The 144,179-nt window shown below is 38.2% G+C and overlaps 3 protein-coding genes across 6 annotated transcripts in view; 1 reads left to right on the forward strand and 2 right to left on the reverse strand.

The window, feature by feature from the left end:
• Positions 1–9,849: 9,849 nt before the first annotated feature.
• On the reverse strand, positions 9,850–22,313 carry CUNH5orf22 (chromosome unknown C5orf22 homolog). 2 transcript variants are annotated; one of them, XM_042869845.1, is made up of 9 exons: positions 22,215–22,313; positions 21,262–21,407; positions 20,013–20,162; positions 17,141–17,603; positions 15,413–15,475; positions 13,831–13,952; positions 12,926–12,992; positions 12,339–12,478; positions 9,850–11,204 (listed from the first exon to the last, which is right to left on the reverse strand). In XM_042869845.1, exons 1-9 carry the CDS (start codon positions 22,311–22,313, stop codon positions 11,072–11,074), a joined length of 1,383 nt encoding a protein of 460 aa, XP_042725779.1. In that variant the 3' UTR covers positions 9,850–11,071. The 2 variants fall into 2 exon arrangements, with proteins under 2 accessions (XP_042725779.1, XP_042725780.1); XM_042869846.1 differs by lacking the exon at positions 22,215–22,313 and adding an exon at positions 21,920–22,152.
• Positions 22,314–22,372: 59 nt separating this feature from the next.
• DROSHA (drosha ribonuclease III) lies at positions 22,373–89,883 on the forward strand. 3 transcript variants are annotated; one of them, XM_042869779.1, is made up of 33 exons: positions 22,373–22,405; positions 23,648–23,793; positions 24,551–25,411; positions 27,314–27,406; positions 28,598–28,829; positions 29,673–29,814; positions 32,917–33,071; positions 35,598–35,678; positions 37,622–37,708; positions 37,814–37,900; positions 40,598–40,669; positions 42,135–42,216; positions 43,498–43,572; positions 47,350–47,519; positions 52,421–52,545; positions 55,105–55,204; positions 58,081–58,188; positions 61,961–62,068; positions 62,779–62,917; positions 63,575–63,635; positions 65,622–65,681; positions 67,595–67,694; positions 70,374–70,476; positions 72,888–72,958; positions 74,014–74,058; positions 77,123–77,280; positions 78,133–78,238; positions 81,484–81,625; positions 82,599–82,681; positions 82,799–82,902; positions 84,929–85,021; positions 85,833–85,879; positions 89,342–89,883. In XM_042869779.1, the coding sequence occupies exons 3-33, from the start codon at positions 24,558–24,560 to the stop codon at positions 89,470–89,472; spliced, it is 4,014 nt and encodes a 1,337-aa protein (XP_042725713.1). In that variant the 5' UTR covers positions 22,373–22,405; positions 23,648–23,793; positions 24,551–24,557; the 3' UTR covers positions 89,473–89,883. The 3 variants fall into 3 exon arrangements, with proteins under 3 accessions (XP_042725713.1, XP_042725716.1, XP_042725715.1); XM_042869781.1 differs by lacking the exon at positions 23,648–23,793 and having other exon boundaries at positions 22,376–22,405; XM_042869782.1 differs by lacking the exons at positions 84,929–85,021; positions 85,833–85,879; positions 89,342–89,883 and adding an exon at positions 83,203–84,922.
• A 28,329-nt stretch (positions 89,884–118,212) lies between these two features.
• Positions 118,213–144,179, reverse strand: part of CDH6 (cadherin 6) — a 106,800-nt gene continuing 80,833 nt past the window's right edge. The window contains exons 4-13 of the mRNA XM_042869293.1: positions 143,331–143,625; positions 141,669–141,788; positions 139,481–139,648; positions 137,769–137,956; positions 136,075–136,328; positions 129,655–129,791; positions 125,001–125,122; positions 124,109–124,226; positions 123,770–124,021; positions 118,213–119,983 (exon numbers count right to left, since the gene is read on the reverse strand). Of these exons, the coding sequence (XP_042725227.1) occupies positions 119,493–119,983; positions 123,770–124,021; positions 124,109–124,226; positions 125,001–125,122; positions 129,655–129,791; positions 136,075–136,328; positions 137,769–137,956; positions 139,481–139,648; positions 141,669–141,788; positions 143,331–143,625 (2,145 nt within the window). The 3' untranslated portion in view covers positions 118,213–119,492. The remainder of the gene's footprint in view (positions 119,984–123,769; positions 124,022–124,108; positions 124,227–125,000; positions 125,123–129,654; positions 129,792–136,074; positions 136,329–137,768; positions 137,957–139,480; positions 139,649–141,668; positions 141,789–143,330; positions 143,626–144,179) is intronic.

The raw sequence follows: 144,179 nt of genomic DNA on the forward strand, positions 1-144,179 counted from the left end.
TGAAAGGAAAATTTCTGCAGACCTTAGTGCTCCCATGGAGATAAGCTACCAGTGATTTCAGCAAAGAAAAATCCAGATGTAGCTGAAGAGAGTGAAATGACTGCATTAGTAACAAATTGGAATTTTATTTAAGACTCCAAAGTCTTTTGACTTTTGTCCCATATATTACCAAAGGCCCTCTCCTTTTGCAGGAAAAGTACCTATGCCAAGCTTGGGTCAAAATTTTTACTAAAAATAAACATGTTTAGAAGGTTAGGATTTTTGTTTGTTTTTGTTTTTGTTATTTCCCTAAAGAAAAAATAGATACTCTATGGCACTTCCTCTATTTTTATATGCATCCTTCATATTTTTTTGGGGCACTTCTACTCCACTGCAGCTTTCCTGGAGATACACCAGCTTTTAAAATGGTGAAAAGTAGTGCTGAACTGTCAGGTTAACAGAAATTCCGGAATAACCAAGAGGAGATTGTCTCATTTCTTTTTCATAATCACAACTCAGTGAGGGGATGAACGTGTGAAGGCTCGATGTTTCTTCTACCTTGTTTCCAGCCTTCCAAGCAGCTTTCAAATGGTGCATTTATTGCTCCACCTAGTGACCAGCACAGATACATCCCTCAATTGGGAGAATTGCTCAGTCCAGGAGACAACCACAGCTCAGGGGACTCCAGAACTGAGACAATCATGAGAGGATAGCCAGCTGCTTAGAATCAGAAGGTGAGATCATTTGTTTTTCTAAACATCATTTCTGGATAGCATAGAAACGGTCGTGCGTTGGACTTGATCTCCTGAGGTCCCTTTCAACTCCTGCAATTCTGTGGTCTGCGTAATGGATGGCGGTGAGTGTTCGACCTAATATTAAGCTGCATCAATTTGAGAAGCCTCCATTTCACCCCAGGATGGGCTGCAAGTGAGTTCTGAGCTTTGAAGTATAAGATAACTGTTTCCTGCACAGGAGGACTCAGGCTTAACTTGCTGAGTTTCTTCTAGAGATTCTGGACATCCTCCTCCAACTATAAAGACCACCCCTGTGTGTCATAGCATCGAATTCAAAGCGTACCACTGTGTCAGCCTCATTAGAGTCACTGCCCATCACTGTGTGGTTAAACCAGCACAGTCCTAAAGGCTCCTTCAGCCTTAAGCAATTACTGACTCTATCTAGGACCCTTGGTTTCCTCAAACAAAAGGTGATTGCTAATGAATGTGATGAAGCATGTTTCCACTTTTTCCAAGTATTTATGGACCTCTTCCTCTTCATGTAGAAATATGAGGACTGTACCTAGCCCATGATTTACTTGAATGGCCATATATCCAGGCTTTTTTTTCCCTATTGTTTGAAAACAGCATAGAAGAGTAAAATTCATTTTCACTGTGGTGACTCCTGGGACACATGTGTAAATGAAAATAAGATCTAGCCTCAAGAAACACAAGAATTTTAAATTCATCATCTTGCACGCAAAGCTGGTATCAGTATGGTAGAAAGGATGAGATAGCTGATACTTGAAAGATACTACTTTGTTTCCTTACAACCTCCGTGCATCAAAAAACTTGAATTTCACATTGCTTGTCCTGGTACACTAATTCTTAAACATGCTGCACTTAGGTGTCCTTGTATGGGCACTACTGAGGCACGGCCTGAACCTCTGATTGATCTCCTGAGGCGAGCCATGAGTCAACCAGAGGAGCACAGGTGAAGGCAATTCACCTGTGCTGCTGGAAGGGGTGGAGCCAGGCTCCAGCCCTCCTAGATCTATTTAAGAGCTGGCTACCAGTAGGGAAAGATCTCATCTGGTGATCCCCCCCCCTTCTGGTGTTTTGTGGTGAGCCCAGCATAAGGGTAAGCCTTCCATTTATTCTTTCTTGTTATCATAGTCCACTTTGCCTAACTCTCTTGATTATATTGTGATTGTAACGTCTTGATATCCATTGATTATACAGTCCTTTTCTTTAAAAAATGCTCCACGTTTCTTCTGTTATTTTTAAGCTTGTGTAACGTATTTGTTTCAGAAGGAAAAAGCGAAACGTCCTACAGCATTCTCCCTTTTTTGTACCCACAGGAAGCAAGATAAAGTGGAGGAGTTAGTTCCTACTTATAGACTTGAACTATCCCTCCTGTTTAGGTTTAATTTTCCATCAGAAAGGGAGCCAAGGCTTTATCTTTTTGAGATCTTTTGATAAGATCTTTGTGTGCCTAAGAAATTTTATTTATTATTTGTTTTACCATTTCTGGATGGCTCTGTGGCTATTTCTTCTATCCATAAATTCAAATAGAAGTTGTCTATCTCCAGCTCATGAGGCCACACTAAACAAGGCCACCTATTCTGTATTTCAAACCAGTCGTAGATAAAGGCAGTTTTCAGAGGCTTTCCTTCTTAGAACTTGAAGAAAGGCCTGGATTGTAAACAAGATCATTTATGTGACTCCTGTGTCAGTGTCTCAGAAAAGAGAATAAAGCATCTGTAGCTGCAAAGCTGAGAAATGCCTGTGTTATTCCATTTCTTAACATAGAAGAAAATCAGCACTAATGGATTTAAGAATTAAAATGAAAATGAAATGCGATTTTAAACACTAATTTAAATTCTAATTGTGAGAGAAACCCCACACATTCTAAAACTTGTGCTTCATTGTAATATGCTGCTGTCATTCCAGGCTATTAATTGCCAGTCACTTAGCTAATTATGATGAATGATGAATATCATCAGGTGTTCTAAAGGTCATGTCTAACTAGAATGTAAGTCAAACCAATTACTTGGTCTGAGAGACAGCCATCTTGAAGTGCAAATATCTTGATGAGTGCTTAATTTAAATTAACTTTCTAGGTACTTTCAGTTCTTTTCCCAGAGTCACCTTGGAGATGTGTTGGATCAGGTCAAGTAAATTAAAAGAATTAACAAATAGTAAAAAGCAAATGCAGATGAAGGTGCAGAAATCTGTTCTAGTCGCAGTAACTTGTGCCCCAGTGAAGGGATTTATACAGAGGGCAGCGTGGAAAATTTCAACCTTTTCATTATTACCGCTTCTTCTGCAGTAAAGGCTGGAGATTTCATGGGTTGCTCTGTATGCAGGAAATCTCTCTTTGCACTCTCAAATCTCACAGGTGAACGGACAAATGAACAGGGAGGCAGCCCTACCCATAGCAGAGGGTTGGAACTGGATGGGTTTTCTTTCCATCTGACCTCTTCAGGAGAAAGCAGTGAGTTAATCTTTCCATCCTAGGCCAGTAGCCTACCTGTTAATTTATTGCAGCATTCCAAAATTAAATAGTTTCTACACCACTTCTATTAGTTAAATTTTACATTCTTACTGGAGTACTATATGTACCAGAACCTCAATTATCTCTCATCCCAGGATTACCATGACCAGGAATAGAACATGAACCCCAATTTGAGCATGGATGCCTGATGAACACAAATCTGTAGGCAGCACCCAAAGTAGAACTGCTTTTAGGATGTGATTTTCACGGGAGATGCAAATCAACTCTACAACAACCTCCTAATGAGGTGGAAGTGTATTTTAAACTTTGTCGTCTTTTCCATCTCCTTTAATTTTTTTAATATTTTCATCTCACTCATGTTAAAGGCAGTAGTACATGATATTTTCATTGTCTTTTCCATTCAGTAAATTTCTATTGAGCTCTGGAAACTGCTGTGTCCAAGAACTGCTTTGCCTGCCCTTCTGTCCTCTCAGGTGCATTGCCCAGTTTTGCACATGAATACATAAAGTACATAATCCACCTTGCTTTCTATGAACTAGCATGTATGTTAGACCATTAGATAATACTCAACTCTCCAGTCCTAACACACTTTGGAATAAAATCAATTTTAAAAGCCTCTGTTAGTTGTGGGAAGAAAACGATCTTTATTAAAAACTAGCTACTCTTCAGACAAGGGAACAAAACCTCCTGCACTACATCAGTACTGAGAAATGCTAGTTTTATTTAGTTACTTGACAGAAAAAAAGAGGTTACTTAAAATTACTTAAAGTATAAGTTTAAGGCACAGATGTTTTAAGTACTTATGAAACCCCACAGCAGAGCTGGGCAGCAATAGCAGCAGGTCCCACTGGTGGTCCTGTGATTACCAGGTGTTAGCTCAGAAACAAGCCAGGTGTGTGGTCAATCCATACAGCAGCACAGGGACAAGGCTGGGCACTGGGACTCCACAGTGGGCACAGGTTGGGTGGGTGGGGGTTCGCCCCAGGCAAGGGCAGGAGCAATGAGGGCTGATGGCTCCCCCAGTACCCAAACATAGACTAACAACAACACCTGCACCTTCCACTGACAGTCCTGCATTTCAGCAGCTCTTAAAGAAGATGCTTGGCTACTGTCATGAGAATAGGACAGTGTAACGTTATGTCATTTTGTGCTTACCCTTCCCCTTTCTCCTAACACATGCTCTGCCCAGTGCCTCTGCTGGCTCCAAAGTCTGGTCACTTCTTTTTTTATGCCTTTTTGGCAGGTCTGATTATTTACTTTCTGATTACAAGTTCCTTTTAAAAATAGCTATTTCAATATTGTGCCTCTGTTTAGCAATCAGTTCAATGTAGTGAATAGGTTAAGGAAGCTTTCAGTAGCTTTGATATTGACTTCAAAGAAAACAAAGCGGATAGTACATTTACTTACCAGATTATATTAATGTATGGGGTTTTTCTTGTTCCATCACAGGCCTCAGCGTAGCAAAGGGAAGGCATTCCCAGCCTACACTGTGGCAGTAATACAGAGCTTAACATCACAAAAACGGACATTTATTCCTTGGCAGAATCTTAAGATCCAGAACAGCTGAATCTGGACAGTGAGGTATTTCCCCAAGAGAGGGCAATAACCTTGCTGGCTTCATGCTATAGACCCTTGCATTATCTCGGGCTGCTGAGCTGGTACAGATGTCAACTGCTCAGCCTATCAAGACAAGTAAATTACACACCATGAAAAGCAATCAACTCACATGCATCTCAAATCTTGCAACGTAATTAGGGCCAATTTTTCTGAAACTGTTTCTTCATTACACAACTTTTAAGGGAAGTGTCCTAAACAGCTCCAGTAAGAGGAACTCCCTTGAATTATAGGCAGTGTTACCTCCTTCGTTTGCATTCAGAGAGGCTGAGAAATCTTCCAGCATTTCTACTAAGAGACAGATTCCTGGGGAAGATTTCTGCAAGGGTTACCCTGTGGAATAGCAGCCAAGTAACAAGGATTCTGATTGAGAATCCCGATCCAAGAAATTGACTCAATTTGATTAAGTCCAAATAGCTTTATCTACATCTAGATCAGGTGGTGGTGTTTATCCAGATATAAGTGTGGGAAACACACAGAAAGGAAAGGCATTAAATCACCTCAGTCAGGCATGTAAAAAAAAAAAAGCGCGTTTTTTTACTAAAGATTCTTAAATAATTTTTGGAAGCGTTGTTGTGGTGGTCTTTAATTATTAAGAATAACTTCACTTTTGTTCTGAACACGCCAATCTGCATTGGAACCTCATGCTGAGAACACCATTTATATATGGAAAACTGCTTGCTCTCAGACAACTGATCTCTAACAGCTGTAACTGAAATTCTGCAATAGGCCTTTAATCCTTGCAGCACTGAAGTACCAGTTACTTGTGTAAGTTCACATTCATAAAACTACTTCCTGGTTTCAGCTGAGACAGAGTTAACCTTCTTCGTAGCTGGTAATGGTGCTGGGCTTTGGAGCTAGGATGAGAATGATGCTGATAACACAACAATGTGTTAGCTGCTGCTGAGCAGTGCTTGCAGTAAATCAGAGACTTCTCAGCTTTTCATACTGCTAGAAAGGAAGCTATTTTGAACAGTGAAACTGGGGGGAGCTGGCTGGGGGCTGCTGCTGCTCAGAAACTGGCTAGACATCACTTGTTTTTTTTTGTGTATTCTTTTATCACAAAGAATTTATACATCATTTATAAATATGTGTATTTATTTTCCCTTCCTTTCCCATCCTACACAACTGCCCTTATCTCAGCCTCAGGTGCAGTGAGCTAACAACTGTGTGGTGCTTGGCTGCCTGTTGTGTTAAACCACAACAACCTCAGCTGAGTTTTCAAGAAAACTTTTTGCATTCAGCACCTACCTCAGGCTCATTTTACACATTTGTTTTTTTTTTTTTCCACCCAACTCAGGCACATTTCACTAGTTTATCTGCATGATTAATCTTAAGGACAAATGATGCAGAGTTCTTTGTGAGCAGAAATTTTCTATTACATTTAAGAGGCTTGTTATTCTGTTCTTTTATTTCCAAAGGATAAACGGAGTTTAATCTCAGTGTGAGAGAAGTGTGTTTGCTTCCTTTCAGATCATTGGGACAGTAGAAACACTAACACATTTATCTCTCCACCTAGTGGAAAACATACAAGACATTTCTAGCTGTACTAGAGAAGCCTCTGGCTCCATCAGAACTGACACCTGTGGCAAGAACACGGGCATTTAAAAACTCCTCCAGGCAAAGCAGAAGTTTCTCTTGTAGCTGCATCCTTAAAACTACACAGATTTACATTTAACCATAGGTAACACTATGAGGCAATGAATGCTCTAAATTGGGATTCCTACCAAAAAATGTAAAGGTTCACATGGCATGTGTGCATCAGCGGGAGGACATTTTATAACCAGAGGTCAGTGTGACTGCATCACAAGGATAAAGGATGAGAAAAACTAAATAGATAACTCTCTGAGTAGAACAAAAATCACCACAGTTTAAAATATTCACTTGAATTCCAGATCAGTGAAACAATGTTTAAAACTGGGCATGGTCCGCTTGTTATGTTTTCTATTAAGAACATTTTCTAAGGTAAATATTCATTTCTATAATGAAATGTTTGAAAATGGAAGTCGAATTGACCGAATGTCACCCTGAAACCATGTTAATCTCCCCCTCTATTTCTTCAGTACAGAATATTCTGAGATCAAGTTGACAACTTTCAGCACACTAACGAAAAGTAACCAGACAAAAAACAGAAGCTGCAAATTTTGCACAGAATGCTGATATTTTGTCTTCATGTTCATATATAATGCAGAGTGACTTCTATACCTCCTTTGTCTAAATTTGCTGCAAGATTCGTACAGATGCTACAGCTGCATCTAAAAAGTGCATACATACTGAAAGGTCAACCTGAGAAAGTATATGGAAAGACTACAAAGCTGCTTTTTCCAGGGGGGAAAAAAAAAAAAATTCTTTTTTCATTACTATTTTTCCACACACAGTGAAGATAGCTGGCTGTTGACACAGACCACGCCAGTACTACCAGGTATCAGCACATAAAGCACACAACAGACTCTAAATACGCTTCCCAATGTCTATTTTAACACTACAATGTGATAGAAAGTACACTGATAATAGCAGGGTAGCGAAGTCCCTAGCTACAACAACAACAAATGAGAACAAGCCCAAATGCAGCAGCCAGGGACACAGAAATGGAAGAAAGATTGCTTACCTTTAGAAGGCCTCAGATACACACAGACATCCATGGAGACACTCTTGCCTTCACCGTCATAGAATGTCCCAAGTTGGAAGGCATCCATGAGGATCACTGAGTCCAACTCCTGCCTCCCTACAGAGCCACTCAAAAATCAGACAGTAGATCTGTGAGCAGTGCCCAGACTCTCCTTGAATTCCAGCACTTGGGGATGGACCACTGCCCCAGGCAGCCTGTTCCGTGCCTACCACCCTCTGGTGAAGAACCTTTCCCAGCACCCAGTCTGACCCTCCTGTCACCACAAAAGCAGAAATCAGTGCCTGCTCTTCTATTCCCCCTCATGAAGAAGCCCTAGGCCACAATGAGGTCTTTCCTCAGCCTCCTCTTCTTCATGCTGAACAAACCAGGGGACCCTCTATGGCACTCAAAACTGAACACAGTGCTTGAGCTGAGGCCATGCTAGTGAAGTGCAGAGTGGAACAGTCACTTCCCTCAGCTAGCTGGCAGTGCTATGCCCAAGATATGACTGCCTTTCTGGCTACCAGGGCACGCTGCTGGCTTATTTTCAATTTGCTGTTGACCAGGCCCCCCGGATCTCTTTCAGCAGGGCTGTTCTCCAGCATCTTATCCTGCAGTCTGCATGCATAAAAAGGATTGACCCTTCCCAGGTGCAGAATCAGGCACTTGCTCTTCTTCAACTTCATGCAAATGGTGATTGCCCAGCTCTCTATTTTGCCTACATCTCTCTGCAACGCCTCCCCATCCTTGTCATCAGCTCCTCCCAATTTCGCATTGTCAGCAAACTTGCTCAAAACAGCTCCTAGCCCTACATCCATAGGATCATAGAATGGCTTAGGTTGGAGGGGACCTTATATATCATCTCATTCCAAAACTCTTAATGCCAAAGTAATTTATGAAAATGTAAATGCTTCATAAAACTCATGTATATATGTATTTTCTTTGCATATAATTATTTTATTTAAAGGTTTTGGAACTAAACAGTAATATTTTTTTTCCTACCTGCTCTGTATCTCTTTAAGAAACTTGAAATTTTCAGTCCTCTGCATGTATTCAAATAGACAAAAATAACTCTTCGGAGAGATTGTTAGGATCCAAATTAAAAGCCTAATTGGTGCCTATCTTTCACAACTAATTATTTCTTCAAGCTGTGTCACTACAAGATAACCATAATTAGATCTTAGATGTAAGATATTAAAATTTAGTGTGAAAACTACTCCAACCTTACTGCTTATCTATGTGAAAACATCAGTCTTCCCAAATAAAAACCACTTGGTTTAAGAGAAAACAAAATTTTTTAAATTATCTATACCTAGCATCTAGAACACGCAACTACCAACTAGTTTTAAGTATCTCACAATTAAACTCCAGTTTAAATTCATTCATGGTGGACAATCTATTACCTGATTTAGTGTGTGCACAATTATGTTTTCTCGCTCAAAAACCTTACTGATCCTTCTCAGTAGTGTTTTAACATGGCAATCCAAAACAACGCCAACTTTTTTTACACAGCTCTACATTTCGTAAGTCTCCATCTCAGCCTTATTCTATATGAAATGAGATATCCAGAAACAGCAGAACTCAGAAAATTCTCAGTTATGAAATATGAACTTCTTCATGTTTTGGAAGCATTAGAACCCTAAGAACACTCTTCTAGTTTTGTCTGCCTACTCCAACAAGATAATTTTGTAATCACAACTTATTCTACTTGTAAGTCCTTAGCAATCCATATTTAGTGCCTTTTTACTTCTACTTTATTTCATTGTCAAGACTGAGATAAATAGTGTATTCCTCAGCTGTCATTCATTTTCCAATCAAAACAGTGGGAATGTTTAACTTGTTTCATGCGAAAAAAAAAATAAAATAGAATGAATCCAGCATTTCTCTGACAAAATTTAGATAACATTTAACAATATAATCAGTGCTAAAATGTTATCCAGACACAGGTCAAGATCTATTTCTCCTTTATCTTCCCGGCATTGTTTTTGTTTGTTTGTTTTTCCCCAGGTATTGTAACCACTTCGATTTATTTAACAATAATGACATTATTTATAGTGTTTTAGGAGAAAGGGCAATAACATCAGCATGAATTACTGCATATCAAAGTTTCATGGAACTATTTAGGTGTATCAGGCGTGCAATTCAGTATTCTTCTATGCCTTAGCAAATAAATTAATATACCCGTGCATTATCTTACACTGCTTCTCCTACTGTTACTTCACAGTTGTTGAGAACAATTAAGAAACGTGAAAATATGGAATATTAGCAGATGTGTAGCTTCCAACTGCTGTTTCACTCTACTTTCCAGGTTTAGCTTTTGTCATTAACTTTTTCCAATCCTTTTCACATCATCTCTGTATCTGCGAACTCTTGAAGTCGGGAACTTAACAGTGTGACAAAGGCAGACTAAGCAAAAAGCTGTTTAATATTTTCTATTTATGAGTAGAGTCCATCGATCAAATTTTAGCCGTCGACTGAAGAACCTAAAAACAGGAGAACCTTAAGGAGCTCCTTAACACTTTACTAAAATAGAAAATAAGACACATTAGAAAAGTTCTTCAACTCAAATCAGGCACCTAAATTATCCTGTGGGGATCTGTCTCTTTTTACTCACTTTCAAGGGTGTACATAGTCTTTGAGGACAGAGAAGAAGTGTAACATAGAAAAATACAGCAGGATAGTATTATTTCAGGCATTAGTCAATAGGTCCAATAATTCTAATCCTTTCAAAGATCTCCAGGGATCTTCACCAGGAATCTGAACAAGCTCCTGGGTGACCTGCTTCAGTGGGGCAGGGTATTTGGAGGAGATGACTTCCAGAGTTCTTTTCCAGCTTCAGCCATTCACTGCATTAGTTAATCAATAATGGAGCAGGTTAAGACAGTCAAGGGTTGCAAAAAGCCAACAGGCATCAGAGTTTACCAAGAAGCAGCAATCATATTGAAAAGTTGTTTTCCATAACTGAAGGATGCATGCAATAGACCTTTTATCTTATGTTTTAATCTTCCTTATACCTCATATCTTCTTCTGTAGATACTAATTTATTTTCTGGGCCTTTCTGTGCTCTCAGAGAAGTCAGCAGATGGTGAAATTAAGTTCAACAGTAAAGAGGCATTACTTCTATCAGGTAAAGTGAGAAAACCCTTCTTCTTTTAGTTTGTTGGCTTTTACTTATGTGATACATACGGTGTAACAGTTTTTTTACTGATTCTTTCTCTCCTTCTCACTCCTTTCTTCTGTCTTCTTTTTTCCATACTTTTTCTAACTATCTCATTATCATCATATCATGAAATCTGTTACTCGCTGAACTTCATCAAAACGTTTAACTACAGAAAAGAAATCAATTTATTTTTAAAATGTCCTTTTCTAAACATACTTAAAGAAATTAGGTTAAAAAATACATTCTGTGGACAAAGAATAGTTCCTCGTGCATCTGTGTTAATAAGCAAGACAGAAAAACAAGAATCACAGAATCATCAACAATCCTATACTGGAAATAGTTCAGATGCAGCTGGTTTGGAAAACACAGTGTAATTTAAACTCTTGGTAAGCTTGGATTCTAGTGCCACCTGCTGAAATAACAGCCAATACACAATTTAAATTCATCCACAGCATTAGAAAGCAGTGCATGAAGAAAGATCACAAAGAAGACGAATTGCTTGAGTAATCTAAATGCACATCCAGAGTGCCATACACGAAACCAAGTAAACTGAGAACCTTCTCTTGAATGATGTCAACCTGCTCTGAAGGGCAATAGTCATCCAGACTTGATCTGTAACAAAGATTTGAAAAAAGAATGAGAGTGTGCTAGTTTGCATTCAAGCAAATGACTATTTAAAGCACCAGTAGAAAAAAATGGAAAACATGCAAAAACCAAAAAAATTCAATTGCTGCTAGTTAAAATAGGAAAACTAAAATAAATGGGAAAACTAAAAGAAAAATCTGCACATTTTCTGGTATATAACATTTACCACTAACAAGTATTGCTAACAAAAGGCTGAGCTAACATTTCCACAACCTTAGATCTATCAAGACTTACATACATTTTTCTTTATTTCCTAATGAATTTTCCAACTCTGTGGCTGGCACAGGAAGAACAGCCTTCTGTTATTATTTTAAGTATTAGCCACACTACTGTTCTTGACAGGAATTATTTCAAGTCAGATACTGGCATTTCTGCCTGTATTTTAGGGCACACTTAGTGTTCTTCAAATGAGTAAGTTGCCATAACTTGTCAGTAGGTACACTGTGGTCTTCAAATGAAATTCTCGGGACTGGATTTCTGACCCTGGCCTCAAACTCTGTTTTGTCCTCCCAAATAATTCCCTTGCAGTTCCAGAAGCACAAATTTTACTCTATGCAAAACACGATTAGATTTTTCTACAATATAAATACCTTTCAGACTATTAGATGAAAACTTGTCCCAGTTCCATCTGAAATTTCACCAGAAACAGAAATCTTATCTGAAGTGCAATTAATTCTAGACCAAGAGTGGGAAAGGCATAATATTTTAGCCCGTGCAGGCTCTATCTTAACAGAAGCAGCGAAGATAATATGAACCACAGTGTCAGCTATCCTCTGTGCCACACGAGGCTATACAAAGCCTCTATATAGCCTACAATGAAAGTTAAATCATCACGTCTTCACTACTGTTGACATCTGTGCTGGACATTCTGAAGCCCAGTAAGACTGGACATCGGCACAGAACCCTCCCTCAGCAGTACAGGTACTGTCACTGTCTAATGATTTATGCTTCCAAACGCCAATTTTTACTATGCTAAGATATTTTCTCTTGGAGATAGAATTTCTTTAGAAGATAAGTTAACTGATGCCACAGTCATAGAATCATTTAGTTTTGCAAGCACAATCTGAATTTTTTTGAGTCAAAAAGAACCAATAGTCTTACCGAGCTACTGTCACAAGCGTGGGCTTTGGCATGTTTAACAGCAGAATCTTCATGGACTGTAAGAGGCCTTCAATCTCTTCTTTGGTGCTAACATGGTGGGGAAGTTCAACATAATCACAGGTCAGACCAGCCTGATGGACCTGCAGACAAATTAAACAGATTTTCATTTCTGTTGACAAATTAGTAATATAGCTTATCTCTGTAATAAATCCCTAAACTACTCCAGCCCAGCAGGTAACTTTCACATCTTCAGACAGGAAGCTTTTCTTCAGTTAGTAGTTAAAAATAAAATAACCAGACTCTGGTGAAGTGAAACCTTACTTCACAGGAAACAGCTTGAGACATGAGAGTCCTGAAAGATCTTATTAATGTTGCAGAAGTATAGACAAGCAGAGTAAAATTTCAGAAGCTTTTAAAAAAAGCTTGCCTAAGCAATAACATTAAAAACAAACAAACAAAAAAACAAACAAAAACTTAAAATGTTTGAGTCAAGAAGCAAATCTAAAATTAAGTATGTCCTTTTCCCTGCTTGATGAAGCTATACTTTTGAAATTAATTACTTTCTACCCCTTTACCCAGTGACCTACCATTTCATAGTCTGGGCTCTCCATTCTGCTTTTCAAACTGTGTACTAGTTGAACTAGTGGTTTCAATCTGGAGTTAAAAACAACCAAAACTCATGTTAGCAGTTGGAAACATACATGTGCAAATTAAAAAAAATAATGCAGAAGTTAACATGTTGCTCCTCTGTCATCTTGCACCTGAGAAAAATGGAGTACCAGTATCATGTGCTGTTTTAACAGATTTTCCTCAAGAAATCTCTATATTCTTATCTATGCCACATACAACTTCTCTGCCTTTCTTTTATGGCAACCTAGAGAAAAGCTATTGCAACTCAAAAGTAGTGTACTATGGTAAGAAATGCTCCTGGTCATTTTTATGTGGGTCTGGCAATAACTGATGTATGATTCTGTTTGCACTGCTGACTCTGCAAAGACAATTCAGTGGGTTAAGTCTGGAAGTCTCTTTGCAGCTCTACTTCTGCAACAGGTCAGGAATGAGAGCCTCATCTTCTGTGCTCCAGAAAGGCTCCCAGGGAAGGAGAGGTGGCACAAAAAATCTCACTAGTACTGGTAAGTGGTTTCTCTTATTGCAGTAAAGAGCTGAATCTTAGAAAGGGAAGGAAGGTAGTAACAGCGAGTTCCACAGGAAAATCAAAACCTACCCCTGCTAGTATGGAAAAGGTAAAGGTCTTTCAGGGGAGCTGACTGTTCTAGTGGTTTTAGCAGGAAAGAATCAACAAGAGGCTTATTTATTTGAAATGTCATAATCTCAAAACTTACTTAAGCTGACCAGGAAGGGTTCCAATATGATGGTAATAAGGAAGAACACTTTACTGCTAACTGTGTCATCAGTTCAGGAAGATTCTTCTCCAAAGGCTACAGGAATAAACCAACGACGGGAGTGTTTAAGCCATTTAGAGATCTCCTACCCAGGATATGAAGCCCACTTCTGTAAGGTCTCTTCATCATCACTGTCACAAAAATCTGCAAACGCTGCTTCTAGATCTTCTAGCTGATGGACACGGTTTTCAACACAATCCAGCAAATCCTCCTTTAAATATGCGTGCATAAAACATAAGAGGTAAGAATGATTCTCCTAGCTAAATCGTGGATTACACTACCAGTCAAGCTTTTAAATGGTTCATCTCGTGTAAAATGGGAAAACAACTAGTTCTCTGCTACAGGGCATCTCTCTTCAAGATGATCTGAACGACTGCCTGCAGAAATGAATTAGGTACCTTCTGAAACAACAACAACACAAAACACCACTTCTTTCTGCTCTGACTTTCCTATGAAAGACCACATCTATGTTCTACCAGAATACGTTAAAGAGAACAAAAAAACTATATGATTAATTGCTGGATTTGTTTGTATAGCACTGAAATGCTGCCATATTTGATTAATTTATTATGAACATGCAGAAACTCAGATGAATGCAAGCTTTACACTCTTGTAATAAAATGAGTTTTTTTAAACCTGAAATCATATTTCAGGTTTAAAAAAATATTACTAAATAAAATAAATTAAAAAAAAAAAAAAAGAATTAGAAGAATTAGCTGAGGTTTTAAAGTTCTTTCAGGCCTGAAAGATTTGGGATTAATTTAAAATGGTTGTTACAGCTGTGATCCAGCAAAAGTTTAGGCACTGTTGTAAAACACTCTGAGCACATGAAGAGGCTGTCTTCATTAAGAAGGGTTACATACATGCATGCATACAGTTGTGCATGTAAATATTAAAGGATACACAGCATATCAAGCAATGCTTAGCCTATTGGTATAACAGATGCTCAGTGCAGTGGTATATGAAGGAAAATTATTAAAAGCACATTGGTATAAATATAACAAGAACATAGTTGTTCTCACTTTAGAGGCTGTTTCTTTTTGCCAGTGATGTCAACTTCATGTTAAATTTAAAGAAAAGCTAAGGGTGTTAACCATTCCTGAAGTACACCTTACGATCCTGGGGTATGACATCTTTCTATGCTGCACCAGTAATCAACCTTAAAGAGCCTATCCCTATGCTACTTAAGACAAAAACAACAGTATTTTCTTTGACTGCAATAGTATGACAGAAATATAGATCCAATTGTACTACTAAATAAATAAATAAAATGCTAACTAGGCATTTAGCACAACTCTGTCTATAAAAGGGCAACCTGGGCAAGGAAAGGCAGACCCAGAAAGGGAGGGGGGAGCACAACACCAAAAAACCCCGTTGAACCTTGCAAAGAAACACTGTAGATGATATGTTTTCATTTCTATCTTGTCAATTACCATTTGTTTGCAATAATTAATTTTTACATTTGTGTTAAATATTTACACATATGTTAAAACAGTGTTTAATACAAAAGAATTACTAAGACACTGCTGATTTGTGTTCAGCATACGGCATAGCTTAATTAAAGACTACTTCATTAACCATCTTTCATACATTCCTTCTTTATGCTAAGTCATTTTTACTGTGTAAATCAAAAGAATAATTCCCTCATGTATCTCACAAGAAGTATCATACCTCTGTTGCATTTCTGTGAGGTTTCTTGAACTTGTACAACTCCTGTAAGAGCTCATATTCTGTCTTTGAAACAGGAGAAAAAAAAAATTAGTTTCTTCAAGTGGAAATCAAAAACTTCAGAGCGCTGCACCTTTGAAAATCAGAACAAACTTGAACATAATAATTTCTCTACTCCAATACTGCAGATAAACAAATCTTATTGTTCATTTAACAGCACTGAAAAGACAAACAGAAGACTTCTTCAGGAGTAGAAGAAGAAAGAAAGGGCAAACTAAGAGGTCATTGAATTTTACAGAAATATAAAGCATCTCCAGCAAAATATTTTGGATTTTTTTTTCATGTGTGTAAAGAGAACAGCCTTCTGAATTCACAAGCCATATTTGCTTTTTAGTTTTTCCTTGGGTTTTTATATTCCAAGTGTGAACTTGAGCAACATGCTCTGATAGAATGACTGCATTTTACAATAGAGGGAACACGGTTAAGAAATGTTAATGGTAAATTAAATTCTTATCAGTAAAGATATACTTGGAGTTCTGTGCAAGCCCACTTCCAAAAGTGGTTCCTAGAACTTAGCACAGTACAAGAAAATAAAAACCACCTCCCAAATAAACAAATCTACCAACAAAAATCTTTCTATGGCTTTATGCAGAACGATTTGTAAGGCCTCAGAGGGGTCTTACATGACAAGATCCCCATGGTGCTTCTGCTTTGCTTTATGCTTCCTTTGTGATTCTAAATCCTAAATGATTAGTGTTGCTGATAGTCTGATGGTAACACGAGTAAAGACTCAATGTCAGAAGCTAACAGAGATGAGGACCGCTGTATTTATTTCTACATAGTGAACAAGGAAGTGGTGTGGTATTCTACTGAAGCTCAGAGAACTCAGATGTTCTCCAGCATAGGCTGAGATTAAAGTACCATTAAAGAAAAGCTCAGCCACCACAAACAGTTGTGATATTGCAGAAGAATTTGTAAATTGTAAAGCTTTAAAAAAGAATTTGCATTTAGTACTACATGCAATCTTCAGGGCAGATTAGCTAGCTCCTAAAAATCATGTTGACATCAAGAAAGCTTCCTAACTGCTCAGCAACTCTGAGAATCTACATATTTATAACACTGTACAAGACAGGTATCTTTTGTGTACAGTCAAGTTATAAACTGAATATAAGGCATAGTTTTGAGCTCAGAGCCATCGCATCAGAGACAAAAGCTGTTTGTTCATTAGCCCAGTCAAAGGAAATGATGTACAGTCTCTCGTCGAGAGGAGTCACCACTCTTTGAATAATCAGCACTGTTATATCCTTTGGACAGTCAGCCTCTGATACCATTGTGGCCTTCTAAAAGCATGCTATGGGAAAGGGTGAAGAGTACAATCTCTCACCTCTCCCCGATTAATCCTGATGCAAGTATTTGCAACATTACCTGTAGAAAACCAAGCATGGCTTTTATGTTCTATACAACACACAGGGGTATGACATGTACCTCTAAGCTTGAATGCGCACTGAATATCCATTTCAAATGTAAGGACCTAGTCCTGCTAGGTTGCTTTGCTTTGGAGTATATGTTCCCTTTCTACTGTCTCCCTCTCAAATATTAGTATGATTCATTAGTTATGACCAGCTGATCCACTAATTTATCTCAGAAGAGAGTTCCTCCATAGACGTCAAGTGCTAGAAAGATGAGTACTCTTCTATGAATGGTAAGGGAAGTCTCCACTGTCATACTTACCTTTGTGTACATTTCTTTAAATGGATTCTTAACTGAAAAAAAATCTAAGTCAATGTCTAAAACAAATGCATCCCCATTCTGAAGAACTTGGGAGATATCTTTAGCAACCTCCCTTACTGGACATTCATTGTTTCTTAGGGAGCTTGAAGCTGAGCATTCTGGCAACATTTTTGCCCTGTTCATGGCACTTGCATGTTGTACTTCCTTGTCCTTCACACTTGAGAAGTTGTTATCGTGGTCACCAGGAGCCACTGATGAAGAGGTAGCAGCAGTGCTTGCTGTATCATCTGTATTTAGCTTCAGTCTCTTAGCGGATGCTACTTTGTCATTTTCTTCCTGGCTGTTTGATGCTTCAGTAGGATTAATGAGGACGACATGTAAATTTAAAGGCTTTGGATTTTCTAGCTGATCAGCGGGGACATAAAGACCATCACTTAAAAAGTAATGATCTGTACCTGTAACCCTACAATAGACAATAACTCACAGTTAATACACATCTTTGTAAAAAGCTTTGCAAATAAGTCACCAAAAGAAAAATTAATTCACGTTTGATAGGTAGCAAAAGCAATAAAACTGTGTATACAAAATTATTTACTTTAATCTGCAAGGGTTTAAAGGGGATTTTTTTCTACCTCTTCAATGCTAAATCAATGTATTAAAATTCATTCTGGAATTTTGATAGTAGTCCTGTAAGATTTTTAGTGGGTAAGAAAGATTTATGTTATGCTCTATTAAGATTAACGTGCCAATGAATTGTATCTTACATCGAGAATTTGACAAGACACAATCAATTTTATGGGATAATAATGCAAAGCACTGGATATTTTGCCTTCAATCACTTTTTTCTTTGTGAGGAAAATCGTTATGGTTGCATTTGAGAAGTGCTCTGGAACCCACAGATGTCAATAAAATATGGATTAATACACAGCATTTAACTGCTTTTTACCCTGAAATATGAATCCTTATTCTAAGTGTGAGGAGAGCAGGTAACAAGGATGAATAGCTACATATCCACAGAATCCACTTAATTTATAAACAGAAACAACAACAAAAACAACAACAAAAACAACCCAAAACCTAGAGTTCACTTATAGCAAAAAAAAACCCAAAACTGTTTTCAAGCCATATTTCAACACATTAAGCCTTACATGCCATAAATTCACAGAATCATGGAATGGCCAGAGTTGGAAGGGACCTCAAGGATCATGAATCTCCAACCCCCTGCCACATGCAGGGCCACCAACCTCCCCATTCAATACCAGACCAGGCTGCCCAGGGCCCCATCCAATCTGGCCTTGAACACCTCCAGGGATGGGGCAACCACAACCTCTCTGGGCAGCCTGTTCCAGCACCTCACCATTCTTTCTGTAAAGAACTTCCCCCTGACATCCAACCTAAATCTTCCCTCCCTCAACTTAAAACCATTTCCCCTTGTCCTGCTGTTATCTACCCTTTCAAAGAGTTGATTCCCCTCCTCTTCGTAGGTTCCCTTTAGGTACTGAAAGGCTGCAATGAGGTCACCCTGCAGCCTTCTTTTCTCCAGGCTGAACAAGCACAGCTCCCTCAGCCTGTTGTTGTAGGGGAGGTGCTCCAGTCCCCTGATCATCTTTGTGGCCCTCCTCTGGACCCTCTCCAACAGCTCCCTGTCTTTTTTGTACTGGGGGCTCCAGAGCTGGACACAGTACTCCAGATGGGGCGTCACAAGAGCAGAGTAGAGGGGGACAATCACCTCCCTGTCCCTGCTGGCCACCCCACTCTTCTGATGGAGCCCAGGATACCATTTGCTTTCCTAGCTGCAAGAGCACACTGCTGGCTCACGTTAAGCTTTTCATTCGTCAAGACCCCCAGGTCCTTTTCTGCAGGGCTGCTCCCAAGGACTACTCCTTCCAGTCTGTATGAATGCTTGGGATTCTTCCGGCCCAAGTGCAAAACCTTCAATTCAGATTAAAGAAATAATGTTGAGAGGAAACGTGAACTTCTGTGCACTGCTGTTAAGGCCCCTATCAATTACAGGGTATTACCATCCATCTGCCACATTCAAATAATTTCAGATACAGCAGAAACCTGAAGTTCAGTTCCCCAGTGTTGGCATCCTGAGGGGCCTAAGGCAACGCAGAGGAATAGCCTACAGGAATCTCATTACATTGAACTAAGATAAAGAAAAGGTCTTGCATTTGGGACAGAGTAACATCATACAGCAGTACCAGCTTGGCACACACCAGCAGGATGCTACAGAAGAGGAATGGTCAGTCAAAGTATAAAGCAAAGTGAGTGCAACCAATCCATACAAGCCTACAATGATAAAGACTAATTGCAAAATTTCATGTACTAGCAAACCCATAACCAAAAGAGAGATTTCACCTTGTATTTAGCACCACTGAGGTCTCACTGGACATATTCCACCAAGGTCTGGACCCCCAGAACATGTGAGATGTCAACAAACTGAGAGGATCTAACAGAGAATGGCTAAGGAAGTTAGAGGGCTGGATGGAGCGTATGACAAGGGGAAGTTGAACAAGTGGGCTTGTTTCATCTTGATAAGGGACATCTGAGGAGAATCTAAGTGCTGTTCTGTTACCCCAATCCTCCAAAAAAAAAAAAAAAAACAACTTTATTCTAAGATTTTCATTTTATCAAAGAGAATTAATTGAAAACTTGGCTGAATGCAAAGAAGTGTAAATAACTTGAATTACCTAAGAGACTAAGGCACAACTTAAGCTGTACCTCTTAAAACAGTCACATGACACCCCAAAACATTAACAAATACAAACTGAATTTTCATTAATATAGTGATACATCTTCTTAATTCGAGAATACAAAATACATGGCACATAGCTTTTATGTTCCCAGAACTGGATAACAAACAATTTACCTGATTGTAGTTGTTGATATGTCTTTCCCAACTAAAAAATTGTGTTCTCCCTCTGAGATCTGCTGAGCCCACGGTGGGTGAAGCCACACCACTTGAGAAATATGGCCAGCATAAACAGCAGGCATGATCCAGTTCTCAATACTTAGCTCGCTGTAATGATGAGAGAAAGACTGGCAATAACACTTACTTTACCAGCAAGTAAAACATTGTCAAGAACAGCACAAACACCCCCATGCAAATCATCCGAAGTTAACATTCTGTGTACAGGTCATACCACCAAAGAAAAGAGAAAGGATTGAAATCTTGATTTGTAAGAGGAACCAAAAATGTATATGATAAAATTTTAAAAATACTAATCAATTGGATTATGAAGTGCAGTCAGCTTCACTCTTAGCATGGTTCTTTATTAACTACATGGACTTCTTGTCTTTCTCTCTGAATATACCTGACAGAGTAGAACTGCAAGGTGCATCATGAACTCCATTCCACATAATTGACCCCAAGGGAGTATCTTATGGTGTGTTGCTCTAAGCAGACTTCAAATATAACCTCAGTGGTGAATGTGAGCCAATCAGCACCTACAGAATAGCATCTGTTCTTATCATCCTATTTTTTCATGTATAGTCCACAAGGCTTCTCATTCATCCAGCAAAGAAAACTAAATATGGACCATGGGCAGGGTGACACAATTGCTAATATATTGATTATCTCCTCTTCTCACTGCTGTGTACGAGCGTAACACAGGAACAATCAATATTATAAATAGGAAATAATAGACAAAAACAGATCGCCCCTGTTCCCCACTTGAGAAGATCGGGATAAACATTGGTCTTAATTATCATATTCAACTTCACAGATGCACCAGGTCAGCAAAAGAAATGTTATTTTAATCTCAGTCAATTTGTCACTGTTAAGAGAGAAAAGCTGTTCTAAAACCTGCAGTTCACTGGAAAGCATCCATTTGGAGTGCTGTCCTGCCACTCAGAGGAACTGCCCAGTCTGATAATGTGAACTAAAAGTAAATCTTCCTAATATGCAACATAAACATTTGACCACATTCAAAAAAGAAACATAACTTCTTCTTCTATCCACAGCTATGAAGTTTTGAACAGAAAATAAAGAAAATACAACATGAGGCTGATTTACACATCTGTTGCTCATATTTCATATGCAGTTGTATCAATATTCAACATAAAGCAAGCACAGCCAGAAGTGGACAATGTATTCTGATGCAGCACAAGAGACTTACCTAAAAAGTGCTTCTTTGTCAAACACGGTATCTGCAGGCATATTCACAGGGATAAGGAGGTCTGGGTGGGAATCAAGGTGAACAAAGCTGATGTTACTGGCAGGCAGATGCTTTGAAGCAATCGCACGATAGATGAAAGGCAGCACCTAAAAGAGCACATATTTCCACTGTAAACAATGAGACAGGTATAACAGCAGAAACACCAGTCCCACTCACGCTCCCTTAGAATTTGGGTTATATGTTGAAAGAGAAAGGAGACAGCAAACAATACAGAGAGGCAGCAATTTTAGTTCACGAGGCACAATCATTGAGCCCTGGAGCTCTACACACGTGAAGCTGTCAGATTATGCTTCTACTTCCTTTCCTTCTTTATAAGGCACTGTGTTTGCAGCAACTCTTCTCAATAATCAGCTCCATGACTAGACGCTTGCTGTTGTTGGGTTTTATCATAGTCATAGAACGGGTTGAGTTGGAATGGTCCCAGCCACAAGCCTGTGCTGTGGTCAGGGCTGCCAGCAGGAGGTCAGCTGCTCTAGGCCCCATCCAACCTTGAGCACATGCAGGGATGGGGCACCACAGCTTCTCTGGGCAGCTGTGCCAGCACCTCACTGCCCTGTGAGAGAAGAAAATGGAACAACAGATAATTTAACCTATCCACCTTCAAAGAAGGGGTTTAACTCCTGATGCCCACACGGCTTGACTTGCACGTGCTTTTCCCACTGTCCAACCTCATCCTTTGCTGGAGGTCTCCACTCAAGAGCTGCAGCCAGTGGAGCTTCCCTCTGTTCAAGGGCAACGATTTTCCCGGCCGCCAGAACAAAGCCAGACACAGGCTGGCTAAGAAAACGACACGCTGTCTCCACATATCTCCAGACGAAAACAGAACGCGAGCTGACTGCACCACCGCCACCTCCCCCCGCAAGCCCGGCGCTCTGCCTGACGCCGCCACTCACGTCCTGGTGGTCCTCCACCACCCACACCGGCAGCGCAGGGTACGACCGCAGCCCCCCGCCGCGGGGCCGGGGCCCACATGCAGCCGCAGCGCCGCTCATGGCGGGCGGGGCGGTGCTTCCTGCGGCATTGCGCCCGCCCTGCGCTTTCCTCTTCCGGAGCAGCGGGCAGGGCTGGCCGCGGCCGTGCGGCGGTAAGTGGGTTGGGTTGTGTGCCGGGGGTCTGAGGGTGGGCAGGGAGCTTGGAGAGCGGGCTGTGATCCGAGTTCGGGTGTTGAGCTGCCCTGCTGTCTGTGGGCCTGGGGGAGGCTGTGCTTTGGTGCTCTGTGTGGTAGGAGAAAACGGGCTCTATCTGTTATTCTGGCTATTTAGCAGCTATGGAAGTACTGGAGTCAAAATGGTTCTCTGGCTGTCCGGGGAAGCCTCGTTATGGCCTTCCAGTATTTGAAGGGAGCGTATAAAGAGGACTGGGAATGGCTGTTTTACAAGAGTGAATAGTGGTAGGACGAAGGGGAATGGTTTTAAATTGACACGGGGAGGTTTAGGTTAGATATTAGGAGGAAGTTTGTCACACAGAGGGTGGTGATGCACTGGAACAGGTTGCCCAAGGAGGTTGTGGATGCCCCATCCCTGGAGGCATTCAAGGCCAGGCTGGATGTGGCTCTGGGCAGCCTGGTCTGCTGGTTAGTGACCCTGCACATAGCAGGGGGGCCAACCCAGACCATTCTATGATTCTATGAACTGTGGATTTTCTTGAGAGCCTTTATAGAAGCAAGGATGCTGGAGAGGCACTGCTGACTGGAAGGGAAAAATAGATTTACCACTGTGGCTGTTGCTTCCTAGAAATTCAGCTTTCTACTGAATCCCTTGGCCTCTCTTCCTTTTGAAAAGGGAACAAATCCCATCGCCAGGACCAATTGATAGGCCAAGGGGGAAAGGCTTTAAACCTAAAGAGAGAAGATTTATGTTGGGTCTTAGGGAGGAAATTCTTCACTCCTGGGGCAGTGAGGCACTGACACAGCTGCCCAGAGAAGCTGTGGGCATCTCATGTTTGGAGATGTTCAAACTGGGTTAGATGGGACCCTGGGCAGCCTGGCTGGTATTGGCAGCCCTGTCCATAGTAGAGGGACTGGAACTAGGCAGTCTTTGAGGATGCTTCCAACCCAAGCCGTTCTGTGATCTTTTATGAAAACAAGGCTTGACTTATGTGACTACTTAACTGTTTAACTTTTCTCTCCATTTCAAGGGAAACATCATGACATCTGCTCATAGGCATGATTTAATGGAGGGTTGTTAGGGTAGTTTGATTAGGTTGTGGTTGGACTTGAAGACTTTAAGGTCTATTCCAACCTGAGCAATTCTGTGATTCTATGAGTGTTTTTTTTTTGTTTTTTTTTTAAACTTTATTTTACTTTCTTCTTTTTTTTCCTCTGCAGGTTTTAAACTTAGGAATTTTAATTAAAGAATGAACTTTAACTTTTATGAAGCAAAGTAGTTTTCATTTGTCAGTTAATACAGTGCATTACCTATGTGCATAGTTTTGAACACAACTTCAGCCTACTTGAAGCAGTGGCAATTACTGGTAAGATAAGAATTGAATTTACAAACTTTTGGAACTGTTTATTTCAATTACATTAGAGTAACAATGCAGTCTACACTGAAAATTTTTTTGTGACTGTTAGATTCTCATCTTACAAAAAGACCTTTGCCTAACTTAAAGTATTGCAAAACATCTGTTGAATTTGTCCCTGTGATAAACTGGGGTGAAAATCATGAATGTTAGTTGCTGCTTAGCTTATTTAAAATGTGCATGATTTGTAGGACCAGGATGAGGTGTCAGAAAAGTCTTCCTACCTGAACTCCAGAATGGTGTGCTAGAAAGATTTCCTCATTTTAGGACCTGACTGTTGAAGATGCTAACATGATTGGTTTTTATGGTGATACAGGGTATCTGAAGTCTTTATACTGATGTATCTGGTACATACTAGTGGAGCTGCTCGCAACCATAGCCTGTCCTTGCAGTCACCTGTTAAAATTAACTTTGTCGTAAGTCAGAGACCATGTCCAGTTGGAGTGCTGGATTAAAGACTATTGGTAAACTACTGTAGTGGATTAAAGACTTAAAGAAATCAGAGGGCCATAATGATCTGTACTAGAGCTCTGAAAAGTTACAGCTCCCACTGAAAGACTGCCATCTTCTGCTTCTATTAAAGGAAATGACAGAAACTCATTTCGCTATTTCAGGAATAGTTCTTGCAAATATAAATAGTTCTTGCAAATATACTGAGGGCCTTCTACAAAGGTTTGTACAATTAACTTTTATATTGTCCTCATTAAAGGTGAACCATGTCTTTTCATTCTGGACGAGGATGTCCCCGTGGGCAGGGGGGACCAGGAGCAAGAACTTCAGCACAGACTTATCGTCCGCAGAACCTGCGGCAGCTTCACCCCCAACAGCCCTCTGTACAGTACCAGTATGACCAACAAGCTGCACCTTCAGCTACCTATTCAAACCCTTCAGCCACCAGTTACATGCCTCCCAGGCCAGACTTTGTTCCATATCCCCCACCGGTTCCCCCTTCCACGCAAAATCCCATTAACCAATGTCCCATGAGGCCACCATTTCCAAACCATCAGATGAGGCAGAGCTTCCCAGTGCCTCCATGCTTCCCTCCCGCTCCTCCACCAGTGCCAGCCCCTAGCAGTGCTCCTGTACCAGCAACTCCTACTGGACAGAGTACATTTCCATACATGATGCCTCCTCCCGCAGTACCCCATCCTCCCCCACCACCAGTCATACCACAGCAAGTCAACTACCAACCTGTGTATTCCACAGGGTATTCCCAACAGTCATTCCCACCACCTAACTTTAATAGCTATCAGCACAACTCTGGCTCCTTTCAGAGCAGCACTACCAGTAGCAGCAGCAGTGGCAGCAGCCATTTTCGGCACACGGGTCAGTACCAGGGAGAAAAATCACAAAGTGATCGACGATCTCCGGAGAGGAGCAAGCACTACGATGAGCACCGGCATCGTGAGCACAGTCACATCCACGGTGACAGACATCGGTCCAATAACCACGGGGATCGTCGGGATCGAGGCCGCAGTCCTGACAGGAGGAGGCAGGAAAGCAGTCGGCACCGGACAGAGTATGACAGAGGAAGAATGTCACCTCATCATAGAAGTTATGAGCGTAGCAGGTAGAGAGATACTTTCTGCTTGCAGTGGGAGAGGTGCGGTTGTTGTTCTGTGGTCTATGAATCTGTGTTCTTCGCTCCCCCTTGCTTTCCCTTCCATTGTGGGTCAAAGCCAGTGCTCGGCTCTGATGGAAAGAGCTGCTCTTGTGCTGTGTTTCAGATATGTTCTTTCTGCTTCACCTTTGCAGACTGGCACACTTGGCCCCTTATCCTTGAAAACAGAGTGGGTTGCTGAGCAGTACTTTGACCTCATTGGGATTTACCTAGAAGTTTATGTTTATGTGGCTTGATTCAGGTAGATGAGTGCAAAGTGCTCATTTTGGGATGTGTTTTGAAGTTTCTGTCCCTCTGCTTTACAGATAGAATCAGACTGCGAGCTATGAGCTGACCTTGCACAGTTTGCTGTGTGGTATTCTAGAGCAAACCATCAATTCGTTTGCTCTTTTTGTCTAATGATCTGTGTGAGAGTTCACAGAGATACTTGCAAGTAGAGTTTATCGGGGCAGCTGGATCCCATGCTTCTAATTTTGGAAGACCTGGTGTTTTCAAGTGTAACATGAATTTATACTTAGTGTCTGTCATAATGAAACTACTTGGATTTTGAAATGCAGAAATTTTACAACACCTGTATTAAAAACACAAAGGCAGCAACAACAAACAGACAGAAAAAAGCACGCACATGTACTAAGTGTAGTTCGATTTGGTTGATCTTAATCTGATTTCCAAAAAAAAAAAGGATTTTCCCTAAGACTTTTTTGTATGATGAGCATGTGGAATTTTCAGTGTTTTATGGACGACCCAGATACCCAGATGTTTGCCACATAATTTCACAGTTTTCAGTTTGGATTGAAAAATTCAGTTTTAAGTTTTGAAAGTAAGTATTTCCAGCAGCTTCCTTCTCAGAGGTTGGCCTGTTATTTATTGAAGACCACAGTTTCTAGATCTAATGTACAATGTATCTGTTTATTGTAAAGGCAGTTCTTTCCCTGCCTTGGTTTTTCTTTTTGCGCAGCATCAATCTCTCAAGCAAATCAGAGGGCAGTAGGATATACAGTATACCTACACTTGAGCAAGAATTAGTGGATGTAGGGAAGACCAATAGATAAATTATATGAACTCTGTGCTTTGTAAAATTGCATGTTATTTCATGCATATGCATGTGGAAACATGCATATATTCATACATGATTCATCATTGCGACAGCCTACAGAACTACCTGAGGTATGTATGTATGATCCCTTGTATATCAGCAGACTCTTTTACTAGGAAGTGTGACAGTTACAGATGTGATTGTAGAATAACAGATTGTCAGCTGTTAGTCTGGAAACATGCTAGAGTGTGATATCTCTGACACTTAACGTACCCAGTAATTCCTGCTAAACTTCAGAGAATCACAGAACGGCTTGGGTTTGGAGGGACCCCAAGGATCCTGAAGCTCCAACCCCAGTTCATTGTGTTATGCGCAAGCTGAGTCTTGTAGGTGAGATTCATGGTTTTGTTGTGATGCAGACCTTGTGTGTACCTTTTTTTTTTGTATCTGTGTGTGTGTCTGTCAGGAGAAAAGGGCTTGCCTGAAATACTTGAGTTACTGCTGTACTTCCAAAGTTGTGTGTGGAATAGGATTTTGTTCCATGCCTTGAGGCATGAAGAGTGGTTAAAGGTGTAATAATCTTACCCTTCTCTGTTTGTCACCGAAGAACAGGAAGAATGACAACAAGTGCTGTGGTGAATGTCTCAAAGATACCTCTGTGTTGTTTGAATTTACGTATTGTTGAGATGGATGACTTTATTGACTGTCATGTCATTCAGAATAACATGATTTCAGTTTGCTTCTATATCCCTTTCAGGCGTGCAACGTATGAAAGTGCCAGATTTCTCATTTAATTTGTTCTTGAATTCTTCAAGGGAGCGTGAGAGGGACAGGCATAGGCACCGTGACAGCAGAAGATCACCATCACCAGACAGGTCCTACAAAAAAGATTATAAAAGAACAGGAAGGTAAGGAGGACATGTTTGGTTTCCCTTGTTTTTATGAGGCTCTGAAAGTACAAATATGTGCATACATACCTGGTTTGAAACTCAAAGATGAATCTTAGATTTATAACCATTCTTCACAAAGTTACAAATGTCGTGATTATATAAAGGCCTTGTAGAATTAGAAGTAGGGTCAGTTTCTGGGTACTCTGCTGCATACCATACTCTCTTTTACATCTGCTCCAAGTATATGTAAAGTACCAAGTTTTCTTAGAGTCATTTAATTTTTAGATCATGATTTAGGAGCTTTTCTTGTGTTGATGCTCCTTTCCTTTTAAATCTTGGCAAGTTGAATTCACTGCGACATTATGGGCTTTGTAGACAGAGAAGTTTAAAAAAGAAAAGAAAAAATCACAACTGGTGTTGATCAAACTGCAAGAATTAGAGTTACACAAGCAGTTTGCTTTCTATATAATCCAGTAAAAACTTAGATATTTTCTTATACAAATAGTCTGTGGGCTATATATTTAAACTTAATAGCACTCTAAGTTTTAGTTAATGGTGTAATAGAAGTGCTAAGTCAGGGCTTGAAACATTGATTGAGCAACTGGTGGGAAGGCAGGCGAATCCAGGGGAGCTCAGCTGCTTGCAGTGCAGCTGAAGGACTGGAAGGGTGGAGCCAGGATCCACCCCTTCCCAAACCCTATTCAAGGGTTGACAGTGGATGCAAGGGTATCTTGCTGGAGATCCCTGCCTATCTGAGGCTTTCTAAGGGTAAGCAGATTTTTTTTCTTTGTTTCTGTGCCCACAGCTGCTGCATTGAGCATATCCTCACTTACTGCATCCTAGGACTTTGCTACTCCACTATCATTGCTGTGCTTTCCATCGCATTATAGAATTGCAGATGGGCTTCAAATTTGGGGGAAAAATTAAAAAGCTCTTCTCAAATTTAAGTAAAGCTTTTAATCTAAACTAACATCTTTTTTCTGTTTTAATTCTTGAATAAGGTTTCAGAATATGAAAGCGCTTGTAATTTTAACTCCTTTTGTAATACATCTAAGCTTCAAAGTATTTATTACAGTGAAAAGTTAAAAGCTGGAAAAGGCGATTAGACTTTGATGTAACTCATCTAGTAGAACTATATGCTTGGTGGAAGCTACCTAGTTGTCTTTATAATAAAAAACTAATTGGTTTTGTTTGTTTTCTCCTATTAAGCCGCTCTCCAAGCAGAGAAAGGAAAAGGCCCCGATGGGAGGAAGAAAGAGAAAGGTGGTCTGAGAGCCAGAGTGGCAACAAAGAAAAAAATTACACTAGTATCAAAGACAAAGAGTCAGAGGAGAATGCATCTGAAAAAAATGAAGATGAAGATGATGAATTACTTAAACCAGTCTGGGTTCGCTGTACCCATTCAGAAAGCTATTATTCCAATGACCCTATGGATCAAGTGGTACGTTCATGAGATCTCTGAAATTACTGCACACTGTCTATTTTTGATTGTTTGATTGCTTGGCTCATGTGAACTCTTTGGTAGAATTGTGTTTTGTGTCATTCAGTGTTGAATCCTCCCAAGCATCTCAGTCTTCAACAAAAGAAAAAACCTTAGAGATCTATTCTCTATTTTCATCAGTTTCTTTAATGTCTTTTTATTTGGATTATTGGTACATGGAAGAGGGGCTTTGTCTCCCTTTGCTCTCTTTGAGCAAAACTACCCTAATTGCCCTACCTTCCCTTAAATACTGACAAAGTTTTTATGCAGAAGGAGGAATTTTTTTTTCTTTTTCTTTGCCAGTAGTGGTTACTGGCAGGGCAGGGAAGTAGTGTTTGAGTGAGGAGATTTATCTTCATTTTTTTTTCTTTTATTTTTGAGAATTAAATGGAGGGTGAAATCACTAATTCAAAGTAGGCAACAAAATGGGCTAAGTTATGTGTTTCTAGGGCATGATATGGTTCTTGGGAATTGCAAAATGTTTGCACAGAAGGTCTTTTGTTTCTTCTGAATCTGAGCTGTTAGATATTAATATGCAGCTTTATTAAATATGCTTAGCTGTAGTTCTCCTTGGCTTGGCCAATGGTTTGATGATCATTCTCCAACAAATGAAATTCTCTGCTCGTTCACCTAATGGAGCAATGTAGTTATACACTTAAGCCTTATCAAGTATTTCTGTACTTCATTTAAACTACAGCACTGAGATTTGTCTTTTTGCCCACACTTCTTACTTTGAAACATTGATACACATTGTTCTCTGATGTCACCACTGCCTTTGCTTTTTTCCTGTTTTTTAATTAACAGGGGGACTCTACTGTGGTAGGCACAAGCAAGCTCCGAGATCTGTATGAAAAGTTTGAGGAGGAGCTAGGAAAACGACAGGCAAAAGCCAAAGCAGCCAGGCCGCCATGGGAGCCACCGAAGACCAAGCTGGATGAAGATCTTGGTAGGCAGAGATGATAGCAAAGCTTTGAAATGGAGCAACCTATAGATCACCTGTTATTTGGAAGTTGTGTGTTTTTGGTGGCATCAGTGGGCTAATATCTGTTTTTAAATCCATCATTTCTAGTGCAGTTTGTGGAGTTTTATTTTGACTGAAGTAGAGCTACATGCTTTATCTAGAAAGCTTAAGGGAAGGGAGAGTATCCAGCACTGCCTTAGGCTGAAGTCTCTTCCATGGCATGGAAGTGCCCGTTGTATGATCAGCTAAGCCAAAGTGTAGTGCTCGAGGCTTTGAGGAGCTTGCACTCTCTGTATTTATAAAAAGGAAGCAGGGGCAGGGATGATAAACTCATATGGCTGCCTGTTATGGCACTGTATTTATTTTCCTTCTGCACTGTGTCTTTGTTGTATAACTCTGTTTATTATCATCCTGTGCAGAAGTGTTAATTTTCAAAAGAGTTTATCTGCGTTGTCATGGTTGTTATATGGCTCTTCTGCAGTGAAATGAATTTGTTAGCTGTATGAGTTATTGGGGGAAATACTGGTTGAAATAGCAGGGCATACTTTTTTATAACAATTTGAAGTCACTGAAAGCTGTTTTTCTGATTCTGTTTACTGGGAATTGTTTAGTTGTTAGTTTATTTCCAGCCCTTCAGTATTACATAGTATGATTCTTCTTAACAGCTCTTTATGAGGGCAGATGGTGATAGGACAAAGGGAATGGTTTTAAACAGCAACACGGAGGTTAAAGTTAGATATTAGAGGGAAGTTTTTTCATTCAGAAGGTGATGATGCACTGGAACAGGTTGCCCAAGGAGGTTGTGGATGCCCCATCCCTGAAGGCATTCAAGGCCAGGCTGGATGTGGCTCTGGGCAGCCTGGTCTGGTTGTTGGTGACCCTGCACATAGTAGGGGGGTTGAAACTAGATGATCATTATGGTTCTTTTCAACCCAGGCCATTCTATGATTCTATGGCTGTGAAAGTAATTTAAGAAATTCTTAAGCATATCACACTGCCTTAGGTATTCTGTTGGGCTTGCTTTCTAAATGATACTTCATATTTGGTTGTTTAGCTGCGTATTCTTTCAGATCTGAGCGTAGCAATTCTAGCAATCAAATACCTAAAATTCTTAAGTTGAAATATGGGTGTGTATAATGCACATTTTAAACTGCCACCACGTAACTGACTGATAACAGAAAGATGAAAGGACAAAAAACAAACAATAACAGATCCCTATTTCATTTAAACTGTGTAGAGAAAACTCTTCTGAACAGCAGATTTGCATGTTTGAATTCAATCAGGAATCACCAGCAAAGTCTACTGCACGTTTAGCAGATATATTTTCATGTACACAATTGAGGGGCAACACTACTATATCCAGCTTACCTCTCTAAGCTTTGCTTGGATCTTTACTGAAAGTGTTGGTTCTCTGTTCCAGGATAACAGTGACGGGGCCAAGAGCAATGTTAGCTGTTTTTCTTTTTCCATAGCTCCCCATCTGCACTGTACCCTGGGCCTGTGCCACTGTGTCCGTGCAATCTTCTCTCACAACCATGCTTCTGTTGAGGCTAATAGTTTATCTTATTATGTAGCTAGGCAAATACCCCTGTTGTGCCTTTCATGAGCAGTAGTTGTGTATTTTAGTGAGAGCAATGTGCTCCAAGGTCATTTTTGATTGTGAGGGGCTGATTTTCATACATGAAATTCAAAATTCTCCACTGATCTTTCAGAACTCCAGTTCACTCTCACAAGTCCCACCCTGTTTTCGCGCTTTAAGTTAGACTTACACAGCTTGTTAGTGTTTATCAGAGAAGCAGTCCAGGAGGTTTCTGCAGTGTTTGAAAGATAACTTCCTGACACAGCTGTTAAGAGAGCCTGCTGGGGAGGTGTCCCACTAGACCTGCTGTTCACAGAGAAGGACTGGGGGGAGATACTGAGGTTGGGAGCTGTCTTGCGCAGAGCAGCCATGAAATGGTAGAATATTCTTGGTGAAGTCGGGGTGGTGGGGGGGTAGTCAGCAAAACTGCTACCTTGAACATCTGGTGGGCAGACTTTGAACTGTTTGAAATGCTGTTAGGAAGAATCTGTGTGAGATTCAGGCTCTTAAGTTTTCAGATTAAGTCCAGTACTTTGTACCACCACTTTGATAGCAGTTCAAAGGAGATATTTTAGCAAGTGTGAGACCTGTGATTTTTTTTCTTCAGCATTTTTCTCTGCTTTGATATATCGGAGGAATTGTTTCAGTAAATACAAAGAAAATGTCGAAAAAAAAACCCAAACAACTGAGGAAAGCTCATTTAACAGGGCTTCTGTGAAAGTAAAGACTGAATTCATTTAGGTTTCATCAGCAGCTTTTTTCATTCATTTCGAGACTTCTCATCTGTGGTTTTTTATGTGATAACTGATTTATTAGAGATACTTGATTTTAAAAACGAGTAACAGCATGCATCCTTTAATAGCTGTATCCACACGTGCTGTTTTGAAAGTTGTGACTAGACATTCCTGTCCTGCTACAGACAGGAAGCTTTTTGTAGGTAAAATGAAATTGAATGTGAACACTTAAAGCAGTCTTTTTTTTTTTCTTTCTTAAAAAGCAACAGGTTCTGTTTAGCTCATTCTTGTGAATTTGTCTTATTTCTCTTTTCTATATCTTGTTTTTCATAGAATCATAGAATGGTCTGGGTTGAAAAGGACCACAATGATCATCTAATTTCCCACCCCCTGCTATGTGTAAGGTCTCCAACCAGTGGACCAGGCTGCCCTGTTTTTGTTTAACTTTAGAGTAATATTTGTATTGGTCTATAGTCTTGTTTTATTAAGCATTTTAAAGTCATTTAACTGAAATTCCTCGTCACCAACTGATGAGTGGTACCACTGGACAGCCAAACTGCAAACAGATGACATGGATGTAGGTCTTCTAATATCCATAGCACATGCTATCACTTTTAATGAAAATGACAGCGACTGCATTTTTAGTTAGGGTGAATGTGATGCACTACTTAAACTTTTGTTCTGCCACTATGAGCTATGATCTGTTAGAGAATTCTGAAGAGAGAATATGTGGAAGTGTTTTTGAACTAACTTTATTTTCCCTGCTTGAATCAGAGAGCTCCAGTGAGTCAGAATGCGACTCTGATGATGACAGCAGCTGCTCTAGCAGTTCGGATTCAGAAGTTTTTGATGTCATTGCAGAAATTAAGCGTAAAAAAGCACACCCTGATCGTCTTCATGAGGAATTGTGGTACAATGATCCAGGACAGGTATGGTGAGAGGAGGAAGTTTTGTTTCTGAAAGTCTTTCTCCCCTGTGGACTTAAAGTTCTGCATTGTTCTCAGATATGCTGAGACATCTATTTCAATATACTTCCCCGCTTTTTCCCTTTTCTATTTCATCTTCTTCATAACACTTAACTTTTGATTCCAAATGTGTGGTTCCAGATCATGACTCTTGTGGAGTATTTGGCTGGAATCACATCTGACAGCGTTAATAAAACCTAAACTGCTAGCAGTGTGCTAATTCTGGCCTATTATTGCTGAGATAAAGGTTCACAGATGAGTTCTGGGATCAAGAGAAGGCAGCATGTTTATCTCCATTACAAATTATTCACCTAAAAGCTCTCAGCTCGTAATGATAAATAATATTTTAAATATGCTGTTAATGCTCCTAATTTCTTGTCTAATGGTTCTTTTGTAATTGCGTGGAGATTATAGTTCTCATTAAATGTAATTGCTGAGCTCACAAAATGTTGTTTTGAATGTATACATTGCACAGAAGACTAGTTTTTGTTAGTGAATTTGCCATCTTCATCTTTCTTTGTTAAATATTTCATGGTCTATTCTAACTCCTTGTCAAATGGCAGCCCAGTAAATTTGTTTTTCTGGCACTTTGTATGATTCATGAGTCCAGAATGCAGCAAATCATAATGCTGAGAGATACTGCAATGCTTATTGCCTCTGTGGTAATTCAGAGGTCTGTTGAATATTCTATTACCAACTCATATTTATGCTTCTAGTTTAAAAAATAATAATAATAATTTTACTGAGTTATCTGCTTTTATTTATGTGGAAAACAAAATTAGCAAACTGTTTAGGCATTTAAGTGGAAAAAAAACCTGTGTGTTGCTCTTGGGCATATTTCAAAGTAGTGTGCTAGCCCATAACATGAAGTAGGATAACTTGCACAAATAGTTCCAGGAACGTGTGGTTTATGAATTTCCTGCTGAGAAACTTTCCTTCCCAAATTTTCTTGAGATTTGGTCCTGTGTATCTGACTTGCTTCTCAAGCCCTGGGCGTTATGGGTACCTCGCATGTCCATCAGTCTCATTCTGTGTATTTAATGTAACAGACCCAATGTTCATGCTGAACAGTTCTAAGAACTAAGGAGGAGTTTTTTTTCAGAAGTTATGGTTATTTTCATAGCCTTAGTAGGCCCTTGTTTTTCAAGGAGTACTGAACAATTCTTTATTGACTGCGTTATTTAAGTTAGATGCTCTGTGACTATATAAGCCAGTGTGGAAGTATGTATTTACTTATAAACATCAATCAGTTTCATTAAACCTCTGCTTTCCTCAATGGTTTCAGTGTGGGATATAGGAAGTTAACAAAATGCATTGTGTCACTTTAATAACACTGCGTAAGTTCCCAGAGGAATAAATGGGTGCCCTGCTTCTGATGTTTCTTTGCACACATTACACATCTACTGTGCCAGTCTGAAGAAACCAGACTGAGACGAACCTTCAGGGAATTAACACTGCAAGCTGAAAGTTGTGTTCCTTTCCCAATGGTCTAAAGGCTACAGTAGCAGCAGTTTGCTGGTTCTTACTTCCTGGAATGTCTTCACATCGTGTCTGTTGTCTGATGACATTTAGTCCTGCTGGGGTTTACATTTTCAGCCTTCTTATACTGGTATGGAAAGTTCTGCTGGCTCTTGTGCTGCATTCCTATATTAGGTCTAAAAAATCTTCTTTGCTTCTTGGATTCAAACTTTCAAATTCTCCGTTAAAGCCTGAGGTACAGAACTTAGCTCATTTCTCTGGCTTGGTTCTGTGTTTTGTTGGATTTCAGCAATGGATGTGATGTTAGGAGCAGAAAGCCTTAGTGCATTGCAGCAATTGATAGTCTGCATTGAGGGTCTTAAAGGTGAAAAGACCGACACCAGCTTTGTACTTTGTGCTGTGGCTCTCTTAAATTATAGGTACTTCATGCACCCACATGGAATACTGAAGTGGATGTTTTCCCATTTTCTCTTCTTTACCAATCTGTTCACAGGATGCGTTTGAGTTTTCCCTGATACTTTAAAGTACCACGTAAAATTTTCAAATGGTCTTCTTTATGTACCTTGTTTGAAGGCCTTACTGTGTTATAGATGGGTTAATCAGGACCAGGCTTTCAGTGTGTGAACTGAGTGGGACTGTTCGAACGCAGAGATTCCAGCATGTATTTACATGTGCACTTTTAAGGCCTGATTTTTACTTTAGGCAGACGTGCTGTTTGTGTGTATATGATATGGAAAAATGCATATGACAGCAGAATTGTACAATACTGCTGACACTGTTTTCCCATTCTTGTGCTTCTGAAACAGTCGTGGAGCTATAATGCTATTGTGTGTTTTTCTTACATTAGTCTATACTGTTTCCATTTTTACTGGCTTAAGAGCATCCACTTAATCTAAGCATGACAGGCTTTTAGAAGCATCAGCACTCTTGGCATTAAAACCAACATACTTTTCCAGACACAATCACCTACTGTCTTTCAATAAAAACAGAATCCTATTTTGTTTTTGACAGATGAATGATGGACCGCTGTGCAAGTGCAGCGCTAAAGCTCGACGAACAGGGATAAGACACGGCATTTATCCTGGTGAAGAGGTAAGTAGTTCTAAGGATTGTAGTTTTGAATGCACACTTACTGCAGTGAACTTGTACTTGGGTTCGTAAGTTTTGCTTGTTTGTTGTTTTTTTTTTTTTCCATGGCTTACGGGCTTAGTAACAGTTTCTCTGCAAAATCAAATCACGTTGTGTTACCTCACATTTAAAATGGAATACTGGTAATTAAATCCACGTGAGAACTACAGAAAACTTTTGCGCACTGGTGCTTGACTGTAGGTTTTTAAAATAAAAGGAGAATGTAGGAAAAATCTCCCGTTGTCAAGAGGATGAGTATGTTATAAGAACCCTCTTTTACTTTAAAAATAAATGAATTCGTAGATCTGCTTCTGGAGGAGCAGCAGGCTTTTCAGGAGATGGTGTTGCTTTGGTGATGAAAGCACGTCTGCGCTACAAAATGTCAAACAGTTTAAGTTTTTAATTAGTACTCAATTAGAAAAAAATTGAGCCCATCAGCTTCCTGAAACATTTGTAATGGTAGTGCCCTTCATTTGGAAAATGTTGTCAAAATACTGGTGGTTTTCCTTAGGAATATTCATTTGCTCTGTGGGCTGTGTTTCTGGAAATAGACCACCTCAAGTTTTTTATTGGAAAAAAAAAAACAAAAAAAAAACAAAAAACAGCAGCGTGTTTGTAAACATTTAAGAAAAGTAGCATGTAGTTTTACACTTCACCTACATAGATTTCCTTTAAGGATTTAGTTTTTCAGTATGCCTTCCAAAACATTTAGTGAAACATCCTTTTATTTCTTTGCAGTTGAGGGTTTGTGAATGTTAGTGTTGCAAGGGATAAATTATTCCATTTCAGAAAAATGGCTTTGGTCCGAAGCTCTCCATAAATCACTTGAGGATCAATTCCTCCCCACATTATCTAGAGTATTTTTCTTGCAAGCAAGGAGGAAGAGAACTTTACCAGGAGAAAACTAATAAATAAAACTTGCTGCATGAAGGAGTGAGACCAACTAAGAATGTGAGGCTTCAGAAAATCTAGTATATATTAATTTTTATCCTATCCTTCAGGTAATCCTGGCTAGCTTCTAAACAATGTGGTTTGTAACTGTCTTGTCACAGCGGTGAGGAGCATAGCCTGCATCTGAGCAGAGTAACCACTGTGTTTTGTGGATGAGTTCTGCAAGTGGCACAGAACTGTGCAGTGGTGTCGCAGGCCAACTTTATAGTGCTGTCTTGTATAGCACCCTACTTGTCACAGGTATTTTCCCTGCAGATAGTCATATCTTCACAGATTGATAGCAGCCCATCAGACATGAGAAATGGGTTTTGTCAAACTGCTAAGGGGTTTTTAGATGTTAAAGTCTTAAACTGGACTGCTTCAGAAGAAGCTGGAGCAGGTCACAAGTCCCCAGCAGTTGGAGGAAGCAAATCCCTTCAGTGCAGAGGAGAGCTGCCTCCTAGTGTACCATTCTCACAGGCAGGTGTTATGAGCTGACAGAGCAAAATTACATTTGCCAGGGATGGACCCTTCTCTTCAGGGCCCAGGTTTACCACCAGCAGGTGAGTGAGTACTTGTCTCTTGATAATGTACTCAGATCTTCTTATGCATGGCCTAAGTTTGTTTCTGTAAAGTTTTAAAATCAGCTTCTTGAAACAATTTAGTATAAAAGAGGAAATCAGTCTGCTGTGTAAATGGCTAACTGCTTTGTAGAAAACATGAAGAGTCAGATGGCAAATAAAAAAATTACAGCAATGTTTCTCACTTCTTTGGTTTGAATAGCACTAGAACTATTTCTAGAAGTGACTATATAGATATAGCCAGTTTCTCTTTTCCTGGAATCCTTAATTATGACAACCTTCTTTATTTAATTTTTCCTAGTGTATATTTCATGGCTATTAGAAATGCTTTATTCTCTCTTTTAATCTAAATTTGCCTTGGCTTTGCACATAATTCTACTTATCTCTTTCTTTAAGCCCATTAAACCATGTCGCCCCATGACCAACAATGCTGGAAGACTGTACCACTATCGAATTACGGTGTCACCTCCCACAAACTTCTTAGTAAGTACTTTAAAAATAATTCTAACCAGAACTCTAATTTTGTTTTCAGAGTGGAAGTAGTACTGCTTCTTGTTCACTCCATGCTGTTTTTGCTTACCTTTTTAGACAGACAGACCTACGGTTATTGAGTATGATGACCACGAATATATATTTGAAGGATTCTCCATGTTTTCACATGCCCCACTAACAAACGTAAGTATACTCCTTGCAGTGTATGTGGGATTTGTCTGGAAGGCAAACTATTTTTGCCCTGAAGTAGAGCTTCACTCCAAGGGGTGTTACAAACTTTTTGCCAGCATTGGAGACGGGAAGAGAACATTTGTGCTGATGAGTGTCAGGTTTTGTCTTATGCAGTGGTGGTAGGCATTGCCTTCAAACTGTGACTGAGACTGTGACGTGCATCAGTCATATTTTTACATTTTGCAGTTTGAAAGTGTAAAATCATGGAATAACTTGCTAAAACTGTTAATTGGCTTTAAATTGGATGAGGAGCTTTGTTAAATTGAAAAAGTTTGTTTAAAAAAACAATTAAAACTTTTTCCCTTAGTGACAAATGGATGCTGGATTTTTTTTTTTTTTTTTTTTTTTTTGAGATATCCTCTCTGAAAGGATTTCTTTCTTCAAAAAAATTTCTTAGGCGTATCTATTACTTTCTAACATCTGTTTGATTTCTTCAGTGACTGAACTCTTTATGATTTCTTATTAAAACTTGTAAGCTTTTAGGGCAATTGATGAAAGCAAATATAACAACAAAAAAGGTTTGATACCAGACGACTCTGCTCTTGCAGTATAAACCATATCAGAACAAAATAATATACAAATAATTAAAAATATCTGTACTTTTTTTTATATCTTGATATTTTGAGAATTTTTTTCAAATGCTCTGGGATACTATTTCTTTGTTTTTTATACCTGTTATTACCTTCCCCATCCATGTCAAAGCTCAGTACAAAAATGGTCACAGTACAGGACTGCAATCTAAGAATACTGGAACTAAGAGACACTGAGGGGGGGAAAAAAAAGGGATTTTTGACTGGCAGTTTGCTTATATTATGAATATGACAATGCTTTAGCTCTGGTGAGTAGAAAAGTCTGCTGTTGACAAGAGCTCTGCAAATCAGTGGTAGTCAGCTAGTGGGGGGTAGCACTGTGTTGCACTCTTGCCCTGCAGCATTACTCAGCGTTGGGGTTCAAGACAGATTTAGCCTGAGGCCTTATTTTCATTTTGCACATGAGCAAATAGGAACAGTTATGTTGTTTTATCTTAATAAAAGGATAAAGAGGCCACCTTATCTTTATCATACACTGCCTGCTATGTGACAAGAATGCAGAGTGTTAGGAAAAAAAAAAAACAAACAAAAAACAAGGAAACCTCTTCTCGTGTGACATAAGCAATGCAGATGTTAAACTGATTCTTATTGTGAAGTACACGTGTTGAGGCAAGGATCAGATAGCAATTTCTCATAGTAATTTCTCATTCCCACTGGGGGAAATGGTCAGCAGCAAATGATTACCTTTCTACAGACTGGAATACAACATGATACTGTAGCCTGTTCTTGTTTCAAACAGGCATAAAACCTTTTGGAGAGAGATTACCTGGCTCTATGAGAAGATTTTGGTGCACATAACTTTCAGTATAGCTGCCATAACAAAATTCTAGTTAATGGAGATCTTGTCCATAGTCATTTCTCCAAAGCATTCATTTTCTACATGGGAGCAAGAAAAAAAAACAACTCAGGCTATTGAGTCTCTGTATGAGAACATTTTATCCTGTTTGAACTTGTGTATTAAAAAGAAAACACTCCCTGTATACTTTTTTTTTAAAGCATCACTGATTTGAGTGGGACAGGTTTCACCTCTCACATTCTAGATGAAACTAGAATACTTTTTTTTTTCTCTACTATTCTATTTACAACATTTAATAATTTAGTGGCCGAAAGCTTTGTATAAAATCTAATGCAGTTTTTATATTTGGTTGTTTGGTATAAATCCTTCTGTCATCAGAGGGTTTATGTAGACAAAGCAGGTAAGTGTTTAACAGTGTGCTTTGAGAAGTTGCAAGTAGAATGCTTGGGCTCTAGGTCCATTGATTCCAGTGCAACTCTCGCACCATTTGAATCTCTGTATGTATATCAGTGCAAAATAAATTTTCTCACTTTCATGAGTGATTGAGATTGTCTCTTACACTCACAAGGGCAGTGGATAGCAGGATTAAGCATCTTAGTTTTTTAGAGATGTAGCTTTTTGGCTTAAAAATGTAAATCCAAGAAAATGCACTAATCAGCAGCCACAAGACAGCCTTTCAGCAGTTTGTGGACTTTGCCAGTGTAGGCAAAGAAGTGAACTGTGTGTTTATCTTACTAATTAGGTGAGTGCACTTGTAGAAATATTTATTTACTGAATGAAATTATGCACATCTTTTACATTTATCCTGAAACTTCCTGGATTGTATTTTCATCACTTGGAGCAGTGTTTTAGAATCGTATAGCTAACAGAATTGTCAACATACTAAAAACAGCTTGCCTGTCAGTGCATCTATCTGGCATGTTGTGTCACCAAAAATAAGTTCACTTCCAAATATGCAAGTGAGAGCAGGTGTGGAAACTTTTGACGGAACTTTGCTTTTTCTTCTAAAGAAACCTTTATCTCCAGTAGATGGCATTATTTTATCTTACTTTACTATTCTTTAGCCCTGTGTAATCAAAGGTGGAGGTTAAAATTGGCATTTCTCTTGCAAATGCTTGCTTTCCTGTCTTTGTATGATCCCACTAAGCAGCTGTTTTAGTAAGTTCCCTTTTCAGCAGACAGTAATACCCCTGCATACAAAATTGTATTAACTGTACGTTTGTCACTGTGTAGCTTTTCATGCTGAATCTCTTTTCCTTCCAGATTCCTCTGTGTAAAGTAATCAGATTTAACATTGACTATACAATTCATTTCATTGAAGAGATGATGCCTGAGGTAAGAAGGATAATTAGTCAAAAAGTCAGAGTGGGTTAAGAGTTGTTGACATTGTTAATGGATTAAACTCTTCACAATCCCTTCTTGTAGAGAAGATGGTAAGAGACAGGCTATGTTCTGAAAGAATGTCTGAAAAGGAATTTTCTTTCAGAAGTACTAGCATAAATCCATCCACCTAGGCTATCATATATTAAAATCAAATAGTGAGAAGTGCTTTTATTCATTTTAAGTTACGTAAGTTATGCCAGATACTCTATCTGTGAACCAACTTAGGCATTATCATTCTTTTACAAATGACAAAACTAATGTATGTGGAGGTGCTGGTTTTCCAGACCCACGAGTCAATGCCAAGCTGAAAATTAATCTTGAATACGAAGCTCTAAGTATCACTTATCAGTACTTACTATAAGCTGTTGCCAAAACAAGTTTCTGGTGGATACAAACAAAGCACATTCAGTTCTTAATCGGTTGTGGTTTTTTTTTTTTAATTACAAATTTATCTCTGGTAAAGTCAGTTTGTGAATTAAATTGCATTAGAACAGTAGATGTAGGTACAGAAATACCCCTGCATATTAACTACAAAGATAGGATCAGTATTTTAGTCTGATAGTTGCACCTTTCTTTCTAGTTATCTCGTTTTTTGTTGTTTAGCACCATCTAAAATATATGCAAGATCTCTGAAATTCCTCAGCAAGACTAATGTGATCAGTGCAGGTCGTTTCTTGTTACTGAATCTGGTGTGTTGTCTTTTTGGACTCCTGGTCTGACACCCAGTAGCTAAATCCTACTTTAAAGCCATCTTTACTGATGCATTGTTGTGAAAGATTGAGTTGTTGGGCTTGGCAGTTATGGCCATTTTCATACATGTATTGCTTATGTTGTCCTGTCCTGATCTGACCTGGTCTTGTTTGTTCAGGAAGACTTTGTAAAGTCACTTCTGATTGAAAGCTCCTTGCTATGGAGGATCTGCTTCCCTGTCTGATGAGCAAGAGATGGGTTTTTTTGTTCTTTTTCTCCCCCCTCCTCCCCTCCCCACTGCCTTTTAAGGTCATAATGCTCTGTTTATATTGTACTGTCTTGGTGAAATGGAAGAAGTGATCATAATGCTACAGCTGATAACTTCTTAATTTTTATTATAAACATGAAGGAAAAGGGAATATTAAAAATGTTTCTCAGAAATATGAGCTTACTCAGGAGGAAGTGTTGAGATACGTGGTGGATTACCATGTTTGTAATTTCTGCCTATACGGTGGATGTAGGCATTGCATACAGAATCTTCATTATGGTGCTTTCTTAATAGTGCTTTTCTGATTAGACCACTGTGCTGCAGTAAATGATTAAAGATGCATCAATGCTGTTTCCAAAACCTCATTTCTAGCAGTTGACAAATATGAAGACAATGGTAGTAGCATTATCTGTATTACAATATTATGTAATCATAAACCTGTTTGTTTTTATTCCACAGAATTTTTGTGTGAAAGGTCTTGAGCTGTTCTCTTCTTACCTATTCAAAGATATTCTGGAGCTGTATGACTGGAATCTTAAAGGTAACTTTTATTTCCAAAAGAAAAGAAAAAAAAAACTTGGAAAGTTGACCTCTGTTCTGCTATGGTTTTATATTTTAAACATTAATAAAAAGCTGGGGAGTGGCCTCAAAATAATAGTCAAATGCTGTATTAAGTGAGAGGAGCAATCTTGCACTTTGTTCTTTAAGAGGGTGAAGTTTATTGAGGTGTTAGTGGGGATTATAGCAATTAAAATACAAAAGTCTTGCATTATTTTCCTACAGATAAACTAAATTTCTTCTTTAATCCAAAAACTGTCTGTTGCAATGGAACTTACTGTTTGTTATTAGGCAGTATTGTGGGCAGAGTATTGTCATGTACAAGGCATCAGGTGAAATATCCTCTGTTTTTACAAGCTAAAAAACAAGTATTCATGCAGTTTTTCTGAACAGTCAGCTCACAAAGCAGTATCACGCAGACAGCTTTAGAAGGGTGAGTTATAGCACAATGTTTTTAACTTGCTGAGATGAAAATGTGAGTTCCTGTGAAGGCTATGGCAGAGGAGAATGTCAGGAATGATCCTTCCCTTGGTCTAAAAGAAAACAAAGAGAAATTCAAAGGAATTTTAATTCAGCATGTGTAGCTATTTTCCTGTCCTCTCTTTATAGAGATATACTGTATGCTTGTAGTTAAACAGAGGAGCACACAAATATACATTTTGTGTAGTAATTTTTGGCTAAATGTCTCCAGATATTAATGTTATTTTGTACCACTGGTTCTGATTGCTTTTTTTTAATGGCAGGTGCCTACTGTTTTTGTTTTTATTTTTGTGCAAGGCTTTGGATGATGAAACAGGAAAGGAAAAAGGAAAAAAAAACCCACGAAATACGGTCTTTTGAAATTTCCTTACTATTTTTATTACTATAACAGGAAAAAACAAACAAACAAACCACTAATTTGGAGGGACTAATCAAATACTGGTGGTTTGCCTGTGAAACTGAAGTGGATAAAATTTATAAGACATTTTTCTTTGCAGTTTTAAATAGAATACTGTGGTTTTTAGATTATTTAGTTTTTAAGCTACTTGAATTTTCTTTGAAATTGTCTACATGGAAGCATTTATTAAAAGTTGCTTTTCTGTTGCATGCTTTTTGCTACTTTTCTGTATGAAATTAGTGCCAAATGTAATTACTGGTCACTGACTTAAAGTCAGTTTATATGGGACAGTAAATATGGGACAGGATTTCCTTCTTTTTTCTTCTTTTGCAAATATGCTGCTATTCATAAATTCTCCATGGTTTTTTTTTTCCCTTTATGTTTAAGGTCCTTCACTTGAAAATGATTCTGTTTCCTGCCCCAGATTTCACTTCATGCCGCGATTTGTGAGATTTCTTCCAGGTAACGTAATAAGAGCTTAAACTCATTGCAGGTCAAGTAGTTCAGTTGTGAAGAACTGATGTCTCCATCTGAAGTCTTTCTTGCTCGCTGATAGCTTGTGTAGCTTACTCAGCGCCAGAATTCTGATGGACAGGCCAGGTATCGTCCTCAGCTTTTGTCTGTTGTGTGGTAACTGCAGGAAGTGTTGGGTCATTCTTTACTCGTCCTGTGATGGAGCTGTGGGATTTCAGCAGTGTTGTCTATTCTCACACATAAAACTGAATTTCATATTCTATCGTGCCATGTGATTACACAGAAATTATTGATGTGCAGTTTTGAGAATCAGCAAGATTGTCACCCCTGAGCACAGGTTGCTCTGCTGCTTTCTTCTTTTATCTTTAATGTAAGTTTAGCCCTTGCAAGAAACAGTGAAAGAAAGAAAAACACCATTGTAGTACAATTCAGCCCTAGCCTGCCAGCCAAGGACAAGCTTGAGTGCAGAGAGCTATGCTCAGTTTGAGTGAACAGCTTACAAAAGCATTTAACACATCCTAAGATAGTAGAACAGACTTCAAGTTGATATAAATGTCATGTCTTCATTGAAAATGTGTCCTGCTGAGATGCTGCCTGATGATTGTTCTGAAAGGGTTGCGTGGAAAGGAAGATGTACTCAGCTGCTGGACTGAGAGCACAGATTAGATGTGAAACGGACTTCATCAAGAAGGCTGTGGCCTGAAGGTGTTCTCTGCTTTGGGTTTTGGAAGCTTAGTTGTTATATTAATTATAGCTGGAGCTAAATGAGGTTTGGCTCACTACTGTGGAGAGTACTGAAGGCTAGATGACTGTATTTCTAATTGTTGTTCCTTCCTGAATACACAACACTGTTCAGTCAGAAGCTGAGCTGTGCGGCTTGCTAGCAAACATTGATTTGGTTCTACTGAAGCAATTTACAAAATAAGCTATCAAGCCACATGTGGCTGATTAACTTGACCTCATCACAAGATGAGAGCAAGTTTGACCTGCCTGGACTGTGTAGCTTGAGGGTGTTTTCCAGTTACTTTGGAGTTTTTATATTCTGGTTTGTTTAGCTTTAGTTAGGAAGTCACCTCTTCCTGTGTTGTTAGATTTATTGGCAGGGAGAGATTAGTCTGTCTAACACGTATTCCTTTGTGCTTCTCTTCTAACACTCCCAGTTCTCTAACTCTATAAAGATGGCTTTTTCTTGCTATTTCTGCATATATAGTTTGTTTCTAGCATCCTTATGATGATAAATTTCTAATTACATATACATTTTTTTTTTATTCTCCAGAGTGGGAATCCATGTCCTTCAGATACTGTTGCAAAACATTATTTCTGTCTATTAAAAGAAGATATGTGGTTGCAACAGATCCCCATGGATCCATCAACTGCTTCTTTAAAGACAGAAATCAATTGATTTCTCATTCTTTCTACTTTTCTTTCTTATTTTCCTACCACGGTCTGAAAATTCAAGGTTTAGGATGTCAGATTTTCATAGAATCATTGAGTAACTTAGGTTGGAAGGGACCTTAAAGATCATCTAGTTCCAACCCCCCTGCTGTGGGTAGATCAGGCTGCCTAGGAACCCGTTCAGCCTGGCCTCAAACACGTCCACAGTTTCTCTGAGCAACCTGTCTCACAGCCCACGTTTTCAGTGTTTAGATACTTACAGAGACAGATCTTGAGAGTAGCTTTGAGTGAATCATGTCAGGTTTGCTGAGTGCCAGAGATGCATGGCATGCAGAATAGTTGCTGTATTGTAATGATGGAAAATGTATTAAAGAATGAAACGCTGTAAAACTATTATAAGTTTCCAGTTATGGCATGTTTTGACTCAAGAGGTCCAGTCTCTGAACTATTCTGTAGCAAATGGCTACAACTTGTGCCCTTCCTGTAGAATCTTCAGTATGTAAGGCTGTGCATTGTTTCAGAAGTTGGATGTGGTGTGCTTCTTGCAGAGCAGTCTAAACCAGTTGACAAAGCCAAAAGTCTTGCAGATAGAATTCCTCTTTAATTTGAAGGGAAAAGTAACTTTTAAAATGTCTCTAACTTTTCAGAAGTATTTTCAGTTTCCATTGAACTTTGGGGTTAGCTTTCCCCATTTTATATTCTCTCTTGGTGCTTTTTGAAATCTATGAACTCTATGTCATACCCACTGCCCTGGACAGCCTGTTGCATGCCCACCATTCTGAAGAACTTTTTCCTAACCCCCAACCTGATGCAGCCTATGCAGCCCTTTGGGCCCTATTGCTGTCACACAGAGCAGAGCTCAGCGCTGCCCCTCCGCTCCCTGTGAGGAGCTGCAGCCACCATGAGGCCTCCCCTCAGCTCCTCTGCTCTGCACTGAGCAAACCCAGGGACCTCAGCTGCTCCTCACACAGCTTGCCCTCCAGACCTTTTACCACTTCTGTAACCCCCACCTCCTTTGCACGCTCTAATAGTTTACACGTTCTTCTTATACTGTGACACCCAAACCTGCCCTCAGTGCTGGAGGTGCAGCCACAGAGTGCAGTGGGACAACCTCTCCCCTTGCCTGGTGGCAGTGCTGGACCTGGTGCATTCCAGGGTCCAGTTGGTCCTTTGGGCTGTCGTGGTAAATTGCTGAATGAGGTTAATTGTTTTAGGAGGCTGAGTTGCGTTATTCCCTTACATCTTTCCTGCTACCGAGTAGTGCTGCAATCCCAGCTGGAACAGAAGTGTTTGTTTCCTCAAGTGTCTTGTGAAAGGCAGCACTGCTGTGACACTGAGATTCTGCGAGACTCTCTACGTGTGCTGGGGTCATGTTCCCTATGCTCTGGCATTATCCTTCATACCACTTGAAGGCTTTACTTTTTCTCTGTTCTTTATTGTGTGTTTAGTGATAGAGTGTGTACTCCATGGCTTTCTTGGAAGGGAGATGGAAGTTTTTACTTCTGTCGGGGATGAAACTTTAAGATGCCTCTATAACTGTAGATAAACTCTCCATTGCTGGCACAAATCTCTCTGACTTCCTCCTTCAGAGTTAAAGCACTGTAGCAACATATCCGTATTCTTACTCAGATGAGCAGACATACTGAATTTGAATAGTCAGTGTCTTCTGAGTGTTATTTTGTCAGGACTATCACTCATCTTTTGCTGTTTGTATGTTGACTGGCTCCCTGGAACTGATCAGATGTTTATTACACCGCCTTAATTCCCTGCAAGCAGTCTTTGCTGTGTGTATTTCCAGAGGTCTCGGAAGTATTTAGCAGTTTTCACATGCTCTCAATTCATTTAGTGACAGAAGACAGCACGAGGCTCTTTAGTCTTCATTACTGCAGGTGCAGCATGTAAGCACTGCAGATGAATTCAAAATGCAAGGATAACTTACCACATTCATCCAGAAGTATCCTGTAAAATCTTGAGTGGTCCTTAAAAAGCTGCTTGGGTGCCTAAAGGCTTTTTAACTTCTGTTGTAAAAGGAATGGTAGAAATGTGAAAAGGAAGGCATAACCGGACTACGTAACTGATTTGTTCTGCCTACTCATTTAGAAATTTTTCAGGCAAGTTAGAAACCTCAGCATTACAGAACGATGAAACTGTTTTTCTTGCTACTGTTACCATTATTGCTTCCAGTTTAGCAAAGAAGTGTGTTTTATGTATGTGCACTATTCATCAATAAAACATTTGCTTCCTTATTTGTCAAGTTGCTTAAAAATTTTGCATTTTATTTTGCTCATCTGAATATTTTATGTGCTGCGTATTTTCCTTGTGCTTTAGGAGTGAATATCTGAAATGCATTTTGTTTATTATGTTTTTAAGATGGAGGGAAGGAAGTATTGTCGATGCATCAGATTCTTCTCTACTTGTTACGATGCAATAAAGCTTTGGTGCCTGAAGAAGAGATTGCCAACATGCTTCAGTGGGAAGAGCTGGAATGGCAGAAATATGCAGAGGAATGCAAAGGGATGATCGTTACCAGCCCTGGCATGGTAGAACAAATAATTAAGACAAATTAATAACTCAATAGCATGTACATATCTTGTTTCAGAGAATCTTTTGGAGTCTGAATTGCAGAGGGTGAAGATGATCAGAGACAGTTGCAGATTGCTATAGGAACAGTTTATTGCATTATTCCAACCGTGGAAAGAGTTTTAGTTTTATCTTTTGCTGTCCTACCCAAGGGCAGATTTCCAGAGAAGCATGATTTCAATGTGCACATTGAAAGGAATGGCTGTACTTTAAGTATAGGAAAATGTTATTTGCTCCTCTGCAATCATATTTTTTCTGATGGTCTTTATGTACGTGATCTATTTTCACTGACATACAACCAGAGAATTAGTAATTATTTGCTATGCTATTTCATGTTTCTCTTTTGACACTCTACCTCTATGTAATGTGCTCTCTATAGATTCTGCCCTGAATATAGAGAATGTTCTGCCTTTCTGTGAGGTATCTTTTCCCCACAACATTTCTCAAACTGCTGTTGCTCACACTGAAGAATTTTATGTACATAAATGAATACATGCATCCAGTGTCACATATCCAGTGTCCAACTTGAAACCAATATTGTTTTATAATTTTTGGAACAGTTAGTATTTAGAGCATTAATTCTTGGCTTCTTTCAGCGTATGTGGAGATCTAGCCGTTTTTTTTTCTGAATTTCACACTTAAGAATTGTGTGAAAGATTAAAAGGTGCCTCCAAAAAGCTGCAAAATTCTGTCCACGTGGTTTGGCCAGCGTCACAGAGATGGTATCTTGGTAATAGCAGCATGTTTTGGACCTCAGTTTGGAGTTTTGTGCAGCTTTCTCTGTTACAAGACCTTTCTTCCTCCAACTTCATTTTCTACTTTTAACTATTACACAACTTCTCAGCTTCTTCATAAAAAAAAATTGTGGTGTAATCTTGCCTAAAGGGGAATTTAATTAAAGAACCTCTCCCCAAACTGAAGCCATGTCACCTTTCTAGATAGGTATCTCAAACTCCTATTTTTAAATATGGTAGTATTACATGTAGTAAATTAGTTAATCATAACTTGTCAGATTAATTTCTTTTTCCCTTGATTTCATTCAGTGTTTTTGTTCTGACTAAAACTTCCTACACCAAAAGGAAAATAAGGCCATGTGTGGGAACGTGAAATACAGAGTACATGTGAACTCTCAGTGTGGAAAATTCTACATGAGGTGGTTAAAACTAAGGTAGACTCTTATAATAGAAATTGTTAGCCTTAATTGCTTAACTTAATTTTGCCAGTGGTTTATGTGATACAAATTGTTCGGTAGTGTGCAGTCATCAGCATTTGAATGGTACTCACTAATTTAATTTTTGCCAAAGGTACACTGACTTCAGCTAGCTGAAAACTTGGTGGCCTTTAACATGAGGGTATGCATATACACTCCTTTGTGGCATCCCTCAAAGAACTGCAAATGTCTTTGTGCACAAGGCAACACGTTTTGAGTGGCAGTGTTAATTCTGAGGTTTTGTGTGATTTTTACTGACAAACTTTCTATTCTACAAAATGTTCTCAAAGATGCATGGGCCTCAAAATACGTAAACATAAAAGAAATCTGCAACACTTTGAAAAGTTGTCATGTTATAATGCCATCCTTAGTACATACTTGTATCTGGAGACAAACGTGATGATATTTTTCTTAGTTTGTGGATTTTTTTTTCATTGCCATATATTCAGTTGAATATGAAAGTAAGTGAAAAATGGGGTTTAAAATATTTTCTGTGCATTTTGTAGGGTTAGAAGATAAAACAGTTCTATTAGAGAGACAATGTGAAACTTTTAGAAAATGACAGCTTTTCAATTCAATTTTATCCACTTGACACAACAAAGTAAAAACACTAAATTTTATTTTGCTGCTTTCTTCCACAGTGTCACTTCAGAAGTAATTTCTCTTTTGAACAGATCCAATTTTTCTATAAAATGTGAAGTGAATCTTATGCATGTTAGAGGGGAAAAAAATTGATAGGCATATGTCCCACTTAACCACTAACAATAGTTCAGCTGTATTTATAACTTTTTAATTTATTCATCGTGTTTCATTAGTTCAGTGAAGAATTTTTATAAGAGATTTAAAGTTTCAGATTTTAATCCTTTTAAATACTTCACTCTTTTCAAAATGCTGCTGCTTTTTCTGCCAGTACAAATCCATATATTTGTGACATGCTTTTGTACTACATCTGCATGCAATCCCAACCTTGCCTTCTGCTATGAGCAAAGCTTTGACTGATGAGGTTTGCAATAGGAAACAAAGATAATGGGGCACTGTTCTGTTAGATTTTCTTGGGTTTGGGGGAGATGTTAGAAACAGGATTCTGAATGTGATTATTAAGTGCTCTCTGACAGCCCTTTTTAAAGTAGGGAGGGATAAACATCTGGACAAAAACCATCTAGTTTCTTATGTCCTGTTTGCTGCTACACACTTCATACTGTGTATTTCTTTGATGCTGCTTATACAGCTGGTGCTCATCATAATCTGGGAGTGATGGGACACACAGAGTGGTTATACCTCTCATAACCTTCACCATTTTGAAGCAACAATTGTGATCAAGATATAAGTAATTCTGTCCTAGTAGTTATGAACATATTAACAACTGCATAATTGAGTGGCTCTTGTTGGAGTGCATCCAGAGGAGGGCCACCAAAGTGATTCAAGGGATGGAACACTTCTCCTACAAGGACAGGCTGAGGGAGCTGGGGCTGTTCAGCCTGGAGAAGACTCTACGGAGACCTAATAGTGGCCTTTCAGTATCAAAAAGGAGACAGACTCTAGAAGGGTGTGTTGTGATAGAATAAGGGGAAATGGTTTCAAACTAAAAGTGGGAGATTTATATTGGATATAAGGCAGAATTTTTTGTACAATAAGGGTGGCACTGGAGCAGGTTGCAGGTGGTGGATGCCCCATCCCTGGTTTTGCTCAAGGACAGGCTGGACAGGACTCTGAGCAACCTGATCTCACTGTAGGTGTCCCTGTTCATTGCAGGGGAGTTGGACTAGATGGCCTTTAAGGGTCCCTTCCAACTCAAATGACTCTATGATGATTTAAAACAGCTTGATTTAAGTGGTCCTGAGCCCACATGTTTTACACACAGAGCTTGCTACAGGAGTGCACCCTGCAACAGATGTGTTGAAATCTCTTCACTTTTTCTTTTGAGGATCAGGTTACTTGTCTGTACATGTCTAAAATGTGAAGTATTTCAATACAAAAGCATTGTATCGTACCTTAATGTAGTGTTTTTTAGTCAGTGTACATAGTGTAATTATTGTTGACATGTTCTGTTAATAATACTGTCTTTTTGATTCTCAGAGGTGTTGCTGTGAAGTAAAACCATATCTTTTAAAAAACAAGTAGAAAAAAGGAGGGGAAAAAGAGAAAGTTTCACATTTTTAACATTAAGAGGGAGAAAAACAAGCAACTTCTCTGAAGATTAACGCTAATCCACACCCCCCAAATCTTTTCAATTCAACTCTGGAAAAGAAAAGCCCACAAAACTAGGCACACTTAAACTTCAAGAATTTAAGTTCCGGCTAAGAGAATTTTTTTATGCCTGTTAAAAATCCTCTTTTCATTATGTGTTTTTCATTAGGTTTTGCAGCCTGTTCCTCCTATTGGAAGTGCTGTGAGAAAAACCTTTATTCCTCTTTGTTTAAAATTTGCTAGCATCAGCGGAGTAACTTAGTTTTTGAGTGGGCAGCTATTTTCTGTCATCGTATCCAAAAGGAAGCTGATAAGCATTTTTCCCTTGGTAAATGTTTCTCTATCTGCAAGTCCCAAGTTTTAGGTAATCATTTTTTCTAGAATAGATTGGAAGTTTTGCCACCTGAGGAGGTTTGCCTTTATTTCTAGAATTGGCTTTGCTTATCCATGCAGAAAATGATTCCTGCAAACAGTTCTCTGAAGGTGGTTTGAAGGGTGAAAGCTTTGTTCTTGATGCACTTCTTACTATTTTGTGAAGACTATGATGGGAGCTGTTTCTGTAATTCTGAAATCCATTTTTGAGAAGTTCACGATGCTCAATTAGAAGTTTTGAGATGCAGATAACTAGAAGTAATGTCCCTTTTCTGAAAGCTTAGACAAGCAGAAAATATTGGCCTCAAACAGCTGATTGTGAAGTAGGGAGTAAACAGGCATATAACAAAGCAGGTTGGAAGGTAATGGGGAAAAATATTTACTTGGAGACAAACTGCAACTTCAACAGAGTTTTTAAAATGCTAGATAAGTTATCAAGAGCTCTGTAAGCAGCATGTCTTCTGCGATGACATGTAATTACTCTTTCTGCATTTTTAAAGGTGAAATGAGAATCACTTCCTTTTACACTGTCGTTTTTAACTATAGAAAAATGTATGTTTTGAAGCATAAGAAGGATGGCAGTCTTCTCATTATACAAAACCATATTCCTCATTGTATGAATCAACCTAGCATTCCACTTTAAATTTTTCTTATGCTGCTCAGTCTGTGTGATTGAATGGATCTAATAATGACTTTGCTTACATTGGGAAATCAGGAAGAGAACTAAAATTAGAGAAGTGACCTAATCTTAGTGAAGTGCTCAGGCATGTGGGAGCTTGGATGCCAGAATTCTAGTCCTGATGCTCAACCAAAGAAAGCTGCATTGGGTTCTCAGAAGTGATCAAACTGTATATTTCTTAACTTTCAAAATGAAGATAGACTTCTCTTTTTTTCTCTGAGAGAGCTAAGTCAATTAACTTTATTTCAATCATTATCATTGAAAAATAGTGAGTATTATATAAAGGATTATTTTTATGTGTATTTTAATAAGCTTAAATACTGTTATTTCATAGTGCCTGGACAATGTGGGCTGGAGACAAAAAAATTTCCATAGAGCTGTTGTCAATTAGGTATATTTTGTTTTTCTCCTAGAAACCCAGCTCAGTTCGTATTGATCAACTGGACCGTGAACAATTCAATCCTGATGTAATTACTTTCCCCATTATTGTCCACTTTGGGATACGACCTGCTCAACTCAGCTATGCTGGAGATCCTCAGTAAGATGCTTTTCTTCCTATCTTCTGCTCAGAAACTCAGTGTCATCTATGACTTAAATATGCTTATCAATCTGACATAAAGCATAGTGCTTATGGCATAGAATAGTAGCTTTTGTAAATGTGAGAATGAGATACAACTTTTTCTTGTTTAGTTCGGGAACTTCTGATGCATGTGCAATAGCAAACTTCTTATCCAGAGCATAACTCTTCTAGGTGAGACCAAAGGTTTCTGTAGCTCTATTTTATTTCCTTGAGCAGCCAGTAGTCTTTTTTTTTTTTTTTTTTTTTTTTTAGGGAGACTATTGTAACAGGAGAAGGGGAAAACCATTCTCCAGGCAGTATAGAATACGGAGTTTTGTTTAACAGCCCTGAGTGAATCTACCTTCACTAAATTTCTCAAATTGCTGCTTGAACCTTTTTAGTCTACTGACAGGGAAATACTGTAATAACTGTTCTGCTGCGCATTATATTAAAAGTGACTGATTTCTTTTGTTTCAGAGCAGCTATTTGACTTAATTAGATGCTCTTCAGCTCTTACGTTTAGTAATGTGTAATGTATCCATTTCATTTTTGCTTTCTTCATGGAATTTGGTTTCTCTGCACCTTGTCGTTTTCTTCTTCGTTGTTTCTTTTTATGACTTGCAAAGTTGAGTCTACTATTTTTAAAGCTTTTGCATCCATGGTAATTTTGCCTGTATCTTTTTCTGTCTCTTTAGAGATATGAACGTAAGTGAAGGAGTGGAGAAGAAACTAGAAGTTCAGACAGAGCAGATAATTGTCTCACTCTAGATTTGTGTAGTGGTGTAGAAGTGCTTTCTGGGTTTTGTTCACAATTTTTTTGGGTGACAATTTGACAATTTCAGGGAACTTTTCCAATAATTCACAGATATTTTTTTTTCTGACTGGTGACAGAAAATACAGAGCCTATCTCTTGTGCAAGTATAGTTAAGGTTGTCATTTTCCTCTTGATTTTCTTCCAGTGTCGCTTAATGACATTGAATTTCACTTGCACTTTTGAGGCCTAGACACTCTCATGTGAATGTATGACATGCGTTATTCTAGAACTTAGAGAATTTTAGATTTAATATCTGGAATAGTTCTAAATCACCAGCAGATGTTTATTTCAGTGTTTTTCCATTTATATGAGGAAAATATTACATTAGTCTGAAAGGATTCTAACTTAGCAATATAATAAATCTAGCTAAATTCTGCATGCTGTTGACATCTTTTAATTAGCTTTGATATGTTGATAATGAGGAAAAAACGATATGTGAAATTAAACCTGCATGTTAACACCAGATAAGTCACAGGAGTGGGGAGACTGAGTGCTTATCTAAACAACAACATGCTTTCTCTTTAACTATGGGTATAACTTTTAATTTCTTAATTTCTTGATTTTTTTATTTTTTTATTTTTTTTTTAACCTGTAAGAAAATTAAATGAGAATGTGCAAACTATCTCTGTTTTGATGCTAAATTTCTTAATGGAAAATATTAGAATATCACATAAATTACTTTTCCAGCATCTTGTATTTTGACTTTCTTAAAAGGAAAGGCCGCAGAAATTTTAAGGTTTTTTTTTTCCCCTCATTAGACCTGTCTGGAGAATTTTGATGTGCTTCTTTAATCAAAGTAACGAAGTTGTGTCATGATAAATTTTGTCCTTAACTCTGGTGTACGTGTGAAATATATAATGCTCAGAAAAGAATTTCCCATAGTATGTTTTTTGTGACATTCTAATACAGAATTTTTGTTACTTTTTCATATTGTCATCAGTTCATTATTTCTCAAAAGTAAGTGCAATGACACAGTTGTTTCTGCCCATATTAGTAGTAAAGCATATGTTGTACATCAAAATGTCAAGTTCTCATTTTGAGGCTGAAATATCCTCATCTTAGTTTGTGAAAATCAGTGTTAGGTTATTAGAGGGCTTGTACAGATGAGCTGTTATATAAATATATGCGTAATTAGATGTTGCTGAATGATGAACAGGCAAGGTGTTTGGATAAAACTAGAAAGCATTGCAAATACATATATGGTAGCCATAGAAAACTTGGCTTTCAGTTTTCACAGGGAATAAAACATCACTGTCATAAAATAAATGTGTGCAGCTCACAGCTGGTAGACCTTTTTGTTGTGCACTTCATTGGAATGTTTCAGCCGATGTAATGACAGACACTTCTTGCAAAATGTAACTGCTTTTCAGTGAGTGATAGGAAGTGAAGAGGGTGATGCTTCACCTGCTTCACCTGCATGAATTGAGATGTCACACTGTAGGAAAGTCTTTTCAGTGAGCAGAGTGTCCTTCAGTGAGGGTGGGTGGGTATCTGAGACTTTGTCTTCTGCCCTGAGCTTTGCAGTTCACCTCACAGTGTGCACTGCTGTTGTGATCGTGTCACTAGCAACTGCAGAGGCACTGCCACCTTTCTTGGAAAATGCATTGAGATTTTTCTGGAGCAAAATGATGCCATAGATCTGTGTATTTTAGTTCAGAAGGCCAAACTACAAGAGGCTTCTACTGTACTGACTAAAATACTTGTTTTCTGTTTTTGTCCTTCAGATATCAAAAACTGTGGAAGAGTTATGTAAAACTGCGTCACCTGCTAGCTAACAGTCCCAAAGTCAAACAAGCTGATAAACAGAAATTATCACAGAGAGAGGTATGCTGGGCCTTCCTGTGTCTGATAATTGAGTACAGTAATTCAGGATGGAGTAAAGCTGTGTGACTGCCCTTTTTATGGAAACAATAGAAATCCTTCACAAAAGGTTTTCTTTTCAGGCTGTTAATACAGATTTTATTTTTATCCTTGCTTGCTAGTGAATGGATTTTTTTTTTTCCTTTTTTCAACTCCCAGACTACTGCAAGTTTTAACCAATTACAGAAAATGATCCTTGTGGAACCATAACTTCTTTATAACCCTTGCCTTTAGTGGTTTCAGGAATTAGCATAGAGAGGAACTTTTCATTTCAGAATGCTCTTTTAAGTGTCTCATAATTTTAAACATTTCTCTTTTGAGATTAGAAACTGCCATGGTTGTGCAGAGTTTTAAGCCCAAAGTTAGTAGGCAGTCTTAGTGAATTCCTTAAGATCTTCAAGTGATAGAACATCTAAAAAAACAAAAAAAAAATTGGAATAATCTGATGGCTCTTATTTTCAGTAGAACTTAATGACAAATGAGGTGTGTTTTGAGTTTTTGTCTTTTTCATTTTTCTCCTCAGTGCACTGAGAAATAAACAATTCTGAAGTGTATATTCTCAGCCAATAGGGAATTAAAATTAGAGTAATAGTCACCCAAAGAGAGACTAAAGTAATCTGTCCTAAGGCATCCATCACTTAAGATCGTGGACTACAATCTTTGATTTATCTGATGGTTTGTCTACCAGGCACTCATAATTGACTGACTGACTTAAAAAATCTGCAGGGGGAGAAATGAACTTCTTTGGTAGGTGATGGAATTAACTGCTGTCGTGGTTTTATTTATTAAAAAGCTTTTTTATTTTAATTATCTTTAGTTTGATAATGCTGTGGATGTGGAAGCTGTTTGGTATATTTGACAGTATGCCTGTACTACGCTGTTGCGTGAGGAAGACTGGGTTAACATTTACTTTATATGGGTACTAAGTAAGTTGTTAGCTTCCTTCCCTGTAAATGTGGGGGAGAAGAACCACTCAGGATTAAAAACTCAGCAGTGGCAAAAATTTTAAGGAGAAATTGGTCTTGACCCTATAGAAGATAGAATTATCTTTGCTACAGCTTTCCCCTCTCAGAGAAGAGCAAGTGAAAGGGAGACTGTTGTGTTACGGGCATCTTTTTATTAGGGGTTAATGAATGACTTATACATAAAATTGTAGTAGATTCGTTGTAGGGGGGTGATAATTTAGCTTCAAAAGATAAAATGCTTCTTTTGGTGTTTATCACTGACTGTATGGTGTTCTGGTCTGTGTCTGTAGACTACTCTCTAGGATGACTGATTTCTCAAGTAGTTGTCTGCAATCAGATAGATGTGTGGGGCTGAAGCAGGAGCTTCATGTGAGGATAAATAATACATTTTGCCAATTGGGTGTCAATAAACGTGAAAGCAGTGATAGGAGCTGTAGGGCTGCACCTAAGTTGTACCAATGCTTTTAAAGATAGTCGCATATTATGAATAATGCTGGAGTGCTCCTGAACTAGTCAGCCTGAAAGTACAGCAAGCACTGCAGCGCCTATTGGAGAACACCCAATGGCACAGTCTTGAAAGGCAAGTTGTAGGTGATGCTCAAGGGGCTGAAGTAATGTTGGCACTTGTCTTCCCTTTGCCCTCAACACTGCATGTGATTGCATGATGTTGTTTGTGATAAGGTGGTGCTTAGAAGCTTTATACCTACCTTCTAGTACTTACAGTAGGAGCATAAGTTGAGACTCTAAGGCTCGTTTTGAAGTTAGTGGAGAGAGAAATGCATTTTTTGAAGCAGTTTATCATCCCTCATTGATTATGAAAGGGTAACTAGCCTCCTGTTCTAGACATCTCAGTTCCATCTAGAAATATCTTTGATGAAGCTGTCTGGATAAATGTGCCCCTTGGAGCCGTTCCATGAGTCTCTGAGGAGTAGAAGGCAGAGCCGTTCCTGCCCAGAGATGCTCACGGGCTTCAGACTGGGAATTGAGAATAGATGGCTTTGAGCAGGTGCTCTGCAGGGAAAAGGAGGAGAAGGAGGATGGATTGCAGCTTTGAGAAATTTTGTATGCTAAAGAGAAAAGAAGACTTTACTTAAGTGCATGCTGTGTGAAGAGCTTCCATTCTCCAGAGACTTGGTAATATTACAAAGAGGAGATCCTGATCTGGAGGTGATTTATTTCAGCTATTTTTCTTTCATCCATTTTTACAGAAAGTGCTTCTTAAAAATGGTTCTGTCAAAGAAGCCAAGCATCCACTTCGTGGTGTATACAGACAAAACCACTGTTGACACAACACTGAACAAACTGTGGTCAAAGCAAAGCAGATTTTTAAACATTTTAATTCTTTCATTGTAATAGTATTGGAAGATTGTAATAGGCTCCAGGATCAGTGAATGCTAATCAATTTCCCAAACTGGTGATACTGACAGTAGTGAACAGGAACTGTTCTGTGGTAGCTGGCATTCTTTAACAAGATGTTTCTTTTACTCAATTTATTGATTACCTTATTCCTACTAAATGCTTCTAACTAGAAATATATATGGACGTAGACTTGAATTAAGAGATTGTTTTCATTATAAGGATCTTAACTTGCTTGTGTATGCATCATTTTGAACGTACAAGTAGAACTGGTTTGTTTTGTTACCTACAAGAAAAACTGTAGTCATCTTCTTTCTCACTCACTCTAATAAAATCCTCTATCTGTGCTATTCTCAGGCACATCCATCACAGTCTGTGGCTGGCAGTTACAAGGTTTGGACTAGTTTTAGAAACTGTTTGTCAAAAGTGAACTTCAAATATTGTAAATGTATATACGTTCTTTAATGTTGCTTTGCTGTAGAAAGTTCTTTGCAAGAACTCTATTTTCTTCCTGTCTAGGAAGCACTGCAGAAAATCCGGCAGAAGAACACAATGAGACGTGAAGTGACTGTCGAGTTGAGTAGCCAGGGATTCTGGAAAACAGGAATACGCTCTGATGTCTGCCAGGTGACTGGATTGCAGAGATGCCTGATGTGTTGTTTTTCTTGATAGCTGCCACTTACTTTGTGTAAGAGTTTGTTATGATTATATGCTGAGGAACCAACCACTGGAAGTTACTACTTTTGCCTCAACGTGGTCTGTTGCTTTAGGGAACTATTCTAGCCTCCTTTCCTTTCCTTATAAAAAGCTATTTTACAGGTTTAATTTTCTAGCAGAGGCTTGCTGCTCTTGAGTGACATGAAGCAGAAAGTGGTGTAGGGGGGTTGCAAGAGTGGCCAGTTTGAGGCTTGGAGGTCTGAAATGCAGCAGCCTTGACTTATATCAGCCGTGTCTTGGTTCTAGTGCCAAACATCAAGAGTTTCTGCATCCATCAGTTGGGTTGGTGTTATGTTTTTAGTTTAAGATATTTTTCTGTTTAAGGATTTCTAATTTATTTTTTTCACTGCATGAAAAGAGGTTAAAAAAAAACCCAAAAAACAAAACAAACAAACAAACAAACAAAAAAACCCAAACATGGATTATAAAAAGATAACCTTCAGTAGGAAGGTGTATTTCAGGTAAGTTAACGTTCCATATGTGAGACATTTTCAAGGTACAGATCTCTGTTGGATCCTGTTTCAAAGCACATGACAGCTACCAGCATTTTTTGGTCTAATACTGTACTAGCAAAACTCAAATAAGCGTAACAGCCAAATAAATATACTGGTGGTATAATTAGGTCATTTTTGGTGTTTGGGAGGTGTTGATTAAGAATTGAAGACTAAAAATTTAATCAATATGAACTTAGGGTTGATTTAGTAAAGGTATAATTAGAAATTGTGCTGATGTATTGAAACCTCCCTAAGGCTGGAGGGGAAACTTGTTTAAGAGAGAAAAACTAATAGCTAAAATAGCTTTTTTTTCCTGTCTGGAATGTTTGTTTTGATTTACCATTGCTTCTGAAGCCAAAGAATAAATAGTAGCAGAGAAAAGTTACCGTGTTTTTTTTTTTTTTTCCATAGTAAACTGTGTCTATTTTTATAGGTTAAGGAAACAATATCAAGTTCTAATTTAGGAGAGAATTGAGATAGTTATTTGTTATTCATATCGTCTTAAAATTAATCTTTTAATGTATCATGGGATGTTTCGGTTTTTGTTTTGCTGTTGAAGGACAACAAATCAGTAAAGGATGATGGGAATGAAGCTATTTTGTGGTTTTGAGCACACTTGCAACCAGAATATCTAAATCAGGCAGTTCTACTACAAAAGTCCTTTGATTTTATTTCTTGGAGAGGTCAGGAGTAGGTAAAAAGTATATCTGTAAAAAATGAAAGGCTGCTATTGTTACTGCATGCTTTTTCCCATATTAAAAAAGACTAAAACTAAATAGATGTAAATCAACTCTGTGGGCAGAGTGAATTTGCAGCGAGTTATAAACCGCTCGTTTTCCTTACCTTTTTAAGGCATTGTGGATAGAAGATTAAAGCTATTAGAATGACTTAAAAGTTTCAAAGTTGCTCTAAGTTCTACATAGCTGTAACATTGGTCTTTGTGATTTTTCAAAATGAAATACTTAGAGGGAGAGGGGAAGAAAGGTGAGCATGATGGTTTGAAAATGTGCAGTGACAATCTTCTTCCAGGCTTATTTAAAATTATCCAGCAGGTGAAGTGCAATTCTTGGCCAGTGTTGAGATGGGACCCTTGGTGCAGACTGGGTCCCACCAAAAAGATACCCACTCTTCACATCCTGTGTTGCTGCTGACATGCCTTCAACAGCTGAGTATTCAGGATAAGGAGAGAAATTATTTAATATGAAACTATGTTGGCTTGCTGGACTTCTTGGTAATTTCAGGTCAGAAGCACCCGCCCAGAGACTGGCAGCTTTGCCTCCTAGCAGCCTTGGGGAGGATGTCACTGCTGCCTAGCTGGGGCATCTGTGAGTCTGCTGCTTGCCATGGCAGCTGCAGCAGGAAAAAAAAATGCAGCACAGCTAGAATCCTACACATAACGATTACAAGTATGTTTATAACCTGATTCAAGTATAAAGGTTGTGGGGCAACTTCTGTACCCGTACTGTTTCAGGGGAAATTTTTTGTAATCACTAGCTGTTCTTTTAGACTAATGCAACTTTAAAAGCCTCCACTTTATTTTCTTATGGAGATAAATAAAACATCAGAAACATCAAATAGCTATAATCTAGCATGACACACATTAATTGAATCAATCAAGTATTTAGTGCTGTGAAAGCAGCACTTTGTCAATATAACTGCAGGAGTCAAATCAGAGACCTCCTCTCTGAGTGTACCTCTCAGGAGATATTTATTCCTCGTTCACTTCACCATGGCTGATATAGTTGAAAACTTCATATTCCAATTCTCAAACTTCGGGCCACGTGTGCTGGTTGCTAAGTGTAAAGAAAACCAAGGGACTTGGCTTGAGGGACTTTATTGTCTGGCAGTCTGTGCAGTGGAACATACGGGCAGGGAAGCAACCTTTTTATTGTAAATAATTTCTTCCATGAAGGAAAACATAGGAAGCACTTCTGAAGAGTTTATGTGGAGATGAGAGGAGTATTCCCACGGCTTGTGCATCACCCTACGTGGCTCTAAATGAGTAACAGGGAAACAATTTCAGAATAACTTATTCATTTTGGTTGCAGTGGTTACATTTTTTTTTTTCCTGCCATTCAGAGATCCAGAGAGCTGCTTTCTTACTGTTAACCAGTTACTGTACATTGCAACCTTTTAGCTATGTATTCAGTACTAAAGAACCGAACTGACCTTCTTTTACTTAAGTGGAAATCTTTGCTAATGGTTATTCTCTTCTCAGTATTTCAAACTTCTCAAGATTTTTTTTCTGCTGTCCCTTCTTTAATGACATGCAGAAATCCTTTGTGTCACACTATAAATCACACATCACCTTCTTTGTATTTTTGCTCTTTTTTCAGCTCTCCACACAATATATGTAATCAGATACATTCTTTTTTTTCCTGAAATTAATATGGGTGGCTCTTGGATTTATATTGCCTTAAGGCACATTGTTATTTTGAATATATTCACATAATGCCACTAACAGAAATGAAGTGAGATTTGACATCAGTGCCACAGAAGTGGTTTCATTCATAAAGTTCTTGTAGCGCTCTCACTTTTCACTCCTATACAAGACTTCTGATGTCTGTAGTTATTATACTTGCTGTACTGCTGTACTGGTAAACTGATACTACTTATTTAAATACAAATTCATTCACAAACAGTGAAATTGTACAGTGTGTACAAATACTGCTTTAAAACATTGAAAGAGGGAGACTTTGGTTGATGCAACATAGCTTAATTTTAATTTAAATTTTCCTCCAACAGAAAAGAGTATCTGTGTCCTACATACAACAATCTTTCCTCGATTGCTACCACATTATCCCAGAAATTGCCAGACTGTGACATTTCAAAAAGCCCTTAATTCTTCCTCGAAGTGAAGAAGCATCTAGCATTGTATTCAGTCACAGCTTATTGAAAATGGATCTTTTCATTCACCAGACATTTTTAAAACTCATTCAGAATGCTTTGGTAATAGGCTATTATTATGTATCTATTATTCTATTTATATTGATACAGGTCATCACTGTGATTGTGTAGATGGGCAAATCTTTGACGATGGGGATTGGGAAACTCCAATTCTCTTGTTCTGTCGTCTAAACCAAAATCAGTGGGTCATGTGACAAATGGAATGTGTTTCTGTTTATAGCTTACTCAACAGTGCCTTCTGTACACTGAAGTTGAAAGCTTCTTTTTGTGGTTTGTTTTAGCACGCAATGATGCTTCCTGTCCTCACCCACCATATTCGCTACCATCAGTGTCTGATGCATTTGGACAAGTTGATAGGCTACACTTTTCGAGATAGGTGCTTGCTGCAGGTAAGATGTGCAAAAAATAAACTGCTTGCTGTTTTGTCTTCGTCAAATTATTTTGTCTGTAATCCCATCTTCTATATAAAGTCACAGAAATGAACTGCTTTGACATAGCTTGAAAATAGTCGGTCATTTGCACTGCAGATCTTTCAAAGTATTAGTTATCCCAACAGTTCTTTTGAATAAATTAGAGGCATCTAGGCATACCCCTATCTTTGCTCAGTGATAGGCCTGAATTTGAATGAATGTTAGAATGATCCATCTGGACACCTACCTGTGCATTCTGCTTTAAGCAAGGGTGCTGGACTCGATCTCTAGAGATCCTTTCTAACTCTTGCAATTTTGTAATGTATTTTTAAATAATCAAACGCAGTTGCATTTAAAGGAAGTCAGCAAAGCTGGTAAGCAAAAAAGTTAGGGCAAATTGGCAATTCATGCTTTCTTCTTCAAAGCTAATTTATTTCTTTTTAAAAAAAACTCACAACCTTACTGAAAGTTAATTAGGTAAAGTGATGATTGAGCATGTCACTTCTTTCTGACATCTGAAATCATACGTCCTACATTTAAATTGCTGGAACCAAGCTAGTAATTTACGACTTCACTCTGTAGCCTTTCTTCAGACTAATAAATAACAATTATTAGGTACCAATCTAATACATTTTTTCTTGCATTTGCAAAAATATGCCTAAGACATTTTTGTGTGTGTTATGTTATAGCTTGCCATGACTCATCCAAGTCATCACTTAAACTTTGGAATGAATCCAGACCATGCCAGAAATTCCTTATCCAACTGTGGGATTCGACAGCCAAAGTATGGAGACAGGAAAGTTCACCATATGCATATGAGAAAAAAAGGTATGGATTACACCACTACCACTTTCTATCGCTTCATCCTTAGTCAGTAAAAAGAAGTTCCGTTATTGTTTCATTGGCCATTGCTCTTCTGAGCTCACTTCAGTGAAGTATTTCAATGGTTCTGCACAGAAACCAGTGATACCTTTCTAAATGATTAAATTTTGGAGATTAGTCAACAAATGATTAGCTGTGAAAAAGCAAGAGTGATAAATGATGTATTTTCTTTAATATTTGGCAAGTATTGTTTTCTTAGTTTGCTTTTCAATACGGTAAACATCCTGGAGGTGATTTCAGTACAAGTATTTTCCTAATGTGAGAATACATGGTCTGTGCTGCAGAGTACTCTTTACCACTTAAAAATGCATTCAGATGTAATTAATTGTTTACTGTTTACGTAATGTTTGGCATGTCCTTCCTTGCTGGCTTTCTGTCTTACTCTCTGAACACAAACATATGAAAGCATCTTGTAGTGAGTCTATGGTCAGTTAGGCAGAGTGCATCTGTGAAGAGAGTACTCACTGTAAGTAAGCTCTGTAAATAATAAGAAGATCTTGTGTTACAGGTATTACAAGGCAACATTTTGAGTAATTACTTTCTAAGTCTATTTGAATTGCATTAGAGGTGGTTTGTTTAATAGCACATTGTTTATATTTCTAGGAATAAACACCCTGATAAATATTATGTCCCGTTTGGGACAGGATGATCCAGCTCCTTCCAGGTAATAATAATTATTGATTTTAGATTTGTAGAGGATATTAATTACATTCTATGTTTGCAAGGAGAGAAACTGTTTTAAAAAGAGGTGTTTAGAAAAATCTATGAACTTATTGTTAGTAAGAGCTTTGGAAAATAATTTTAATGGAAAATCCTTTTGAATTAAATTTTTGGGGATATGCTGAAGTTTGTATAGCAGTGATATAGTAAATGTTTGGTGATACCTGCAGAGACCTTCTGGGGAAGGTTTTAACAGCTAGTTCTACAATTTCTCTTTATCCTTGAGGTGAGAAAAACTAAAATGCTATCTTTTGCTTTCTGCAGAATGAAAAATAAGATTTGTTGCTATTGTTACCATTTCTGTAAATTGGATTCTCTATCACCTTTCCTCATAGCAGTACTTTCCTGGCATGGCATCTTGTTAACATGAGTGTGATGTCCAGTCTGGGCTTCACTGGTGTACTGTTCCAATTTAAAGACATGCATAAACAGATAACGACAAAAAGCTGAATCATTGGCATTATTTAATAGCGTTGAAACAACCACTAAGAATTCTGTGCAAATAAATAGCCACAGACACCGTATGTAGCCAAACTGAATAAACAAAGCTGACAGAGATAATGCAAGAAGCAGTTGTTGGCACGTTTAGATTTCACATACTAAAGGATAGAGGGTGTATTGGTTAACTAATGTTATAACTTGGTCTTTAAATAGTCATCGTTTTGGAGGAAGCTGGGGAGTGGGAGAAGTTGAATTTTGAATAAATGATTGTTGTAGTCTTCTCCAGATGCTGTTTCAGCTAGACCGTGCCCTTTTCTTTGGGAGTCAATCTCAAGCTTCTTTCATCGCTTTTAGAGCAAAGTGAGATAAGGCTAAATTGCATTGATTCTCATGAAATAATACCAGATATAAAATCCTGCATCGGAAAGATGTATTTTCTGCTGTGGTGCAATGTGATGTAATTGCTGTATTCATCACACTTTGTTGTTAACAGCATAGGTACTTGAATTCTTTCAGCCCATAACAAAGGCCTGCTGTTTCAGAAGGCACATAAACTATGTAATTGTTGAGGGGATGCAAATTATTGTCAAAGCTGTCAAACACTTGAGAAATGTTAAATTAAAAAAAAAAAAAGTGAAATCCTGTGGCTGTGGCTTTGATTCACTTACAATCACGTGTGTAGTCCATATGATGCTGCTTACACGCCTCAAGATATAGAGCAGAAATTTGTTTATATTTGGAGACAAAGTTGAATTCTTTTTCAGTTGTTGTGTCCTGTTTGTTTTATAAGTAAATGAAACTTCATGTAAAACAAAGGGAAAACATGGGCAGACATAAAAGAAAGGAAAAACATAGGGAATATAACGTTCTACTAGCTTTGTAGCATCTATGAATGCATCTTCTTGTCCAGTAGTTTTTCCTCTTGAGCTCAAAGGAAATTACAGAAAGCAGGATAGTGTGCATGTCTGTATGGTATTTTAAAGTACCTTGAAAAATGAAAGCATTTTTACTCCCTGGTAGCTCACCCATACCAACAGATCTGCTGCAGAATCATCACACCCTGCAGGTGTTGATGTTAATTACGTTTGCTTCCCTAGTTGCACATAGAAAACTGAAGGTGGCCATTTGTTTCAATTGCCTGATGTCCTCTGCTGGACAAGGCAGCTCAATCTCAGTAGGGTACTGCAGAATGCCAATCAACAGAATGCCAATGCTGTTTCCTCTCTATGTTTCTTAAGCTCTGACTCTGTCTTAGAATAGAATGTAGGAAAATTTCAAAGACAGTGGAGTCACTCATCAGTTTCATGATTCGTGTGGTTTTCCTGCTTTGGAAAAGATTGTGCGTGCTTAAAGTGTGGCAGAAGGCTGTAAGAGTGGTTATTCATGTCCGGCTAGCAAGGAACTCAACGTTGTTCTAGTTATACTATGTAAATAACCAGCATATGATATTTAACTGATAGTAAAAATACTTAAAAAATACTTTTTTCAGGATTAACCACAATGAGCGTTTAGAATTTCTGGGAGATGCTGTGGTGGAGTTCTTAACAAGGTAACTGGGGAATTCTTAAATAGCCCTCATTTTTGTATGTTATTCTCCTACCATTTGATTTATTCAGCTTTGTGGTGCATGCTTCACTACTGTCCATGTTGGCAGTCCCTTAATGTTGTAGCTGCACATCTACAAACTCCTGTCGAAAATGCTTCTAGTGCTGCTGATGGAAAAACCATTTCCGTTTCATGGAGTGTGCTTTAAATTTTAGGTTATTAAAAATTAGTATTTCAGCTGCAGACAAGTTGAAGTTCTTAAAATTTCTTACAAAAAAGATTTTTAAGATGTGTTTTTAAGATTTTTGTTTTCATAGGTTCTTTTTCTCTAGCTGCTAGTGAGGAACATTTACTGGTAATATTGAATGTATTGCAGTTCTTAATTTCCAGCTATTAGGATTATGTTGAGGACAAATCTAAATTACTTAGAAGTAATAGCAAAAAATCATGGTTCATCAAAATTGCTCCAGTTTGGGTCCATTCCTAGTACTCAGAAATTAGTGAATAATACAGAGATAATGTAAAAGTTGCCTTCACTGGTTTTTTTTTTTTTGGTTTTTTTTTTTTTTTTTTTAGTGCAACCAATTTGCACAAAATAAAGATTATTATCCATTTTGACTGCTTTGTTTTACCATTGTTAATGAGGGAATAGTCTTGTTTGCATAAAGAAAAGCTTTACAGTAAGTCTGTGATAAAAATAACCAAATTGCTCATATCTCCATTCACTATTAGACTCCACTAGCCATTAGCTACTCAGTATTAAAAGCTTCTACTCTATAAAGGTCTTTGCTGCCCTTAAAACCCATGGCCTTTTCTCTCACAGAAAAGTACAGGCTGATAAGATGGAAGACTTACTAAATGAATTGTCTTACATTTTTCATTGTCTTTCTTCATCAACCATCGCTTGACTTTGAGCTAACTTTTGTCTCAATTAAGAAAAGCTGCATTTCTATTCAATAAAGCATGTGAGCACCTATTTAAATTTGAGGCTTTATTCCCCAACACAACGTCAGGATTCTACTTTTGTGAGTTATGATCCTTGATAAGATTGCCTCTGAGTTCCACGGTAATTTTTGTTCTTAAATTTTGTACCCTTTTGCAGATTCTTCCTTTTCTTGTGGATTAATGAAACATCGGTAGGGGAACACTAATTATTCATCCATTTGTGGGATGCTGTCTCTAACTTTTCTGACATGGGTTAGATAGCCATACAGTGAGAGTCAGAATCAGTTATTCTTTAATCAGATCTTGTTTGTATCACTGCATTTCTTTTGTTTTTGTTCTATGAAGTATCTTACTTTTATGATGATAAATGTTGTTAAAGGCAATTGGAAGCCTGTGATTTTTCACTCATTTTTCTGTTTATGATGTTAATGACTTTACAGATATGGTAAATATAGACTGTTGATTTCTGTTTTTTAGTGTCATTAGCATCTGTTCAATGCTGTTGTTTTTAAGCAACCTGTTTTTGCTGGCATTTAAGAGCAGTTACTTGCTAATAATATCCTATATGTAGGATATCATAGTATCCTATGATACTGTATCCTAAGTATCATCAGTAAAGCACTGTAGTCATGGTCTTCAACCTGCACTGTACCCATCTGCTTTGCTCCTCAACATCCTCTGTCTGTCAGCCTTGCTGGGCCCACTGCTGCTAGACCTTCAGATGATGATGTTGCTTGTCATTGCAGGGGTTTGGAAATTATATGCTGTCTGGTAAAGAATCAGAACTCTTCCTTCCCTACTCTCTCTGCTACTCAGTCAATATTATTGAGAAATGTTTTAATATTTGATTTCCTTTACCTTCAAGTGGTGTTTCTACCTAGGAACTGATGGGAAAGCAGTTTTCTGCAAAGACATATATGAATCATCTTTAACCGAGTGCTGCCAGCGTCTGATTTGATTTTGTTTTGCCAGTGTCCACTTGTACTACCTTTTTCCCACTCTGGAGGAAGGAGGATTAGCTACGTACCGCACTGCTATAGTTCAGAACCAACATCTGGCCATGTTGGCTAAGGTATGCTCCTGTAATTCACGTCTGTATTTGAAACCCGTATACAAGATTATTAGTGCTTGAGTTGCTTCTTGAAGGGTCTGTCTTCTTCAAGTATCAGTCTTTGCAATTTTTTGTGCACAAGGTTTGGGATACAAGAGCTTTATTCATTGTGGAAGTACTCTAAAAGCAGGTTTTTAGGAAGAGTAATTGAGTAATTTTTTGCTAGCAGAACAGGTTTTTAGGATGCTTAGCTGAAGTTGTCTCTGTATTTAACTACTTCAGCAGAAATGGCAAAACTGATAACAGAAAGGTAGTGGGAGTGAAAGGGAAACCCTAACAAACTGGCTGACTGTAAAGGAACTGCCTGATAGAATATGGCAGCAGGCAGTAGTGACAGTGTAAAGATTGAGAGAAAGGGATTGATTTGTCCACTCCACAACTTAGGCCTTTACCTTCAAATTTACTGTGAACTGTGAAAGAGTGATATGTTAGGAAGTGTTCTAGTAAAAAGTAAACTGTGAAAGAGTGATATGTTAGGAGGTGTTCTAGTAAAAAGTAAAGAAAATCATGGAAGAAACTGAGTAGTCCCTGAATTTCATTTCATTCTGTGAATGATGGGAGCTTTTCTTTTCATTTCTGCATGATACTGGTGTGTGGAAATTTGGCATATGAAGCTGAATAGGTCTGTGTTTGTAGACAGTTTGGTAGCATTTTTATAAAGGCTAGACTGAGGCTTAGTGGTATAATATATTACTCTATGCATATGTGCACACATCTTCCCGCCCCGCCCCCCTCCCCCCCAAACTACTCCGCTGTGTATTGCAGATGGTTTTCAAGTCTCTTTTAATCTTGTCTGTTCATACTCACATAATAATTTAAACAAGCTTATACAGTCTTGAGATTTTGGCAAAAAAAACTGCATGATTTCTATCATGCCTTTTTGCTGAAACCTCAGGAGAAATGCAAAGTAGGGAATGAACACAATCATTTTCCTCCAAAGCTTTCTTTAATGATTTAGATAGACATGAATTGATTGAAAAACAGTTCAATTGGGGCTTTGTTTTTAAAAATGGTATTAAACTGTCTGACAGTTGAATTTATTTTTTAAAACTAACATCAAGTGAGTTCATATATTCTTCAAGCTCTGTTCACAGTATTTGTCATTCTAAATGGTTTACCTCTGAAAATTTGTGACATCTTTTTAAACTGTATTAGATAGAACTGGAAGTATTTGAAAAATCTGTACGTTCATGTGCATTTTATGTGACCTTGATTTCTTGCCCTTTAACCCAAGGAGTATCATGTTGTGTTCCGTTTACTTCCTCAATAGCATTCTCAACTCCTGAAGTTCTCGTAAGTCTATGGAATGCTATTTTAATTGAAGGTCAGAAGATAAATTTTTGTAGCTTCTAAGGGAAGTTGTAGCAGAAACGTTAAAAATGATCTGAGCCCTTTGTCTTAATCAGAAATAGCAGATAAAACATGCAAAATATGCTGAATGCAATCTCTGAAACTGGAGCTAGGATATTGGAGGAAAGAGTTAATACAAACAAATGAAAATAGTCTTTAAGTAGTTTAAATTCATTATAAAGAAGCTAATATTCCACTTTGGTGCTGTCTGTAGCAAGTGCTTCCTGCACTGTGTAAAGTGGTAAATGGTTCCTTCTGTTCAGGAGCAGTGAAAAGGCAATTGCTCACTGAAAATGGAAGACTTCTTTTTTTCAAATTGAAGTGTGTCTAAAACTACACATCCCAAAACCTTAGCTTGTTCACTTTTACCTCTTAGATATGCTCTGGAAAGACAAAGTTCAAAGTTAATGAGGAATCAATCAGTAGCAACTTGCACCCATTTGAGAAGTACCTATTCTCATACAAATTTTGCAAGATGCATGATTCTCCTCCTTAAAAATCTCAATAATGGGCTTGTGTCAAAAAGATGAATACAGAAAGAGGAGCTAGTAGCTCTGGCCTGCATTTCTATAGCAGAATTATCATATATTATATAAGGTATCTTACTTACTACCTAAGATTCTGACTGGCAAGCAGAATTATGGCTTATGAAACATGAATGTTAATGATGTTCAGTTGAAGGGAAAAAGAAAGCTAGGTGGCACTGTGGATTAAAATATCATTTTGCACCTTTCAATGCCCAGAGGCTATTGGTATTACCACCTGTTGAAATTCATAAAGGAATAAGTCAGATGTTTACTGGATTGTATCTACCAGAGTTCCCATTCTCTCATCCTCTTCCTGTAGGAGCATAAAGTCCCGTTCTCTTGAATGCCCCCTTGGCATTTCTGAAAGCAAAGCCTGCGGGGGCTAACTAATAGCAAGAAACATGGCATGTTTTAACATCCGTCTGATATCAGATGTTTTTTTTGTCACACTCTTAGCCTTCCTTATGAACTCCTTCCTAAATCTAACTAGTAACATGCTTTGCTCTGGATTCCCTTGAAACTTTGGTTGGGTAATTCCTGGCTTTCTCCCAATATTGCACTGTTTGCCTCTTGTAAACAAAGTGTTCTAATTTTATCTTTAAAGTCTATGTCTGAGCTGAAACTATGGAGAACAGCTTTAATGTTCCCTCAAATCCAGAAAATCCAAAAAAATGTAATAGCATTGTAATTGAGCTCTAGTGACTAGCACTTATACTCTTGGGTATTTATAACCATCTATTTGACTCTTTTACATGTTCTGCAGAAGCTGGAACTAGATCGATTTATGCTTTATGCTCACGGTCCAGACCTTTGCAGGGAATCGGATCTCCGCCATGCCATGGCCAACTGCTTTGAAGCCCTAATAGGTAAAGCACATGTTTCTGTGTATGCAAATAGCTCTGTTTTGTTATGTCTGCATAGCATGTAGGTCTGTCCTGAGTAGTGCTTGTAAGAGTAGGTAACAGTAAAGCCTAAATTTGTCATCTCTTCTCATTTCTTGTGCATATACTATGTGTGTAACACTATGAACGTGCAGTATTATATAGGAGAATCTCATCTTCAGTGTTCTGCTTCCCACATACAGAATATGTACTCATTTCATGGTGTTGTGTTGTGGCATTTCCACCTGTCGCTGCAGGACTCCACCACTCATGCACCACTGAGGACTGGCATGTGCAGTTTTCTGGGAGGAAGCAGTTTGTCCACCATCACCTGTCAGGATGGAATCTCACTGCTTCCATTAGTATTTGCACAGACCTGCAAGCAGGGAGTCCTGCTTCAGCCCTGACATTTAATCTGTGGTTTGCTTTCAGAATACAGCAGTCCACCATTTCCACTGTGCCCTGATCACCTGTGGGTTAAGCGTGACATTTGTCCAGTAATTGTTTTGGTTTTTTGTCTTTCCGTTTTTTCATTTTTCTTACAAATAAAAAAGCATGGCAATATGTTATTAAGCTACTAAAACCCACTAGCTGAGGATGAAGGGGAATTGGGTCAAATTTGCTGCTGGTCAGGAGGATGTTGATCAGTGACTGTCTGTGATAAATCTACATGGGAGAAGTCAGGGGTGCCTGAACACAGTTACTGAAATCAGGAAAAAGAAAGGGAGAAATCTGCTTATGTCCACACAAGTTCTATTTTAAGTAGCTTTTTTTAATAAATGCATTCGATTGTATGAAACAAGTCAAACTTGACTATGAGTATGATTTATTTTCATATTCGTACAGATGTACTGTATATGATACTAACTATGGTAAAGGCTTAACTATGTTCTAGGTCTTTACATTTTATCCAGGCTCTCAAAGCTTTTTGTTCTGCTTTGAAAAAAAGATCACAGCAGGCTTAGATGGCAAGTTTTGTGTGTTCTGCCTTGGGCCAAATTGTATTTCATCTTATCAAGAAATGAGAGTTGTCGTTTTAACTCTTTTGCTTTCTGTGGGGTGCTTTGATCTTTAATTTAAAAATAAAAAATGGAAAGAAGAATAAACAACATAATAAAAAAAAACACAGAAAATGAGGTCTAGATACGTATCTTTGGCTTCATTTATATCCTTCAGTCTGTTTGGGACATGGTAAAGAGGACTATTGGACAAGCATTGAGATTCTATGAGAATTCTGTGAGAGGATAGGCTTGCTGTTTAACATCCAATATGAAATCGTTCATGAAGCTGGTTGAGCAGTAAGTTTTTGTCAGGATCATAGCAAAAATCTGGCCACCTTGCAAAAGGACTGTAAAAATGGACGTGGGGCTTGAAGCGCCTACTTGAGAACCCTTCTAGAAGTCTGATAGTTTTTCCTTGTGATGAAAATTGTAAGCAAAAATGTAAGTGGACTGTCTAGGGCCTGCTTGAAATTCAGTGGTTTCATAAAGTGCCTTAGGTGAGACGCTCTTATAAACTCCCCAGCCATGCTCCAGAGTCTAAAGAAAGTGGCTGACCTACTGAGAGCATTAAAAAGGAGGGAAGGGGTGGAAGCACAGTAATGCAGTGTTCTCACTTTGTGAGAACAGTGACTCTGTTGCTGTGCTTCACATAGCTGTGTATTTCCTTTGCTTTTAAGCAGATGTGCTTGCAAGGACCAGGTAGAGATTTTCCGAAGCCCTTCTGTAAAATATAATCAGAGGACCAAGAGTTGTTACTAAATTTGAAAAGCTCCTGTGCAGATACAGAGTGCATATGATACACACAAAAGGCGTTATTTGCTAGCGCAAGTCACACAGTTTGTTATAAACATGCCACTGGAGGGATAGCAAGGACTGAATATGCAGTTAATATTTATATCTGCAAGTAGTCTCTAAAAATTGTGAGAGATGCTGTTTCCATTTCAGATAATGTATTGTGATACTGGGGAGGCACTGAAATTTTGGAATACTCCTGACATGTTTATATGTAGAATATAACGTTGAAAGTGCAGAGCAAATAAAAACTATTTGCTGCATATTGAAATGAATTTAATGCCTGTCACTGTCTACACGTATGGTATAGACAGCTGGAAAAGTGCAGACTACTTCTAGAAATAGATTGCTTCTGGCCTAATTTGCTTAAACTTTGCTCTTTGGATGTATCTTTTTCTCTCAAAGACTTAACTGTGTCAGCTTTTTCTGTGCGTTTTACAGCCATTGATTTATGCTGGTGTCTAATGTGTTTTAGATTTCTCAAAAAATTGGATATTCTGTTTTGATTATTACCACAGCATGCTGTTACAAAATGTTTGTGGTTAGTATTTTCTAGGTACTAAGTGTGTTATTGGACTTTAACATATTGATCTCCTTATGTAGGAGCAGTTTATCTGGAGGGTAGTCTTGAAGAAGCCAAACAATTATTTGGACGTTTGCTCTTCAATGACAAGGTATTTATGTATTTTTATGACTCTGCTTTCATTTAAAAAAAAAAATAATAATTATCTGGGAATCACAAATGAAGAAGAAGACAGCTGGGATTTAATTCCTAGAAATTAAATTTAATATAGCATATTTATGACAGCAAGTTGTATTGGTTCAGGCACAGAAATTCATGGTGTTCCCTCAGGGATGCTGTGTGTTGGTTGGCTTAGAGAGGGAAGGGTGTGTGGTGTGGGAAACCTGCAGGCTTCCATGCAGTGCTGCTCTGACGAGTGTTTGGTGCTGTGGATCCATTTGGACAGCATAGTTTGGAGAAAGGATGCACATGTTGAGTAATTGTTCTGTTTCATAAGTTAAGGGAATCATACGATCCCCAATAGTTTTAGGTGTATCTTTGAAAAAGGTATTCTGGAATAGGTTAAACACCCTGTTAGTCAGATTCTTTCTTGCACATTTAGTCTTCAGTCACTTTTAGATGGAATTTTCCCCATATAATGACTAAGGGAAATAACCTGTACATTCTGCTGGGACAATACACGAGGCAGTAATTAGGGGATTAATTACACCATCATTTCCATCTTGAAAATCTGAAATAACAAACTGTAGTTGAAATTTTGAAGCCTGCTGTCACTCAGTGTTTACAGGCACTTAGAAGCAAGTAATGAAGGAAACCTGTATGAAAGACAAGAGCGAAGAGGGTTTTGTCTTCTTTAATTCCCACTTCAGGTTAAATCAACCTTGCTTCTAAAGAATGCAAATAAAGTTAAACCTGATGCCTGAAAAATTATTTCTTTTTTTTTTTTTTATTATTTCCTTTAACCACATTCTATTTGGTTCAAGGATTCTTCCTCCACTTTGACACAAGCTAATTGGGAGAACTACAGGCAGTTTGAACAGCAAATACACGATTTTAAAAATTAGTTTGCCAGCACTATTGAATTTGCAATAAGCAGTGTCAGCATCTGAAATAGTTCAGTATTTCAAGTAATGACATTTTATTTAGTGCTGTGGAATTTGTTAAATGACTCCCTTGAGCATTAAAGGCATCTCTCAATGTTTGCAGGACCTGCGGGATGTATGGCTTAATTATCCACTACACCCACTGCAAGTAAGTGTATTCCTTTCTTTAATAAATTTCATAGCTCTGTTGTATTTTCAGGGGTTCTTCTCCATAGGTTTTCAGCATAGTGACATCTCAGAAAATTTTCCAAAAAGTGACCAGAGTAGTGTATGTATTTGCCTTTGTGATCTTTTTGGGTAAGGAACAATCTCTGCCTTTCTTTGGGTTAATCATCCACCTTTCCTTGGCTCACGTTTGATATATAACTGCACTTCTCTTATGATAAATCTAGTGAGATGTAACATCTTGGCATCTGCCTGTTCGTCTTCTGCAAGCTGGTGGAAGGGTACAAAAACAGTCTGTGTATATATCTTGTTAACCTGAAATTAAGACCAAAACTTTAGCAATAGGAGGGCACAATCTTTAAAAGTCTCAAGAGTGTAGTGCTGGATTTTTTTTGTTGTTCATTGTTTCTATGATTTTAATACCTGTAATTTCAAAGGTATCTGAAAACTGATGTATCTTTCATGCATTTATGAAGTGCTCAAGCAGTTAGCTTACAAGGCCAGAAGCTGGGACGGCTCATTCTCGCTCTGTGCCCACTGAGTGAATTCTGGATGAGAACTAAAGCAAGTCACAGAACCTCTCTGCACTGTGGCTCCCCATCTTCACATTTTCCAAGCGTGCAGGAGTGCCACCAGAATATCTGTATTCACATTTTGATCCAGTCAGTAAGGTTTTCAGGATCACACAGACATCTAAGAGTGTTTCTTTTATCCAAACAAATCTCTGATGTTTTTTGCAGTCAGTTTGAGTCCTTTGAAACATTTTTTGTAACTACACTCCTCAGCAGGTCACTTTGAGTCCTTCATCTGAAGAATTGCATATAGCTATATGGTTATTGCTATAGTTACATAGATTAGATTAGTAGTAACAAATCTTTTGCAGCAAATCAGTGCACTTGCTGAAGCATTTTAAAACCAACTCTATGCTGGGTATAAGACAAAACTAAACAGAAAAGAGTGTTAGTGAGAAGATAAACTCCCAAGAACACAGCACCAGCAATGCTAAATGGTGACACCGGTTCCCAACAGAACTTTTATTATTCTGAATTTCTTTGTTTTTTTGTTTTATCTTCTTTGCCTCAGTTTTCATGAGGAAGGCTTAGATGCTTTTTTAGAGATTGGATATAGCATATGCAGCTTGTCATTTCTTACTCCTGCCTTCTGAATGATGAAAGCGTATTTTCTTCCATGTCCCAGAAGCCATCCTAGTTCTCTATGTGTCGGGAAGTGATATGTAGTCTCCTCAGGCTGGCCTTTGAATAGAGCTATCCTGAAAAATTCTTAAAGTGTCTATTACAATATGGCAAATAAGATTCAAATTAAATAATAGTAATTCCAGATGAGATATATAGGACTTTAGGCCTGTAACCTTATCTTTATGAAGCAGTCAAATTAATGGAAACTATGATTAGGAAAATAATGAGTAAAACAGAAGCAACAACAAAATAGTAAGTTGGTCACTGACTGGTTAGGCAGATTTAAAGGAATGGCTGAAACATAAGAAACGGGTGGATTACAGTGACCACATCATACAAGGAATGGAGATCATCATCAGATTTCCCCAGGTATCTTTGTTGAAATACAAGCAGTTCCCATCCACGCTTTAGGGACAAGGAGGAGTGGTGAGGTGGCAGTTGGTTAACAGTACCAAATCACTCAGGGTAGCAGGGATGTCGTGTGGCTGATGAATTGCAGCCTGACAGTCAGGATACAAAAGTCAGTAGCTGTTCTATGAAAAAGAGGATGAAATTCTGCGTAGCCTATGAAAAACAGAGTAGAAGTTCAGTGGTGTTTAAATAAAAAAGCAAACTGAATGTTATCAATTAATTCAAAAGGAACAGAGAACAGACCAAAAAAAACCTAACACCACTTCAAAGAAGTGGTGATAACAGTGTGGCTTGTGTACACTTGGATATTATCAGGTGTTCTGCTTCACATTTTGAGAAAAGACTGTAGTGGAAATGTAAAACATAAAAGATGCTGGGAAGAAAGAACTAGTGAGGCAGCAAAGGTATCCTAAAAAGGATCAAAGGTATGGATGATCTTCTCTTTGAAAAAAGCAAGTTAAGATTGTGATCTTCAAGCTGGGGAAAGATATGATGGGAAGGGAGGGCCTGGAAGAGACATCTCCAAAACATGAGTAGATGAGCAGTTAGCCATTTGCTCACTGCCTGCTTCAGTACAGGCAGCAGTAGTTCAAAATTGAGTAAGCTGGTTTTTTAGGAAAAAGTAGTGGATCTGGAACATGTTGCTGAACATTTCTGGGAATGCCAAAAGCTTTCATGTGGCAATGATCAAGCTTGTGAAAGAGATTTTCACAAACTACTGTAGATCACTAAGTATGCTTAACATAAAACTTGGCAGTCCTTTGCAGCTGATAGTTGGAGAATTAGATAGTTATCAGGAAAGCCCTTAATATGCTTGCACACTTATTACAAGCATCCTCATCAGAGTGCCTTCTCCTTTAAGGCATTGGTATTCAAGACAAATGCCTAGGGTGGCTGGAGGAAATGCCTAAGTAACTTACCAGTCCCAGGAAGTTATTTAACAATGTCACACATCAGGGACATCAGACAAGAAAACGATAAGAACACTTAGTGACCTAAAGTGATCATTTTAATTTTCTTGTTTTTGTGATTTTTATATACTTTATTTTTAATACTGAAGTGAGAGAGAGAGATTTGTTTTTTCTTGTCTTGCTTCATTGTCACACTATGAGGTAAGACTATATAAGCAATATCTTATAAATACCTCAAGTGTTGCTTTAAAAAAAAAACGCACACAACAAATGTCAAAATCAGCAAGCAAAAAAATCTCAAGCAAGTTCATCAGACTTCGCAATTTCTTTTAGTGCTAATTATGAATGATAGTAACCCAGAGAAAACTGGATTTTCTCAGTTAAGCTATAACTGAGAAAATGTGTTGTTCACTGTGTTCTTTGACCTTGTTTTACAGAAGATTTGTTTTTCTTTTGAAAAATTCTTGAAATACTTTGAAATATCTTGAAGTACCAGTTTGTCATTACTTGCTTTTCATCTTATTTACAGCTGCAGGAGTCTAATACTGACAGGCAACTCATTGAGACCTCGCCAGTTCTTCAAAAGCTTACAGAGTTTGAGGAGGCAATTGGAGTCATCTTTACTCATGTTCGACTTCTAGCTCGTGCATTCACTCTGAGGACAGTAGGCTTTAACCACCTGACTCTGTGAGTATGTGGCAAGGGCCCTCTTAGAGCTTGACAAACTCTAGGTGATCTGTCTGTTCTCCAGAAGAGAAAGAATAGAAATGTTCACCAGCTTTCTGTGGCTCAGTATCCTGTCTCTGATAATAATCAGTAGTGGAAAATTTGGGAATTCTAAGGGTGTTAAGAGAACAATCCTGATGTGTCTTCTGAGCTTCCTGGACTGTTGACTTTGGGACATTATTCCTGACACTGTATCAGAACATGCTTGAAGTTACACTTGGTCAGAGGCAAAAAGTAAAGTCATGCTTTTTGGGACAACTACAGCCCTTTGTTATATTGTGTGTACAGCTCATAATGTGCAGCAGGCTTTGAGTGTCTGAGACTAGAGCTGCTATACCCTGTTGTAAAGAAAACAGTCGTACCAGCAGATACCTAGTCCAAGCTCTCACATGGGTTTAAATGCTGATCCTTCTTTTTCTTGTGAAGACACAGACCCTTTTTCTCTACTGAAGTCATTGCATTAGTTGCATTGCATTTGCATGCATTGATTTGCTTATTTATAAGAAGTTACACTTAGAGACTTCATCCCATCACAAACCTGATGTCAGTGGCTGTCGTAGACTGTAATCTAATAACTGTGTTTATCTATAGCTACCCTGATTTGCTGTCCAACTCAAAGTCAGTGTAACAGCAGTTTCTGTTGTGTTTGCATCTCATCAGCGTTAACACTGGAAATTTGTCTTAAACGTGTTTAAAAATAAGTAAGGCTCGCTTTCAGATTTTTCTTTATTTTAATTTGTATATGCATGCTGCTTTTGTTTTTTCCTCCCTGAGTACTTATTGATTTTGCTGCATTGATGTCTCATTTTTCAGAGGCCACAATCAGAGGATGGAATTCCTGGGTGACTCCATAATGCAGTTGGTAGCCACAGAGTACTTATTCATACATTTCCCCGATCATCATGAAGGGCACTTAACGGTGAGACTGCCATCAATCATGCTCTCCGGGAAAGCAAGTGTGGGATGGAGTCTGAAATTATGGAAGTGGCAAGTGAATTATTCTAGATTTGATTAATAAAAGAAGCCCCAGCAACCACTGTTCTTAATAAAACTTGGTTAATTTTAAGTCGCGAGTTGTGCAGTGAGTAGGAAATGGTGATTTATGAGCTCAGCGCAATAATTTCTGTTGTCTGTGGAATCAATAATTTTAAAGATGTCAGTTATAAAATTGAGAAATATGACTAGGTTGTATTTAAAGACATGTTTAAAACCATTTATTTAAATACACACGTTATGAACAGAATTTTTTTCATTTTCCATTGAACCTGTAACAAGGTAGCAGGGTTACCTTTCCAGACAAGAAATTCTTACTATCTGTTTTACTATGTTCTACCTATTGCTTTTAATCTGTATCCCCCATAGTAACTTTGGAATTTGGTTTTAGTGTTACAATAATATACACTACTGTAAATATAGGGTTGTAAGATAGGTTGCTTTTTCTCCTGGTTAACTGAATCCTTTAATACTGCAGCTCATGTTAAGTACTATGAGAAGATGATGCTCTCCTTAGTCTTTCTAAATTTTTCTTATTGATGCATGTATTGTGGATATAAGTCAAGTTCTCTACTCAAAATTAGGGAGTAACATTTTAGCTGTCTTTGCTAGCGTAAGTGGTTTTCTGAAGTCAAGAAAGAGATGGTAATGCTAAATCTCTGACAGTGTATTTTTGAAGAAAACACTGCTTAGCTGTTTTCAAGAAACAGAAAGTGTATGTGCTCTCATTTTCATTTTTCCTTACCATTTCTTAACTTTCATTTACATTTGTATGAATTGTTCTGCACTGTTTCGGAGAAGCATTTGATTAAGCCTGATCTTTTGATGTAAAAATTAAAAGGGAAAGAGGCTTGTCATTAATTTTTCACAGACGAAACAAAAACATAAGGCAGAAATCCAGATTTTCTGTTTTTTTTTTTCCTTTGTAGGTGACTTTTAAGAACGTAGGCATCAGTGTTGTTATAGTAAGATAAATCTTTCAAGAATTGCTTGGCAGGAAGGACATAGTGTTGCTGTTAATGGGAGTAAATACTCGAACAGCAATCAGAATGTCTCTGTGTTGCTTAATTTAATGATAAGTGAATTGGCAAGTAGAACAAGCTGTACATTGCCCAAGATTTAGGGGAAACTACAAAGAGTAGAATGAATGCTGAAAGTACATAACAGTACAGAGAGGTAGGCAGTGCCTAGAACAGAAATTTAATTTTGTGGATTCTTACAGTAGAAAAGAAAATAGTCTTTTGAAAGTCTTTTAAGTGTGAGGACAAATGAAGTGAGGCTTGTGAAGTAAGAGCACACGAATTATGTGGGACCTGAAGAGAAACAGCAAACATGAGGTTCCTTCCTCCTGGAGAGATTTGAAGTAATGAAACATCAGATGGATGTAGTGTAGGAAACAGTGTCAGTAAAGGATGGGAAGATACTGCTTGACTGGCTATGCAGTGTCTTTCTGATGTGCAGTGATAACTTGTGATGAAAAATCGAAGTTAATTGTATATAAGAAAAAGGGGATTGTAATCTTACATGTGTATTTTGAGACAGCTAAATGATCTTTAAAAAGAAAAAAATCTGTTGAGTATTAGAAGCTACTTCAGCACTGTGCTGCAGTCACAGCACATGGGTGGTAGTGCAACTGGCTCTTGTAATCTCTAATTCTCTGTGTAATGTGTATGTGGTTATTTTATGATAGTACTAAGCATGGGTTTGGGTCGTGTTGAAGTAAATATTCTGTGAATGCAGCAAAAGAAATCGTGATTCTCTCATTGCATGGAACCAATAATTGTCACTTGATTTTTGGTGCACTTCTTTCTCATAGGTTGTATAGTGTAGTTAGGATTTGGTTGGGAGGAATATTGATTGTATGTCTTAAGGATGTGAAAAGGAATGATTTTGGAAAGGAACAAACAGAAGATGAGTTTTAGGCACAGGTTAGGAAGAATGATGTTAATCCTTTCTGCAGTCTGCCTAGTTTATGAAGATCAGGTTGTGAGTATCTGCTTCATACATCATTGCCAAACAAATTATGAACATACTGTTCTTTATTTATCTGTTGTCAGAGATGAAGTATCAAGTGTAGTGAATAAATCTTTATTTTCATAAGCTCAGTTGACATTCTGGAGCCAGGTAGAATATAACTTGGATCTAATAAGCTGTGCAAATGTGACATGGAAGACAAAGAGGTAAAAATGTCGTATGCAGCTCCAGGACTCTAAATTATATATAAGTGGTGGAAAGGAGAGGTGTGCTTCTCAGAATATCCCCTATTTTTTAAACAACACTATCTAATTAAAAAAAAGAAAAAGAAAAAAAAGAAAAAACTCATCTTTATTAGGCATTCAGAAAATTGAATGGAAACCTGAAAGTCAAAAATTCTCCTTTCAGCTATCTGAGATTTTATCTTTGACAGATTTCTGTTTATTTAAGCAATCTGCCTAAAGTCAGAGGTAAGCACTTCAGAGGCTGCTAGAGAATCAGATATCCTGGGCATTGTCACACACTGAAAATGTTAGAGCCTGATCTACATCGAGGATGCATTAGTTCAGCTATGCTGCCTTGAGTAGAACAGTGTAATAGTGCAAATGGGCTATCCAGATAAGCATTTTCTTCTCTGCCCAGATGAATGGAGCATCTTTCTCATCTGCTGGTTCTGAAACTAAACAGTTTTCCTTCGATGTGTGTTTAATTACTGCCCATTTCTTATTTGGTGGATGCTTGGGACTGTGCTATAGCCTCTAGAATGGTGTGTGTTTATACTTTGTGTGGAATAAAGTTTATACAACTTTGTGTACTATTTACAGTAGAAAAATGCAGAAAGTATAGAACTGATGAAGAGATGATATGTGAATGCAAAGAAACTCCCAAACCAGCATTTTAAATATAAGACTTGTCTGTAGAAGGCATGCGTTTTGAGATAGAAAGAATTAAAATCTGACGAGAAGTGAAGCATAAGGGAAAAATCAGCAGTAGAAAGAATGAGGATGTGGATGTGGAGAAGTGTGTGTGTCTCTGTGTGTCTACCTAAATAATTTAGGATGTGCTGAAACAAGTAACAATAGACTGGGAAGTGAGAGGCAGCAAGAATAAAAACGAATAATTTCCCCCAGGTCTTGCTACCTTTTGTATTTTGGCATTGCTAATTGTTACCATTGGGTGGAATTCTTTCTATTGCAGTTGTTGAGAAGCTCTTTGGTGAACAACAGGACACAGGCCAAAGTGGCAGAAGAGCTAGGAATGCAAGAGTTTGCCATCACTAATGACAAGACAAAAAGACCCGTAGCTCTTCGAACTAAAACTCTGGCTGATCTCTTGGAATGTGAGTCAGTGTGGTTTTTATAACCACACTTATGTAACTTTATTTTTTTCCTCAGGGCTTATTTAAGAAAGCCATCAGAAAACTTACAAATTACTATTAAAAAGGAACGTTGAGATTTTCTAATCACTTCTGTCTATATCTCTGCTTACCAAATTTTGAAACATCAACCTAAATTTGTGAAGTCTGTATGTGAGCATATGAGGGAAGTGTAACTGCAGATATAAAACTGTAGACTTAGAAGTGATGACCATGGTGATAACGTTGCCTCGATCAGAAGAATGTCTTAGAAGTTAAAACTTGCCATTGAGTCAAGCTGTTTTAACAGTAGTTTCAGTGTTTGTGATAGGTTCTTGTCACTATTAGAAGATAAAGTAATGCCATCAGCTGTGAGTATTTCTGTGGTTTATTTAACTGCATTTTACAAGATTGTTCTCTTAGAAGGAAAGCTATGTGGAAATTAAATGCTCCATTTATGAAAGTGTGTGCTAAGTTATTTCCAGACAAAGTGGAAATAGTGATAGATATCGTGCAAAGAAAGTTAATCTGTATTTTGTGTGTTTTGATATATTTTGTGAGCCATTCAAGCTCCTTGGCTTTTTCCAAATCCTCTTAGCAAATGGAAATTGCGCACAAACAGTAGTGATTTATATCTGAAACTTCTTTTATGGTACCTAGTAGTGATTTATTAGTAAGTAGCCAAGGTCTGCTGGTTAAAATGTGAGATTAGGAGCTGAGTGTTGTTTCTAACTCCTTAAGTGACTGAGTGGATTTGAGTAAGTCATTTAATCTCTTGGTCAACTTTGTTTTTTCCTGTGTATGCAAGATAATAATCCCCTCATCAGATTGCTGCTGTGAAACATAATTGAATGTGGCTTTAGAGTACTGAGAGAGATGCTCTTTTCTAAAAGTGCAAGCCATTAACATTCTCCTTGGATGAATGACAGTGCCTATTTTTTTTTCTCCTTCTCCCCAGCCTTTATTGCTGCCCTGTACATTGATAAAGATTTGGAATATGTTCACACTTTCATGAATGTATGTTTTTTTCCACGACTAAAGGTAAGACCAGTCAGTTTCTTACTTGGCTGTCACTACTGTGTTTTAACACGTTATCATATTTTGGACTCCTATCACATTCTCTCAACTGCAAAAACATTTTTTGTGAACTTCTTATAGGAATTCATTTTAAATCAAGATTGGAATGACCCTAAATCTCAGCTTCAGCAGTGCTGCTTGACTCTCAGGACAGAAGGAAAGGAACCAGATATTCCTCTTTACAAGTAAGAGCCAGTGTCTCACAGATACCAACTCCTTATCAATCTTTATTTTATAAGGAGGAAGGTGATATCAATTATCCTATGTTTTTCCCAAAGCTTAGTTTTACTGTAGTTATCCAAGCCCTCCAGTCTCTGTCTGAAGATAGAAAATGTTGAACTATTGTTTTCCAAGCTTTAGATGACCTAAACCATGACAGAATTAGCAAGTGATTGTAACTTTTACAGGCTCAGGGGAAAAGGTTTTGTGTGATGGACAGATAGAATTATTTCACTGGCATAATTCTTTATTTTTTATTTCTTCAGTGTAAGGAATTGGAATATTTTATATGGAATGATTACAACAGTGGCTATTTGGATATGAAGACAAATGGGATGGAGGTATCTTGACAGTAATAGTATGAAGTTTCTCTGCATCCCTGCAGAAGCACAACAAATGTTTCGTTACATATTCTGCTTGTGGGCCACAGAGTCAGATGCATTTGAAGGGCAGTAATGATCCTGGATATTTTTGGTGTGCAATTTACCCTGTATCTGTCTTCCTGTATAGTAACAGAAGAGCTCAGGGCAATGAATTTTAGCTAGGACACCTCAGTTAGATACCTAAATCTGGATTAGATGGATTTCCCTTCTCTTTCAGTCTTAAAATAGATAATAGCTGCTTTAGTGGCAATAATAAAATTTAAGAATTGCATGCTTTGTTCACATCTACTCAATTATGTAGGAATGTGTGCAGTATTAATCTCCAAAAGAAGAGTTAAAGGCTAAGAAAGTTCAAGATTTTTTGCTGTTGGGATTATTTGATCAAAAATACATGAAGAGTGAAAGTCTGAGTGCATTTGTCACATTTACTGAAGAAAAGTTCTCAATGAATTGTAGCAATTCGGTTAGTGAGAAACAATACTCTTCAGACACATGATCGTTTCAACACTGTAACTGATGCTTTGCAAGCATCACTTCTCAGTGTCACGGTGTGAGGGCTTACGCCTTCATCTTGAGTGAGGGAAATGAATACGAAAGATGTGATTCCTGATTCTTGTAAAACCCACTGAGTATCAAGTACCAAATGTTTGTTTTGTTTTTGCTATGGCAATAAATTGATTTCTGTCTTACAGCTTAGAGCTAGTAATATGCTGTTATCTTCCTATTATCTTGTTAAATTCTTTTTCTTGTGGTTATGTGTTTTGCTGCACTTAGTGCTGCACCCCAGTCAGCCACACTGGGGTGACTTTTATTTGCTCGTGCTTATTGTTACACAGCACACAGAGCACTATAGTTAGATGCTTAAAAAATTGATGTGAAATTGTTGCTTCTTCCAAAAAGAAACAAGGTAATGGACAGAACTCAAGCTGACAGCAGGGAGAGATTTGGGACAGAAGGAAGAGACAGCCGAAGAAGCAAATTCATTGCATGTCTAGGGAATTATCTTTTTCCCCTGTAGGTGGTTGTTGATGCATGTCCTAGACGTTCCTAGTTCAAAAGGAAAGTTTGTTTTGTGGCAGAAACTCAAACTTTACAAAGCTGATGGAAAAATACTGTGACAATTCATGGTGTAGTGAGGTGCCTTGTCCTGTATGAAGTCTTTGCTAGATGAACAACTCTCTGTGATTAAAATTATAGAGTGCACAATCATATTGGTGTGTTTATTTGCAATTGCACAGATTCATGTAATTTAAGTGATTTTATTCCAAGTGTATTCAGTGTTTCAGCACTTCGTGCATACTATGCATTTTTTCCTACAAGTGAAAGTTTTGTTTTCACGGAGTGCTCCTGACTAAACATTGAAGAATAAGTACATTCGATATGAATGAGATGCATTTTATATAAATTACTTCTCTTTGTTGCACACGCACCATATGGGTGATCTGTGGGTTAATGTAGTTTATAAAGACATCCTTCAACTCTTGCTCCTTGCTATGCATTAGTTCCACTAAATGTATTTACCGGACTGAAAGCTTGGTGATGTATGTGCCACTGACAGATTCTGCTTTTTAATACTTCCTGCCTGAATAAATCATGTCTCTCATTTCAGGACTCTACAGACAGTGGGACCATCTCATGCCAGAACGTACACAGTAGCTGTTTATTTCAAAGGGGAAAGAATAGGATGTGGTAAAGGCCCAAGGTATAGTGGAAAAAATTAGTCCTGTGTTGTTAAAGTTTGTCTGACTGTGACAGCGTCCAAAACGACCCACCGTGATGAAGATAGGGAATAATCTGATCAGCCTTGGAGATTAACGCTATGGGGCATTCCTCTGGTCAGAGTTTCTGCCTCAGGAATACCTGAAGAGCTCAGTGTTTATATACTTCTGGATCTTAAACTTCATTTTCTGGTGAACTTAAGAACAAGATGGCCAGCAGTAATCTCCTATTTGTGACTCTCAGAGTTGAAACTGCAGAACAGAGTGCTGGAAATAACAACTTTGTCTTTGGCCTTACTGCTAGATTATTTTTCAGCTTAGGCTGGCAAAGTTGGGGTGCGAGATTCTTAATTTTCATCAGGTGTTATCACATCTAGGAATTTTGGAAAGACTTCTAAAATTGCAAAGTTTTCAACCACGCACACACAAAATACATCATCTTATTTTGTGCTACCAAAACTGGTAGTGTTTATAAAAATATCTTTGTCTTTCAAGACTTCATACCTCTGATTTTGTTCCTTTTTTCCTCACAGCTCAAAAGCTTCAACAAAGGATAAAGTAGAATATTTTGTTAACGTTATTGATCTAAGTTATAAAATGTTCTATTGGAGCTGTAGTGCTATTGCTCTCATAATTATAGAAGGGGTGATGGATACTCTGGAAATTTCTGGCTAAGGGTTATCCAAAGAGTTTTGTAATAAAACTCTGTCTTGTAATAACTTTATTAAATGGATACTTCAGTTTATTCTGTACAAGTTAAATCATATTTAACATGTTTTTGTTTGGCTTTCACAGTATCCAACAAGCAGAAATGGGAGCTGCAATGGATGCACTTGAAAAATGTAAGATATTTGAGCAACAAACAAAATTGCTTTTAGTTCGGACTTCAGTGTGAGGTGCAGGTTTTATGTGGGAGCAAAATCAAACACAGAATGTACTGAATACTTTCAGCTTCTGAGTAACAGATTTTCTTATTACTACTTGTAAGCAATTTTATAAAAACTTACAGGTATCATTCATCATTTTAAAGAGAGTTGATATGTTACAGCAAATGTATTTAGATTTTATTTCATCCTTAAAAATGCAGTGGGATAAACCTTGTAAGTCTCACAGTAAGGCTGTCTATCTCATGATGTAATTCAGAAGAGGAGGAAAATTAATTTTAAGTTGCCAATTTGATCATACGTTTTACAGAAGATAGGTTAAAATCCAACAGGCTGGTCCCCATCCAATGTAAGTTGATACTTTTCTGTTAACAACAGCTTATATCAGCTAGGTACAGTGAAGGTACAGTGATCCTTGCCTGCATCTTTCAAAATCGTGCAAAGGAATGCCAGCATGCGAGCAGTTGCAATGAAATCTGAAGTGAAAGAAGTGAGCACATGCAGACATTTTAGATGAAAACCAGTCACTTGAGTTAAAATGCCAGGTGTGCAGGTGTTGCAAACAAATAGATGACATGTTCTGTGCAGCAAAAGAAGCTCTCTATATAGAAAGGCTAAAGGTTCATTTTTATGATTGATTGAAATATCTGCAGTTTCTCAAATGCCAGAGGTTTTTAAATCTAGTATGTCTGCATATGGAAATTGCAGGACTTAAATTTTCAGGAGACAGTGAATCCCTGTCATTCCAGGGATTTCAGACTTTCATATTCACCTGCTAGGCATAGACATCTCACCACCAGTAAATTTGACAAGTAGAAAACACAACTTCTCCAGCAAATAACTGCAGAATCTCCCTGAAGTTTTTTTTGTTTTGTCTTGTGAGTGTTGCCTCTCAAAGAGCTGTGAACTTCATCCCCTATTTTAGTGTAAGACTTCTCACTGCTCTTTTCTGAAGTGTGTTTCTGTTTGGGTACATAGAATAATCTAGATAGAGGGGACTTCTTGAGGACTCTATTCCATCTATCCCTCACAGCAAGCTCTACTTTGAAGTTTGATCATATTTCTCAGGTCCTTGTACAGTCAAATCTTGAGTCTCTTTAAGAGACAGAGACTCCATAGGCCTTACAGACACCTTTTCTGGTATGAAGATTTATGGAGAGGTTTCAGGTTTTTTGTTTTGTTTTAAGGAATATATATGTAGTTTATTTCAAGTAAACTTCATTTTTGTGTACTTGTTTATACATGGGTTGCTCTGAAGTTAATGCCTCCTACTTATTTCCATGGAAACTACAAAGATCAGAACAACACTATTTGATAGAGCAAATTCTCAGCTACAAAACACTATTTTTGAGCCACTTACCACCGTCAGCTATACATTTTTGCCAGCAATGAACAAGAGCCTGCATGCCATGCTCTTAAACATCAGTGGAGGTGATTCGCTGTCGCCACTACTGAAACACACCACCCACTGCCTCACTGTGCTCAATCTACTGTTTGGTCATCATAAATTTCTTTCAAGCTTCAGTGAATGTCAGTGGGTGGCATTGTTTCTTCATGGGAGAAATCAGTAATGCACCATTGCTTCGTATGCACTTCCATGTCAAATGGTATTCTGCCTAACTGCCCCTCTGCTGCCATCTATCACATGGCAACAGCATGTAACGGAATAGTGGTGGGAAGGTTCAACTTCTACTGCCATATCATCAACATCTGCTTCTGACCTCATGGGCCAACAAAATAAAATAGGAGGCATTACTTTTGGAGCAGTGCTCGTATGTCTGATAGTTGTGATATGTTTATTACATAAATTTATTTCTCTACATTATAAATGGGTTATAAATGAAACAGGTTGCTACCAAGCTGAATTCTGCAGGTTCTTAAAGAATCACATTACAGGCACAGCACTGAAAATGCAATTTCTGTTTTATGGTGCATATGAGCAACACAATCTCCCAGAACTCCATTAAACAAAGTACTGAAGTTTTAAATACAACAATTTAAAAACAATTTACTTTTGTTTAGGTGGTTTTATATTTTAAATAAATATACCCTCCTATACCCAAGTTGTGAATAACTGATGAGTAAACTTTGTATTCCTGTAGTATTATTTAAAAAAAAAAAAAAAACTACAAAAAAACAACCCATTTCACCAGCCAGTAAAATGCAGTAGTAGAAAGTCATTCTGCTATACCACAAACTGCAAATTAGATGGCTTCTGCACTGTGTTCTCGCTTTGAAAAAAAAAACAGTGCTGCCTGGGACTCAGAAAGAAGAGGGAGACTCTCCTGGGGAAAAGCCCACCCAGAACCTAGATCTTTCTTGGTGCCTAGGCACTTCTCCCTGAGCAGCCTCAGCTAAATTCTTTAGTGTTCTCTAGCTAGTGAGGAAGACGTTTGCCAAGACATTTCCCAGACTTGGTTATGGCTTTAAAGGTCAGTGCAGCAGCCTGTTGCGTTTATCTCAGACACGGGAGCCAGCACTGATCCCAGAGCTCAGCTGCTGTATGCCCCTGGCAGGACTTGCTGCCAATCACAAGTTTCCACCTCTTGCTTTCAGGCTGGCTGGAGATAGAGGTCTAAGCACTACTCTGCAGAACAGATACTGATGAATGTCATCACCCATGTGATGCCATTTTCTGCCAGGCGTGCACTAAATGGAGAGCAGTTCTGATCAATCACATAAGCTAATTTTACAGACTTTGTTTTACTCATGTACCTGTGTATCAGCAAGGTTTCAAATGTCTGAAATCAGAAGTATCTTCCTCCCTAGCTATCTCTCCATCACCTTAGCTGTGTCTAATCTGTTTTAGCCAGTCTTCACCCATCTATGCCCCTAGACTGCACTAAGCCTGTGTACTGGCACATAGCTAAACACTAACTTTTTCAAGAATGGATTTTACTGCAATCTATTCTGCTACACTATTACTTTTCCATTAGGAGCTTTGCCATAATGTGGGGCATCTAGTGGATTCCTCCTGGTCTAAAGTAATAATAAAAGGAACGCCTGTGCAATACTTTGAAACAGTGGTTTATACTTTTTGGAGTGAGAACAAGGCAAAAAAAGCTTGCAGCCTTGACAGTAGAATCGCATTCATATTTCAAAATTGACCACCTGTTGCTAAGGGAACTGAATGTAAAATCTAAGCAACACCTGGCCATGTTGCTAGACTAGAGTTTTATATTTTGTTTTTCTGGAAGTATTAGATTTGTCAGTGTTTTGTTGCAGGAGAAATGTGGAAATCATAAAGAAACCAGTCTTATGACAGCCTTTTGTTTCTATGGATTATTAGAAATGAGTAAAAATTGTAATAATATTATTCATCCCACCTTGATCTCATGAAAGCTTAAAAAAAAAAAAAAAAAAAATTTTCCCTGTGTTATCAGTTTGTTTATTAATGTAAAATATTTTTTCTCGTGTCAGATAACTTTCCCCAGATGGCCCATCAGAAACGGTTCATTGAACGGAAATACAGACAAGAGTTGAAAGAAATGAGGTGGGAAAGAGAGCATCAAGAGAGAGAAACGGATGAGACCGAAGAAGCAAGGAAATAAAAGGAGGGCACGGAAGCAGTGGCATATTTACTTACCTAATAACTCTGACTGTGGCCTATGGAGACCTAACCTAGTTTTTTTGCAGATGATGAATGAGGAGCGACTGTTGATATCAAATAGAAAATCATAATCTCTACTTTGAAGTGTGTATATAGTATTTCTTTAGTTTGGTTTTAAGTATCAGGTGGTAGTTTTTTCTTTTTTTTCTTCTGATAAGATTTGTTTTTAAATTTTAATTTTTATGAAAAGTTGTGGGATTATTTTTATTCTTTTTGCTATCTTGTATGAAATAATAAAGTATTAATTTCAAAAGTCTTTAGGAGAAGATGCTGTTTAGCAAGTCTCCTGTGTTGCATTGTTTTGTCAATTATTGCATGAAGTTAATTGTGGAGGAAGGAAAAGGGATGGCATACAGCAAGTATGTACCCAACTCCACTTTTGAAGCTAAATGCAATTTTAGACTCTTCTAAACCACAACTGTAAACTTTTGGTCCTTTTACATAGACTGGTACAGTAATCTAGGCCAAAGAGATGTTTGCTTATGTTTTAAACATTTTGAACTGACCATTCCACACCTTCGCAGTGGCATAGATATGTGGAAGGTGTTCTTTTAAATCAATATTGTGAAAGTCTGGGGAGGGAGGGGGGGCGGAGAAGAAAGCAGGGTAATCTTTGAAACAAAAGAATACCAGGTTTGTTTGTTTGTTTTTGTAGAGAATATACATAATTTACATTTGCAAGATTATTTTTGTTCTCATCTTACTGCTTGGTCAATTTCATTTCTAAGAGTAGGGCAGAATTTGTTCCAGAAATGTAGTTTGTAGGTGGTTTTAAGAGCAAAACAACCAAGTCTGCTGACTTGCCTTTATGTCATCCAATTTCTCAGTTTTGAAGTCGGAGGCTTGTGTAAGATACTTTTTTTTTTTTTTTTTTTTTTTTTTTTAAGGAAACCTTTGCAGGGTTCCAAATAATGAAACAGCTACTATGGCTACTGATGCTTTTCCAACCAAATATTGCCTTCATTGTGGATGTTTGTATTTCTATTTTTAACTTGCTTGCTTCACACCATTCATTTCTGTTCTGCTGATTTGTGAGCTAAAAGTGTCATCTAGTACCTGTTGTGTAGTCAAGTCATCTCTGCATCTTCCTTTCAAGGGAGAAAAAAAAGAAAAAGAAAAAAAAAAAGAAAAAAGATTAAATTTGAGCTCTGCGTTTTCAACCTTCTTCAGATCTTTTTTTTTTTTTTTTTTTTTTTTTTTGACAATCCACTTATTCACCTTACCTAGTGTGAATAACAAATGTATTTGATAAAGTAACCTGGCAGATTCTTGACTATGGATACGTGAATGTGCCCCAGAGGATTCATGCAGGGGTTCTGAAAAAAAAACAAAAACCCTTTGCCCAAATCGCCATGTTACTCTGAGCAATGTTTTTTAGCACTGGTTTTCAGTGCTAATTCTTCATTTGTCTGAAGCACCTTTCTGTAGGTGTGTGACAGGGATTACTGGAAGCACTTTATTGAAGGGGACAAAGATCAGACTATTCAAATGTCTTCCAAAAGTTTCACTTCTGAGCTAATCAGTGTGCTTTTTTTTTGTGAGCATAATTTTTTGCACACATGCAACGTGACATGTGCTTAAGTGTTTCTAAAACTTGACCCCACAGCACTACCTCACTTCTTCCAGCTTGGATGATTGTATTTTCTTAATGGATAGGTGCTTTAAATCCGTTTCAGAGGACCAGAGAAAAAAACATTCAGTAATAAACCATTAAAACATAAAGGAAGGGATAATAACAATAGCAAGAGAAAGGCGAGGAGCTGCTTCCTGCTGGATGCTGCTGTTCTTTGACTTTTTAGAAGTGATTGCAGCTCCTTATCGCTTCTATCTGTAAATTAAAAGCTGAAATGTCTCTGAACAGCTACAGACTTAGAAAGCAAGAAGCAACAACCCCTCTGCCCCCAAGTCTTGTATTTCAATTTCTTCTGTAGAATTGCCCCTCTGCTTCTAGCAATAAGTTGAAGTGGTGCATTGGTAGAAGGTTATGGGTAATCGTGTGCACTGTTACTTTCTCTTAACAGAGACCAGATTCAAATGTTTGACAAATAGAAGGTGCACCTTTGTTTTTGTGTGGTTGCTTTGCTAATTTCATCATGCCTTATATCACCAATGGAAGTGTCAGCTTGTACTTAGACATCACTTGTGTTCTTCCCATACATCATTCCTTACATTTTTCCTATACACTTCATTTTTTCATCTGTAAGAAGACTGTTTCCTTTACATCAAAGCTGCAGTAATCTTTCTGAGTAAAAAGTGACTGTGAGCATGTTTGGCAATATGAGGAAATGCATAGAATACTTACAGTGAACGCAGTCCACGTAACAAAGAAATGAGGTGAAGTTTGACTTAAATTTTGAAAAAATAATTGCTGAGCTCAGGTGGATCAACAGAACTGTTGTCATATATGACTGGACCATTTTCCTTCCTTTTTGGAGATGTGAATATATCTCTGGCTTCTTGATAGAGGGAAGTTCCTTTTTGTTTGCTCCAGAGCCTGATCTGTTCTGACCTAGAGGTGCCGGTGCAAAATTGCTTGACTTGTTTTGGGTACAAGTAGATGTCTGAAGAACAAGACTGAGGTCTGTGTGGATCCAGCAGGTCCTGTGAAATAACATTTTTTTTTTTTAATTTGTTTTAATATGCATAACATACAGATGATTGAATAATAATACAAACAAAACAGATAATTTGATTAGGAATATTAGTTGAAATTGCCTAAGGTTTGCCATTCCTTGCAGAGCTGCAGTTCACTTTGTGATATTTCAGTTTCAGTAAGACACTAAAAGAACCTTCATTTCTAAGACTGTTGTAAACATTGCTGCTAATAAAATTTTCCAGAAGAGACTTCAGGCATGGTTGTTACTCACTAAAACAATTTGGAAAGATCAAAAGGCAAGTCCTGATCATCTGTCTTCCTACTTCAAAGACGATTTGATTATGCAGGCTGAGTATTTAAATGAAGTGATTCACTTGTGAAAAGTTTGTTTAGTGGAAGTTTACAAAGCCTGCTAGGTCTTAGGGAGTTGATCATCTACACAGTGTTTTATCTTTAGTGGAGATAGTATCACTATAAAAAGATGGTATTGTGATAAAAATTTCTGAGACTCCTCTGTCCCACCCTGCATTTTTCTCACCCTGCCCCTGACAGGTTTTCTGTGGCGTCCAGTGTTTGAAACAGTTTTGCATGGGAAATAGTAAATCAGAAGGTGGTCCTGTTTTGTCTCGTTGACTCATTGTCTAAGCTATAGTGAAAATGTTCAGTTGAAGATACCACTGCCCTCTGCAGGCCTCAGTTTAACTCTTGGAATGGCCAAAATCTTACTGTGTATAGACTCAGAAAAAGATGTTTCTGGTAATTATTCTGGTAATTATTACTGGTCATCAGTGTTTCTGGTAATTATTCTTCCCTGGTAAGCCTAGGTTAGTGTGCTGTCAGGCAGGTATTCTGGATTCTGTCTGTTTATGTGATTCCTTGTTGGGACATGCAGTGAATGACCTGGAAAGCAGCTATATAACAAACTGATGATGGCTGCGTAATGAACTTGTATTACTATGCTAAAAAAGAAAAAAGTCCATAATCCTTATCTGTCATTCTTACATGTCAGTCTTTAAGCATTGTACAGAGCTGCCCATTAGACCATCTACCACTAATCTCAAATGGATTTTGCTTAAAAAAAAATTGGTTACCTCCTTATATTTTGAAGATATAATGTCTCCTTGATATATGAACACTAATTAAAATGGACTACCAGTCTAGGGGTGTGCTGGTCATTTCATGTTGCAGGGAAGATGGAGATTTTAGTTTAGTGAGGCATTTAAAAAATATTTCACAGCTTTCTTCCCTTGTATCCTGATGTATTCCCAGTTTGAATTACAGATGGTGTGTTTTGCAGCAAATTTTTCATCAACAGAGTACAGCTGCCTAGCAGTGAAATGCTAGGTAGGACCATCCATCACAACAACTTGTTAGTTGTTAGCTGGATTCCTCCTTTAAAATACTTCTCTGTAAGATGAAGCAAGGGTAGATGAATTTGCACTTGTCTTATTTTCCTTACTTTATTTTCTTTGTGGTAGCCTACCACATTGCTGTTGGAGTGAGTTGCTCAGCCAGAGGAACTCTCTGAAGCCTGCAGAAAAAAAGACCTTAGTCTCTTTTGTCTGCATTTTCTGTTCGTAGGGACATTCTTGATCTGGAAGGTAATGAGCTAAGGGAAAGAAGCGTTGCTGCCTGGAGTGCATTGGCAGGTATCAGCATGCTGGAAGATCTGCCGGAAGTGCAGAGAGGCTGATCTTACAGCTGCAGCCAAGTGTACTGGCCAGAACAGGTAGGCTGAGCCTGGAAAGATCTCCCCTGTTGAGAAAAGAAAAAGAGCTGCTTGAAAACAAGGAAGAAAAGAGAGTCGCTATCTTCTCCAGCTCACCTGGATATTTTATTCTCATGCCTGGTATTTCAGGTGCCCTCAAATTTCAGGTTTTTACTGGGGTCCTAAAATGAAGTAGGTTATACACTCCAGCTGTTCTGATCTCCCACCCTTCAGAGAGAAAGTTCGTCTCAGAGGCACTTTCCTTCACCTGTTTGCTGTCGATAACAGAGTCCCAAATAAATACACTCAAACACACTCTAAGTACGTTGTCCTTTGTCTAAATCATCTTTGCATTTCCTGAAAGGATTTTAAAATCTTTCAGGAATAGAGGTATAAATGATATACCCATGATTTCCATTACAGTCCTTTCTGAATGCCCCAAAAATGTATCTTTGTTGCTCTTCACAGTACCTGTGTTGAGAGAATAAAGAACTGTTTATACGATTGCTAAGAAATGAAAATGAGGACATAATTGGCTTTTGGGCCCAGGCCTCAAAGGATCTGCAATTGAGCAATGATGCTTCATCCAGGGGTTAAGCATCTTTTCGAAAGCCTACATTACTCTTCATGTGCCTGAAAGCCTCTCTGAGGGAGAAAAAGAGAATATTACCATGCAGCCTCGATGATGTCACTCCTGCCTTTCCCAAGGGATAAGTCTTGGGGAAACAATGACCAAGAAAGTCTCTAAAGTTTGGGACCCTGCTATAAGAAGCCAGGGCTTCTTGTGTTGCTTCTCAGTGTGTTGCTTGTACTCCTTTAGGAAATAAGAAAATATTTTTTTCCCTTCTAGCAGATGTTTCAAAAGTAATCCATTAACAAGAGACAGACTCTTGACCTGACAAACTGTGGTCTTTTACCAGTGGCAGAAGCAGCTCCTGCGTTGGTGGTCCAGAAGTGATGCGACAGTGATGGGTGAGTGTTTGTCATTGGCGGTAGCTTCTTACTTTAAATGAAGATGGGCATGGTGGTCATAGGAACCCATGGGACCCTGCTGCAGCCAGCTGAGCCAACATTTCTAACAAAATTTACTTCCCCGCGGACTTCCTCCTGTCATTACTTCAACCATTTACTGTGTCAGAACAGTCCTGACATGCTGACCAGCCAAGAAATGTTTTTGCTGCCAACTAGAATTACAATTCAAATGTTGTGGCTCTGTTTCCAGAGGGATACTTGAACTGGCAAACAAAAAGCAACCATTTCCTAATCCAACAGTGCTTTAAAATGCTAGTGTTGTTCAATATCCCATTATAAATCAGTGGGTTTCTCTTGAAGAAAAAAAAAAAAATTAAAATTCCATAAGAAGTATTTGTAATGGCCATAGTAGACAAGTCATCCAAAATTACTGCTCTTCTTGCCTTCTTTTATTGGTTAATTAATATTATCAAACACACAAGAATCTGTTAGCTTTGTCAATACTTCTTTTCATAGGAAAAAAACCTAGTAAAAAACTGTTTTCATTTTTAGTGTTTAAGATTTTTAATGTTCAATACTATTGTGTCTTTCAAAAACCCAAGCCATATGTTTTAAATACATTTTCCACTTGTCAGAATGTGTCAGGTTTTACAACCAACATAAGTCTATATACACTAAAAGACTAAAACAATCTATGTACTTTGTGTAGTTTTTTTTGAATAAGAGCTTGACCAGAAATCAAAAATGATGGGAAACCAAGAAGTGCCAACTTTATAAGCCCTCGATCTTTTAAAAAACTCATGGTTTTACCCCACAGTTCGGTTTTCAAGACTTCCCATTCCTTTTTTTGTTTTGTTTTGTTTTATATGTTTGTTTGTTTAACTCAGTCTGTATAGTATGCTCTTCTACTTCAAAGCTGCCTTTTGTCTAGGAGGTACATTAACAATTCCTTGCAGTGACCTTGACCTTGGAAGTGACACTTCAGCATTTATATTGGAAATAAAGTACTAACAGCAGGATTGAAAGCTTCTCTGCACCTACACAAATAAAATACTGAATCTTTCCAGTGTAGTTTTATGAGAGACTTTAGAGAGTGTGAGATCTTTATGCGCACAGTGATATACTTTTTGCAATTAGATCATTTGGCATTTATTTCAGCTGATAGCTTATAAATGGACATTTGTACATGTAAGCAAAAATGAAAAGGTAAGAAAAGACAGAACTGTTACCTAAAACAGTAGAAAAAAAAAAAATTTCATCATTGGCTGCTGAGAAGCAGATTGGCTTGGACAGAAAAAAATGTTAACCACTTTGAAATATATGCCAAAAATACCAGATTTCAATGTAACATATATACAATTGGGCCCTCTGTTTGGGATAATGGTAGTTTAAAAAAATGCATGAGGAATTCAGTTTTATGCAAAGCTAGAGTATAAGATATAGCAATCAATACTTTTTATGAGAAATGGAAAAGAGGCAATGAAAGTTCAGTATCTTAAGTGATAGAAGTGGGAAATATTCTAGCAATTGTCTAATAGATTTCTGGAGTTTAGTTAGGAACATATTTGAGTATGTTTTTGGGGTTAAGATAAATATATCCTGTGCTTCATGAATAATACGCATAAAGTTTTCACTCATTACAATGTGAAAGCTTTTTACCAAATAACAAAAATATTTTCTCTGTGCTCCTTGTTTAACAGGTATTAAAACGTTGTTTGTATTGTAGTGGTATCCAGAGATCATTGCTACAGCTAGGGCTTTTCATGCCAGCTGCTGTATGAACACAAAATGACAGGCAGTCCCTGACCCAGAAAGAAATAGAAAGAAAGCAGTGACTTGCACAAAGTCATGGAGTAGGTCAAGGGTAGAAATGAGAACAAAACCTGAGTCTTCCAAGCACCAGCTGAGGTTCGTTCTCTCTCCATACCATGTAGCTCTTTATTTACAGCATTTAACTTTAGAGGTGGGAGTTATTTTATTTCTACATTAATGCCAACATTTTAAATTTCTTGCACAGCAGAGTAGAATGTGGTTTTCTATCACCTCTTTCAAACTGAAAGCTTGTGGAAGTAATTAGAAAAAGTTAGAAAACAGATCAATGGAAAAGAAAATCCAAGCAGTCGGTACATGTGTGTAGTTTCCCTCTGCAGCCAGTGTGTCGGCACTTCCCTGTCTTTGGTATTCAGCTCCTGCTGGGCAGCTCTGGCTTGTGGCTCTGGGACCCACCCATCAGTCTTGGTGACAGGCTATGGGACAAGCAGCGTGCAAGTAGAACGCAACCTATTTGAGGTTAGAGTGACTCTAAGCATGTGCAATATATTTGCATGCTGGTCACAAGGGAAAATCAGTGTGCGAACAGCTGCATTCTCATTTCTGCATAGTACTTGATTGAGGAGTGCCAAAGCAATTTCCTTATTTCCTTGTTTCTGTGTTTTTTAGTGTCTCTGTGACCTAGGCATACTGCGTGCTGGCTCCCAGAAGGGCCAGCAGCCATGCAACAAGCTCATCTTCGCCAGCAACAAGGTAGGGGGGAACACGTGAGGCTTTTAGCCCAGCCTTTTACTGACAGACATCAGTGAGAAGCAGAACGTGGAAGCAGAACATCTTTCCTTGCAAATCATATGCTGAAACAGCATGTCTTGAGGGACGGTGAGGAGCAGTAACAGAGGTCCAGAAGGTAGGAGGCACATGGAAGAGGTAATTAACCTCCATGTAATTTAGTATATTATGTTACATCCACATAATTTAGTGATAGGTTACCTGGTAGTGTCCCATTTTGTTCCCTTGTTCGTTTTGCCCAGCAAGAAGGCAGTGACTGTGGCACACTTCACTGACACAGATTAGTGCACCAAAAGCAATGTATTAAATGTGTTCTGTGCAAACTGTTGAACATATGATCTATAATCACAGGTATTGTAAGCAATGTATTAGCCTATGATTAATCAGTATTTCAGTGTTATACAAATTTCAGGGAAGGTGAATTAGGGTAGGAGATTTTGTACGACCTTTCTGGTTGACTTGTCCATCATGCAGTGGAGTCTGGGGGATAGAGGTGTGTGCTGGGGGGTCTCAGGCCAGCTGAGGGGAGCTCCAAAAGCTGTCCTCCAGCATCCTGACCTTATACTCCTATTACATGTGTTTTGCCATGTTAAGCAAGGAGAGGGCACACTGTTACAAGGTACACAGACTGAGATATAAGCAGGGCTATGAACTGACATGACTTCGCAGAAAAGCAGAGAAACTTCCAGTGGTTCCTTAAGTTTCCAAAAACATGAGGAATTTTTTATACATTAATCATCACACAGTTGTATGGTCTCTGTGCTTTTGAGTACTAGGCTGCACATGGTTAGACATAGATAAGGTGAGGGCAGTGACAGAGGCACAGCTACAGCCTTATCTGGCCTGCGCTGCTAGGGATAGTTCTCATCATTGATCAGAGGATGGCTACCGTACCATGCCTCGTCCTGTTCTCTAGTCTTGCATGACCACTCTCCTTCTTCAGCAGGCAATGCTTGGGCCATACTCCAGAGGTGGCTTCCCACATGTGGGCCCATGTGCATGAACCATACAGGTGTATGTATATACGTGTGTGTATGGAATGAAACAGATGAGTATGTAAAGAGGTCTGGGACTGTGCAAGTGTAGGAGTGAAGGAGGTTCAGGGAGACAGCTGCGTGACTCCTTCTCCTTCTAGGCAGGTCTGTCATTTCTGGCTATAGGAATGGTCTGTTTGTTCCATTTAACGATACTGACCTTTGTGTGGAATAGGTTGGCTTGTTGCACAGCTAGGATTTGTGGCCTTTTGGGACTTCAGTTATTCAGAAGACTGTGGATATTTTTCACTGCATCAGACCCAAAGAGAGAGACTTCTGATGACCCAGTTGCCCTTATAACTCGTTTGCCCTTTAACTTTTGTCAGTCTAAGTGACTTTAAATTTAGTCATGTGTTAGAGACTCTAAATTTGAAGAAAGTTCTGAGGATAAAAGACATTTTATGGCAAAAAGAAACTGAGCAGTTTTGAAAGTTTCTGCCTTTGTATTGCCTGTATTTAATGACAGTCTTGAAGAAATGCTAATTTTAAATTTCTAATGCAAGTTTTAGAAATAACTTCTCTTGAGAAGTTAAAAATATTAGTATTTTGGATCTATTGGAAGACACGTTGCCTCAAATTATATTTTCTTTCACAAGAGAGAAGATTTTATATATATTACTTATTATAAGATGTTACTTAATCTGTTCCTGAAAGAGCAATGGGTTTCTTTGTTGCAGTGTAAGAAATTGTGCCCAAATCTTATTTGATTTTGTAACACTCAGTCTCGTTACACAATTTATTTTAACTAAATAGAGGGTTAGTACAGGAGATGATCTGAAGGATACTTACAGATAAATGCACTTGTGTATTTTTGTCCCTAGGTTGTTCACTGGAATAGGTTGCCCAGAGAGGTGGTGGGTGCCCCATCCCTGGAGATATTCAGAGCAGGCTGGACAGGGCTCTGAACAACGTGGTGTAGCTGTAGGTGTCCCTTTTCACTGCAGGGCAGTTGGTCTAGATGGCCTTTAAGGGTCACTCCCAATTCAAATGATTCTATGCATGAAGTTGGCCTTTATGGATTCCTTTCAACTCAAATGTTTCTATGATTCTGTGACTTGTGGTGGCCCTGATTCTGCAGTGCTTATACCTGCAGGTAATTTTAAGCATGCAAATGTTTATGTTGAGTTATGCACATCATCTGGATCTTGGGACTCAGGTTGTTTCAACTTACACATCATCACTGGCATGAGCTCTGAAAGTTTTATTTGTACTTGCATATCTCCATTATCTGCAATGAGAATGTGACTAAAGCCATAGTCTGGAGACACAGAGGCTGTGCAGGTGGCCCTGTAATTGAGTGAATAGTTTTGTAAATACACAAGCTCCAAATCCCGTTTGCTTCCCCTTGGTTCTATTGACTCTAAAAAAAATAAATGAATAAAAAGGGAGAATTTAGTACTTTTTATGGTAAGTTAAACAGTGCTCTTCCTGACTTCATGCAGGAAAGGGATTTGCTGAGTAAGAAAGTTCTAATTTCACATAGTTGTTTTTCACAGTAAAGCTACATGAAGTACCAGGCATGAGAGCAATGAGAGCATAGTTGCATTAATGAAAAATAGGTTGTGATAAATTATTCAAGTAGATGAAATTACTTTGGATTCAGATGAAGTTGAAATTTAAGGGCCAGATCCTTTTCTCATATAAAATGATTCAGTTTCATCATTTTCAGGAAAGCAGTGAGAACTTGTATTGTTCAGTTGAGAGAGTTGACTCCATAGTATTAACTATGATCGGCAGCATAAGCAGTCATTTAAAACTCTGTGGTACATATTTCATCTACTTTAGGTGACAGCCATAAGGTGAATCTTTTAAATTCTGACATGGCATAGCCTTTCTTTCGAGATCTGTGGTGTGATTTTAAAGCAGGTGAGATAAAAGCTGTGTGTCTCCAAAGGCACCTTTTCTCTGATATTACAGGAAACAATGTAAAAATATGCCCACTAAATAAATCATCAGGGACTTTCAGAATAGATCACATCCTTCTGTCTTAAAACTTGTATTACAGCTCAAGATGTTCACCTGAACTCAGCTTCTTTTGTTCCGCAATTTTTCTGTACAAGGAGGCATATGTAAAGAAGGCAACTCTGGAGGAGACCCCCCATCGGATGCTCTGTGAAGACAGAGAAAAAAGCTCCTCTTGACTTGTGGTGTAGCTCTTTGAGAAGTTGAACCTTCACTGATTCCTCTCTCATCTTCAAGGAGGAGGAGGAGAGGAAAGAAAAGGAATGACTGAGAGCTGTTCCTTTGCTGAAGGTAATTACCAGCAAACTGTAAATGTAGCTGGCTTTGCAGTAGCTTCTGCATTTAAATACCATGGCCAACATATTTCTGTGGAGGTAATGTACAAATCTGGCTTCTGCTTCTCTAGGATAAAAACTGAGTTACCTTTGTCTTTGGTTCAAGTGCAGGACAGCAGAGGGATGCATAGACTGGCGTAATGGGTTTTTAAGAACATTGCTGAAGTGACATGGAACTATGACAAGTTACATCTATAGAAAATGTGTCCCAAACTGAAGAACTCCTGTCAAGATTGTCTGCAGTATGGAACTCTAATTCCAAAACGTGTTCTACCAAGTAGCAGGTACTGAGGCCTACTGCTATAATGAATGGAGGGAGAAGGCAACCTCTCCAGAGGCTGGTTCATGGCTTAGGCAGGATAAGTCACCTAGATGTGCTTCTCTCTTGTCTGAGAACCAAAGGGTGACAGCTCCTTTATCTTTGTGATTAGTCCTGTGCCAATTGTTAGTTAAGCTGAATCTGGACTTTAAAAGTGTGGCGTATAGCTCTAATTAAGACACAAATGCTCAAATTGAGTCAGCCTGGCATAGCCATCTTAACACTGCATAGTCCTTGCTGTGGTGAAGATGCATCTTTATCCCCATATGATCCCCTCCACCATCCCCTTATGTGCAGATGTGAGGAGGAGTGACAGTTTCTCCTAAGTGAGAGTGTATTCAAATGTCAAGAAACTTTATTTTTAATGTGTTAAACTATATAAAATCCCCTGATAATATACCTCATAAATGGTATGAGACTAATTAGTAGAAAGTTAATGAGAGTGCATTCACAGAGGTTATGTCCCAGGGGCTCATCAGTCCTCTGGAAAACATGGAAGAGGGGTAAAAGCTGCAGACTGCATTGTTTCTCGAGCACTGGCCATTAATTAACTCAGGAAGGGCAAGTTTAGAATGACAAAATGAGGAGATAACTGTTAAGAGACTATGAACTTTGTCTCTCTTTTCAGCCCCTTCTGTCTCCCATTGATGTGCCTGGGCTGGCACATACTTTTTTACTGCTGCATCAGCCTGCCCTGGCATCAACAGCCATGCTATGGCTCCATCCAGCTTTCTCCATTTTATGTCTCCAGCATGCTGAGAAATTTGAGTTCTGATGGTTTTTCCAGGAAAGATGAAGGTCAACTGGAAAAATATAAAAGTCCTTTTGACATGGGTCCTCGAGGTTATGTGGGCCCCCAAGTCCTTTCTACCGTAGGGTGTCAATTGCCCATCTGCAAAAGCAGCAAAGAGCACTTCTCTATTGATGGTGCAATATTAGGAATGTAAGTCTGTTTTAGGCTTCTGAGTGCTGGTGTACAAAGGTATCAAGTGCTGTGATGGGGACTTAAGGGAGAACATTGAATTACATTACTATGATAGCTGAAGTGGAAGCTATTGTACTGACTACCTGCGAAGGGATCCAAATGGCAAATTTGTGTTCTGGGTTACTTAAACTTGAATAGGAGTGTTAGGCCTCATTCTTAAATCTGAGTCATTAGGATCCTTCCCTTGACTTTAATAAGTGTCTATATTGTGCTAAAAGTTGAACCTTGAAATGAAACCTTGGCATTTGAGTAACAGAGACTTTAAAAGTATGAATTTACAGTTCATCAAAATATCAAGGAGATAGAGCTGATGAAACAACACCTATTCTGTGTACTAAATTATAATGTACTTAGTGACACACAGATTCCTCTTGAAAGAAAGGAGCTATTGAAAGCCACCCCCATGTTGAACAAGGGTCATCCATTTGCACAGCTTTTAACAGTGGCCACTTACATCTGAACAACTACAGGCTCTCTCGCAACATGACAGTTCGAAGTGTTTGGGGCAAATGCAACTGAAGGAACACAGAGTCAAATCAGAGTCAAATTAACGTTTGCTGCAAAAAGAGGCATCTCTGTACTGATTGCAGGAGCTGGTTGGAAGAGAGTACAAAATGATCAGATGAGCCAAGGATTTGCGGTGACTGAAGTATAACTGATGAGAAGTCAAATAAGATTAAAAAAAAAAAAAAAAAAAAAAAGAATAGCACTGATGTCAGCTGTCACAAAGGAAAAAAGATTATGAACAAGCAGATGTAATGAAACAATAGGGATGTTGCAAGTAACAGAATTTGAACTCCATGCCAATCTGAAGTTGATCAGACCATTGTGAAGAAAAGTCATGGATGGAGTGCCAAGGAGGAAGATGTTCTTTTTTCCTCTCAAATTTTACAGATCTCCTTCCCTTTCTTATTTGTCTAGTGTTCCTAAATGTAGCCATTAATTGTATCTCAGCTACCTTTGAATTTATTTCACTAGCCATATTACCCTTTGATTTTTGCTTATGCTTAGCCCAAACTTTTCCTTCCTTTGCTTACGGCCATTACTTCTTTTTCTGTTATCTTTTGAGACTTGGTGTGATTTCCTGCCTTCATTTACATTGTTACCTTGAAGGTATTTACAGGCTATGTTCATTTTCCTCCTGAGGTTTCACTTTTCCACTGTGCTGCTCTCTTCAGTTTCTTCTCTTTTTTTCTCCCATTGTTTCTCTAATTTGTTTCCTCCCCATCTTTTTTAATCACCAGTACAGCTTAGAATCTTGACTAATTTTATATGTGAACTTCTATCCTGTACATTTCAGGCTAATAGTAAGTAGCAGAACTTACCTTGAAAAGGTTTGAGGGGCATTTCCACAAAGTACAGCCTGATGTCACCACTTTGACACGCTGCCTTGTGCTTTTAGTGTCCATCAGAAGAAAATATCTTCTTTTGCTATGGCAACTGCTGCAGTGGTGAAAAAGATAAAATCTGTAGCCTTTTTTTTTTTTTTTTTTTAAATAGGACTTTATATTCTTATTGCTTTGATTCTTTACTGGCATGTATCTACTTGCAATCAGCATGAGCTTGCATAGTCTGCAGAATTTACAGTCCCTGGCCGTGTCTGGTGTGTGCACTTAAACAAGCATGGAAAACCTGTGCTCTGCACTTAAAAATACAAAAGTGACATTCAGGTCACATTTTGTGCTTCAGATGCTTTTCCTTTCTGTTTTCCTATCAAGCGCTAGGCAAAGTTGCCAGCTGCATGTAAGCATGTAAAGGTTCTATCAAGATTTAAGTGACTTGGCTGGCTGAGCTTCTAATCCTTAAATTCTTGATTTGTAAGAGTTTATGCCCGAATTCCTTTGGCTACCTGCTACCTGGTTGAGTTAAACTTGCTGGGTGGAAGCTGCCCTTTTCTCCATGCAGCACTAGGAGTGGCGGGGCCCTGCTCTGCCCCAGCCTGCAAACAGCCACAAAACAAGACTGAGGCAATACTAAGGAACCGTACAATGTGGATTGCGTGCAAAAAAGGCCAAGCAAAACAGATATTGTGCAATCAGCTCATCTCATGAGGAAAGAGTGAATAACTGATAACCCACAACACCTAGCTAGTTGATCCAAGGTGATGCAAACAGTCTGAAAAAATATCATAGAATCATAGACTGGCTTGGGCTGAAAGGGACCTCAAGGATCATTAATCCCCAACCCCCCTGCCACATGCAGGGCCACCAGTCTCCATATCTAATACTAGATCAGGCTGCCCAGGGCTTCATCCAACCTGGCCTTGAACATCTTCAGGGACGGGCATTCGCAATCTCTCTGGGCCGTATCCCCGAACAGAGTAATAGGATGGAACTATGAAGAGTGTAAGAATGCAGTAGTGCAATCTGTGGCCGCGTATTTGTTCCCCGGTTAAAAAGATCATCTGATAGAGGGATAGCCACACTCTGAAAATGTGCCTGTATAGCAATGCGGGGCCAGAGAGGAGGAAGCTCAAGTTGATCAGGGAAATAAATGTGTGTGGCAGCCCTCAAACTGAAGGCAATGCAGCTCCCAAGCCCCCCCTGTTGCTGTCATCCGCAGGGTTTGGTTTCAGTGTTGTGAGAAACCCTAGGCAATCTTGCACAAAGCAAGTGAGAAAATGACAGCCCTGTGATGATGCAGCCAGTTTTCCGGATCAGCGTGATTGTAGGAGAGCGCTGTACTTAGTTATATCGATTTGTCTCTGAGAGCTCTTTCAGCCATATAAATCTCATCGAAAATCTTTAAAGATCTTGCCCCAGAAGGCCACTATGTTTTCTTTCTCAGTGAAAAGAAGCAGAGCCAGGAATTCATTTCTCAGAGTTTCAACTAGAATGGTCCATTTATGAGGCAGGTCTGAATGCATCTCTATTTTACATTTCGAAACGTTTAAAAACGGTGCTGTACTTCATGATCAACCTCTACTACTGAGCAGTACCACAATGAGCTGCATCTATCTCCTCTCCCTTTCTTTCTTACTTCAAGGAACCTGAATAAAGAAAATCACCTTTCTTTTGCGTGTGGGAATTCGAAGGAGCATTGTGCTTTTTGTAGCTCAGCCATTGAATAGGCACCGTGTTATAGAGATACTGTTTGTGCCACTCTCGTTAAAAAGACTGGTAGTGTTTCCCCAGTTAAATTCTTCTTCTAGGGTAACTAAAATGGTTTTAAAAATAAGTATTTGGAATCAAGCATCAAGTTTTTCAGTTTAGCCAGAGATAAGGAAACCCAAAATACAAATACATAGTAATTCTCCATACAACTGTCAACAAGTCTGAGTCATAAACTGTCTTTATGCTTGGCAGACTCGTTTGTTCTAGCATATAGAAGTAAATAAGAGAAAACACAGGAAGCATAACCTTTTTTGAAAACAAAAATAGCCCTTTGAAAAAATAAATTATTGCATCAGGTTTATCTGTATGTAGCACAGAAAGAACCTGCTTGTGTAAACACCTCACGTGTGTGATTTTTAAACTGTTCAGGTACAGAACAGCTTGTATGCTCGGTCTTTAAATGTATCAGTAACACTAAATGTTTGATAACCTTATTACTTTTCCCCATTTGATAGCCTGGTAAAATGTTCCCTGCCTTATTCTGTGCTCTGCACAGATGCAGCCGTCTGTCCACATGTGGTAATAGAAGACTGGGGACTTTGTTTCCTTCCTTTTTTCTTCTGAACAAACTAACTCCAGGACCTTTTACTACCAATACATACTAAAGTGTTATTTATTCACCTAAACTATGCAGCTTGAGGCAAATTAAATGTGATTACAATGCAGCAAACAAAGTTAACTTCATAAAATCAGGACATGGCAAAGAACATCTGTTTAGACAGCCTTCCCCATACAGGTGCAGAACCACTGGCAACAGCAGGAGAGCATTGCATTAATCCAGAATGCAGTAGGAAATTAAGCAGGCCCTCATTTTGTCACTTATTCAGGGGAATTCCGGTACATTTGCACAGAGCCAATCTCAAAGAAGTGAGCACCGTCACAGTCCCTCCAAACGCAGCAAGTTTGTGGACAGGACATTAATTGTGTTAATGAACCCTGTCCTAGAGTATGCGCATATGTTGATGAGTTTACTCTCCAAAGGTTCTTTGCACAAGTATGCTTATACTGACTTCATTGTAAATGATGTGAAGCTGTTACACTAAATAGATGAGAAATCTAATGCAGAAAAGCAGCAAGGCTATGAGGACTGCAACTGACAATTCACAACACCACAGGTGGTAATTTCATCATGAGAGTGAGCTCTCATACCTGCAGCACATCAGCACTTACTCTGATATACCTGGTTCCAGTTATTTGCCCTGCACAACTTCATAACACTTTTCAGTGTGATATGAGTCATAAATGACTGGAAGAGACGATGGGAACTACAGATAACATTCTTTAGAAAGATTTTTCTGTTCTTCACAAGTGCAAAAGTATTTTCTCAAACAACTCTATTTGAATCCTTGTTCTGGAGCTGAAGAAAAAAAAGACACCAAAATTGCCCAGATTTATGCATACTTTTCTTCTTATGCTTCAGGAACAGCCTTTAGCTTTGGTGAAGTGGCAAACTGAAATTAATTATAAAAGTAAAAATCAGACACCTTCTGAGCCCCCATTCTAGAAATAAATTCCATTTATTTTGGAACAGTCTTCGGGTTTCTGATTTTTCTTTGCTCAGTTCTTCTGTGCCTGAGCTATTAATGGTGCAGAGTTATAGGAGAAAAGTAAACACGTCCGCTGACAGTCCAGCTTACATTTCTGTCAGGGACAGCATTTCTTCAACCTCCCTCAGCACTCCTTTATGTTTCCTGCATTTCTTTTTGGTGAGGCAAGCACAAGCTCTATTCTGTTTCTGTGGTTGGTACTGTGGGGCTCAGGGCCTGGGAAGAGTACTAGTTGACGGCTGTTTTCACCAGAGAAAAAGAGTTTCCAAAAGCTCCTTTCTGGACCATCCCTTCAGTGCTGTACTCAATGCCCGGTACCTGGTACATGCCCCAGTGGCAGAGTGAGATATGAGCAGTCTGATAACATTGACAGAGGTGTCAGTGAGATGCAGCTATGCCTCCGGCAGGGCTTCAAAACAAGAGGTGGAAAGGATGATGAGACTATGCCATCATTCACAAAACAGCTTTATATGTGTATGGCTAATATATAGTGCACATTTATCAATGTATGTAGGCTACACAGCAGATAGAAGAAAGGAGATGCCAAAACAAGAGACAAATGAAATCAATCTACAGTTCAGCTTTGGTCCCGTTACTGTAGCTGTTGAGTATGCAGGAGGAGCAGCCAGAGCCAGCTCAAAATGAGGACCATCTGCACTGGGGATGTGACCTGATGGCAGAGCAGGGCAACAGCTGACATACAGTGAGTGGTTGGGTTTTTTTCGTTTTTTTTTTTTTTTTTTTTTTTTGGTATTGCAAGGTAACTGTGAGTAACAAAATGAAATCTTCTTACAATGGTTTATATATTATGGTCCTTCTGCCGGATATCTTTCTGCACACACAGTGCCTTCATTTCATAGCCCTCAGGAACAACATCTATAATGTGAATCCCTCTGCTGCAGTTCCTCCTGGCCATCACACAGTTAACACACATTGTCTTCCAGGCGTCCCATTTCACTCCTGCTAGAATCAATGATAAAATTCTGACTGTGCAAGCGATCGAGCCCATGGGCCAGATGGATATTTGGTATCAAAACATTTGAAAGGCTCTTACTGCAATAAAGAGCTATATGAAGTATTTGCTCTAAAGAAAAGTACCAATCTCTTTTCTCCAGGGCATCTGCAATCAATATTATATTACAGGTTGATTAAATACCAAGATATTAGAACGGTGAATCTCAAACTTTAGTTTTGACTTTCTTCTGTTACTCAGAAACAACTGTAAATGTTGTTTAGAGAAATGTTGACAATACCAGAGAACAACAGAATCAGAACATCACCATAGCTGCTACAGTTGAACATTTGAGCTTTGCTAGGGGAAACAGTTGTTATTGGTTCTGTGCCTGGGAAATGCTGCAGGTGGGTGGAATGTTAGAACTTTGTGGGCAAAATATTTTGCCCATTTACCCTGTGCTCTATGCATGTAGGTAGTGGAACAGTTTCTGTGCAGAGCTTCTTAGTTTAGTATCCAGTGTGTGTGTATAAGAGGTGGATGCCTCTGAAAAAGCTGGTGACAGCCATGGGGAGCCAAATAGAAAAGTAAAAATGCATTACGGTTCACAAATCTGAACTGAAAGGTTTGTCTAGTATTGGATTTTATAGCTTTGATGCATTGGTACTGTGATAAATATGAATAAGCAAGAGACAGAAGGCCACATGAAGAGTCATGGCTAATCCAGCCATCATATGGAGCAGTAACAGGTGGGTTTCCCCTCTTGCAACTTTTATTCCTTTTATTTCTTTAGGCTCTTTGTCTTTAATAACAGGTGTTAGGTTCGTGTACATCTGAACATGAGTGATGAAGGCTGGGATTGGAGTGAAGAGGAGGCAGAAAGTACCTGGCTCTGTAGTTAAACTGTAAAGAAACTGGGCTATCAAAATGCCCAGCAGTGATGAAACAAAGATGCATCTGGCTCAGTGTTTTGTTTGGTACATGGGGGAGAAAATCAAATGCAGTGAGGGACAGAGTGAAAAGCACACCTTCTGTGAGCCACCAGTATGCAGACTTGCAGGAACGAATGCAGCACCAGAGATTAAGCTGGACAATTAGACCCCACTGTATCCTGCCAGTCTACCAGCTTCCAAAGTGCCTCACTCTTTCCCTTGCCAGAGCTCTTTCATTCACTCCATTTTTCAGTGTCTCGTTAGCAAAGCTTATGTTTGTTCTTTGGGATGTTTTTGGTCGTATTATATTTTATTAAAGGAGGTTTGAGAGTTTGTTTGTTCTAATAAGCTGGAGCTGTAATTGGGAAATGGGTTAAGCTTGCTTCCAATTAAGATAATTGACGTGAAAAACCCAGTTGTGTCCTGAGAGAGAGAAAGAAATAAGTTCCCCAGCTGAGTTATAGAATAGAACAGCTTTGTTTAACATCGTAGGTAGAAGCAGATGTTTAGAAAAACATGTAAAAGCAATCAGAAGGGGTTTTATTCATTTGTTTATTAATTAAGATGCATGCATGAGCAACCAGCCAGCTAAGTTCTGAGTTAAGAAAAGCAAAGTTCCAGCAAGGGGTACAAAGAAAGCTACATTATGGAGATTCTTGCCTTTTTATGTTTGAGGAACCACCCCAAAAGTTTTGGGTTTTTTGTTTTTTGTTGAAGATTCAAGTCAGTGTGCCTCCTTGCATACAATCTTCCTGATTATGTTCTGATCATACTAAGTGTCTTCTCTTTTGCTTAAATGAAGTAAAATGCATCATAATGTCGTATTAGGCTGCACCTATCTCTGTAGCTTATGAAAGCATGCATGGGATTGTGCACTCCATGGACTGACATGATTGAAATATATACTGAGGTCTTGGGCAGATCTGAAGTAGACAGTGACTGACTGAGAACTTCTGATGATGCTGAAGTTTGCTTTCTAATTTGTGGGGAATAAGGAAAGTAGAATAATCTTTTCTGAAAACAGGGACAGAGCACCTTGAGGGTCAAACATAAGGAGGGCAGTGGCAGAGAACCTGTTGGTGGGTACATACTTGGTTTGGAAAAAAGACATTGTAAAGGGTTGGTGCTTGTTGACAGCCAGCTATGCTAAAATATGGAATGATGTAGTGCTGTTAAGAGGGAACATTTCAAAGGCTTTGGATAAAGATGTAATTTTATTAATTTTATTAATTTCATTCTTTTCTGGTTTTTTTTTCTTTTTCCTTTTTTATTTTATTTTATTTTTTTTTATTTTTATAAGGTCTATACCTTATCGTATACAATGTCAAAAGTAACATCATGTCATATTTAAATTGGAAGGACAAACATTAAACTCACTTGGTTGCTCATATAAATGATCATTCCTGCAGCTCTGATGAGAAGATTAAAGACTTCGTGAAACATGTCACTATTTTCTTCGGTTTCCTTGTTTGAGCTATCTTTGAAATCCAGCAATTACTGGTAAAACTTTGGTTTTTAAAGACACTGTAGGCATTAATGGCTCATCTAGTTAACTTGTCTCTGTGATAACTTCAACAGTATTAATGAAAGTTGAACTTTTGGAGTGTTAGTGATTTGTGTGTTGCTTGTTGTGGGGGGAGGTATTTTACAGAGATAAAACTGGTAGGTGACTGTCTGAGAATCAGATATGTTTTCTAGCTGAAATACTAGCCTCTAGCTGAATATTCGTTCTAATCGATGTGCTCTCTTGAGAATTCAAAGAAGAAACCTGTCAAATTCTCCTTTCCAGTAGAGAAAGGTGGGAGGGCCACTCTGTTCTGTTCCTGGCACTCAGAGCTTCATGTACAGATGCACGGCCTGGACAGGTGTTCTCTTTGCTGTGTAAAAACAGGCTGGATGGACAGGCCCAGAGAGTGGTGGTGAATGGAGTTAAGCTCAGCTAGCAATTAGTTGCGAGTGGTGTTCCCCAGGGATCAATTCTTGGGCTGGCCATCTTTGATGTCTTCACTGATGCTCTAATGAGATGATTGAATGAACCCTCAGTAAGTTTGCTAATGATTCCGAGTTGGAAGAAAGCACTGATCTACCTGGGGCTAGGATGGACTTTCAGAGGGACCTGGATAGGCTGGATCCATGGGCTGCGGCCAATTCTATGAGCTTTAACAAGACCAAATACTGGGTCTTGCACTCTGGTCGCAACAACCCCATGAAATGCTACTGGCTTGGGGCGAAATGGCTGGAAAACTGCACAGAGGAAAAGGATCTGGGGGTGTGAATTGACAACCACCTGCATGTGAGCCAGCAGGTGGCTAAGAAAGCCAGTGGCATCCTAGCTTGTATCAGAAATTGTGTAGCCAACAGGAGCAGGGAGGTGATATTCTCTTTGTACTCAGTTCTGGTGAGGCTGCAGCTCAAAGTACTGTGTTCACTTTGGGCCCCTGGATACAAGAAGGACATTGAGACCCTGGTATATGCCCAGAGAAAGGCAACGCAGCTGTCAAGGGTCTGGAGCTTATGTGTCTTATGGAGAGTGGCTGAGTGAATTAGGATTGTTTAGAGTGGAGGAGGCTCATGTGAGACCTTATCACTCTCTACAACATTCTAAAGGAGGTGGTGGTGAGGTGAAGGGTGTCAGCATCTTCTCCCACGTAACAGTGATAGGACTTAGAGGTAATGGCCTCAAGCTGCACCAGGGGAGCTTCAAGTTGGATATTAGGAAAAAAAAATTCTCCGAAGGAGTGGTAGGGCACTGGAACAGGCTGCCCAGGGAGGTGGTGAAGTCACCATCCCTGGAGGTATTAAGAAATGTGTAGGTGTGGCACTGAGGGATGTGGTTTAGTGGGAATGGTAGGGGTAGGTTGAAGGTTGGATTAGATGATCTTAGAGTTGTTTCTCAAATTAATTAATCAATGATTCCATGAACCAGGATTCCTTCTCCTGCTGCTGCTAACGTCTTAGCTTAAAAGAACTCAAGCTTATGTTTTTTGAAATCGTGTAGGGCTGCTCTAAGCACAACAAGCAGCAGAACCAAGAAACAGAACATCTGAAGCCTCTCTGTGTTGGCTCCTGTGTGACCTTAGCACAGGGTGTGAGGGAAGGAGGGGTGTCCTCCACCTGCAAGGCTTTCTCTCTGCGGTTTGGTGTTCAGACAGTGAAATAAAAAGAAGTGAATGCTTTTAGTTGCTATGTAGACCTGCATATTTATAGCTTTATCAACTACTGTTGAATATTCAAAAAAGATGTTTCAGGCTAATTATATGTAAGTTTTCTTCCTGAAGTCCACCAAAGATTGCAAGTGAATGTTTAAGCTAATTACTTTAATTGGTTACAGGCATTTCTCAGTTCATTTACAAGCTACAGGTGGTTCTCACTGTTAAACTGGTTGTTCTTTTTGGCTAGTTTTAATACTTCTGGTGAAGTACTGCTTTGCTGTACTTCTCCTTTTCTTTGTCCTTGTATTTAGAAAGAATTTTAAACACGATCAAATTTCCAGAGATGTAGGCAGTTATTCAGATATTTCCTTTAGAAAATGTTAAATGAATAATTCTATCTGGAGGTTTTTCTACTTATGTAGAAAGACATTGCAAATGGCATTTGTCCTCTCCTTAAATGAACAAAGAGTTTTTTTTTTGTTTTTCTTTTCTTGGACCTCATACAATGAAAGAAAAATAACAGTGCCATTCAAATTCTGTGATCTTTACATCCTACAAGAAAGGTATTCTACGTGCTTTATTCAGGTAAAGCTTCCTCTGGCTTCCAGGGAAGCCTGGGCTAGTTAAAATTTGGCTTGTGTTCATGGATTAATATCCTCCTGATAGTAAGCATCTCTAAATGATGTTTTCTGAAATTATATCGCTCTTTTGGGATGCCTCACTAACCATGGGCAGTGATCCTACTGCTTTTACAGCATGTTGCAAGCCAGACACTTACAAATTATGTTTGAAAGACTGAGCCAGTCTGTTGCTCTAATGCAATTGCAGAATCTTTCTGAAGGTATGGCGTTATGATGGTTGTGTAGATACAAACCATAGATTGAGAGAATTAGGGAGGAAAAAAAAAAAAAAAAAGCAAGTTAGAAAAAAAAAAACAATTTATTAAGTAGCATCATATAAATAACTTGTTACAAAAATCAATTTGCAAAAAGGCAAATTCACTCTGTTTGTGAGAAATTGTTGTTCAAATTGGTTTCTCATTAAATCCTTAAACCCGCTGCCCTCCTCCCCCCAAAAAGAAGCCAGTACAGTGAACAAGAAATATAAGGGAGAGAGTGCACACTTGCCATCTGACCATAACAAACTGCCCATTCATGCTGCAGAAGAGGTGATGGTTCCAGCATGGATCCCTCTGTATTACAGGGAAGCTTCTAGGTGTAAATCTCTTGGGTGCCAAAAATATTATTGCCCGCAAATGTTTCTCCTTGATGACCAGGTCCATCTGATGTGAAGCTTCCCCTACAAGAGGGGATACATTGTGAGAGGCTGTGTAGCTGGGGCATACCAGCAAGTAAATCTTCCCAAGGTCGTGGCACTGGTTTCAATATATTCTCGGATGTATTTTTAATTAAAAAAAATCAATACCGAAAAGCATTTATTTTAAGGGTTTAAAAATCACAAATCGCAATAAGAGTTTGCCAGATGGATTTAGCTCAGTAACACAGTTAAGATGCACATAGCATTTATTATAAGGCCTTTTTTCTTTTCTTTTTTTTTTTTTTAAGTTTAATTTTCAAAGCAATGAAAGTAATCACAGAATTGAAACAGTACAGTGATTCTGAAGAGTTTTTATATGTCAAAATCCAGAACAATTTCATGTTTGCACTGTTGTTTCTTTGTTCTGTTCACCTGAATGCTTAATAATACTATACATTTGTTCCTTTAATAAACACTAAGGTAATAGATTGTAGAAAACTAAAAGCTTATAGAAAGTGTCTCCAGGTATATTTACATAAATAGTGCAGTCTCATAGGAAAGGTCAAAAGCCCATGGGAGTGGAAAGGATTAATCTATGTGTGAGACTTACGCCTTCTTGGTCAAATTAACTTTGTGAAAGGAGAAATGTGAAGTTTGCAGCTCCTTTTTTTTTTTTTTTTTTTTCTTTTTTTCCTCTTCCTTTTTAAAGAGAGAAGACATGCAGAAAAAAATAAGAGCAACTTCTGTAAAAGCTCCTTTGAAATCTAGCAACTTTATGTATAATGTGACAGCTTTGTGGCTTTTAAGTGCCGTGGGCCTGCCTTGCGTGTGAGTGATTGCCTCCCCCCAATTCCCACCCTGTGCAATTCATTTTCCGTTCTTCTGCCTCGGCTCTCTGACTCTTGAACTCCTTGTAACCCCAGAAAAGGCTTTTGGATACCTCCTGCTGAATTTATGAACTTTTCAGGGAAGTGTTTCATATATGATGAGGGCAGGTCTGGGCTGAAAAGTATAATATTGCAAAATGATGGGCAGGATCAAGATTGTCTCAGCTGTGCCTAAATAAAACTGCTGAGAGGAAAGACTGGCATTAAAGTGTGGAGTTGGCTGCTGTGTTTTTCCCCTCCCGGAGCAATGCGCAAGGCTGTCGGCATTAAATATACTTTTGTTCTTCATCTCTCTTAAATAGAGAAACAACCTCTAAGGAAACAAGTCTAATGAAAAAAAGATCACGGAATTGCTGAATGGTTGAGGTTGGCAGAGACCTCTGGGTCCATCTGGTCCAACCCCCCAGCAGAGCCACACAGAGCTGGGTGCTCAGGACCATGTCCAGCTGGCTTTTGAAGATCTCCAAGGAGGAGATTCTACGTAATCTCTGGGCAACTTGTGCCAGTGCTCTGCTGCCTGCACAGTGCTCAGTTCTTCAGTTGTATCTCTGACATTTATTGTGGGAGGTTGTGTTTTCACAGGTCTGGAGCGTTGGAAAAATACCCTGCCTTTCACAACTTACAAAACAGTTCATACTCATCAGAAATAGGATAACGATTGTGAATTTGTCAGCTCTTATTTGACAGAGGAGCTCAGACTGCAGTGTTAATTAAAACACAAATGGGCAGGGGATAGCAACACCCATTTGGGATAGTGATTCTGTAAAACAGTTCAGTATTACTTATAGCCAAATGAAATGTGGAGAGGTTTAAAACAGATGGTGGCAGGAAGAGCTGATAGTGTCCACAGAAGTCACCTGCTCGGAATCACTGTCCATAACCCACTGAAAAGAGTGTGGAAGACCATCAAGTTAGATCTGGTGCAGAAATTTAGAATGTTTTAGTAATCATCATGAGAAAGGGTCTGTCTTCTCTAGAAATTTGCATGGAAATAGCCTTGATTTAATTTGCTTTGTCTGAGAAGGATGGTGTCTGTCTTGCTATCCACGCAAATCAGCCTCTGGCTTCTATAGGCAATCTGGAAGCAGCAGAGTTACTGTGTGCTGTTGTCTCTGATCAATGTGGATAAATCAGACTTTGAAACATGTCTAGCTTCAAAATTTCATTTGTCTCCTTTTTTATTCATACTGTGTACACACATTCCTAAAGCTATCTCTCTCTGCTTTACTTCTTTGTGACTGTTGAATTTTTGTAGGATTAGAAATGTCCAGTTAATGGCTTTTTTCAGTTTATTTTTGTCGGAGAAATGGAAATATTATGCCTTGTAATGCAGCCTATTGCTTCCAAAACTGGATTGTTCGCAAGTTGCCTTTTCCATTCCCATTTAACAACTATGTAATACCTTCCCATAGAATGAACTAAGGCCTGGCAGCTAAAAAATATCAGAAAAAAAATATGTTGTTTAGGCCAAATATAGAAAATACTGGTGTTGGTACACGTGCAGTGTTTCTCTTCTGCTTGGGATTTTCTTAGACATCTTTTACAAGCAGTGTCTGGAATGCATAACTTTTTTTTTCTTTCCATGATTAGGTAGTGTATCCATCCATGTCAAGTCTGGAAACACATTTCAGTCCTGTGGTACTGCCAGCTGAACTCTCAGGAAACCCCCAAATTCCCTTGTTCAGAGCTCACTGCAAGTTTCTGTCTTGTTCTCTTCCATAGGCTGGTCTACTAAGGGAGATGTCCTGGCACAACTGTGCTGGCAACATGTCTGGTAGCATCTGGTTTGCTGTATCTCCCTGTACTGTTGCTGCTGTGGGATAGACTGATTCTTAACCTGAAACAATCATTATTCTGAGTAAAAATCCATTTTACAGAATACAGTAGCTGCTTTGGGAGTTGGGGTGGAATAGCTATACTAGAAACCTTATTCTATCTCAAGTGTAGAAATGTTATTGTTCTGCAACAGAAGGGCTGGAAACATCCCCCATGTAAGCAGGTTTTTTTATGTTAACTCCACTGAGTTCCTTGGTACCTTTTAATAGCTCCCCTGTTGTTAGAACAGATACTTTTCCAAGTGAAAAGCCAACTTTATTATTTATCTCTGCCTGGCTTGGCTAAATTTGCTTATAATATTTATTCTCTTCAAATGGGTGTGGTTCTTAGAACAGCAGGCTTATAACAGCCTTGAAACTCACTTCACAGCCCCTAATCTAACACTTGCTGATCTATAAATGACAATTCTAGCACTGTGTGAAAGTACTGTTAAATACTTATTTCTATCATCTAGCACACCAACATGCAACAAGGTGCAAAGAAGCACTACTGCAAAGTTTTGTATTCACTGCAATATGGCACTTTCAATATTTAATATGCTGTACTGACTTTATAAATTGCACTTTGTGGTACTGCCAAGCAAGAAGAAAAGACAGAATTGAGTTTTTCTTGTGAGAGATGCTAAGTCTGTCTAAGTTGCAGGAAAAAAAATAGACCTTAAGACCTAGATGCATAGTAAAGAATTTGGATGTGAGTTTGCCTTGAGTTTTCCTAGGAGAATCCATTTGCTATTGAGACAGCATATCTGTGGTGACATTACATGATTTTATATATTATACATTTACACAACAGGCATGAGCAGCCTCTCTATTATATATTGGGACACTCCATGGACAAGATAGAGCCAGCTTTCAACAGGAAAAGGGAAAAGTAAAAAAAAAAAAAAGAAAAAAAAAAGGAGGAAAGGGAAAAAAAAACAAATCACCAGGTCAGACCAAGTCACTGTACTGACCTGGTGGAGGTTGTGTTAGCTCCCTCAAGAGCTGACACAGGCAGTATTCATAGGGGATCACTCCTGTCCCAGCTGCAGACATGTGACAGCAGTCCCCTCTAAACAGTGAGTAGAGGGTGGTTAGAGAGGCTTTTGAACTGCAGGCCTGTAAGGCTTGGCAGCCATCTTTGCTGTCCCCAATGGTCTGAGGAGGGTTAGGATTCACTGACTGGCTCTCAGCATCCAGCTCTACTCTGAGCTTGTGATTTGCTGCAGGCAGCCCTATGCAGAGGTGGGCAAGGAGCAGGTCTGTGGCAAAAAGGTCCCCTGAAGGGTGCAGCATCTGCAGCAGCTGTATGAGGAGAGTGGCTCGTGCTGAGGAGCCTGTGGCAGGTGCTGCTGAGCTTCTGCTTCTCTTCCCACATGTCTGAAAGCCATTGAGGAACCAGGCGGTTCTTCTCCTGTGCCAGAACCAGGTTTTGGGCAGATTGCCTACAGGATGCTCTGATTTCCAGGAGGCCACAAAGGGACAGGCTTTCAAAGGCTTTCATAATCTCAAATTGTGAAGGAGAACTGAGGAGAGAGAGAGTATGAGAAGGGCCTAGCTGTGTCACTGTCATCACGTGGGCACACCAGGCTCAGCCCCACCATGCGTTGGAGCACCTAACCCATGGGATGCAGGATGGGGGCTCAGCTCCCTCTGAAATCTTGCACTTCTGTGCTCTGAAAACCCATCTGAGCTACAATGTGGGCACTTACAAAGCACCAGCTGCCTTTCCCTACACCCGAAGACACGTAGTGCCTTCCACTGCAGATGTGTCCTTCCCAACACTGCTGGACACTGCAAAGCAATTCACTCCTCCTCTGAGCTGCAAGTGGGCCCACAAAATCAGAATTTCTGTCATCGTGCTTGGATGTGTCTAAAACTCTGGAATCTTACCACTCTCTTTATTTATTACCCTGAAAGTAATGAATTCCAGGGATTAATTTTTAATCCCTTTTAATTTTCTGTTTATTAACTTTTTTCCCTCATCTTTTATTTTTAGAGTAAATTGGAGCTGTTTAAGATTCACTAAAGATGTGAAGGGGGAGAAGACAGGAAATAGATCCATGCCTGTAATTCTAGTATTAAATACTGTTTTAAAACTAAGTACACGAGATCAGTTATTTATGAGGTATATTAAAAAAAAAAAAAAAAAGAAAAAAAAAGCATCTTCCCTCAGTGCTCTGCTTTAGGCCATGTCCCTGTTTTGGGACCCAGGAGGGCTTTCAGCTCCTGGAATTGGATATGTCTGATGGCTACCCGTTTGGGTTTTTTCCATCTAGCCTCTCCTAGATGACTTGGTATAAAGAACAGCCATAGGACAGGTTTGACAAACCAGCAGAAACAGCAAATGGTACACAAGCTGTAGAGGAAATTGTTCTGGCTTGAGACTGTGACATCTCCCCCCGCTCCCACCGCTGGACAAAAATTACTTAGCTTGGCAAAGCAGATAAGCACACCCACTGAGAGACTTCTGATTAAAATGTCACCTTCTGGTGAAGTCTTTAACAACGTTGGCTGAGTAGTTTATTAAAAGAAAAAGAAAAAAAAAAAACCACCAAAGTTATATACCCTGCTTTTCAGTCCACTAGAATGACAATTGATTTTTGCTTATTTGTGCATTCAGGGTTTGTATCTGAAGGGGGAAGAAAAAAAATGCAAAAAAAGCATAAGAAATTACTTCCTCTGGTAGAGTGCCAGCCTTTTCCATCTGTAAAGCATTTTCTGAGTGACTTATCTAATTCTTGCAACATCCTGATGAGGTAGGCATTATTTCCCTACTTTACAGCAAAACTGGGGAGAGAGTCAGTGAGAAGGAACCCTGGGCTGCCACCAGGGGAACTCAGGACATAGAAGTTCTCCTCCCTCCTTTGCAGTTTCTTCTTTTGACTCAACGGTCGGTGATGACCTTGGAGCTACAACAGCCCTCCTACACTTTGGAACAGGCAGAAGTAGAAAAGCCTGAGTCCTGCCTCCCCAGCACAGTGGCCTTTAACACTGACGTGCATGTGGAAGCCATCGCAAATACAAAGCACAGTTACTTTCTATTCCTTCCTCCAGGTCATGGTCTAATATGGAGTCTAGGTTCCTAGAAGCCATCTAAAAACAAGGTACTGGGGCTACTGACCGCACACACATGCATGCACTCACATCTCTCCAGCAATGCTAGGTCAGAAGAATATATACATAGCAGTCAATGAACTATATATATGTGTGTTAATACAATTCAGTGCATTGGGGGCAATGGCAAGTTCTGGAAAAACACTTAGATTTAAATGACCATTAGGCCTCTCTAACTTCCTCATGAGTAAAATGTGTTGGATGTTTTTTCTCAGCTGACTCTACTTTGTATAATAAACCTTCATTCCATCACCACTACTTTTGACTATAATACATAGGTTAAACTAGGGTACCTCATTACATTGGGATGTGCAATACACAATCAACAGAGCAGTTGTCTGAGCTGAATAATCTGAATACAAGTAAAAAGAGCAAGTGAGCTTAAACAGTAATATACTCCAATTTACAATATAAGCAGAACAAGTAAAAATATTGCTCCCCATCTGATCTTTTTTTTTCCCCTCCACCACTGCTGTGCCTGTAAGGTTGGCTTGATAAACTTGGATGCCCTAAAAAATAAGAACTTTGCCTCTTGGAAGCTCATAAAATGATACTAGAAAAAGTTTTCTGACAGCTGATCCACACTGCAGTCATTAGACAACTGGAACCGTTCGAACAGAGAACCCTTTCACAGAGCTGTGGAGAAATAGAAAGAAATAGCCACTTCACGTATCTCAATGCTGTTTCTGAAAATGAAGGAGGGAAAAAAAAGGCAACATATTAAGAGTCTTTGTCACTGTCCATTGAGCCATACATATCTGCCAGCTTTTTAAACCGCGGCCCCCAGTCACTGAGGTAATCATAGTCCTGGTCTCCATCTGTGGTCACCGACTCCAAGGAGCTGAGGGACTCTGCCACAGAACCATTACCTTCGTAAGCGTAGGTCGCTAACGAGTCATACGGGGGGGCTGCTGGGTCTGTATCATTCTCCTTTAACCTTTGGTTAATGAAATCTCTGACATCCGTGTTATCTCGGGCTGTTGCAGTCCGCCGTGGCATAAAAAGCGTTTCTGGCACAATGTCTCTGCGTAATTTATTATCATCTATGGCTTCGGGGTTCCTCAGCGTGCCGATATCAAATGCCTGGGTGTCTTCCTCTCCACCACCTTCATCATTATAACTGACAATGTTGTCTCTGATGTCTTCTTTGGAAATAATCAAAGGCTCTTTTTTCCTTTGCCGTCTCAGTGCTGCAAACAACACCACTGTAACTGGAAACATAAACAGGGGAGAGAGGAAGAGAAACGTTAATCCCCCAGCTCCATTAAAACCCAGATGAAGTGCTGAGCTAGGGCTTAAGTTCTAAGCTTGAAAAGATGTTTTGCAAAACTGCAAATGTGCATGTCAAGTTTTTAGACTGTGCTTCTTCTGCTTGTGAGCACTGTGAGAGATGTTGTGGCATGAGTTTGCAGCAGACAAAGGAGATGTCAAGCTAGTAAGAAGCTGAGCAGTGCCTTCTTGTCAGCAGGCCTATTTTTACCCAGAATTATATAGCAACTCTGTTGCTTGGAGAACAGAAGTAGTTCCATGAGAGCTGGGAAGGGGGAAAGACCTGCACCAAAACTCATTATATATGTGTTATATACCTTGAACATCTGGGATGAGATGAAACTTATGCCAAGGACAAAACTAGCGTCCACTGGGCTTAACAAAAGTTTAGCAAAGGTGTACTTCAAGTCCTTCCTTCTCTGGAATAATTTAAGATATGGCATGGATTCTCAACTCACTCCAAGTCCAAGTTTATTAACTTTCCTGGCATGCTTTTACAATGGATACCGTGTTTTAAAGTGTATAGCTTTGCCTTATAAAGTGTATAACTTAAAGACTGTGAAATATGAGATATTGCCGTATGGCAATGGCTTTATTAATCTGCCAAAGGATTATGTTTCTCAAAAGGTATTTTATACTTTTCATTCTAAGGTGGATGTATATATATATATAATCTATTCAGAAGTCAGGAATTCTTTCAAAGGCCCTGGTCCAAACCTAAATAATTTTACACAATAACAATCACTGGAGAAGTATGCACAGAGGGTAGGAGGTGATATGTTAAACATTTTATTTCTTTTAGAAGTTGATTTCATATTTCTTAGCCAGATTCTACTTTGAGATGGTAAATCACCAAATATTTACAAATGAACAGCAGTAAGGAGCAATGTATTATTGCTTGGTAGTTTGAAGTCCACAGTGCCCAATATTTCAGTTCTGCTGTGCAAACTTGGAGAAAAAAAGACAGATCTTGCGGTCTTTCAGAGTTCTTTCAGAGCAAAGCAAAACAAATCAGAAAATGCCTAAGCTCACTGATATGAGACTATAAGGTAGATCCACATTCATCATTCATGTCAGCTGTATTTCTAAAACTGTATTTGTAAAATGGTGTGTGAGTCAAAGCACAGTAACAGACTTCTCTTTTTTTCAGTCCCTTCCTTGATTGTAACCCTGTTAAGAGCAATACCAAGGACTCAGAACATTTCCAAAACAAAATTTTAGTCCATTGAAATTTGGTGTCTCTTGACAGACAATAATCTGCTTTTTGTTGCCCTTGTTTGTTTGTGGTTTTTAGTTGTTGTTTGTTTATTTGTTTTTAACGATTGGCTTCCATGGAGAATGGCTTAGAGCTAGATGCTATCTGTAGATGTGCTGAAGCATTACTTTTTCTCTCTTTTTGACTGTAGAGAGATTCCAGTACAATAGTTTAAAGCAGGAAAATATGCTAATTCTTATTGTATATTTACCATAGGAATAGTGTGAGTAAGAAAGAACATTTGTTAATAGAAATCAAAAAGAAATAAGTAAGGTGGAAAAACTGAAGGAGGGAGAATGGTTCAGACAGCAAAAACTTTGGGTTCATATCCCAGTGATGATTTATTTCTGGTGTCACTTAAAGACCCTAGTTTGAGTGATGCTTATTTGTTCAGCTGTGTTATAACGGAGAACTCTTGTCCTTATGAGCATTAAGCTGTGATACTATAAAAGAGGGCTAGGAAAAGGTCTATCTTAGAGAACAGAGATAGCTGGAGTAAATTTTGGAGAACTTGAAAAATAGAGTCAATTCTGAATGTTCTTCTATTATAGGGCTGTCAGAATTATCTGAGAAAGCATAGGATTGATAGTTTTTACATGGAAGAGTTTCCAAAGTATTTCATTTACAACAAAAAATGTGTTGTACAGAATATTCTTCTTATTTTGCACTGAACTTGTAGGCAAAAAAAAAACAAAAAACAAAAAACAACAACAACAAAGAGAAAACAACTCAACATTAGATGTTATACATTAAAGTACATCACCCTTATATGCATGTCAGTTTTTAGGAATATCCGTGGCCTTCTGATAAGCCACTAGACCTGCTCAGTCTGAAAATAAACCTAGCACTTTACAGGCACTTTTTGTTGCTGCTAAACTTTAAGCTGTGGCTCAGGTCTGCCCAGAGTATTGTTTTTCACTCAGTAGTGATTGCACATGCAAACCTTGCAACCAGCCTGAAAATAGAAAATTATATAGCTGAGTTAATTGAAAATCTGCTTATGGTGCATGGTGGCGTGAGCAGTAATTGACCTAAAGTGCTGCTTAGCACACAGAATCAATTATTTTCGATTGACATAAAACAGGAAATCGTTTAATGTCAGATTGATATTAATGAGCACGGTTGTATTAACTAGTGCAAGACTATCTGCAGCATTAGATTGATTTCTTTTTCTGGAAAGGAACTTGATACAAAGTGAGCTCAACCCTTAAAGGCCATGATATCATGTTTTGAAAAATAAATTTAATGGCAAATTAAGGTTGAGATTGTTTTTCTAGGAATTTTTTTTTTCTGAAGAGATGATAGCGCTTATCTGGGCAAGCCATGATTACATTGTTGAAGTTTGAGTGTCACTATCTGGTCTTTGATTCATCATTGGAAGGAGAAATCATTTGTCAACTGTAATGCTCACAGTGATGAGCATATGGTGATGAGTATGTCTGAGGAAGATACAAGCATAGTAAAAACAAGTGGAATCCCTAGGGAATATCTTCTCCCCTTCTTGACTCTAGTGCTATGACATTGGTCTGATTCCCTTCTTTTCTGGTCAGATGCTAATCGTGACTAATAAAGTCGATTTTGTGTGTTGTACAATTCTCCACAGACTAATAGATTATATCTAATGGCCGATGGACACATCTCAATTTTACTGAACAAGAGGAGTGGAATCTGCATGAGAGGGTTGTGGGAGATGTTGCAAACTTGCCTTATTTTTCAACTAATAAACAAAAAGATGACCACCTGTGAATGCTGTAGCCAGAGATCTGCACGTCCTTAAGATGTTAGAATGCTTTAGTAGCCACCCCATTTCAGCATCCTTTTCCAGTGGAACAGAAGCCCCAAGTGTGACTTTTTTGCCCCTAGGTTAGACATGGGAACATAACTGTTTAAAACTAAGTTATCTGAACCCCTTCTGAGATCGACAGGAAGAGATAGATTCACTCTGCAGAGTGTGGATAGTCTAATCGACCTCAAATACTAGTAAGGCGATTGGATGGATGGCTTTCTGGAGGTGCCCGTTTCTTTCCATTGAGCAAAGGGTGTAGCCCTGCTGTCTCATCTTGCTTGGACGTCTCTAGCTTTTAGACAGCTGAGATTAGGTAGGATGTATTCCGTACACCATATCGCCAGCATCCCTCACAGGAGGAAATACAATAATATAAATGTCAGATAAGACATGGATGCTTCTGCTTTGTTCTTTTTCTAGCCTTGGTATAACAACTTGCAGCAGTAGAAAATAAGCCACTGACATCTATGATACCGACTGCTTTGATCTGAAAGTTTTAACCCCTTGCACCATTTGTTTTGAGGTAAGCCTTTTGGATTTCTTAACTGTTCTGAAAGTATTAAGGAGAGAAACTTTCCATGTGGTTTGGTGGGGTTTTTGTTGTTGTTGTTGTTGTTTGTGTGTGTGTTTGAAATGCTGAAAACCAATTCAAGCACGTAAAGAACAGAATACCTCTGAGGCACTTACCAAGTAATATAATGATACAGAGAAGAATGGCAATAAGAGCCCCAGTGCTAAGACCAGTAGGATGAATCAAGGCTTCAGCGTTACAGGACAGCATCTTTCCTCGATGGTCGCAAGCGCATACCCGAATAGTCACCGTTTCAGTGCTGCTCTGGATAGGGTAGTCATTGTCTGATATTACCACTGGCAAAAAGTAGGTACTCATTTCATGCCGGTTATATCTGGTTTTTCGGGTGAAAATCCCCGCTGTGTTGTCTGCAATCATAAAGCACACATTTTATCTTCACCTGAGGACTGAAAGCAAGAGTGAGATCAATAAGAAAATTCCTTCTAGAAATTCACCTCGGTTGTCCTGGAGTGTAAAGTTTGAGCTGCTGGCTGCCTCTGGAGCTATGGAGAATGAAAACTGGTGTCCACTGTAAGAGTCATCTTTATCAACAGCACTCAACGTTTGTATCAGCTGAAACAATGAAATAATACAATTATCTTCAGTGTCAGTGAACCTTATGCTTATGTATGATTTTACTGTGGTTTTTTTTCTTTCTTTCTTTCCCTGCTTTAACGTAGCTGATGCTGCTATCATATGCATAACAAAAGCGATGCATGTGCTACTGATGCTGCTTCGGATCACCATGCTATTGTTTCCCATACCATTAGCCAATAACAAAATGAATTTGAAAGTTGGCAGGAGAATCACATAGACTTTGAGAGCAGGTTTGGGTTGACGCCACTCCAGCTGGGTAGAAAGCTTTGCATGTGACAGGCAGCAGAAATGAAAGATGAGACAGTCGAGTCTGGCTACATATTCATCTAACCAAATCCCATGTAACTAGAATTGTTTGGCTGACTCTTCCAAATTATGTGCTACTTTGAACCATTTAGTAATAGATCTGGTAGAGTGAGAGTTATCTGGCAGAAAATAATTATCTCAGAGACAGGACTGTAATAGTTTTTGAAGGAGACAGTGAAGGTGCCTGAATATAGCAGAAAATCACAGAGGGAAAATGAATCAGAGATAACAAGGCACAGTATAGAAAACAAGTGTAAAACATAGTATCATATTAGCTACAAGAATACTAAGGGTAATCAGATGCTGTGCAGCCACTGTTTAGTTCAATCTTGCCAAACTGACACTCTGATGCAGTGCAAGGTATATCTCTTGATGAGGTGGTGCAAGAGAAGTAGCAAACTCAATTCATTTTGAATACTTTTTTAGTACAAGCACACAACACACCTGTTCTGCCTTTGCATTTTCACAGACAAAGGTCTCATAAAACATGGCAAACTCTGGAGCGTTGTCATTTACATCCAAAACCTTAATGAACACTGGGACACGGCTGCTTTGTTTTGGGTTGTCTGAAATGATAAAACCAGAAAAAAAACAGATTTTATTTAGCCCAGCTACTGACCCAGTATAGAAGAAAAGGACAGATTTAGGGGCTCAGTGCCTTCATTCCTTTCTCATTCATTATTTTCTGTTAATTCCTGGGAAATACATTAGGAGATAAATTCACAAAACTGTGCTGTATTATCATACTCTGATTCTGTGTAAACATTACAGTTAATATTGGGTAGGAGTTCAAGGTTTACCTTTGCCTTTGGACATTCTGAACATGATTGCAAATGTATGTACAATATCTATAAAAACACAATGCCAGAATTAAATGAAATCTATTTATTAGCCTGCTTGATTGTAACAGTGTTCTCAGAACGTATTCACTTCCTTAACTCTGAAACAGGAAGACTGAATATTCATGCAGATGGAGTTGCCGGCTTTTTTCTCTCCCCCTATAAGAGGCAATATTCCCTCCCCTGCAAATCTCGTGACAGAGTTCCTTAAGCTACCATGATTACCATTACTATACATAAATAATAACCACTGCTGTGATCACAGACATTTTCTAATCTTCTGTGGATTGATTTGATTTGGCTAATATTCTAGAGTTGATTTTAAAACATATCAGCTGAAGAACACCAGCACTATATAAAATCTGCAGATTTCTGTAAGCTTTTTTTTTTTTTTTTTTTTTTTCTTTAAGGACTTGGTAGGATCAAGAGATTGGATTTGACAATTTGAAAAGGATATTACTGAGCATAAAATACTGATAAAAACATTGTTATCCTCATAGACAAAAATTTAAAAAATTATTGGAAATGTAGCACATTGTGCAGACCATTTCCTTTCCTATTGGATTACAAAAGAGACAGATCTTCATCAAAAAGATACTCAAAGTGGGAAAGAAAGGCAATGTGCAGCAACCTTGCCTGAGAGGCATGAAGGAAGAAACAGGCAAGACTCTGAGTCAAAAGGACGCATCATAATTACCATCAGCTCCTAAGTTGTATAAGACCCCTGAGCAAATTTGTCATCACTAATCAAGAGTAAACCAAGAGACGTTTCCAGACTTGATCAGTGCCCCATGTCCTCCATATGATGCAAAAATGATCCAGGACAGCTCACCTAGGCATATCCACTGTAGTACTTGGGAGTGTGTGGGAGTGTGAGAATGAAATCTATCACGGAATGAGTGGGACTGAAATGAAATTTATTTAAAATAAATCCCCACCTCCTCCCATTCATGAGGACTCACACTGTGTTTTTCTACATTAATTTCCAACCCATATAAATGTAGTTTATTAATACATTTTAATCTATGTTCCAAGTAAAAAAAAACAAAAACAAAACAAAACAGGGGAATAAAATACAGATCTATGAGTTTGCAAGCTTCTACAGGCATTCATTATAGTAGTCTGTTGAGTTAAGCTTTAATAAAAGCCCTATTACTGTATTTATCAAACTTTCATAAATTTGAAAACGCGTTCTCCAAAATTGGCACCGTATATTCGTATTACAGAGCTCAGTCATTTGGACAAAATACTGCACTTTAAAGCTCCACAGTCCCATTGAAGTTAATATGATTCCATTAGGCATAAAACACTTCCTAATATAAACCACTGGGCTGAATTCATTCAAAGTATAAAATATCTATGTACAATATAGACTAGGCTGAATTTTATGCTAAAATACATCAATACAAATGTTGAATTTTTATAATAGGCAGAAATCAAATTACTCATTTGAATTTGCGGGGCTACTTGCAAGACTATTTATGAGCGTAGCTTTCTAAAAAATGTATTCAAATATATTGCCAATTTTTTTTTTCCTCTCCAAAATTACAATTGTTTTCTTTCCTGCTTTTTTGAGCTATTAACTACATATTTTCATTTTACTTCAAGGTACTTAAGATCTTCACAATTTAAAATGAGAGTATAATAAATAGAATCTATATAAAAAACCAATATATTCTATGGATGGGGGCCTTTTTTTCTGATTTTATGGAAATATGAGTTGAAATACGTTTATACATCATAAAAACCCTTTTTGTCTTCTTTCAAATTATTTTTGCAAATGAATTGGAATAGTTGGGTTTGTTTGTTTGTTTCTTTTGCATTATCCTTTAATTACTACTGAGCTCCACCTCTAAAGAAAAAGCTCCACCATATAAAACAGACCTATCTGCTTAAAATCCATCTCTATAGTAGTATGTTTTATGTTTACCTATCAACTGCTAAACATTTTTTTTTTCTGAATGCTGCTCCAATGTCCTGACAATGTTGATTTACCTTTAAGAGTTAAGTAAAGGATATTTATTTTAAAACACCCTCAGAACTGTCTCTGGTGAGCTGTGATTCTGCAGGTGTGAGTCAGGAGCGCTGTGTACTGAGCTTCATTATCAGTTTGCCTCTGACTGTGGCAGATGTAGCGATCCTGTGTTTCATGAAGTAATTGTTTGCAACATTCAGAGCAACATTCAGGACTGCTGAGTAACTGCAGCTTATACAAATACGAACAGGAGAACATTAGAAAATGCAGCTATCTGCACTTACTGATAATTTTAGAAAATTCAAGGCAAAACAACTTCTGTATTTCCATTTGTTTTATACCATAAAACAAACCTGTGAACAGTCATCACTGAAAGTTGTTTCTCTTTACGACTTTACCACTTTTTTTTTTTTTTTTTTTTTTGCATTCATCTCTTTTTGTGTGTCCTGCCTGTAACTGGCATGGATCATTTAGATTACTTCTTTAGTAATCTAAATTAGTGATCCTGTGTTACTGAGAGCAACTAATGTTAGTAGAATGGAATTCAGTAAGCCTTGCTAGAAATGTCAAGTTTTAGCCAGGAGCATTAAGCAGTGGTGTTTTCCAGTTTAGTCTCTTGAGACTAAAATTAGTGAGGTAGCCTGGATCAGACTAAGCCTTGTTTCAGTAGTAGCTGCTTTTCAGCCAAGAAAATTGCCTTTGGAAGGCATATACCCTAGTTATGCCAAATTTGGTCTAGGCTCAGAGATGTACAGCCTGGGAAGACAGTTGCAGCTTGCAATGTTTCAGAGTAAAGAAGAATTGTAATTAAGGAAGAAACTTGTTTCAGACTCAGAAGGTTTAACTGAGAGCATTTGGCCCAGTAGAAGCTCTGCCCTGAGGGAACGAGGAAAGGACTGAAATGAGTATTTCATATGGATACTAACATGGTTTTCAGATACTACACAGTTTGCTGCAGTGCATGTTATTTCAGTTCCACTGGGATCAAAGTAAGTGTGCTTCTTGGTATTCTTTCCTTTTTAGGTGTTTATTTTTTCCCTCCTCTCCTATCCAGGAGCACTGTCTCTAGTGTACAACTCTTGACCCTAGACCACTCCTTTAAAGACTTTACAGAAACACAAACATCTGGCAAACAGCTAGATGTCAGTGTTTGGTATGCAGAAACCACATACCTGGCATAAAAAGGTGCAAGCTTAAGAGAGAGAAAAAACTATTTTAAAAAAACATAATTCCTGTAGGCCCTAGTGCACTGGTCTTCTGTGCACAAGGCCATCTGTTTGCCTCACTAGTACCACATGTATCACAACAGTTTTCAGCTTAAAAAAAAAAAAAACAAAAACAAAAAACCCCACCAAAACGAACAAAAAAAACCCTCTGCAGAGTAAAGAAAACTGGAGTCAAGTACCTCTTAGTTACATTCTTCTCAGCATTCAGCAGCTGAGTGAGCCATACACAAACATACACTCAAAATGAGAAAGTAGAACTTGTATTTCTCTCAGATCACATTCTTGAAAAAAATGCCATTTAACCTCTGGGACAGTCCCAGATCTGATAATACTAGATCAATCTACCATTCTGTCATGCTTCATTGTCGTAGGCACTGGGAGTCTGCAAAGGTGAATGGGATTGTATTCTGTAATATGCCATATGTTTATAGGTGGAACATTAAAATAAAGAGGCTCATTAAGGCTGCTTAGCATACATGGCTTTATCTAGATCCCTGGCATGTCAGTTCATAAAATAAACATGACTACCGTAACCACAAGATTACTTTTTCTGACCAGTCCTAAACTAAGCAACAGACAAGTTTGTAACCTGGTATTCTGAATTAAAGAAAATAAATACAGAAGTTAGAAATTGAAAAAATAAAAAAGCTGATTAAGACTTGGGCACCTAGCTCAGCCCAGCCACCTCATCCCTAACTGAAAACATCCTGCCATTCAGTCTGGATCAGAACAAAGTCACTCAAGGAATGCCATTCAACCATAAGCCATTTCATTTGCTGCATACCACGGTTTGGAACTCATAGAGTCATTGTGACAATTACTGATCAGAAAATATAGAATTCTTGCTTTCCTCCCTTCTCAGCTGTTACCTCTTCATGCACTGCATCCTGAGTAAACACAAAACTGTAGACCATTTTTTCAGAGTTACCACTTCTTCATTAGTATTGAGCGGCCTATCCATATAACCTGACATCTGTCCAGCTGTGCTTTCCACACTCTCAGTTAGAAGGCTAAGTTCATTACATCAGGAACAGCAGTGGTATTTAGGTTTGACTTACTGATCTCTGCTGCTATTACTGTAATGTTGTGCCATAGCAATGTTTCCCGGTCAAGAGTTTTTGAAGTAAATATTGAACCATTTCCTGAGTTGATGTTGAATACTCTGTCCATATCAGTGTGTCGATCTACAGAATACCTGCAAATGCAGAGAGAGGAGTTAGAAGATTGTTTTCCATTTATTTTCTATGTACTTAAACCATTTTCTAAGACTAGACGTCAAACACCCATTAAATGGGGTTGCCTTTTGTTTTCAGTGCAGGCTTCGGTGTCTTTATATATTCACACAAAGAGCTTTTTCTGAGCTTCTGGATAATGACACACTGGAGGTTTGATTTAGAAGGTGGGGCATTGTCATTGAATGAATGGATTACTGTGGAATTTACATACCTCTGAGAATCATCAAAGCTTTGTTTTTAGTGAGAAATGTGAAGTCTGTGTCCTGAAAGATATGAAATTATTTTGAGGCTGAGTTGGCTTTCCCATTATCAAATCCTTTTTTAATGGCTTTATATCCTAACTGTTCCAAATAATTTTTGGTAGCAAATTTGAAGGCCAGGAGGCATTTCTGCCTTTCACTTTCCAGGGTTAAAAAGGATTGCCCCCAAAATAACAGGTTGGTGTGGGAAAGAGATTCATTATTCCACAATGTATATCACATAAAGGTTTCCTGTAATTCATTAAAACTAACATGCACAGCCCTACTTCTTGGTATCCAAATGTGAAAACAAATGCTAACAAGCGCATAGTCTAAATACCAGAACAATTTTTCAATCTGATCTTACTCTTTCTTTTCCTGCTGATCTGAATACAACTTTAAAAGCAAAACTCTCCAGTGACAGTGTTCAGTTGTCCTAATCCAAATGTTTTATCTCTCATGCAGAAAAAAAAAAAATTCTAAATGATGAAGATTTTGACAGAAATGTGTTTCTGATGTTTTTAAAACAAGAATGCAATTGTATTATTCTGCTCTTGTTGCAGGTTGAGTGTGTACTGGGGTACAATCCAGAACAGAAACTTATGAAGCCCAGTGTCCTTTCTTGGTCTCCGTATCAGTGGAGGCAAGGAAGCTACTGCTATGTGTAGGCAAAGATAAAACTGAGATACAGCTGAGCTAGCATGCAATCAGGTGAAAACTGGGCCAGGAGAATGACTGGCTGAGTTCATTTTCAAGAATTGAAGGGAATGCAGAGGATGAAGAAAAAAATTCACTCTCTTCTCCGCTGTAGGCACAGCTCTGTGAGATGTCCTCTATTCTGCGCAGATTTCCCAGGGCCTGTGCAGTTTCTTAACTTCTGAGAATGATCTTGCACACAGATAGGAATAAATGGAAGAGCCTAGCTCAAAAATGATTTTAAGAAAGGTTTAAGTTGAAAGCACTAACCTACTAATTATTTTGTAACTTCATGGTTTCTCTTTTCAACTGAAAAAAAAAAAATGGGATATGATATCCACAGCAAGTTAAACTAGTCTTATTTTAAATGAGAATTTAGTGGAAAGTACCTTCCTAAAATTGTAGTAAGCATTAATTATTTTGAATAATTACTTTTCGTTTTACACATTCAATTTCTATGGAAACAACCAAATTACATTCAAAGATACTCAGAGAGCAAGCTAATTTGGTAGTATTTGCATAGGCATACCCTCCTAGTTTTTCAAGATCTGATTTAGTCCTTGTTCTTCACTGTCAGTTGACTAAGAATACAAAAATTTTATCTGTGTGAAGACAACTTTGGTGTCACTAGCCTAGTTCCTCAGTGCACCATTATAGCATTACTGACAGCTTGAACAAAGTATGCACGAAGGTATGGAACAGGCAGCACTGAGTGACAGGACAGCTTCAGCAAACCATGTAGTTTTGTCCAAATGTAAATATTACACATGAATTTGTTGACTTAGCTGAAATGTTTGATGGAAACAAGTTTATACCAAGCAGTCTGACTCTCGTATATTTTGACAAAGTAAGTATTTGATATGGTAAACATTTCATTTTAACTTTCATTCATTCAGGCTTTTATACGATATTATGTTGGTATTTTGTGAATTCAGTCATTTTTCAGACATTCTGCAGCTCATTTCCATATCTTTCAGCTGAAATACTTCAGTATTTCCATTTCACAGTACATCTAGATTTTTCATTCTTGTTTGAAATGAAAATACCAGGATTTTCCATAGATTAGCTATTCTGGCCAGCTCTAATAGTATGTTTCAGTCTCTTATTCAGCAAGATATTTAAGAAAGTATCTAGCTGTAGGCATGAGTTGTCTGTTGTTCTTTTTTTCTTCAGTTATGCCTTCACACGTGCTTCATATTATGAATGGACTTAACATATCTTACAGCCTTAGCATATTTTAATGCCTTGACATATTGTAATCGCTATCATTACTTTCTAAGATTGCCCAGATTCAATCGCATCTGTGATACAGTATCTGAGTGAAATGAAAGAAAATGTTCTGCAGCTTTATACATTGAAGACTTCTTCTCAAAACATTAAGAATTTAAAAATGTAAATCCTAGTAAAACCAAATGTATGTTCAGTTGTTTGTGCAGAGGAAAGTTGAACTGAGAAAAAAGAAAAAAAAATAACCAGAGAACAGCTTCTTAATGAAATGTTAATTTTATTTCTTCATATTCAAGGGAAAATACAAACAAGGTCAATGCAGTTAAAGCATATTCTAATTATATCATTAACCCTCGACTAGAAAGATGATTTTAATAAGCCAGAGTGTCACTTCTGTTTCTCAGTTTGTATAATCCAGTCTCTTTTGGTCAAGGACTGTTAATTATTCGGAACTGGTGGTGATTCTGACTTATGGATCATAATACAGTAAGAATTAAGCAGACAACATCCAACTCTGTTTTACACTTATTTAATAAAATTACTGGTGCGTATTTGTCAGATTTCAGGACCTCATCACTTTCAAACCTCGAGGAATTGACAAGCTAGACAGTTAAAAGGTATCTATATATATTCCATTCTCTCCTTGTACATAACAGGAAGAAGGGGCAAGTGAAAGAGAGAATCTAACACATGCAAATATGTTGTCATTAAAATACACAAACAAAATTAAGCCTTACATTTGTTTGCGGATCATTTTAATCTAGGAAACTTTTGTAAATCAAATCACAGCAGGGAGACAGCTCCAGTGACTGATGAACTTCATTATGACTCTAAGGAGATATTATAGCAAAAAAAACCTCAACTAGCAATTTACAGAGATCTGATGTACAATACAGCAATGCCAATTGCAGCTTTTTATTTTTTTTTTTCCTTCAGTATGCAGAGGTTCATAACATCATTTCTGTTTAGATCAAGGAGAAGCAGAATGCAAAACTTTTTTCATAGCACAGCTGGACAGCGGAATATTAATCAGGAGTGTATGAACATTGCTATGCATGGATGGTTATTTAAACATATAGCCAAACATTTATTGGTGTATTTTTATAATTCCTTAATGTTACATAGCAGAAAAGCTAATTTATAAGAGCTGGACTGATGATCTACTGATACATAGGTCACAGACAACGATGCACTCTTCAACCAGGGCAGATATCCACCTCATATTTGTCTATTGCTTCATTGTCTCCTGACGCCCAGCAGCTTGCTGTCTAATGCAACCACAAGTCAGGAAGATTTGTGGGTCAGGAAGGGATGTGCGTGTGAATTTTTCATAATGCATTTTCATAATGATATTGTGAAGGTTTCCTTTAATGGAAGATCAAAGGGGCTTTCATTTAACAGAGTTAGGACTCGGTTTGTTTAAAAAGAGAAATCTTCACTCAAGTAGAGGAGAAAATGAAGGGTTTTCATTGTAATATCAATTATCTAAAGATTTTATTTTTAACTGTCAAGGAAAATTGACAAGCAAGTGACAAGCCATATATATACAGTCTAATTGCATCTTCCCAGAGCGAAAATCAGATTTAACACCTCCATTGCATGATGGAAAAAAATCACCCTGTCAAAAAAATGCAGACTCAACCTCTGACCCTAAATTCTAGGAGATATCCAATGCGTTAGCACCATAAAATTATGAGGGCTGCTCCAAAAGTAATGCCACCTATTTTATTATGTTGTCCCACTGTATCAGAGGTATGGCAGTAAAGGCTGAACCTTCCCATCGAGATTCTTTTACATTTTGTTGCCACGTGACAGATGGCAGCAGAGGGGCTATCTGATATGGAAGTGCATATGAAACAAAGGTGTGTTATTGAATTCCTCCATGAGGAAAAGATTGCAGTCATTGACATTCATCAATACTTGCTAAATATTTATGGAGACTGAACTGTAAGCAGAGTAAGGCAGTGGGTGGTGTGTTTTGGCAATGGAGACAACAACAGCAATGAGTCATCTTCACTGGTGCAGATTTTTATGAATACAGAATGCAGGCTTTTGTTCATTGCTGGTGAAAATGCATAGCTGATAGTGGTGACTGTGTTGAAAAACAGTGTTTTGTAGCTAAGAATGTGCTCTCTTAAATAGCATTATTATGCTCTTTATATCTGCTCTAGTTTCCATGGAAATAAATAAGAAGCATTACTTTTGGAACAACCTATGTGCATTTATTGTCTCACAGGCTGCTTCTCTCTGCTGAGTTCCTTTCCCTCTTACTGGTTTTCCTATTTATTGTTTCTATGTTTGCTTCTGTTACTCTAACTTCTTCCTCATTTTTATTTTTCTTCTCTTTTCTTTCTTATTGTTTCATATTACTAGTGTGTAAAGAAGACAGATTTTCTGCTGTTCTGCATCAATTTTGACATTTCGACTCAAATTTGTTCAGTAATTATATTTTAATATGTAGAGTACCTGTACAGTGCTTAATAACTGCCCTTTGAATGATAGATAAATTTTATCACACACATTCAATTAATAGAAAAGAGCCAATAGGCGACACTCAGTGTACAGTATAATCCCTATCCACTGTAAAATGCTTAACAATTAAGAGGTGGTGCTGGTGTGAAATTCAAGTGGTTATAGTTATCACAACAGGGGAGCAGAGGGAATCAGAGAAGCATTCCCCTCATTCTCTAGTGCCATTAGATATGAAAAAGTATGTTTATATGAGGACTGGAAGGGTTCTGCCTGGGTTTCACCTCAAGCAATTTTTCATCATCATGCTAGCATACCCATGAAGACACGCTATAGATGGTATTTATTCTTTCCCTGAAACTCACCACAGTCAGCAAAACCCTATGTTGCCCTTCAAGTCACTATACTCTCTCTTCTAATCCAGAACTTCCTACAATTGTTGCATGCCAATGACATAAATGAAAGCAAACCTTAATTAAAATTTAAAGGCTTAGTCTTAAACAAGAATTCACGTGCAGGGCAAGGCGTTCAAACAGAGAGTGTTTCTGCCAGATATCTTCTTCTAGGAAATTAAGATAGCAGTATTTACCCATCTCACAAGATGAGCTGAGAGCTTAAAACTTACACATGCTTCATAAGCACTGCAAGACATCTTGATGAAAGATAGCTGTTTGCAGATGTACAAAGTATTGACAGATTGGATTTTTATTAAACCTGTATTGTTCTATCTTTGATCTAAACACACTATTGCATTTCCTAACATGCCTAAACCAGAGACATGCTAAAAATTGACCTGGATTTAATATTGCTGTTTTTTTTTCATTTCCTCCTCTTCCTGCCTTGTCAGCAGCAATGAACTCTAATTAAAACACACAGAATATGAAAGAATTTCTAAATATCCATCTAATAGAATTTAAGTACTTCACTACTCCAGTTTTCAGACGTACTCAGACCTTTTAATTTACAAAAAATAAAAATAAAAATGAAGGCTTAGGTTTTGCTACACCAACCTTAGCATTTACTCCATTTCCTCTAAGACTAATTTACTGAGTCATAGCAACTGTAATTTATGAAGTCCATGAGCCTGATTTGTATCATACTAACCTTACGCTGATATAAGTGAGAACAGGGTCTGTGTGTGAAACAAGTGCTTTTAAGGCATTTATGTTAGTGGTGTGTAGAAGATAAATGTGACCTCTGATAAACAGACATGAATGGATGGGAGAAGCTGCTGAATCACTTCCCTGTCATATAGCCAAAAGGATGCACCACAGCGCACTGGAAAATGTTGGAGGTGGAAGGAGAGCACTAGCATCATCATAGTGTTCCTTCCCAGTAAACTCTTCCATAGTAGAAATAACCACAAACATTATTTGCTGAAGAGGCTAGGATATAATTCGAGATGCAAGTGCCATGCAAACACAATCACACATGCACAGATATGCTCAAGTAAGAGAGATCATTTGCCAGCTATGCTACTCCATATATAAGCATACCCGAACAGTTTCATTCTCAAAACGGATTTCTCTGTTCTCTTCTTCTCACATGAAAAAAAAAGAGCAAAATCAAAGCAGTAAAAGAATTTCAGAGTGAGCTGAAAGTCTGTGCTTACTTGACAGTGTTCTTGGCAGCATCTGGATCCTGTGCTGTTACTGTTCCTATTACACTGTTTATTGGAACATCTTCTTTCACTTCAATTATATATGCTGGTCTGCTGAACACAGGGGGTTCATCTACATCTTCCACTTGAATTCTGATTGTGGCTGAATCCTTGAATGGCCCCAAGTAGAGGAATCGAGGGTCCACGTGAGTATTGGTGGCTTCCACCTTCAGAATATACAAGTTTTTATTTTCAAAATCCAGTGCCTGGGAAGAGAAACAAACAAACAAAAAAACTTGAGAAGTCTGTGGGGATAGCTGTGCCGAGCAGACAAGGGTATCTAAATAAACTGGGTGATGGAAGCCTGTGCTTGCTTACAAGAGCCTGAACTGGAATTAACATGCCAGAAGAGAGAAGAAAGTTGGGGCTCTTTGTGCTGATGGTAAGTTATAGAAAAACAAAACAAAACAAAAACAAAAAAAACTTTGGCAGGGAATTCTGTGTCAAGAACTTCCAAATTCATATTAACTGTACCTTCTTAAATAGCCTCAACTCTTCACGCTTTTTATCCTGTTGGTTTTGAAATTTTGTTGCTTTCTGGACTCTTGACCTTAAGCACCATACACTAAAGGGGGATTCTCTAGGAGCTCCTTTCTAACATGTTGACGTTTCATCACTGAAATGAATCACTGTGTTATTTGGTGTCAGAAGACATTCAGGGCCACCCACATAATTTTATGATAGGCTATGACCGTATCACACTGATAAAATATGAAGAAGAAGAATTTAGGAACCATTTCTTACATTCCTTAGAGTAATGTGGGGAGAGACTAGTTATCACACTTTTCTGTTAGGCTGTAGAAGATTCACAGCTTCAATCACCAAGAGACAGAAATGCAAACAGAGCTAGACTGATATCATAATCAGCCCCTTAAAGGCATCTCTTAAAAAACAAGTAATGACAGGTGTTGTACTGATATCAAATGCAAGTTATGTTTATAAAATCTACACCATGTCTATTTAGCAATGACTGAACTTGAACTGATGGAGGATGATATCTGTAACCTTATCAAGCTTGCCTGATAGCCCACTGTAAACAATATTTCTCAAACCTTTTCTGACAGCCAACATGCAGCATAGTAGATGGTGTCCACTGTGATCCAAGACAGCACTGTTTTTTGTTTTGTTTTCTTTTCTTTTCTTTTCTTTTCTGAAGGAAAAGCATGCTAATGGGTTTATTAATTGTATCTTTATAGCATGAGACAAATAAATTTGTTTTTGTACTTTGATATGTTATAGCTATACAATTCAGTATCTTTTGATGGTGCAAAGCAGGCTGTGTGACACTGAATATTACTGTGGTTTTAATACAGCACATTTCTAAGAAGTGAACAAATCCTGTATGCATGATAGAAACAATGTCACAGTTGGGTGACTCCTTGAGTTGTCCTGTAGACACGTTCAGACAGAATTTTCTCAGTTCTATCCCACTTCATAGATTATGTACTCTCAAATTATGTGTGTTATTTTTGTAAAGGAGAAATCCTAAATGTATAAAAGAAAATTTATATAGGTAATATTGCAGAGATAGATAGCAATTTAATAAACTACATGTTGCACTAAAAATGGAAAGCAATGGAAAATGTGGTAGATACATTTTTTCCTGGTATTTTTGAGGTTGGTATGAAGTGTGTTAGGATGTGTACCTTTTTGACAGTTATGATTCCTTCCTGTGTGTCCTTGTCTGTGGTAATTCCAAACATGTCATATCCATCACCCTCAGTGATGCTGTATTCAATCTCTGCGTTTTCATCCACATCTGCATCGTTAGCTTTAATCCTGCCAATTGGTGAGTCAGGTGGCGTGGACTCAGGAGCTCTGAATTGGTAGGTGCCTACAGTAGATGGAGGAGGAAACTTTTGTCAGTCAGACTCATGGTATTTTGGACGCTATTTCTGAACACACTGTCCTGTTGGGAATGAACAGATGAGTTGCTGAGTGGCTTTGTCTTTGTACTTTCCTGGTGCAAAAGCATTCAGCCTCTGCCTAACTTTCATAGGGATAAAAGTAACTTATTTTCTACCTTTTTTTTTCTAGTATGAAGGGATTTTTTTTCCTACGTATATGCAACTTTAGCAACATATGTCCTTTCCTAGATACTATCAGTCTGTGTTAACAGTAACAAAACACTATATGAAAAATGTTTTGAGGTCAAAAGACAAATAAAATATTAAGACCTGCCAGAGGCCAATGCAGTTTAGTATCACTAAAAGCCCACTAAAAGCAAATCTGGCTCAAATGCCTATTACTAATATGCTGCACTGAATTTGTCCCCTGAGAAAAAACTGCTTGGGGAATGTTGGCATTATGAGGCTATATCTTTGGCTTTTATACTGAAGACACTCATGTCCAGAGATGTATAATTAACTCATTGGAGGCAGAGTGCTATATTTCCTCTTAACTTGTTTAAATTTAAATGGAAACATTTTGCCCACAGCTAAGAAGAGACTTTGAACATAAATGACAAGTTGCTTCCAATAACATTCCCAGTGACTTAACTGCCAAAGCTTGGTGATTTGTCTGATAGTATCTGCAATTATTTTCTTGAACAGCTGCTTTTGACTTTGACACACACTGACACTCTGATACACACATATACACACAGAGCAGTGTAAGATGAAGCAAAGATGAAGGAGGGAAAAAGAGAGAGGAAGAAAAGTGAATGAACACTGAATCACATTGAATCACTTATGGCAATGAACAATCATTAATAAAAATGGCTTTCTAAAAGATCTGACTCAACTGTTTCCCTTAAATATTACACAGCTGTCTAAATGATCTGAGGCAAGAGGAGGACAATAGGCAGAAATATCTGGTATATTTATATATGTGCCTTTGTTTCTGCTTGCAATGAATATAGGAGAACCCACTGAGGAAAGTGTTTCCTAGGTAAAAACACTCATTTTGATAGAGTTACTCTGGGGATCATTTTACATTCTTAATTAAATACTTCAAAAGTTAAATATGTTGGACTAGAACAGACTCCTTAAAATGCAGTTGACCACAAGGTCTTTTATAAAAACAATATTGATCAGAAAATATAGATTGTATCAGTCAAAGCTTATAGTTTAATAGATAAGTTTATAGGTAGCAAAAAATAGAAGTTGTTTCTGTTTGTTAATTCACTTCTTGGACTATTTATTGCAGATGTAGTAAAAATATTAAAGGTAAGCTTCCTAATGATTGTAATTAACCTTAGCAAGATCCTACTTCTTGCTTGTGTATTCCCTTTTTCTTTCTCAAGTGAAGTCGTACTCTCTAAATTCATGACAGCAGAAACTTGACTTAAAAAAAAATACAAAAATACTAAATTCTTGTTTATTTTACTGTAAAAACTTAGAATATAAATATTCCATACTCTGGGGGAACCGAGGAGGATTGTCATTTACGTCGGTCAGCGTGATGTTCACAGTGGTGGTTCCTGATAATCCGCCCATCTGGCCTCCCATGTCCTTAGCCTGGATGACCACTTGATATTGCTCCCTGTTTTCACGATCCATGTTTAGCAAAGCAGTTTTAATAATACCTAAAATGTGAAAATTAAAAAGGAAACTTCACAAGTAATGTATTGACATCGATGAAACCTGTTATTAAAAAAAAACCCACATCCTAAGGAACAAAGCAATCTCTGTTGTAACGAGTAAACTTTGCCCAATACAAATATTCACTGTTATGAGATGGCACATTAAATTACAGACCTCTCATATCACCTCTCATGCTGCTGTCTATGTGACAGACACAACAGTAATGACATTCCCAGAAAGATGTTCTACCTATCTGTGAGCAGTGTTATTTTACATAACATCTACACCCTTTCAGTTCCATGCTAAAGTCTCTCACTGAACTGGAAGAAGGCTCATTGTTTGTTATAATGCGCTCCATGTTTTCTCTCCTGTTCTGTCAGTATTTTCATTTTGACAGAAAAAAAAAAAAAAGAAAGAAAGAAAGGAAATAAGGGAAAAAGCTAACTTCAGCAATACATCATTAAAGAGGCAATACGACAACATTAAAATGGGAGAAGTTAATTAAAAAGGCTGTAAGCCCAAGTATATATATTTCTATTTATACATTAATTTAAATGATTTTGCCAGTCTGTTCCTTCTTCAAAGGTACAAAGTCATTTTTAAGCCCAACTCCTATTGAAATTCAGTCATTTAGATTTACCACGAAGCAAAATGCTTGTGTTCTGGCTGGGTATCTTAAGGCTAAGAACTGACTCCTTTGTAGACAAAAGGGATGAAATCCAAGCACTGAAATCCATGGGAAAATTCATAACAGCTTCAAGAATGACTTATTTGACTCTAGGAGTTTTGCAATTGATTTCCATGTGAGCACGACCAAGTCTGTGGTTTACCTTGCTTCCCTTCCATTCCTCATACAACCTTCTTGCTAAAAGGTTATTACTGCTAAACTCCTGGGTGCATTATCCGTGTTATAACTCTAAGAACAGATATTATACTTTCCAAGTGAGAATGCATGCATCAGTGCAGAAATCCTCTTTCTTGTACTATCTAATACCTCATGCTCCCTTTGATATTGGCTTCCCTTTTTTTCATATGTATTTTTTTTCATCTCATGTTTTTCTCTGACATCTCATCTTTACCTTGCCCAAGTCTCTAAGATTTAGATAAGAAACAATTTTAAAACCTGATTAATTGTCTGGAATGCCATTCTTTTCCTGTAAGGATGTTGAGGACAACCATTATCTCTAGCTTCAAGCAAACTATCAGAATGGATATTCCTATTTAAGGAGCCTCTTGAAATCTTTTATTACTTGTAGAAATTTGACATAAGTCCTGAGATTATCTGTGTAGTGGGATAGTGTAGTAGTACAGCAGATTTGATCAGTCAGAATTCATGTTTTACACACACAGGCTGCAAAGCAGTCTGTTATTCAGCCCATAAAAAATTCTAGTCACTGTGTATAATTTAAATATATTCCAAAAACAGAACTCAGAAGTTTGCAATTCGTGATCTGCTAGTGTAGCTCAACAGCCAATTTTACCTCTTCTATCATTATTCTTAATTAAGATTTCTTTCATAAAATTAGCATTAAAGTGATATGTTGCAGATGTACAGAAATTATAATTACTTTAAACAAGTTTTGAAGAAGCAGGAGGAAAATAAAAAAAAAAAAAAACAAAAAAAAAAAAACAAGCAAACCCTCAGTCTTAATTTAGCCATTATGAAGAGATATGAGGATTAAGCACTTTTTTTGCACACCCACCTGTTTTCTCATTTTCTTCTAAAAGCCAACCTATTTGGTTTAATTTAAGCATCTACAGCAGTCTCTGTACCACTGCTTGTTAAAAATGATTGAAAACTGTTTCACATTCAGTACTAATCGTATTTATTAGATTTTGCTTTTAGATTAAAATATTGTAGGTGTCATGTTTACAGATGTATTGCTCAATTAAGTTTGTCAGATTTTGCACTGAATAAGATAAAATCTCTTTGAAGTTTTTGACTAATATGTCCTAGCTTGGCTTAGCACGTCATTTTAAATTGCAGACATTGTCACAGAATGACAGACAAGGTCTTCTGACCTGTCTCGGATTCTACGGAGAAATATGGTTGTCCCTGGAGAATGCTGTAGACAACTTTAGCGCTGTTCCCATATGTAGGATCATCGGCATCAGTTGCAGTGACTTGTACAACAAAGGTACCTGCAATGATAAAAGAAAGTTAAAATCTTTTTTTTTCTTTCTTTTTTCTTTTTTTTCTTTCTCATGGCTGAGACAGTTTGTGATAAAGAAAAGCATAGCTGAGGTTCAAGTCAAACGTGGCAAAAAGTAGAAATGTCCTTATTTAGTAGGAGTTATTCTGCTCTCCAGTTTCCAAACTAAAATAATAGCTGGATTTTTCTCAGTTCATAAAACTGCAGTTATCAATTGGATACATAAATCCTTTATCATAAGTTTTAGGAACAAATCAGAAACCCAGCTTTCATTAGATATGGAAGATGTTTAGAGTTTGAATCTGGCTCAAGAGCATACTTTCACAAATTTACTCATGCTTGTAACAGGTTAAATTAAAATTTACAGTTGGAACAATATTAGACTTTAAGGTGTTCAACATCAGAATGTAAATCTGGTTTTTTTACATATCTTTTAGAGAAATAAATGTTTTTGAATCCTGGTCAAAGTGTTAACAAATGTGATAAATGAGCTTAAGTTTTAAGATTTTAAGCAGATTTGTGAATAAAGCATTCACTTCACATACTAAAATGTGAATATTAGTTTCTGTCTTCACCAGGTGAGGTTACATCTGTGTGACAAGTCCCATGAATGAGAAAATATGCCCTAAAGTCTTTATTTTCATATTGCTTGAGCTTTATTTTAATCTCATTCTTGATTGTGATTAATTAATATTTCTGTCTCTGGGTATTTTTTCAGATTAGAACTGTGCTTCTTGCCATTCAATCATCCATTTTTCTCTGACAAAAAATCAAAGTAACCTTCCTAAGAATCTGAGAGAAAAATTCAAATCCTGTGAACTTCCCTGAAAGAGATCTAACCGTAAGTCGTATTTCAAGGAATTATCTCTCCCTCTTTTTTATTTTAATTCATTCTGATGGCTTGATATCTTTGAACAAACAAATGGAAAGATTTAAATGGACATCAGTTGACTTTGTAGCTCATTTTCTTTCCTAATAAAAGCAACAAAATTAATAGGAAAGTAATGACATATCTTAGAATTAATGATGAGTTGACTTGGCTCACAGTTTTCTTTCCTGAAGTGTGTACGGTCACTTCTGCATCTCTCTTTTTGCACTTCTTTTTTATATTCATGAACTAAACAACATTAGCTGAATAGTTCTAGGGATGGTGTTGACCCATGTAGGTGATCATATCTTAACTACTATTACACTGCAACTAAATCATGTTATCAGTGTATGCTAAACTCTTTGAAGGTGTCCTGTAACAGAGGTCAGCTCAGCTTACTTGCACTGTGAACTAAACAAGAATGCATTAACTTACTTTTCCTGTGGCACAACAGAAGAAGCGTATTTTACTCATCTGATACTTTTGTTTTCAGCAAACTATTGTCACTAATTCCACTGGACACAGATTTTTTTTATTGGCTCAATTACTTCTACTCATCGCAAACAGCAGATCTCTGCATTCATTACCTTTCAGTTTGGGGCCCTTAATAAAATCTACAGAAAGAATTCAGATCATATACAGAAATTAACTGTTAGCACCTACCAACATCTGACATTTCTGGAATGCTGGCATTGTAAACATCCTTTGTAAACATTGGCTCATTGTCATTGATATCATGGATCTTGATGATGAACTCAGATTCTGGTTCCACTGGTCTTCCAGTTCTTCGATTTATAGCCTGGGCACGAAGTATGTATACAGGCTTCTCTTCTCTGTCCAGTCTCTTTGTGGCTTGGATGTCACCAGTGTTTTCATTGATAATGAAAAGGTCTCCTGCTCCATCTCCAGAAAGGATATACTTAAGTGATCCATCTCCTTTATCCTGGTCTGAATGCAGCTGGTGGTGAAATGAGAATAATCAAGAAGGGGGGAAAATAAATAATTGAGACACAATTCTACATATTTCATCTCATTATCATGATGCAGGTTTGTTAATACCTAGCCAAAAGGCTGTACACTTCTTTCAGGAAATAAGATGATACCTCAGTAGGAGGACTGAATGGATGGAGTGGTGTCTTGATGTTGGATTTGAAGTTGTTTTCAGTATTATAAAAAAAATCTCTGGGGAAACCTAGGAACTGGAGTTGCAGATGACTTTCCAAAGCTGAGCATATATCGATCAAATCTAAATAATAGGGGCTTAAGTGTTATTCTGTGAATATATAGGATAGTAATCTCCAACAGCTGGAAAATCTGCAGAATCACGAATTGTAGTCAAAGAAAGAAAAAGTAGCCAGGGCAGTCACTTCTTGAGTTCAAATTCTGTGTGCTGTGCTTTTATGACTCTGGACTACATACAAATAAGAGTGAAAATACACAAATTCACAAATGCAGCAAACAAGAAGCAGAGGCAGCACATGTACAAGGCCATTCCAGCACTGGCAGTGAAGA

This window comes from Lagopus leucura, unplaced genomic scaffold (genome assembly GCF_019238085.1).
Source record: "Lagopus leucura isolate 7727_CA_CO unplaced genomic scaffold, USGS_WTPT01 Super-Scaffold_100002, whole genome shotgun sequence".
Lineage (NCBI taxonomy): Eukaryota > Metazoa > Chordata > Aves > Galliformes > Phasianidae > Lagopus > Lagopus leucura.

Excerpts from the sequence above, each read along its gene's own strand:
- CUNH5orf22 (XM_042869845.1), bottom strand. The coding sequence starts at position 22,313 with ATGAGCGGCGCTGCGGCTGCATGTGGGCCCCGGCCCCGCGGCGGGGGG. Across the intron at positions 17,604-20,012 it reads ATATCAACAACTACAATCAG|GGTTACAGGTACAGATCATT; the intron begins GTAAATTGTTTG and ends TGTCTATTGTAG. Across the intron at positions 13,953-15,412 it reads CTCACAGAAATGCAACAGAG|GAGGATTTGCTGGATTGTGT; the intron begins GTATGATACTTC and ends GCATATTTAAAG.
- DROSHA (XM_042869779.1), top strand. The coding sequence starts at position 24,558 with ATGTCTTTTCATTCTGGACGAGGATGTCCCCGTGGGCAGGGGGGACCA. Across the intron at positions 62,918-63,574 it reads TATGCATATGAGAAAAAAAG|GAATAAACACCCTGATAAAT; the intron begins GTATGGATTACA and ends TTATATTTCTAG. Across the intron at positions 78,239-81,483 it reads ATCATGAAGGGCACTTAACG|TTGTTGAGAAGCTCTTTGGT; the intron begins GTGAGACTGCCA and ends TTTCTATTGCAG.